This window comes from Ipomoea nil, unplaced genomic scaffold, assembly GCF_001879475.1.
Source record: "Ipomoea nil cultivar Tokyo-kokei standard unplaced genomic scaffold, Asagao_1.1 scaffold1721, whole genome shotgun sequence".
Taxonomy (NCBI): domain Eukaryota; kingdom Viridiplantae; phylum Streptophyta; class Magnoliopsida; order Solanales; family Convolvulaceae; genus Ipomoea; species Ipomoea nil.
In genome coordinates, this window is record NW_017618149.1 from 460,272 (window position 1) to 593,314 (window position 133,043).

Below are 133,043 nucleotides of genomic sequence, written 5' to 3' on the forward strand. Positions count from 1 at the left end.
ATTGAACCAATTTCATTTTTAATTTCTTAAATAATATAATGAACTTCACATTTTTGGTTGATAGAGAGAATGTTAGATAATAATATTAAGACTAACACAAACTGTAGTAAACGAGTAACCTGCCTCGTTACAGCGGAAGCTTTAGGATCGCCCAAATATCCCCAGCCATAGTCGTTGGTATTGCCACGAGATGGTAAACCTGCAGAATAAAGGTTAGTGTCGTTTTGTCTACCACTTCTCTCCCGAATACGTGATGGTGCATGTCCTGAACCCGGGAGCTGTGGGAGGACTATTTTGCTTAGAAGCCTACATGCCATCAACATAGGCAGATATTCAGTTAAAGCTTAACTGAATATCCTGAGTTGCATAACAGATTAAGTCACTAATTGACTCAATCTCCTACTTGCACCACAACCACCCAATAATACAATATATTATAATATATTGTATTTAGGGAAAATACTTACATTCTCCCACTTGGTGCAAGTACTGGCACAACCTTCATTAAAGAACAAAATACAAGAACCATAGTAATACGTCATCTACTAATCAAGTGAGTAGTATCTACTATGATCACATGCATTTAAATTCTCTAACTTAGGTTCTTTATGAACAAACCCTACGTTTATTCTTAGTCCCTTAATGGATGTTTCTCAAAATATATTATGTGCACAACTGAAGGAAGAAACCATCCAAATTCACTGTATGATCTCCAAATTCTTAGAAGCATGCCTTAAGTAGAGATCTCTTAATGTTAGCATAATGCTAACTATATTCTATGACTTGTTTATAAGTTAACATAAACACTACCTCTAACGGCTAAGAGCTTGGAGTTGACACGTCTGTCACTCCCACTCATTAAGATAGCCAAAAGATAGTCAAGTCACAGAAACATTCCAATGACATAAACCATAAGGTCTAAGTCAATAATTTGGAATCTTAAACATACACCAACTTCCCAAATAATCTCAAGGTGCACCTCGAAATTAATTGAACACTACAAGTCTTATTACGTCTTACAAAATTGTTTTGAGCCTTACAAACCAAAAATGGCCCAGGATCAATTTTGAAGAAACTAAAGACTCTGTTAATTGCTAAAGAATTTATTAATTGGCAGTGCACCACAAGTTAAATGATTTCGTTCTAATAAATTCATTAATATTGTTACAACATTTTCATAAATATGTTGTACAACCAAACGTTCAATGAAATGAACTTATGAATTATAAGAACAAAAATTAATTAATACTTGTGGAAACTTTTAGACTTATTTTTGGACGCACAACCCAATTTGGAATGTATGAAAACAATTAAATCCATCAGTTTTAGTGGAGTGTTTTAATGATCTTTTTCTAAATGATCACTCCCACTGATTAAGATATTCTTTAGCCAAATTAATGATATAACACTCATAATTGATTTGACCAACTAAATAATGAAGATATAATTCTCCACCATTAGTTGGGCACACTAAATAATCAATATTTAGTTCCAATTATAGTCCAACTAAATGAATGATTAATGAGGACATGATTCTCCACCATAGTTGGACATACTAAAATAATAAAATATGCCTTCCAAAACCAAGTTGGAATTCGGCTCAGAAGATATATTTTATTATTGGAATCCAAAAGAGGTATATCATACCACGTAACTTACTATAGTTAGTCCAAATAACCAAGTAAGCTTCGTGAAAAATAATTAATAAAAGGTGTATCTAAATTTTGGAAAGTGACTAAATACATGTTTTGCCAATGCAAACCATGAAACTTAGAATTATAATTGAACTGAATTTATAAATTCTAAGAAATTGGGATAAAGTTATTATCTAATGGGTTGATGAATTTATTTGACATAAAACTTGCCTGTGAGCTAAAGTTTTAATTCTATTAAATTCAATTAAACACTTATGATAGTATTTTATCTCAATTACTAAATGGCCAGAAGAATCTAGTGACATAAAACTTGCCTGTGGGCTAAAGTTTTACTCAATAAGATCCAACTGAAATTTTATGATGAAACAATTAGCAAATGAGTTGAAGAATCAAGTGACATAAAACTTGCCTGTGGGCTGAAGTTTTAATTCAATTAGATTCATTACAACCATTATGACCAAAAAACACTTAAGAGATCATGTTCCTTATCTTAATCCCTGTGGGCAAATTAAGATATATGACCTAAAGTTTACATCATAAAATTAAGCTTCATGATAGAGGTGAATCTTTATTCCTATCATCACTGATAAACCTACTAAACTACATCCCGATACATAATTGCCTGTGGGCTAAATTATGATCATAGTTCAGTATTTCATCCTAATTAATCATACAAATATAACGAAATTGCCTGTGGGCTAAATTCCATCATATTACATACAATTAATCACAATTGATATGTCTAAAACTTTATATGGCCCTAACATCTCAATATATAATTTTAACTGATTAAGGATGCTGTGGCTACTCCCCAACTAATTAAAATTATAAGATCACTAGACATTTATCAAATTTTATGTGACCCAACAACTCAATATATAATTTTAACTGATTAAGGATGCTGTGGCTACTCCCCAACTAATTAAAATTATAGGACCACTAGGCATTTATCATTGCCATCTTTATGTGATTTGAACTTTAGACAATTTTTAGTAAATTAAAGATGCTGTGGCTACTCTTTAATTAATCTAGAAATTGTAATCACTTGGCAAAAGGGGAAGTTAAAGCCTAACAAACGAATTAAACCAACACATGATAGCCAATTATTAGGTATACTCCCAGGAAAGTTGGTCGAGACGAAGCTCGGTTAAATACCAACTCCTTAGACAGAGTAGCGTCGCAAGGGGACTAGTAGCAACAAGGCTTTTAAGCCAGGGCCATAGAACTAGTATTCCTCCCCAAGAAACTTCCCTAAGTCATGTGTTCTCATGTTTGAAGTAAAATCGTTTGGGAGATCTATACAATTGTAGATTCACTTATGGATAGGCTTTAAATCAATGAACTAAATTAACGGACTAAACGTGCTCAAATTCAGGCACTACCATAATTAATTTTATGCATAAAGTTCAACTTAATAAGGAACTAAATCCATTCTCAAACTATGCTTTCTAAAGACATAATAAATAAATCGCATAATCTAAAAATAAAATATTATGCTTAGAACAGATATGCATAAAATTAAATAATAAACTCATATATTCCAAATAAATTGCATAACTGAAAACAATTTTAATATGAGCAATAACCTCAAGTATACAATTAATATTCAAAACAAGTATGACTTCTAACCAAAAGAAATCCAAAATTTAAATAATAATAAAATAGATGTATACTTTGAAAGGTTAAAAACTATAAGCCCACATGGAAAAAATTTAATTGCATAAAATCAACTTTGTGAGAAACAGGCTAAATTCACAAATATCAAGCCATAGTATATGTTTTATTCATAAATAAAAAATCTCACAAATTCTAATTGCATAATTAAACTTAATATTATGCACTTAATGTGATTGAATGCATAAAACAATTTAAAGAGTATGAAAAACACTAAATGTGCATTCAATTATTCATACTTAACTAAATGTGGGAACTAACATCTAAAAAAAAAACATAATTCAAATACTAAATAAATTATGGAATAAATATTCAATAATGCCTAGAAAACATGTTTTTCCAAAATTCTGAATCGATTAAAAATCACTCTCCAAAACTCAATTAATAGTATTGTTAATGACATAAAATTGCAAATAAACCAAAAAAGCAATAAATAGCCATAATAATATTATTATGCTAATTTAGAGACTAAATATGGAAAACAATAGTTAAAACTGTTAACCTTTAAAACATTTTTGGATATAACTGTAAAATGTAATAAAACTTAAGTCTGAAAATAAATGCCACATAAATCAATTTGGAAACAATCCATGTCTTACTACCATAAAAATAATGTTATCATTAATTAAAATATTAATAGTAATAAGGAGCATTATAATCACTATGAACATTTTAATAATGACAAACATGATAATACATATCTTAATGTTTCCATATTCTTAAGGATAAAATGTGACTCGTTCAAAATGGTTAACAGCTATAACAGTAGTTACCAATAATAATAAACTGTAATTAACGATTTGCGTACCTTAATGATGCAAACTGCATCTATCGATAGCACTAACAACGATAGCGAAGAAAGCCTCCAAAATCTCCCATCTTCACGGAGAGTTTAGTTGAATTGCCCAATTGTACGTAACAGGTTATTGGTAACACTTAATTACCATTATTAATAATAATGAAAAATGAAGTGACATGAGTAATCTTACCAATGTACCAAATATAGTAGATTACCATGAATAAATAATTATTATGAAAGATAATAAATGAGATTAGCCCCTAAACTTAATAACATTAATTAATAATGTAAATTAATAATAATTACAATAAATGTAAAAAAAATGTAATTAAGGGATGCTAAATACTAATCTCAATTTACCACATAATAATTAATCAAGACTGTACTGAGTCAGAGACTAAAATTAAGGTATAACCAAATTACCTATAATGTAAAGGCAACATAACTATGTACATTGCTTACCATTAAAAAAACAGAATATTATTGTTAAGGCCCCGAAAACTATTAATAGATTAAAAACATAATTAACTTAAATAATAGTTATAATTCTTAATGGCCAAAACAATAATTATAAGTCTTAATGACTTCAAATGGTAATTGTAATCCTTAGATACTTAATGACTCAAAATCAGACAATGATAATAATTATAGCACAAAATTACTTAAGTCAGGCCCATAAACCTTAATGACCCAAGTTAATTATAACATGAATGATAACTGCTATAATTATCACCAACAATAAGTACCGTTAACAAAATACGGTAGTTAATAATAATTGAAACTTAATAAACATGTTACAATCAAAATAAAAAGAAAGTGCTACAATTATTATTAAAATATCAATCAAATAATAGTAGGATCCATACTGACCAAGATAGGTCCTAAATAGCTTGTTCAAAATAGGTTTTAAAGTTCCAAGTTAAAATTAGGACTAAAATATGCTCAAAATTAAATGAGAAACCGACAAACTAACTTAATAGGCTATATTGTCCAAAATTAGCCTAAGGATCCAAAATTGAATGATATTTAATATAAAATCTATGAGTTAATAATATGCTATATCAAACTTTAATAAATGCTTTTCTAAATGTACAATTATAATAAAATAATTTAAAAATATACAAAGCAAGTTTGGATTTTGCAAATTAATATATTATTAACTCATAAATACTAAATAAATTGCAATAATTCAAGCAATTTAACATGCACATCAATATTAAATTAAAATTCAAACAACAAATTTAATACTTAATATTTGCTCAATATTGAATAATTGTTATAAATATTTTATTAGTGGCCATTAATCTTGAGACTCTCCATTTTCTTCTACTTAATATATTGTTTATGTTAAGCATATGAAGGGTTGTATGGATTAGTATAAATACATGTGAAGGCTTAATGAAATAAAATGCTTATGTTTGTGCTCTACATCTTGTGTCATTCTTCTCTTCTTACATCTCTACACTTTATAATCTTATATATAATCTCCGGGTAATTACCGTGTAATCATCACGCGAGAACTAACAAGTTGATAGGCCAAATTACAACACGTTATCAGCATGAATCGCCAACATATTCCTCGGTGAACGGTATGCTCGGACATGTTATAAAACATGTTTTTATACTAGGCAAGCATGTTCATAGGTTTCATATAATACATGTTTTTATACGGCACATGTTGATTCTACACCTCTTGATATAATTATGAAATGCATGATTGATATGATACATATTGATTCTACAATTTGAAATATGAATTGCACATACTAGTTCGTATATATATGATTGTGTAAATTCCTGAATATATATTTCCAATTTTATTTTTGATTCTTATTGAAAGAAAAGCATGTGATATATATGTTTGTGTAAGTAGAAGTGGCCTTTCGTATGAAGATGCAATATATATATATATATATATATATATATATATATATATATATATATATATATATATATACACATATTATTTTCATTTCGCATACTTTGTATGTTATATACCATATGCTGTAGTGCATTATTATGTTTTTATGATATGTCGTTTGCATGTGATTAGCAATTCGTTTTTATGCCTGATTAGGCAATGAATGAATGGTTTGTAATTAAGATTGTTAAAGTTTATTTTGTGGAAGCTTAAGAGTGAGTAAGACTTTAAAGTTTAATTGATGACTTGGGAGCATCAATTAGGTGTATTGGAGAGTGAAGCACCGTACCACTCGTTGCCTGTAGCACGAGTTGATACTATAAACACGAGTCGATGCTTGCTGCATCAATTCGGTGTTTGCCACAACAATTCGTGTCTTGTTGCTTGTAGCACGAGTTGACGGTATAAACACGAGTCGATGCTTGCTGCATCAATTTGGTGTTTGTCTCACCGATTCGTGTTGCACCATTTTTGTTTTTGTGTATATGTGGCTATGAGTTTGGTTTGGAACCTTCAATTATTGTTTCTATGAAATGGGTGATAATTCTTCATGTTTGTTAACAACTTTTGAGTGATGAACCCCTCATCAAGACATGGTTAAGAATTTGGGTAAATACATATTATCTTTATTTATTCTCTCAATTCATGTATATGAGATAGGCTCTATATGAACCATGATGCTTAGAAATGGTAAATACATTTTGGTTATATGCCAAATTGTATGTATATGTATCCATGTATGTTCTATATTATGGAGATCGAATGCATAATCGGTCCTTATTATGTTTGCATTGGATTGTTGTGTTTGTATTAGAATGCTAAGAATTGAAACGGATATGCATATTTATGTAAAAGATGTTTCTTCATCCATTGCTTGAACATGTATTCAAAATATTGGTTTTTTCTCAAGTTGTCACATTGCTTTCTAAAGTTGCATCAAATGATGATCTTGTAGATCATGCCTTTCATTGAAAAATGTGAATTTATTGAGCTCGCCATGTCGATAGCAATTTTTTCACTTGGGTTTTGGATATTGAAATATATTTTGTATCTAAGGAATTGAGCCAAACTTTTGTTACTAAGTCACAGAGCACCGATGTCCTGAAAGCACAAGCTCTCATTTTCATACATCACTACTTGAACCACGATATTAAAAATGAGTATTTGATTGAAAAAGTTCCTATTGCATTATGTAAGTCCCTGAAGGACCATTTTGACTAGTAGTCATCTATTGTCGTTCCTCAGACACAATTTGACTAGATTAATCTTAAGTTTTAAGATTATAAGTCAGTAACTGACTATAATTCAGCTCTGCACAAAATAGTCTCAGAAGTGAAACTCTAAACAAGAAGTTTTAGATAAATATTTAATTGAAAAGACATTGCCAACTTTTCGTGTGAGTAATTTGTACTCCAGCAGTAGTACAAGACAACAAATTATGAGAAGCATCCTAAGCTGATTTTAACACTTCTTGTGGCTAAGAAACATAACTAGTTGTTGATGAAGAATCAAAATGCATGTCTGGTTGATTTTGCACAGGTGCCTGAAGCACATAATGTTACCCAGTTGAGCAACTTTATAAGGGGTTGCGGTCGAAATTATAATCGGTGCGGTATGAGTTTCGAGCTCAGAATAAGAAAGAAAGTGATCAACATATTCAAGGACGACCAAACTCATCGAGGCAAAATCCTAGCCAGAAGTAGGTTTGCTAACAATGTGGGTTTGAAGGGCATTGATCCCTACGTGCCGCACACCAAAGTATTTGGTCGTCGAAGAATGCACCTCATCATGATGATTTTAGGTAATTTGCCTGAAGCAAATATACTATGATAAATGATGATAATGAAATGATGAGGTATTGATGAAGAAATGATTGGTGTCATGATAATGTTTGAGTATTCATGAAAATATATTCATGGATAAAAAGGTTAGCTAGCTCATGCCTAAAGCATGAAGCATCCGAGAAGTTAACTTATGCCTGAAGCACCTGAAAAGTTAATTCATGGCCGCAATAACTTATTGCGTAACTGAGTAGTATATACACTCCAAATGTGTTTTTGAGTATAAAGTTATTTTTTGGAGGCAAATTATTACGAGTGCAAAGTGATTTTACTTTGCTGATTTTACTACTCGAATTGACTATTCAAAAAGTTTACATCTCTAAGCTTAACTCTGTAATCTTACTTCTCGATTTACTTCTTGAAATTTTACTTTCTGGAATTTTATTTTCCAGAGGAAGTTTTTTTCTCAGAGTTAATTCTCTTAGTTTGCATGTTTATTTATATATGGAAATTTTTCTCATGCATGCAACATGACTCTCGTATGCAATTGACTGGTTGCCAATTCAAAATTAAATTATTATTTGTTCCATAAATTCTGTATCAATCCCGGAAGGGTTGCTATTATCAACAAATTATGATAATCCTCTTTTGACTAAATTTATGATGTCAACATGACAAAATCCTCTCCAAATATGGCTTAGTACAATTCCGTGCTATTTAATGAGTGGTATACTCCTTTATAAAAAATGATCTTTGACTTATTGCCATACATGATATGATTGATTTAATTAGATGTTATTGGTTTGGAAGATAGAAGCGAATTATATCATATCAATTTGCTCGAAGCAAATGAGGGAGTGAATTATATCATGTGAATTTGCATGAAGCAATTCCCAAACCAGTGAGTGAACTAATGTAAAGTTGAGGATAAGGATTTTTGGGAGATCTTGAAGGTCTATTTTATTTGACAAGTTTCACAGCTTCCCTATGATTGTTGTGTACCCTTATAATATCATTTGATAGGTATGCTTTCATATCTGATTATATAATTTCTTGTTGGGGACATCAGTTTTATATGCTATTGTGGTTATCACAATCTCACCTAGTGCATATCATAATTATTCCCTGTAGAACCTAGTACGTGGTATAAAACCAAACATTTCCCATCTGCGTTTTATTCACAGTGTGCAGTCTTTTTCCTATATCACCATCATAGCGTACATTGTGGGCATATATATGTTGATTATAAATCTCCGTCTGTTATTTAAATCTTTAGAGCCCATGATAAGGGATCAATATATAATTATGTACGCTGACTGCACACTTTATGAAGATCATTTCACGGCATTAGGGGGAGATAAGAGCTCAAATTTTATAGAATGCTGAGAAATTCTATGAATGATTGATCTTCAATATTTTGAATCCACGTACTAGGTAGACTGAACTAGAAGTTCATAAGAAGTAAACTGAACTGGAAGTTCAGAAGATAATTAATCTGCCAATATATATACTGATAAAAAGAGTGACTAGGTCTCATGTATCTGCCCGAACTTGGACCGTATGTATTTACCAATGCTCCTTGAAATCGCTTAAAGAAGTATGTCCTGAAGACATTCGTCCAGAAGGCGAAAATCCCAGTAAAATTTTAGGTGCACCCAAAATCATAATACTGGGGATGCGGAACGACCAGATAAAAATATCTTTGGGAAATGTCTAGAGTTTGTTTGAATTAGAAATTGCCATTATTTTATATATATGGGAGAGATTTATGAAAAATGTTATAGTTGTCGACAACAGAATTGCCTTTACAAATTGTTCTCGTTATATGAGAATCTGGATCCAGAGCTAGGCACCAGCTGTGCCTTGGTATTTTTTATGTATAACGGAGCAATTAAGGCATGTACAGCTCAGCTCGCTAAAACTGTATTCTCTTTATAACACGTACATCATTTAATGTTAACCCTGTAGGTTACAAATGGGTGTTTGTACGAAAGAGAAATACAAACAATATGGTGGTATAATATAAAGCGAGACTGGTAGCTTAAGGGTTTACGCAGAGACCCTGAATTAATTTTGATCAAATATTCTCTCCCACAACATATGTCATTACGTTCCGCAAATTAACATTATTGGCAGTGAATTATAAATTTAGATATGCAGTTGATGAACGTCATGACCAACAAACTTATGGGTCATTAGACGCTAATATTTATTTGTAAATCCCTGATGGATTGAACACTTTTGAAATAAGGAAAGTGAAAATCGCGACGTGTAGCATTAAATTGCCAAATCTTTGTATGACTTGAATATTATTGACTGAGTGTTTTCCTCCTGAAGAAGGAATATGCAAATAATATATACCATTATGTGTTCGTTAACGAATTGCGAATGGAGTTATTTATTTATCTGCTCAGTCGATATTGATGGTTTAAATGTTATTGAAACATAAAGAGAGCTTGGTGATATTAGCTCATGCCAAAAGACGGAGTTTTGAAATAAAAGACTTGGGAAACCCAAGTATTGTCTCGACCTGAAGATCGAGCTTCTCCTTGAAGAAGTTTTATACACCAGTTAGCCTACTTGAAAAATATCTTGAAGATGTTTTATATGGATAAGTATTATTTACTTATCACACCAATGGTTGTCCAATAATCTCTTGAAGTAGATAAAAGACCATTTAGACTCGAAGATGATAATGAGGATATTTTAGGACTAGAAGTCTATTATTTCATTCCTATTGGAGCACTATTATTGAACTAGAAGTTCCATAATCGCATCAGGCCTGATATTGAATTTGCGATGAAATTGCTAGCAACATTTAGTGTTTCCCCCTACAATGAAAGTTGGAATGGTATTTAACATATCCTCCAGCACCTTCAAGGTACAAATATTTTGACGTTTATGTAAGAAACCTATATGTGGTTTTGATGGGCTATTTGGGCACTGGCTCTTTTATTTGATCCCTATGATGCTAAGTCCAAAACTGGTTATGTTATATTTTTACCCCCAATGTCCCATATGAGGACAAATAAGATTGTGTTGCGCAAGCAAGTAATAGTTTTGTTAAGGAGAACCTTACAAAACATGTTGCACCTAAGTCCTTCTACACACATGAACTCCAGAAGAGTTGTAAAATTCTTGTTGAGAATGTTTGCCCCACTGAACAATCTTGTAGATATGTTCACTAAGTCTTTGCCTACATCCACTTTTGAATAATATGTTTATAAAATTGGGATGCATAGGCTTAGAAGATTGTTATCTTCAGGGGGAGCGACAACCCCTAACTGTGCTAGAATGGACAATCTAGAAGACTTTTGATATCCTAAAGATTATGCTACGAAAGCATATGGTTGTACTCTTTTTTCCTTAGCTAAGTTTTTCCCACATGGTTTTCTTAAGCTAAGGTTTTTAATGAGGCAACCGATGTTGGTGCACTTGAGTGGATAGTCCTGAAGGCCCTTGAAATCTTGAAGACTATGCCCAGAAGGCTTATGGTTGTACTCTTTTCCTTGGCTAAGTTTTTTCCCACTGGGTTTTCTTAGGCTAAGGTTTTTAATGAGGCAACCGGTGCAACACATGGATCAACATACTTCGTGTACTCTTTTCCTCGTCTAGGTTTTTCCCACTGGGTTTTTCTAGCGAGGTTTTTAACGAGGCATGAGTATAGTTATTTAATGGCCAAGGGGGAGTGTTATAAATATTTTATTAGTGGCCATTAATCTTGAGACTCTCCATTTTCTTCTACTTAATATATTGTTTATGTTAAGCATATGAAGGGTTGTATGGATTAGTATAAATACATGTGAAGGCTTAATGAAATAAAATGCTTATGTTTGTGCTCTACGTCTTGTGTCATTCTTCTCTTCTTACATCTCTACACTTTATAATCTTATATATAATCTCCGGGTAATTACCGTGTAATCATCACGCGAGAACTAACAAGTTGATAGGCCAAATTACAACAATAATAATTTAATTGTGAACTAGTATTTGCGCCTGTGCGATGCACGGAATAGATTTGTTGTAATATATTAAGAATATTTGGATTGATATATAATTATTTAAATTAGAACATCAAATATTATATAGTTCAATTGGATATACGGGTTGGATCATTCGAATTTAAGCAAATAATTGCTCAAATTAATAGCTAATGTGTAGATGTATGCATGTAGTGTTATAACTTTAGAGATTTTATTTATCATTGTTTAGTATTTTTTTTTATAAATTAGACAAATATGTTCGTTCTCTAGCAACTCAGTTATATGAATGAATTGTTATCTTAATTCATTTGTATGGAGGATATATATATATATATTTTTTTTGTCTATACATATAGCAATTTTGTCATTTAAAAAACATAATATCAACGATTTTATTTACACATTGTTGAAACCTCTTTGTAGACGACATTAGTAGTAGCAACACAATCTCGTCCATCATCGTCTAGAGCTAACCCCTTCAATTGATCAGGATGGATGACTCCGTGAAAATATATAATGGTATAATATTAGTCAATTAGCGATCCTTTTATATTTTGAATAAATTAGTAATATCATGTTCATTTTCAGCCAAAATCATTTACAATATTAATTAAGGTAATATTAATATAGCAATATTAAACTAAATAATTACCATTTACCAAAATTAATATATATAAATATAAAATAATTAAGGTAAATATTAATATATGGTAAATAAAAAGTATAATTGCATGTAAATAGGAAGACTTACCAGTACAGTCATGCACGTCTTCTTCGCAGCTCTCTGTTCGGAACCAGCGCCGCCTGATCTTGAGGAGCAGCGATCGGAGAGAGACAGAGGTGGCCGGAGCTAGTGCGACCTTAATGACCGGAAATCCAGCCCGCCTCCACCATCCTCCTCGCCGTCGTTCTCATGGCAACCGGTGACCCGAGGGAGCTGCGTCCATGGCGGTGTCCTCTCAGCGGCAAGGCTCACAGCAGAGAACCAAAGCCGACCGTCCGCCGTCCGCCGCAGCACCAACGATCGCCGCCGTGCTACGTCGCAAAATCCTCGGATTCCTTTTGTTGTCGCCCGTGAACCAGTCAATCCCTTCTTCCATAGCATCTCCAGCCGGCGAGCTTCCATGAAACACCCAACGGATTCCGACGCCAATGAAGGAAGAAGAGAGAGCTGACGCCACGGCTCTGCAATTTGTTACCTTTGAACCGTATTCCTCCGGCCAAAATTCAATGGCGGTGTATCCCAAAAAGAAACGGCAACAACTTAGCAACAACAATAAATCAACTCCAGAAGACAATATTCCGAAAAACAACATATACTAAAATCAATGTATATGATATTAATTAATTTTGTTTTTAGGAAATACAACCAACCAGACAAAGATTGATAGGGCTCTGATACCAAATGTTAGATAATAATATTAAGACTAACACAAACTGTAGTAAACGAGTAACCTTCCTCGTTACAGCGGAAGCTTTAGGATCGCCCAAATATCCCCAGCCATAGTCGTTGGTATTGCCACGAGATGGTAAACCTGCAGAATAAAGGTTAGTGTCGTTTTGTCTACCACTTCTCTCCCGAATACGTGATGGTGCGTGTCCTGAACCCGGGAGCTATGGGAGGACTATTTTGCTTAGAAGCCTACATGCCATCAACATAGGCAGATATTCAGTTAAAGCTTAACTGAATATCCTGAGTTGCATAACAGATTAAGTCACTAATTGACTCAATCTCCTACTTGCACCACAACCACCCAATAATACAATATATTATAATATATTGTATTTAGGGAAAATACTTACAGAGAAATCTAGTCTATGTGACAGATTCAATTGAAATGATATATTGATAAGAGTTAAATATAACTTAGAAAATCATGTTCTTCCCGATCACATTTCATTTTAAACATGTACATACATATATCAATTTGAAAACAAATTGAATTTGTTTGTCCACCTATATATTAGTGTAATATGTTAGAAATTGTTTTCAACCTCCATCACGTTGGTCGGACAGTTAACTTACTAATTACAAAGTTCTAAGTTTGACTCTCGAGAGATGTCTATTAGTTTTATTGGTTTGACCCAATTAAATTATGGACAACCTAAATTGAATTATCTTTTTATGGTCTTTTATTAGCTAATAAGGTCGTCACTAGTCAAGCTTTATTCAAAACATACCTTTGAGTAGCGGTTGCTGACTGGCTTTGCCATAAATCAAAGGTTAGAAATTGTCTACTGCCACAAGAGGTCATTTTCATTTCAAATGTCAGTCTAACTATTAAAAATGGGTCACACTTGTGTGAGATCGTCTCATGAATCTTTATTTGTGAGATAGGTCGGATCGGATCGAGTCAATATGTAAATGTAATATTTATAATAGCAAATATAATATAATACTAAATTAGGAATAAAATGTTTGTTACTTATAAGGGAAATGTAAAATTTTTGAGAAAAAAAAATGTAATACTTTTATATTTTGATGTAAAAGTATTATATTTTTCTTTATAAATAATGTTGCACTTAATTCACTCATAAAGGAAAATGTAATATTTTTACATCAAAATATAAAAGTATTACATTTTATTCAAAAGTACTCTATATTACATTTTCTCATATAAGTAATAAACATTTTATTCTTGATCTGGTATTACATTTGAACAAGGATTTTCGATGGAAAAATGGTAATTTCCAATCACTTTAGGGTGGTCAGAAAATAGAAGATTTCCAACTGTGGTAGAGAATTTTTTTTTTTTTTTTTTTTTTAAAACAAATAAATGAGAACGTAATATTGCCTCTTATTCAGATGATGAATTTGATCCCTTCAAATTATGACAGGCCAAGACTACATTATTTTTAATTTGAATGGATGGAATACGTTATCCCCATGCCATCCACATTAAAGGGAATTAATTAAGCACATGGACTTATGTTGACCAATAGAGTAAAAACTGGTTCTCCACTCTTCCCTCTGTACTTCCCATTATATATCCTTTCCTTAATTACTATTCTTCTATCTCCTACCTCCTAGCGGTGATAGATGTATATATATTTAAACAGCTTTAAAAGCTATAGGCACAAATAATTGTAGTTAATTAAACTGTTTTTTTTTTTTTTTTTTTTTTTTTTTTTTTTTTTTTTTTGCCTTCCATCCATTGATAAATCTGTCGGTCGGCGACAACAACAAAACATGGAGGGCGTTATGCGGCGGCATAGGATGTTTTTCGCTGTGTTTTACGTTGTTTTAGTTTTGGCGGTTGAGGCCAACATTGGTGAATATGATGAGGTGTGGGAGAAGAGAGCCCGTGATGCGAAGAAGGATGCTCATGGGGCTTATAACCCTAATCCACATGAAGTTGTTCATCATTTCAATCATCATGTCAACAAGTAAGTTTAATTTTATCCTTTTAATTTTATTATTATGTGGTGTTTAGGTAAATAGCTGTTAGCTGATTGCGTTAATGTGTTTGACGAATTGATAATATTACTGATTGTAGAAAAATGTTTGGTAAATTAGAGTCCGTTTGAAAACGTAGAAAATGACTTTGTGGAAAATATTTTTCGAGTTTTCAGTGTTTGGATGCAATAGGAAAATTCAGTCAACAGAAAACATTTTCTGTTGACGGGAAAACGTAAGCATTTTTGCGGAAAATGACTTACACGCCAAATTTATATTGTCAAATGAACTTGAAATGTAATTAAAATAATACTTAATCATTACTATAATTAAACTAGTGTGTGTGAACCAGGACTATGTGGTCCAATGGTACCCGGGTTGGACTTTCATTTGGAAGATTATGAGTTCGAGCCTCAGTACAAATACTACATTGTAATAGTTTTTAGAGCCCATGCAATAATGTATATTGTCAAATGAAACTCTACAAATACTACATTGTAATAGTTTTTAGAGCCCATGCAATAATGTATATTGTCAAATGAAACTCTACTACAGTAGAATTAAAACTGGAGTATAATTAAAATAGGACCTACTTCATGGCTCACAGTAAAATTCGTCTTTTCCTTTAGTAATTAATGCTAGCCCGACAAGATAGATGACGCAATCTATAATGTTGGAGGACCCACAACATTAATTGTAACTTTCACACTGCAACGATCAGACCTATACTTAATCTTGTATTTTTGTCACAATATGTCCTAGAAATTAATTGAGGTATCCGTGTCAACACAATGTTCTTTCTTTTGCTCTTTTGGTTTCTTGAAGTGGGCATACTTATAAATTATATATGCTAAAATTTATGTTTTTTCCATGCATGTATGGGTTATAGAGCGATAGAAGGGAGTAGTAATCGTACAAGGAGGAGTTTACGTCTGAAACATAAATATCACGGTCCATGCCTCGCTACAAATCCCATAGATCAATGCTGGAGGTGCGACCCAAACTGGGCCAGGAACCGCATGAAGCTGGCGGACTGCGTCCTCGGCTTCGGCCGCCACACCACTGGCGGCAAAGGCGGCAAGATATACATCGTTTCCAACCCCTCCGACGACGACCTAGTCAACCCCCGCCCGGGAACTCTCCGCCACGCCGTCATCCAGCGCGGCCCGCTGTGGATCATCTTCGGCCGCAGCATGGTCATCCGCCTCAAAGGCGAGCTCATCGTGACGAGCCACAAGACCATCGACGGGCGGGGGCGCCAGATCCACCTGGCGCAGGGCGCCGGCATAACGCTGCAGTTTGTGAAGAACGTCATCATCCACTGCCTCCACATCCACGACATCAAAGCCGGCGGCGGCGGGATGATCAGGGACTCGCTCAGCCATTTCGGGCAGCGGACCAGGAGCGACGGCGATGGGATCACCGTGTTTGGGTCCACCAATGTTTGGATCGACCATATCTCCATGTCCAACTGCGCCGACGGGCTCATCGACGTGGTTCAGTCGTCCACGGCGGTGACGATCTCCAACTGCCATTTCACCCACCACAACGATGTGATGCTGTTCGGGGCGAGCAATGGGTATTCCAAAGACAAGATATTGCAGATCACGGTGGCGTTCAATCACTTTGGGCAGGGGCTGATTCAGAGAATGCCCAGAGTGAGATACGGCTTCGTCCACACCGTCAACAACGACTACACTCACTGGCTTATGTACGCCGTCGGCGGCAGCCAAAACCCTACTATTCTTAGCCAAGGCAATCGCTTCATTGCTCCTCCCAATCCTGCAGCTAAAGAGGTATGTAATTATGGTATTTCCGACCACCTGAAAATTATGGAATTTCCGACAACCTGAAAATTATCAAAAAGTGGTCGGAAATAGTAACAAAAGTTTTTCTAGATACCCAAAGTGGTTGTTGGCTGATCATTTTCTGGTGGTTGAAAATTCTATAATTTCCAGGAGTGAATCTATTTGCAGTATTTTGTTTAAAAAAAAAAAAATACATTGTTGATGTGTATGTAGGTGACGAAGAGGGAATATACAGCGGAGAGTGTGTGGAAGAGTTGGGCGTGGAAGTCGGATGGAGATGTGATGATGAACGGCGCCTTTTTCGTGCAATCTGGAAATCGCAATCAGCATTTTCCCACCGGCGACGAAAAGATCAAGCCTAAGCCCGGGAACTTCGTTAACATGCTCACCAAATTTTCCGGCCATCTCGACTGCCATGACGGGAAGCCTTGTTGAAGATGTACACGTGTACTTCAAATCTCTGATCCAACAAATTAAAAAGCTAGGGAAGAATTGAAGTGAACAAAATCAGATAGCTAGATATATACATGTAGAACAATAATGCATGTAAAGATAGGTTTCAAGGAAAGGAAAATAATATAATTATTAGCTAGGCACAGAAGTTTATAAGTATTGTTGTAATGTTAAGGTACAAAACAGAATTAATTTTATTAAAAATGTAAGTATAGCTAGAATTAGTTTTATTAAAAATGTAAGTATAGCTATACAATGTAATATTTAATATTTTTAAAAGTTTAATTACGTTATTACTATGTTGATTTTAAAGTTTATTGTTATTTGTATTATTATTATTATTTAAATTTGAATTTGAAATAACTAATTTAATTATACAGCTAACGTATTTAAATAAAATAACAGGCAATGTTTGTTGAAAAACTCCACAAAAAACTTATTCATTTGAAAAAAAAATTATTTATGTAAGAACTATGTTTATTTTATATCTAAATTTCCTTTTTATGTCAATTTAGTGACACAAAGTGAATTCCTCTCTTTGTGCTTCAATAGGTTGAGAAAGTAAATATAAAAACATATTACATTGTAACAGAGTCATATTACTCAAAAAAATATTGTACACTTTTATGCTTTTTACAGAAATTTATGCAAATTTTAAAGCTTAATTGCCTTTATGGATAAATAATGTCTCTTTATTTATTGTGTAAGAGTAATTGTGTAGATCATGAATAAAAGGTACATTTAATGTACTAAAGATACATTATTTGAGTATAATGCGGACTTAAAGGTACCTCCTACAGTTAGAGCCGACAAATTATTGTGTGGACCATGAATATCAAGTACATTTTTAATATATATTATCAAATAAGGTACATTTAGTATATAAATAATATATTAAAATTATGTCCCCAGCAAATTTACCCTTATCTTGATACTTTGGGATTAAACCAATTCTTAGACATAGTACTACGGACATAATCCAAATTAAAAATTGAACCAACTCATCTTAAAAATTTTCCCTTTATGATACAATTCTTTCTTTGATCAAATACTTGAACTTCATATCAGCACAAGTTTATGGAAGCTAGCTAAACTATTTCCCTACAAAAGAAAAAGAGAAATAAAATGGAAAAACAGATATTAAGATAAAATGCTTAGAAAATTAGTTAGGCATTATGCACTCTTATTACAATGTCAATAGCATTAAGGTAACTTTTTCAGCCAAAGACCTTGTAGTCAAGCGACATAACTGTGACTCTCTCAAATGAGAGGTCACAAGTTTGAACCCTTATGCTATATTACACTGTAATAGAGTTAATAGTACTAAAAAAAAGGTAACTTTTCCATTTAAATGTCTTGCCACTGAATGACAGAATATCACTTCAAATCAAATATACACTTATATATGATATAAAATAATCTATACAATTAAATACAATCAAAGGGCAGAATTTTGGCACATCTCTATATATTTTGCTCATAACTGATAAGCAACCCCATTATTAACAATCTTCCATAGTGAAATTGTTTTCCCTCATCTGCTTTGGCTTCTAAAGATGGAGATGATGAAATGGTCAATTACCAGATTAACATGCAATGCGCCCTTTGTGTCCACAATGAATGTCACATCTCTATCGTCTACACTAAACTATGAGAAATTCGATTCCTCTGAGATTTGCAAAATCTTTCTGGTGCAAAGTAAAAAGATGACTGGGAACTGGGAAGTAATCATTTTCCCTGAGAGATCGACTTAGTAATACTAATTTATATATAATCACTACTAACATGAATTCTTGATGAAATTTCTAATGATATATATGTTCCTTTGGTGTCACCAACCTCTTTGGTTGATCTTCCTACTTTCTCCACTACTTGTCAACATAGGCACCTCAAGTTTCATCAGTTTGGTGAACTGTGAGAAACAACATGAAGATATAGAATATATAAAAACTTTAATGATAATAATTGATGATAGTTGAAATCGGTTCCAGTTGTCATAGAAAAGACGAAAAGCAAACCTGTGATGTCTTCAGCTCTAGTTCATCCCATTCTAGAGATGAATTGCTTCCTTCCACTATCCCGGTTCCAGCATAAATCACTGCACCAAGACCCTGATAATTCCACGAAATTAAACCAGCATGTGTTACATGGAAGCACCCTCGGGCAGTTCCGTTACTTCCTCTTCTCTTTTAGATAATTTTTTGTTTAATGGTGTTAAGAGTCCCACATTAAAAACCTAAGAGAGAATATATAAGTTTATAATGTCATGGGTTAGACTAAATAATTAATTGGATTCAGTCCTTTAGTATGGTTTGGCCCATGTACATTATAGCCCAGTTGAGTGACCTTGACCCAATCTTAGATTATAACAAATGGAATTGTATCCAAGTATATTGAACTCAAATCATAAAGATGCTGAACCACTTTTTCCCTATAAGTTTCTCAGTTGCAGACTAATCAAATGGAAGCATACCTTTTCAACCAAAGCTGATCTTATTCCAACTGCAAATTCACTCTCTCCCCCTCCAAACCAACCAACAGGGCCGGCATACATTCCTCGATCAAACATTTCTGCAGAAGCATGAGAGGTTAGTTTTTGGGCCACAAAAGCTGGCACCCAAAGAAAGTTTCCATTGAATTTAAGATTCACCTTTAGTGATTTGACCTCCTGGATTTGGATTTGACATTATAGATAAACAAATTGAACTCGTTATTTTTTGTAAATAATTTCCTGTTAATTGAATAGAGCAGGTTGTCTATCTGATCATTTTTCACCTAACCATATGTAGATGGAAATGGTGCCTGAAGTCCTGAACAAAAGAAACTGGGCTGCTCTAGTTGCAAACTATTGAAGCCATATTTTACTTATCAAGGGTTCAAAAAATAATGTAGGAACTACCATTTCCTCTCCATTAAATCTCAAAATATAGTTATGCATCCATGTAATTTCATCATGGTCATATAGGAACTACTGCATTAAACAAGTTATTAAAATGTGTTTTGCCAGAAACAAAATTACTGAAGGTAGGACTGCTGTCTCATTGTAGCAATAGGCACCTACCAGTTTCTGCTATTAAGACCCGTGCAACTTCCGTAGGATACCCACAAACTGCTGGAGTTGGATGAAGCGATGATAAAATCTTGAACTAGAAAAATATACACTTCAAACATAAACTCAGAAATTTTGAAAATAAAATAAAATACTGAAAATGAAATAACAATGGGGTGACAGTGCAAATCAAGTCTCATTTGGTTCTGAATATCCAGAAGTTCCTAATGAAGTACAAATCAAGTAACAGATACATGAACTGTAAGTCTGTAATCAACAATAAGATCTACCTCATCATCTTCACTTTGAAGCCTCCCAGTTAACTGAGCATAAAGATGTTGGACTCTAGGAAGTTTTCTTAAAGCTTTCTTTGGTTCAATCAGCACACTGAAACACACAGCCTATTAAACCAGGAAAAAGAAAAAAAAAAACAGAAATACAAAGAAGCAGATCAGAATAGAATTGCTACTTATAGTTGCAAAGTCAAATGTAATTTATAGTTCTTGAATCCATATAGAAATATTGTATTGTAGCTTGCCTCCAATTTTCTTCTAATACACTCCCGTACTATAGCAAACTCATTATGTTCTTTTGGACTGCAGCAAAGTATAGATAAGAAACAAATAAGAAAGATCACATTTAGCTTTCCAGAAGAATTGATAAATTTAATGTTTTCTCTAAGAGCAGATAAAATCATAGAGGTTCTCAGGTCAGTAAAAGAACCTGGAAAGCAAATCACGCCCAATTTTAAGATCTAGAAGCTCTGTTCCACCTCTAGCTCTGGTGCCAGCTAAAGCCTCACTGCAAATTCTGAGTCGGTTTCGATGAAATAGTTGCTCTGGCTATTCACAATTTGTAAAAGTGAGTATGACCATGCAGAACTCCGCAACACATAGTTATAGAAAGAGGAATTGCACTTACAGTATTTCCAATAAATGCTGGTGATTCAGGAGGCTGTAAACAAAACTGATATGCGTTCTCTCCTTCAAACTGTAAAAGAAAATAGATTAAGTTTTGACACAGCTATAGTTATCTTCAGAGAAATAAGATTAACATCTACAATAGTTAAATAATCAACACCTTCAGGCAAGTTAACCACATCAAAGGGTCAATATCTGTAGCAGTTACAACTCTACTGCTGCGAGCAAGTACAACCTACATTATCAGAGAAATATTTGGATTTTCAAAACCTAGATCTTTGATTGTGATGAGCAGAAATATAAGTGATTTGAAAGCACCACTTAAATGGCTATGGAGAACAATCAGCTAAAATAAATGACTGTATTTTAAACCTTGATCAGTGTAGAGTCATCCCTGTTAATCATTTGGAGAGCACGTTTAACAGCCTGATCCCAAGATGTTTTGTTTGGGATATGAGTGTTCTGGAGAATATATGTATTAGGAACTATTTTCAGCGATTGTTTAACTATAGTGCAAACCTGCATATATTCAGGGGTGTTAAAAAAAAGCAGGAAGAAATGCTTGGATGATGAGGGCTTGCTATGATAATAGACAGACCTTAGACATCGTTGCCTGAAGTTCATCTATTGCCTTCCCATACGTCCATGATAGGGCATCATCCCATGCAATAGTTGCAACAATCATTGAACTTTCTTCAAGCTCATCAAATTCAACCTGTTATTCAATATCTAGCACCAGATGGATTATATACAAAAGAGAACATCTCCCAGAGGATATACACCTATTAGCAACTAAAAAGATGAAAATCAAACCACACATTTACCTGTGGAACCATGAAATAAAATGACCCAAAACCTCTCCATTCAGAAGCTATGCTTGCAGTTGCATCAAAGCGGATTGCACCGTAAGCGCGAATTAGAGGGCATTTCTTGGACAGAAACCTTTAAAAAAGTATGCAAAGTTAGACTTGCTATATTTAAACAATGTCATCAAATTGAACAGCCTATGCTCTTTCTCTACAAACCACTATACCAAAAGCTATAGCTCACCGCCATCACATTTTCGAGAGGCAGGGTGCTCGACTTGGCCATTTACCGGCCTCCGCCAAACAATCCCCTAACCACCAATTGATAGACTTGACCGTTTATCGGCACCTGCCCAACAATTCCCCCTCCCAACACCTGTCAATCTTAACTGCACAGTTTTGGCTCTAATACCATTTGTTAGATCAAGCGCCCACCACTATTCCAAAAACTATTGCTCGTATCGAAAGTGCAACTTTATTTCCTTATAAATACCATCACATTTTTGAGAGGCAGGTACTGGACTTGGCCTTTTACCGGCCTCCGCACAACAATCCTTCATCCACATACCCCATTTATTGATTCAATGCTGTTTAATGATAATCATAACAAGAAGTGTAATGTAAATACAAATTACAAAAGCTGCCTTTCAAACTCAGTAATAAATCAAGTCAAGAATGGACAATTATACATTCTTTCTAAATTGTAAATGTAGTTCAGCTCAAAGCCAAAGTAGCAGAAACTCAGAAATTCACAAGATCAATATCATCAGAACCAGAACCGTATAGAAAACCTAGAATCACGAGTGGAGAATGAAAGACACCTACCGCTTAATGGCGAGCCAATCGTTGAATGAGAAGGGGTGTAAATGGCGGAAGAAGACAGCAGAGCCCACACCAGCAACACTCACCACTCTATGCTTTTCAGAAGGAGAAGAAGAAGAAGAAGAAATAATGGAATTGGCATTGCTACTACGAGCAATGGATGAAGGATCGGAGTCGAGGCTTCGGCTTGGGGTTCGACCGGAGAAGAAACAGCGCGGGATGAGAAGGGGCAGGTGGTTCTGGGCATGCAGCCAAGCTAGCGCTTCAATCTTCTCTTTAATTGGTACCTTAATATTACGTAACACATTTTCAGAAATAAAATATCTAAATGGATTTACCAAGTAACCAATAATTTATGAACAGATACTACAATGTAATAGAGCCAGTAACTTAAAAAAAAAAAAGTAACCAATAATTTATTCTCTATAATTTTTTATTTTTTAACAGAAAAAAAAAAGAATGAGTGAGATCATTAGGTGTTTGTTAAATAGATATTAGGTGATTGGTTTAGTGAGTTTGGCTGGTTGATAAGATTAGTTGATTGTAAAAAGACGTTTGGTAAATTAATTGTTAGTTGATAGCTGACTACATGTAAATGACTTTTTCAAAAAATTGATCGAAAAAATTACTTTGAACAACTTTTTGAATTTTAGTGAAATTTGGTTGAAGAATTTTGTACCATACTAGTAAATTTTAAACTCATTATCATATTTGTTTCTCTAATTTTACTATACTATAAATCTATACGGATTCAAATCATTTGATAATCATTAACTCATTATCATTCTTTTTTTTTTTTTCCTACTTTTGAATAATGGAATCATTAAAATAAAAAATAAAAAAAGTCAATGTTCATGCATTCAATATAGAACTTTAATATATACACACAAATATGTATTTGTTATATATTTATTTTTAAAAAGTTTAATTTTATTTATTTAAATTTAAATTCATATTTATTACCAAACAAAGATTTTTTTTTTTTTTTACTTAAACTCATTACAATTACCTAATATTTAATTTCTATTAAGATTCTAGTTCCAATTTTTGAACCAAACACCCCCTAATATATATAAATTATGATACAACAATGAAATTGAAATCACAATTGGAATCAAATACTTGTAAATATAACTGGATTTAGTAAAAGATGTCACTTTGTTTGATTGTAAATATGAATTAAAATCAAAATAAATAAATAAATAGGTAAATATAAATAAATAAATAAAAGAGTTAATGCCACATGAGGTCTTTTGTGTATGATATTTTTGCCACGTTTAGTTCTAAACTTTCAAATTGACCATATGTGGTCCTTCGACTTTCAAATTTATCCACTCGTGGTCCAAATTAACCATCCATGGTCCTTCAACTTTTAAAATTTAACCAGTCATTGTCCTCTTGGAAGGATTATGATTGATTAAAATTTAATAGTTGAAGGACTATGAATGATTAACTTGAACCACATATCGTAACATTTCCTATTTAAATTAGGGAAAAAGGGTCAGAGTTTTTTTTTTTTTTTTTTTTTTTTTTAATGGGGGATATGTAGGAGGGGTGCTATAGAAAATACTACTATTCTTAAATTCTATTCCCAACTTCTATTCCTTTCACAAAATTTTGACGTTAGACATTTTTTTTTATTGAGACTCACATGATGAAGATAATAGAAAATACTACTTGTATTCTCAAATCCTATTTCTAACTTTTTACTCTTTTTCTCAAATTTTTGATATTGACATTTGTCATAAGACTCACATAATGAAAACAACTAACAGGGCGTTTGGTTGGAGGGAATTATGTGTGAAAGGAATTGTAATTCCATGGGAGTTGAATTACTGGGAATAAAATGGGAATTTAAATTCCAGTATTTGGTTGACATGAATAGAATTACTGGGAATTTCAATTCCAATGTTTGGTATACATGGGAATTGAAAGGGAATAAGTAGTATAAAGTCAAAAATGTACATTATTGTTGTTAGACATTAATTTTAGGTTAAAAAAAGAAGGGGTAATTTTGACTCATCACTATCTTTTTTTTCCAGGAATTAAAATTTCAGGGGGGGACATGAGATTTTAATTCCATGAAAATGGGAGAATTGCAATTCCATGGAATTGTAATTCCCTCCAACCAAACTACGAAATTTAATGGCCTTTGAAATTAGGTGGGAATTAAGTGGGAAGGGAATTTAAAATCCCTCCAACCAAACGCCCTGTAATTATTTATTGTCAGGAAGTAAAAGTGAAAGAGTAGAAATAGAGAGCATATCTAGTAGGCCTGAGTAATTATTGGATGTGATTGTACTCGAGAGTTTTCCATTTTAGTGAATTTACCAAACCGTTTTCCTTAACACTTTCCATTTTTTATAACAAGGCAATTGGTGTGGTGGCGATGCTAAAAATATTAGCAGACATTATGATTTAGAACCAATGAATCGTTGGAGAAGGCAAGATAAGAGGATTGCATTATCCTCAGTTTCGACTAGTCTCTACCAACCACGTGGCATCTACCCATCAACTATTTTGAAGATGACTTTCAGTTTCCCTCCCTTTTCTAATTTCTCTCACGCCATTGTTGACAGCTGCTACAGCTTCCATTACTGGGTTTGATGATTTTGCGCAAGAGAATTGAAGTATATATATGGAAAGAATAACGGATTGGGATTTAATTTTTACCTCAAGACGAATAATCCCAGAGCGGAACGGCGGAGGGTCGGAGTTGATGAGGTTGGAAATGGCAGCGTTGAGGCTTTCCACCGCCAATGCCAGGGTCGAGACCGCCGGAAAAGTTCGAGTTTCGACGGTTCCGATGGGGGCTCGTGGGTCACCTTGGCAACCATTCATGGATAGAGAACATGCTTGATGATGATGATATCTCTATCATGTTAAAACCAACCAGAAAAGAAAAACATACTTTATTCAACCAATTAAGCTAAGGCACCATGAAATTTAGAATAGAAGTTTTGAATTAAGGTGAATTACTTGAATGGAGAACCGAGCAGATTGTTTGGGGAAGAGAGATGGAGATGGCAGAGAGCAATTCAAGGATTCAGGCTCAATGAATTGCGCAACACAATGCCTAATAGCAGCAGCCATGGAGCTTCACGAAGAGGCGGCACGCGGCGGAGGCGGTGGCGGTTGCCTTCTAATTGGCTCTCAGTTACGCAACCATGGTGGTCGACTGGGGGGTTATTTGTTGGTGACGGGTGATTGAGTAATGCTGTTCTCAGTTGTGTCGTTGACAAACGTTATCTCTTGGATCTTCCCCACTGTAGTAAAGTATACATGCTTGATTTTAATACATTTTTCTTAAAGAAAATTGTTGAGTTTGTTTCATATATGGATTAGGAATATGAGTTTGTCTGGAGTAGGAGTGAAATGGGTAGACTCATTGTAGAGGGATTAGATGCCTATAAATATATTGGTTGTATCCCTAAGGGATTGTGTCACCACTATTATCATCACTATGAATAAGTGTATTGTTTCATTCCCGTGGATGTAGGTGCCGAACCACGCAAATCTTGTCCTCTTTATCCTTTCTGCCATTATTATTGTTTCTTGTTCAGATGTTAATCTCAACAAATTGGTATCAGAGCACTGTTGTTGGGATGAGCAGTTCAAGTACAAAATTCGAGGTATCAAAGTCTGATGGTATAGGGAATTTTGAGTTATGGCAGTCTAGGGTAATGAATTTGTTGGTATACCAGGGCCTTCTGAAAATCTTGAGGGCGGAAAATCCAGCAAATCTGGAAGAGGCTGATTTGGGGGAGTTGAAGAAGCAGGAAGCTACGGACGTGGTACATGCTGTTGACTCTTATTATAGTGAAGGTGATGTTCTAGCAGTTACTAGTAACAAGATCAAACATTGTTTGGACTTGTTGGATGTTTCTAGAAGCTAGATGAGAAGGTGGTGAGGGGCGCTGTGGTATTGGGCAGCGCGGATACCAGGAGGGGTCGCGGACCTGGTATGGGCCAGTATGGCACTGGCATGGGTCGGGCTTAGCATGAGTCACGGCTGGTATGGGTTGGGCTTGTCATGAGACATGGACCTGGTATGAGCCGCGCTTGGCATGAGTCACGGCTGGTATGGGCGGACGCTTCAGGATGAAGCGGTTCATGAACATGCACTGGGAACGTTTGATGCTGCGTTGTGCGTGTTGCCAACTAGTTAGAGCCGTCAAAATGGGTTTTACCCGCTGGGTCGACCCGTCCCGTACCGCCGTAGGTAGGGGACGGGTTCTTCAAATTTTGATCCGCCAGGAGGCGGGCTTTTTAGCCCGTCCCGCCTGGGTCACGGGTCTAGGCGGGGCGGGTCACGAGTTTAGTCCGCGACCTGCTAATACATATATATTTTATATATATATTTAGTATTTAATATATGTTATTTTGGTTTGTGTAATTGTGTTAGTGTGTTATAACTTATAGGATTATAGATTTATAGGAATACAATACTAGGTAGTGTTACTGTACGTCTATACAGTGATTCTTTTTTTTTTTTTTTAAAAAAAATTAACACAGTAAAATTGATTGGCGGGCTAGCCCGCCCCGCCAGCGGGCTTTGGCATGGCGGGGCAGGCCGGCCACATTCCAAGCCCGCTAAGAGGACGGGCTTTGGTGTGTTTTGGCCCGTCCCGCCCCGCGAGATCGTTTCGACGGCTCTACAACTAGTGGCGGTAGCTGGTTAGTGGAGCATTGGGCAAGGCACACAGGTTTAGTGTGAGTTTGCAGGGGCGCTGTTGTGTTAGGGGCAGCGTGGATACCAGGAGGGGACATGGACCTGGTATGGGCCAGATGCAGGAGGTCAGCTAAACGAGACAGTAAGCATGAGTCGCGGCTGGTATAACAGGTCGACGGCTGAGGGGCGAATAGCTTGGGACAAAGCGGTTTGTGTACATGCTGGAAAACGTTTGATGCTGCATGGTGCATATGGCTGGCTAGTTGGGATGAACATGGTTGTTCCTACCCATGTATATATGTGAGATAAGTCTTTTCTCCTAAGGGACATATTTTTCAAGGTGGAGATTGTTGAGTTATCTTTTCTCCTAAAGAGCATATTCGCAAAGGTGGAGATAGTCTTTTCTCCTAAACGGCATATATGTGAAGGTGGAGATGGTGAGATAAGTCTTTTCTCCTAAAGAGCGTATTCGTCAAGGTGGAGATTTGTTGAGTTATCTTTTCTCCTAAAGAGCATATTCGCCAAGGTGGAGATTGTTGAGTTTTTCTCATATATGGATTAGGAATATGAGTTTGTCTCATACTAGGAGTAGGAGTGAAACGGGTAGACCCATTGTACAGGGATTAGATGCCTATAAATATATTGGTTGTATCCCTTAGGGGTTGTGTCACCACTATCACCATATAATAATAAAATACTTTCACTCCCGTGGATGTAGGCACTTTGCCGAACCACGTAAATCTTGTCGTCTTTACCCTTTCTGCCATTATTATTGTTTTATTGTTCTTGTTAATCTCAACAAAAATAATACAAGTATTTTAATGTAATATATTACATATATACTTTATGTAAGTAATGCAAATGTATGATAATGTTGGGGGAATTGAACTACCATTGGGTCTGATATCACGTCATGATCTAATGTGCACTTTGTGTTTATGTGATGTGTGTCAGAGATGTCAATTGTACCAGTCTCTAACTAGGAACTCGATTTTCCACCCTTGTGGAAACGGGGATGGTGATGGGAGTAATTTTAAATTCTCCGCCGGGGACCCCGTCCCCTCCCCGATATATATATATATATATATATATATATATATATATATTATGTGTGTGTGTGTGTGTGTGTGTGTGTGTATAGCCATACAACACACACATATGTATTACTTTGTGCATAGTATATATAACTTTAGAATCATTTTGTCATTGTATGTCATGCTTATGAAATGCTTATTTAGATGAGATGTTTAATTGTAAAATATTGAATACTACTAAGTTGGAGATGAATATATATACGTTATTTATTTAAATGTTTAATTTTTAATTTATTTTTTATAACTTATAAATGGGGTGGGGTTTCCCATCCTCAGATAATCCCTGTGGGAATGGGGATGGGGGAATTTTTCCTTCTCCACCAAGGACGGGGAATAGGGAAGAAAGCCGGGGGCGGGGATGGGGGTATGTCCCCCGCCTCCGCCCCACCCCGTTGACATCTCTATGTGTGTGTGCATTGTAAATTAAACTTGACTTGTGCACCATTTGTGCATTATAGTACATCTGCGTGTGCTTTGTTTGTACCGTGGTTTGCATCTAATGATGTGTTTGTGCACCAGTTAGGTATATGAATCCATGCTTTAAAATGCACACAAGTTTTCTAAAGCACCCATTCATAAATTCACAGAATTAAATAAACCAATAAATTTGAAAAAATCACAGTCATACACGTATTAAAAAATGGAGCATTCATATTTGTTCACAGTTCTCATGTGGGAGATTGTTCTCATACGATCCTGAATATATATATATATATATATATATATATATATATATATATATATATATATATATATAAGCGCACTCTCATGCGAACGATCATTCAGGACAAAACTGAGAACCATCCTGCGCGCTACATGTCCTTTGGTGCATGTAAATGTGTTATATGTGCAAGTAGTTGGTGTATCTTTGCAAGTAAAATCACTTACAGGTGCACCTACTTTTACCAACAAGTGCAAATAGTTTTGTCTTGTTAGCATTCATTGATTTGAGTTCGTTCTGTTTGGCATCACTTTTGTTCTTGTAGAGGAGTTCAGCGGGTAGTTAGTGCCTGTGAAAACCACATGCAAACATTCATGCACCTAGGTGCACCTACTTATAACTATAGGTGCACCTAGATTTGGACGCGTGGCGCACGGGGATGGTTCTCAGTTCTCTCCTGAGCGGGCAGTTTGCACCTGAACGCGGTCATATATATATATATATATATATATATATATATATATATATATATATATATATATATATATATATATAGGGACGCACTCAGGTGCGAATAAGTGCCCAGGAAGGAAATGCGAATGAATCAGCGCGTGACACGTGTCCAGATCTAATAACTTAAAAAAAAACGCGGTGGCATTTTCGTAAATAATTGAACATCGAAGTGCAAGTAAAATCTCTTATAAGTGCACCTATTTTCACCTATAAGTGCATGTAATTTTGCCTTGTTAGCATTCACTTTCCGCAACCATTCATGCACCTGGGTGTGCTCATAACTATATGTGCAACTATTTATAACTATAGGTGCAACTACTTATAACTATATGTGCACCTACTTTCACCTATAAGTGCATGTAATTTTGTCTTCTTAACATTCATTGATCTGAGTTCAGCGGGTAGTAATACTCCTGAAAACCACTCGCAAACATTCATACACCTAGATGCAACTACTTATACCTATGTGTGCAACTATTTAGAACTATAGGTGCAACTACTTAGAACTATAAGTGCAACTAAGTATTGATGCTCAGTGTAAATTTTTACTTGCACCTATAATACATTTTACATGCACTTGTAATACATTTTACTTGCACTTCGATGTTCAATTATTTACGAAAATGCCACCGCGTTTTTTTAAAAAATCAGTGTTTCTCATCCATTAGATCTGGACACGTGGACGAACAGAATCCATTCCTATTTCGCGCCTGGGCGAGCCGTTCGCACCCGAGTGCAACTCTATATATATATATATATATATATATATATATATATATATATATATATATATTTTTTTTTTTTTTTTTTTTTTTTTTGGTTCCTGTGAGAACAGGTCTTCCCGTGCGGTCAGTGCAGCATACACCATTAGGTATGCATAAATGTACCATACAGTGTTCGAGAATACACCAGAATGAAATGCCAAAAAATGCACCATACAAAAAAATACACCATACTTAATGGAGTATTTTCAAACACTGTGTGGTGCATTTATGCATACCTAATGGTGTATATGTCGCACTGACCGCACAGGAAGACCTGTTCTATATATATATATATATATATATATATATATATATATATATATATAATAGTAAATAAATCTCAGCAAACAGGATGCATAGAAAACTAAAATTTCAATTCGTCCTCTCATCACCTAATGGGTCTTTGAGTAACCGTGATTTACTCATTCACAATTCTATTGGTCTTAAATGGAATTCTTGGGGTGAGGGATTTTGCATTTTGTGGACAACAAAACTAGGACGACTTATCATTATTTTTATTTTTTTGGGTTCAAGATTAAAAATATTCTCATATTAGTCTATACATACAAAAAGTTTAATTTTCCAAAAAACTACTTAGTAAATGATTCTTAGGTAAATGACCAACCTCCGTAGCCTAGCCTCGTTGATGAAGTAGTTTTTATGGTAAATAAATATGTGTAAGATGATATCCTTACACAGGATATCATTCTCAATGGAGATGTGATAGGAGTTCGAGTTCTAAGATTCCAAACACAAGATAGCATGATTGCCATTTGGAAATCTAGCCAATCACAAATGGTAGTTTGAATATAGAATTGCAATGACAAGAGAATGATAGGAGTTCGAGTTCTAAGATTCCAAACACAAGATAGCATGATTGCCATTTGGAAATCTAGCCAATCACAAATGGTAGTTTGAATATAGAATTGCAATGACAAAACAACAAAGTAATGAACACAAATGTATTAAAGTGGATTTGGATAGTTGCAAATGCATATATAGGCTTAGACAAAATGACCAAAAAGGGAACAAGGACAAGAATCAATTTACAATAGGATTGGTGTGTGATAACTAGAAGGAAGCTTTTCTCAAGAACATTTCACACTCGATTTTAGAATAATTAAGGTCAGTCTCATGACTCAAGAACAATTAAAGAGACAATTCATTGAACACTTGGTGTCCTTAACATCAAACATTTTCCTTTTTTCAAAGGTGAAGTGCGGTTAAATGGCCCCTTGAGGTTAGAGAGGGTTGTTAACTCCCAATCAAGCCTCAATCATACCAAACAACACTCTCATGCTATGACTCCAATCCCTAGTCAACCTAATCAAAGTCAATTCATCAAAACCTAGCATGCACTTATCCTCCTACACCTAGCATGCACTCATCCTCCTCCAATAAGTATTTAAGCACGTACACATGATATAAACTTGCACAATAACAATCACAAGTGACAAAAAACAATCCATAACACAATTAAAGAATGTATTGAAACCCGTCTTTACAAAAAAAATGAATTGAAACCCAATCATTTGAATCAAAGTAAGGGTTGAATTGATCGAATTGAAAGACCTAGCTCTTATAGAGATGTATAATCCAATTCTAGCTTGCTTGAATGAAAAACTCAATTAAATCTAAACTAGCTAGGATTACACTAGGAATTGAAATGCAATTACAATTGGAAATGGAAATTGAATTGCAAGTACAGGAATTGAAATCTTGGGTTCTAGAATTGAGAGTATTTTCTGACCTTAACTACTTCTACAAATAGACTAATGTCTAAACTAGATAGTTAACTCAAGTGAACTCCCTCAATTGAGTTCAAAGCCTCTATTTATAGCTAAAAGATGGGCTCCTGTCACGCATCTCGTAACACCGCGACAGTTGGCGTGATGGTAGAAAAGAGGCCGGCTCAGAAAATGTTGTGACATAACTCCTCAAGCTGTGATGGGTGGCGTGAGAGTAGAACAAGCTCTTTGAAGTTGGTCTCACACCCGAAGTTACTGTGTGATGATGCTAGTGATAACAAAAATATCTCTCTAAAGTTTGTATCACGTCCAGAGTCACGTGGTGATGCCTTGCGTGATGGTCGATTTCTACACCCTTCCTATTTGCTCATTTTGACCATTTTACCTTGATTGAGTCCTTTTACCATAAAAACACAAAAGTGCCCAGAATTAGACCCTTGACACATTTTATAACATTTTAGACTATTTTAAGCATACTATATGCCAAATTAGCCACAAATTAACTCCAAAATATGCCCAAAAATACATTGTATTTGACACTTACACTCATCCATCTTACCAAAGGCCAACAACTTCAACGCTTCAATCACCTCTCTTCTCACTCTATGTTTTTTTTGGTGAATTTATTCTCACTCTTTGTACGTACATCTTCAATCAATCTCTAAGGCAATGCATGAAAAACAATGAAAACTTCAACCAAACTTTGTATCTTTGCATTGACTTCCAACCGGAAATCAAACAACCAGCATTAGCAAATTCGCTTACATTGAATTATTACACATTAAATTAACCATAAATTAAATCATAATTACTATATAGTATAATAATATTTATCAAATCAAACTGATACAAATGACTATATATATCTGCATTTTGTATATATATAGTGCCTGATTCAGGTCTGAACCTGTGAACTTCCATGCACCATTGAGATGTGATCACCCAAAATATCATCGGCATGCCACGTACTGATAATGTCTTTTAGATTATGCCTAAGTTTCTCCTCACAAAACTTGGCATACTCTACTACGTCACCGGAGTTCTTGGAGAACTTGACGACAGCAACTTCCGGCGCCACCTTGAACACCTCGGCCGTCACCACCAACCGCCCTTTCCGGCTGCCCTCCACCGACGGCGGCCCTTGTAACCTCAGCGCGGATCCGCTCACCCTCCCAACCTTAAACCCCAACTTTTTGCCCATCACTTGAATCTTCGCCATGATCACCGTGGCGGAGCACTTAGAAGTGAATATGGACTCCGCCTTCTTCTTATTTTCGAACAAGCTGGATAGATCGACGGCCGACATCGACGATATGAACTCGAAAGCATTCAAAATCGCCGGAGAAGATGGCGATGACTTCATTAGCCCGCCGCCATGCTTGATTTCTTCTTCATCATCAACTGATATTCCAATGGGTATTTGGAACCCTTTGCTAAACCACGGATCTTGCATTATTCCCCTAATGCTAATCCTTTTTTTCGGATTAGAAACCAATATTTTGGATACTAAACGCCTTGACTCCGGCGAAAACCATGGCGGAAACTTATAATCGGCTTTGAAAATCTTTTTGTACAGTCTGAAAAGATTTTCATCTCGAAATGGAAGAAAACCTCCGAGAAGAACATACAATATCACTCCACATGACCAAATGTCTGATTTTGTACCATCGTATCCTTTGTTCCTCAATATCTCCGGTGCAATATACGCCGGCGTCCCGCATTGCGTGTAGAGAAGACCGTCGCCGATTAGCCGCTCCAACAATGCTGATAAGCCAAAATCCGTCACCTTTGATTCAAATGCAAGTAACGAATTGACGGTTAGATATATATTGATTTTCTTAAAGATAGACTTTGATCATCTCTCCCATTTTACTTGTCCTTTAGCATATATTATTATTTTTTAATATATTTAAATTTTATTAATATAACTTCAGTCAAGATTTTTTAAAGTTGCACATTCGTTACAAATTACTCCGGGTATATATATTTTTAATATAGTGGTAAACGCTTGATCTTAATAAGTGGTATCAAAATTAGGACTCGAATTCGCAAAAAATGTGCAATTAAAATTGACAGGTGTTGGATGGGGAATTGTTGAGCCATGTCCATCAATTGGTGGCTAAGAACCAAGTCCATCAATTAGTGGCTAAGGGATTGTTGGACGGAGGTGGGAAGCAACAATTATACCATGGCCTGGGTCAACCTTGCAAGGTAAACCAGGGTCCAAAATACACAATTTACATACGGAATGTTTACCATTCAAATTGTAAAGATTCAGTATGTAAATTGTGTATGTAATTTGTGAACATTTAATAGGTAAAATTGTAAACATTCAGTATATAAATTGGTATTTGTACATCGGGCTCCACCTCACACAATAATTTGTCCAGGTGAAGGGCCTCCAATATCTTGTCTCTCCAAAAATGTGATAGCAGTCTATAAAGAAATAAAGTTATCATCTAGGAGGAGGTTATATATATTACCTTCAAGTTTCCGTTGTCATCTAGGAGGAGGTTTTCCGGCTTGAGGTCACGGTGGCAGACACCGCAGCTGTGGCAAAACTCGACGGCGCTGATCAGCTGTTGGAAGTACTTCCTGGCGGCGTCTTCCTTGAGCCGCCCTTTGGCCACCTTGGCGAAGAGCTCACCGCCATTGACGTACTCCATGACAATGAAGATCTTTGTCCTCGTTGCCAACACCTCTCTGATCTCCACAATGTTGGGGTGGCGGACGAGGCGCATGACGGAGATTTCCCGCTCGATTTGCTCCATCATCGCCTCCGTCTTCACCTCCTCTTTCTTTATCACCTTAACCGCCACCCTCTCGCCGGTGGCCGTGTTGGTTGCGCAGTAGACTTTTGCGAACGTGCCCTTCCCTAGTAGCTTTCCGGTTTCGTATTTTCCAAACAACATTTTCTTCTCCATATATATATGTCCTATATATACTTTTGCAATAATCCTTAAGATCTGCTCGAAAAACAAAAGGGAATTCAAGGATATGCAATGAGGTGTGGTGAGGTGATGAATATTTATAGAGATAAATTTTATGAAATTGGATTAATATTTGGATAATGGAACGGCAAGAAAATGACGTTTTCATTTATTTTAATTATAAAATAGTTTTTTTGTTATTTTGGAAAATTTGTATTTTTATTATCCAGTTATACAATACACATGGTACATATAGAGCTGTCAAAACGGGTTTAGCCCACCCCGCATTGTCAAAAGGGTGGGGCGAGCTCTAATTTTTTGAGCCCGTACTAAAGCGGGCATTTTAGCCCGCCCTGCCACAAGGGTGGGCTTTGGTGGACCTCGCTCCGCCAGTCCGCATTACCAGCTCTAGGTATATACTTACTCCTGAGTGATATGCATGATCATCTTTAATTCCTAAGTTATGTGCGGAGTGACGATATTAGTTTCTCTGAAACTATTTTTATCACCAATATATTACTTAATAAAGTGACGGACTTGGTCAAGGACTAAATTTACCACTTTACTCATAATTTAGAATTAAATATAATCACACATATAACTCAAAGACTAAATTTGTAGTACAAATATAATTAGAGAACAAAAATGTAATTTTTTATTTTTTGTTATGTTTAAAATAGGAACGATTTTATAAAATAATTAATATGCGCGTGATGTATAGCATAGGACATGGACTACGCAATGCTGATGTGTCCATTTAGGAAGTCAAAATGGCGTTTCGATTGAGAAATAGCTTAGTGCGTCACCTGTAATTCTGCCTGAAAAGGTCTTCATTCTTTAATAGCAAATTAATTGAGCCTCACTTGTATTAGTTGTATAGTATTAAATAAGGCGAATTTTAACAACATAAAAAACTTCTTGGGTGGACCGAAAGGCCAGAAAAATCCTACCTAACCAAGTTAAACTCTAATTGGTTGATGGACAAGTGCACGTACACTGAATGAGGCAAATTATTCCATATGAGTTAGGGTCTATATATCTTGTATTATAAGTTCGATATAAATTGATATTCAAATTACGTGTCTATCGTTAACATATTATATATTTACAGTTAAGCGTGTAAATAATATATATATATATATATATATATATTGTCAGGGTCGTTGTTCACTTTATGTCCATTTTTGGTTGGTGGGTTGGTGGGGGGGGGGGGGGGATTGTGTTAGCTCTCTTCATGTCATCAAAATTTTGTAACATTTGTGGTGGTGTTGGTTATACAATGTAGTAGTATAGGTTGCATATTTGGGTGTTGTGGAATGCATAGTTTGTAAACATACGATGCACTATGAGTATGATCACTTTGCTTTCATCTCTCTTCCGTCATACACTCCTAAGGTAGTCATCACTTTCTATTCTTCTCATTCTAAAAATATGTTGTTGTTCTTACTTGTTTTACTACATTCGATTGATAGAAGGTATAATGTTAAAATGTTCTAAAATTGCTATATATGCTACCTACTCACCTATTTAGAGATATACCATGTATCTAGTATGTGTGACAATTATAGAATTTTATTGAATTTTTAAATATTATTCATTTTAAAAATTGCTTTCCTTTGCAATAGATTGATTTTTGCTTGCTCAATTGATATTGCTACAAATTTTAGAAATGTCGAATACATCTATTTTCTAATTTGTGGGGATAAATATGTATATTCTGTTGGAAAAAATAGCATAAATTGGCATAAAATGGCATTTCAAGTAGTTATTTTGTGGTATAAATATCAGTGGGGTTCACTTCCGATTTGGATCGGGTCACAGTAGATTCGGGTTCTTCGTAGTGAGACGAAAATATTGATATATTGTACGCTCAAAACGGATAATGTGTGAATGAGATATTGATTCTCAAAGTAAACCCATTTGAGTTGGAAAATGAAGGGAAAAAGTGTAGCTTTTGTCCCACATTGGTTTGGGAAGTAGACTTGCACCACTATTTATACAAAAGCTCTTTTAAGACATATTGAATTGTATAGCATAGATGTTCTCTCTCGCGCGTAGGGGGTGCAAATCAAATCCCAAAGTGGGTTTGAAAAGGCTTAACCGTAACGCATGATTGTTACGGAATTCTCTATATAAGTTGTAGATTTTTAACATAGAAAACAGACAACGAAAATAATATTTTCTAGCTCCAAAATCTCTACTTCTACTGCTTTGCTCTAGTTCGCCGGGTTCTTTGTTTGGGTGCTCAAACACTGAATCGTAGCACGTTTTATCCTGGGAAATCTAGGCTACAACGCTCCTAGCACTTGTGGGAGGTATCAAATAAAGTTTTAAGGAAAGAGTGGTCGCTCGACTCGTGCCAAAAACCTACCCCCAAACACGAGCCATATTTCACCATTTCCTTCACCCTTCTTCCATAAAATAATAATCTTTCCGTAAGATTATTATTTGGGTTTTACCAACAGATATCCAACATTCTTAAAACCTCATATTCCCTTTTTTCTCTGTTGAGTCTCTAATTTCCTAGAAGAAATGGAGAATCACGTACTGCCTAATCAAGGGGAGGAAAATGTTGTTGAGAATAACAGTAGTGGGAATGACAACAACGTTGCAAATTCACAGGCACCACCAGTGAACGTCGGTTCACAAGATGGTGGGAGCACCGAGGGATACATCCCTACGATGCGAGTACCTACGATACCAAGTGGTTCGACTGATAGACCAGAGAGGTTCATCGGTATCAGATCGAACTTCAAGAGGTGGCAACAGAAGATGTTGTTCTACCTAGCAACTCTCGGCTTGGCAATATTCTTGACCGAGAAGGTTCTTGAGTTGAAGGAACAAGATGCTCAATCCGTGATGGCGGTTGGTCATTGGAAGGATTCAGACTTCCTTTGTCGAAACTACAGCCTAAACGGGTTGTGTGATACTTTATACGATGTATATCACAAGATTAGCACACCGAAAACGCTGTGGGAAGCTTTGGATCATAAATACCGAAGCGAGGATGCCGGCACAAAGAAATTTGTGGTTGGCCGATTCCTCGACTTCAAAATGGTTGATTCCAAGATCGTGCTAAGTCAGGTAGAAGATTTGTAATTAATATTCGACGAGATTCGTGACGAGGGCATGGTGCTAAGTGAAGCCTTCCAAGTGAAGGACTTCAAGAATTACCCATCACCTGTTGCCTCCAGGATGGAAGGACTTCAAGAATTACCTTAAGCACAAGCGAAAAGAGATGAACCTGGAGGACCTGATCCAACGACTTAGAATTGAGGAGGGGAACATGAAGAATGACGGGAAAGGTCCTGTCATTGACGGCGCTAAGGCCAACGTTGTGGATCACGGTAAAAGCTCCAAGAGGAACAAGAGGAACAAGCGTAAGCTTGGTCCGAAAGGAGGCGTTACCAAGAACAAGTTTCACGGTACATGCTATTGTGGCAAGCATGGCCATAAATCCTCTGAATGCAAGGCTCCAAGGAAGAAGAACAAGAGTTCTGAAGCCAACGTTGTTGGAGAAAGCAGTCAGAAGGAGGTCGAGAATAGCCTTTCAACTATGGTGATCGATGTGAATCTCGTGTGATCTAACCCACGTGAGTGGTTCATCGACACTGGTGCAACAAGGCATTTATGTTGCAACCGTGAGATGTTCAACACCTTTGGTACCGTTGAGGGCGAGAATGTGTGGATGGGCAACTCTTCTCAGTCTGATGTGGCATGCATGGGCAAGGTGGTTCTGAAGATGACTTCTGGGAAGGAACTGACGTTGAATAACGTGCTATATGTTCCATAGTTGAGGAAGAATCTTGTGTCTGGCTCGCTGCTAAACAAGCATGGGTTCCGCATGGTGTTCGAGTCAGACAATGTTGTTTTGTCTAAGTTAGGAATGTTCGTTGGTAAAGGTTATGTAACTGATGAACTTTTTAAGCTCAATGTAATGCCTGTTATCAATAAAAGAAAAGTTAATTTTGTTTACTTGCTTGAGTCTTCCAATTTATGGCATGGTAGACTGGGTCATGTTAATTTTAATTTTATACGTACACTGATTAGCATGCACCATATTCCTAATTTTCAAATAACACAAATAACAAATCTGTTGAGGCAAAACTAACGAAAGTACCTTTCAAATCGGTTGAAAAGGAAACTGAACCACTAGAATTAATCGATAATGATTTGTGAAATTTTAGATCGATACAAACGAGATGTGGTAATAAATATTTTATCACGTTTATCAATGATAGCACACGTTATTGCTATGTGTATTTGCTAAAGAGCAAAGACGAAGCCTTGGAAAAATTCATCCTTGATAAGAATGGAGTTGAAAATCAACTTAATCGTAAGATTAAGAATATTAGAAGCGATAGAGGTGGTGAGTACGAAGCACCTATTGATGAATTTTGTGCAAGTGTAGGTATCATACACGAGCGTACGACACCTTACGCACCTCAATCGAACGGTGTTGCCGAACGAAAGAATTGTACATTGAAAGATATGATGAATGTAATGCTTATAAGTTCGGGCCTACCTCAAAGTATGTGGGGTGAGACGATTTTGACAAGTAATTACCTTTTAAATAAGGTACCCTGCAAGAAGCTCGATACGACTCCTTATGAGTTATGGAACGGTAGGAAACCTTCCTACCAGTACCTGAAAGTGTGGGGGTGTCTTGCCAAAGTGTTGGTGCCAACACCTAAGAAAGTAAAGATAGGTCCTAAGACGGTGGACTGTATCTTTATTGGCTACGCACATAACAGTAGCACTTATCGGTTCTTAGTACATGAGTCTTATAATCCGGACGCACATAAGAACACGATAATAGAATCAAGGAATGCATCTTTCTTTGAAACTGTATTTCCTTGTAGGTCCAGCGAGGGATCGAGTACGTCAAAACGAATGTTTGACGAAGCTATGGATAATGATAGTGGGGAATCTGAGAAAGAACCTGAGCTCGAGCCGAGACGCAGTAAGCGAGCGAGAGTTGAAAAATCATTTGGTACTGATTTTCTAACTTACTTGTTGGAGTATGATTTGGGTATTCTAACTTGTTTATTAGAAAATGAACCCGATTTTCTATCTTGTTTGATAGAGAATGAGCCTCGAACGTATTTAGAAGCCGTGACTTCTACGGAAAGACCAATGTGGAAAGAAGCTATTAAAAGTGAAGTGGATTCTATCTTACCGAATCACACTTGGGAACTTGTTGATCTGCCTCCAGGTAGTAAACCCTTAGGATCTAAGTGGGTCTTTAAAAGGAAGATGAAACCGGATGGTTCCATCGAGAAGTATAAGGCTAGGCTTGTAATCAAGGGTTACAGGCAACGCGAGGGCCTTGATTACTTCGACACGTATTCTCCCGTGACGAGAATAAACTCCATTAGGATGATATTTGCCCTAGTCGCGTTGCGTAATTTGGAAGTTCATCAAATGGACGTTAAAACCGCTTTCCTAAATGGAGAATTAGATGAGGAAATCTATATGGAACAACCCGAAGGGTTCGTGGTTCCGGGCCAAGAAAGAAAAGTGTGCAAGTTGGTTAAATTGCTATATGGTTTAAAACAAGCACCTAAGCAGTGGCACTAGAAGTTTGACCATGCGATGTTGACCAATGGGTTTAAAATAAACGAAAGTGACAAATATGTCTACGTTAAGGAAACGATAGACGACTATGTCATTCTTTGTTTATACGTAGATGATATGCTCATCGTTGGTAGTAACGATCGGATGATCAAGTCTACCAAAAACATGTTAAATGCGAGATTTGACATGAAGGATATGGGATAGACGGATTTAATCCTCGGGATAAAAATCTTTAGAAGAACTGATGGTCTTGTGTTGAGCCAATCACAGTATATTGATAAAATTGTTGCAAAATTTAACAAGGATGATAATCAATTGGCTAAGACACAGTTTGATACAAATGTTCATCTAACCAAAAACCACGGAGAGTGCATTTCTCAAGTAGAATATGCTCGGGTTATTGGTAGTTTGATGTATCTTATGAGCTGTACTAGGCCGGATATTGCCTTTGCGGTTAGTAAACTCAGTAGATATACGAGTAACTCCGGTGCTATGCACTGGAAGACAATAGTAAAAGTTATGAGATACTTGAGGTATACTCGTGACCTTGGACTACACTATGGGAGATATCATGTTGTACTTGAAGGGTATAGCGAAGCTAACTGGATATCTGATATTAAAGAATCAAAGTCCATAAGTGGCTACGTGTGTACACTAGCCGGTGCAGCCATTGCATGGAAATCCTCTAAGTAAACCGTGATAGCTAGCTCCACGATGGAATCTGAGCTGATAGCCTTGGACAAAGGTTGTGAAGAGGCTGAATGACTACGCCATTTTCTAGAGGATATTCTTAATTGGGAAAGACCTATACCTCCAATATGTGTGCATTGCGATAATCAAGCCACAATTGGGAGAGTACAAAGTCATATATATAATGGTAAGTCTAGACACATGCGTCGTAGACACAATACCATTAGACAACTTCTCACAATTGGTGTTGTCTCGATTGACTACGTGAAGTCAAAAGATAATATAGCGGATCCGCTAACCAAAGGGTTAGGAAAAGAAGTTGTGGAGAAGCTGACACGAGGAATGAGTCTAAAGCCCTTGGACTAAAAAGTTCTATAGTGGATACCCAACCTAGCTGGCACCTAGGTTCAATGGGACAACTAAATTATGGAACGGAGCATGTCACTGTGGGGGTCTCGAACTCCCTACCATTCCTCGTTAAAACAGTGACTCCGTACGAGGCTAGCATGTTGATGCTTTAATGATTCGAATGTCGGTTGACATGTGTGAGTATGTGGGATACTCGGAAAAGAATCACCTATGTGAGAGAGAAGTGTGAGTTGCTTCAGATGAGAATTTACAGGCTAAATTCTTTAGAAACTCTTGCAGAACCAAGAACGGTGACCCACGACAAAACGGGTACAATCATGAGAATAGAGCACGGTAGTCGGTTCAAAGATAGCGCGTTCTACCGTACAACCAGTAAAGTAAACATATATTCACAAGGGAAGGTTCAAAGGGTGATCCCTACCTATCCTATGCAAGGATCGACTGTTGAACACAGTTTCCAATTTTAAAAAATACCCTGAAAATCAATTTTTCATTCATGTGGGGGATTGTTGAAAAAAATAGCATAAATTAACATAAAATGGCATTTTAAGTAGCTATTTTATGGTACAAATATCAGTGGGGTCCACTTCTGATTTGGGTCGGGTCAAAGTGGATTCGGGTTCTTTGTAGTGAGACGAAGAAATTGATATTGTATGCTCAAAACGGATAATGGGTGAATGAGATATTGATTCTCAAAGTAGACCCATTTGAGTTGGAAAATGAAGGGAAAAAGTGTAGCTTTCGTCCCACATTGGTTTGGGAAGTAGACTTGCACCACTATTTATACAAGAGCTCTTTTAAAGTTTATTAAATTGTATAGCATAGAGGTTTTCTCTTGCGCGAAAATGCTTAAACTCGTGTACCCTCATGTTCAATAGTCAATTTTGAAGGTTACAACAGATATGGTATAGATTTAATCATGAATAATAGATCAGATCTAATAATTTTAAATTGGTAAGGAATAAAGTTGATCTATATATATGGTATAGATTTAATAAAAATATGAAATTGAAGTATACTTTCAACTTTTATGTGAAAGTAGGATTAATTTATTCCTTGCTACTCTCTGGCAATCGTTATACCCTACACCACGGTACGCGTAGCATTGTGCGTCGCGCGCCTCCCAAAACGACGTCGTTTTGGGAGGCACGGTAGGAAGTTGGTGTGATTATGTATATTTGTTAATACAATTATGTATATTTGTTCATACAATTATGTATATTTTTATACAATTATGTACACTTTTTTTTATACAATTATGTACATCCGAATCAGGAAATTTTTGTGTATTATGTTAAGAGTTGATGTGTATTAGGTTAAAAGTTTATGTTTATTATGTATTATGTTAGATTATGTGTATTATCTTTTAAAAAACAGTATGTATATTTTGTTATACAATTATGTACATTCATGTATACAATTATGTACATTCATGTATAACATTATGTACATTTTTGAACATGGTTTTTTTTTTTTTAAAGAAAAAAATTAACTGCCAAACACTGGGGCTGGAAATTTCAAAAAAAATGATAAAAAATTAAAACGACGTCGTTTTGCATTTAGGCGCACAATGCAACGCGCACCGCGGTGTAGGATATAAATTGCCACTCTCTGGTTGTGTATTAATTTCTTCATTAATAAATATGTTTACTACATTTCAAAAAAAAAAAAGTTTACTATATATATATATATATATATATATCTAAAAACATAATAAGTTTCAATCCAGATTATGTCGCTGATTTTATATCTGTTTTTCTGTTAACTTTTTTTGTACTTTATTCTATAAATGTTGTACTACATAATTTTTTAGACAAAAATATGCCGTTATAACTTCTGTTATCTTTTTACATTATTATTTCCATGCACATGTATACACAATATTTTTTTCTTACATTCTTCAATGGTAAGTTTGATTTTATTTAATTTTTAATTAAATATTACCATAGTTATATTTAGTAATATATCATTTCTATAATTCTTACTTCATTAATATTAATATGAATAATACAATTTATATATATATATATATATATATATATATATATATATATACACACACACACACACACACACACAAACACACAATTATTTAAAAAAATATTTTAACATTAAGTATTAATATTGGGCATATATTTTTGCGCATCGCGCATATGAAATACTAGTATATAAATATAGGGAAGGGTTCAGGTGCGGGTATAGCTTCCCGTGCGGTTGTGCGGTTAGATCTGAGCCGTTGATCAAATTTAGATCAACGACTCAAATCAATGAAAATTATATAAAAAAAAAAACGCGTGTCTAGAAGAAAGAAGAATAAGCTAAAAATGGTGCACCTTAAGTGATAGAAACACGCACCTTAAGTGTTAGATCTTAAACACAAATTCACGCACATTAAGTACAAAACCTACACACAGTAAGCACAACCTCACACACATTAAGCACAAAACTCAACTTTAAATATTAACTCACAGACTTTAAGTTTCAACAACTACTAACATTAAACACAAACTCACGCACATTAAGTACAAAACTCACGCACATTAAGCACAACATCACGCACATTAAGCACAAAACCCACGCACTTTAATTATTAACTCACACACTTTAAGTTTTAACAACTACTCACATTAAACACAACCCCACACACATTAAGCACAAACCTCACGCACCTTACGCACAAACCTCACGCATTTTATATACAAAACTCACGCATATTAATCACAGATCCGCTCACCTTAATTTTGACCTAGATGTAAAAATTACAAAATTATCACCGCGTTTTTTTTTTTTTTTAAATTTTGGTAATCCTAGACGTTGATTTAAGTGAGATGAATGACCCAGATTAAACCGCACAATCGCACCTGGACACCTTAACCGCACCAGAACCTAATTATATATATATATATATATATATATATATATATATATATATATATGTTGGTTGTTGTTGTCACTTTAGATGTGTGTGCATGCATAATTTTGTAAAATATATTGAAATATTTAGAAACGTAAATCTGATCTAAAGAGATATATAACGAGATGATAAAATTTATAACCGAGATTGCTTTATATCTTTTTTATTAAAGAATTATTGTATATCATGCAGACGTGTCTGTTTGTTTGTTGTTGTTGATTTTTTTGTTAAAACAATGTTATTTGTATATTTATCTCCATACTTTTAATTTTTAAAAGCTCTTTTGAATTATTAATTATTTTAATTTAAAACAAAAATAACTCTATAATTTTGTTTACCTCACATTAGTGACTTCTTTTGCACATATGTAAGGGTGTCTTTTTATTTCTCTCATCTCTTCTTCTTTTTTCTTTTCTTTTTTTTTTTTAAATAATTTTTTTGCATTTGCTTAGCGTTACAACATATTGGTTTTTTCATACTTCGCTTCATACTTTAAAAATGTCAAAGACATTTAATACTAATTTGAGTGGATAAAGATGTAGATTCATTATGTTAAATTGTAAAATAGATCTAATAATTTTCAATTTTTATGAAATAAAGCTATGTAAAATTGTTTGTCATCTTGAACTTAGCAAATTCATACATCTGCCTATTAGGAAAAAAAAAAAAAAATTGATACTGAGCCAATGTGATGCTCTCAATAAAATTATCATATCTTAAAAAGTCATTTTGAACGTAACTCTAATTAAGAAATATTTAAAAAGCATATGTTTTATTTAGTGGGGCCACTAGACCCCACAAATCACGCATTTTGTTTTAGATCATTCTACGCTTCTAAACCCGACACTAGTATCTTTTTTTTTTTTTTTTTTTTTCTTTTTTTTTTCGAAGTTTCTTGGCATTCCTTTTCTTTCACAATCAACTTCTCTCTCTACTTTACTTACCAATATTCATTTTCCTTTCTCTATTTTCACTTTCATCCCACACTACTTCTCGATCGCAGGCATGCATTAGTTTTCAATTGAAAGAGCTCTTGCAATTGCAAAGATACTAGAGATGTCAAACTCATCTGACTTAGATTATGTGGTAAATGTAAGAATCTAAAGTATTAAAATTTTACTCTTATAGCATTATCACCCTTTTTGCACGGCCCATGCACGTGCACATAGATAGTAATATTTTACTCTTACAAATTCAATTATGAATAAAAAATGACTTGTTTTAGAAAAATTGATAGAGTATGGATGCTGGTTGGTTCGCAGTTCTCTCCTGGGCGACCGTTCGCACGAGATCGCGTCCCTGTGTGTGCACGCGTGCGTAACTTTGTAGAATGTATTTATTAGATTATTAGATCCTTCTAGGTTTCTAAACCAGACAGTAGGTTTTATCCGTTTTCACATTCCTTTTCTTTTCACAATCAACTACTCCTCCATCTACTTTACTCACCAATATTCATGACTTTCCTTTCTCTATTTTCACTTTCATCCCACACTACTTCTCGATCGCTAGCCTTCATTTATTTTTTCACTTTTGACCATTTTTGGATACCAAATCTCCACGCATATACTTAAAGTAGTCATTTTCAATTTGTTTTCGACATCTTATTTTCTCCAAGCATCGTTTTCTGAGCATACACTCCTAAGATAGTCATCACTTTCTATTCTTCTCATTTTAGAAATATGTGTTCTTACTTGTTTTACTACGTTTGATTGATATAAGATATAATATTATAACGTTCTTAATTTTCTATGCTACATGCTCACCTATTCAAAGATTTACTATATATGTATCTAGTATGTGTGAAAATTATAAAATTTTAATATATTATTCAATTTAATAATTGCTTTACTTTGCAACAGATTGATTCTTGGTTGCTCAATTAACGTTGCTACAAATTTTAGAAATGTCAAAGACATCTATTTGCTAATTTGTGTGGATAAATTAAAGATGTAGATTGGTCACCTATGATAATAGATCATATCTAATAATTTTAGATTGGTATGAAATAAAGTTGATCTATATATATGATATAGATTTAATAGAAAATATGAAAATAATTAAGCTACTGTCTAAAGGATCAATTTATTCGATTCTACTATGGTTGGACATTAATTTCTTCATTAATCTATCTATGCTGACTATATATTTTTTGGTTGTTGTTTTCACTTTAGATGTGTATGTGTGCATATGATGCAAACCCACTATGTTGCAATCGTGATATTTAGAAATTTCAAACATCTGCATATTAGGAAAAGAATAAATTTTTGAAAATTAGCTAATGTGATATTATCAATAAAATTGTTTATCTATCTCAAAAACTCATTTTGAACTCTAATTAAAAAATACTTAAAAAGCATATGTTTTATTTAGTGGGTCCACTAAATCCTACAAATCACGCGTTTTGTATCGGATCCTTCTACGCTTCTAAACCCGACCCTAGTTGTTATCCGTTTTCACTTTTATTTAGAGGATTCTTGGCATGCATTTGATTTCTTTCACAATCAACTCCTCCCTCTACTTTTTCTATTTTCACTTTCAACTCCTCCCTCTACTTTTTCTATTTTCACTTTCAACTCGATCCTCCCTCTACTTTTTCTATTTTCACTTTCAGCCCACACTTCTCCTTGATAACAGACCTTCATTTCTGTTCACATTTGACCATTTTTGGATGCCAAACCTCTACACCGATACTTCAAGTACTCATTTTCAATTCATTTTCGACATTTCTTTTCTCCAAACATCATTTTCTGATCATACACTCCAAAGGTAGTCATCACTTTCTATATATTCTTTTTATTTTAGAAATATGTGTTCTTACTTGTTTTACTACATTTGATTGATATATGGTATAATGTTACAACATTCTTAATTTCCTATGCTAACTACTCACCTATTTAGAGATTTACTATGTTTCTAAGTATGTGTGTGATACGCAACAAAGAAAATAAATAATTGGTGGTTTAATTAGTGGAGGATCTACAATGAATGAATATAATCATATGTAATTAGAGGATAATTGACTAAATATTAGTATAAGGAAATTATGTATATTAGAATATATTATTACCTTGTATAGTTAGAATAATTGTAGTAACTTAATTATTATAGGTGTTAGTAATTTAGTATAAATAGGTCCATTGTATATGAATACTGGGAACCACTAAGAGAAATATATTCTACTATTCTAGTCATTTATATTGAAGAGTCCTTCATTCTCTTTCGCTATATTGTTTTCTTTTGGAGTTACTGTAACTCGAATACGGACTGGAGCTAGAAACCTGCTCGAAAGATTTCTTCCGTTGCGTACTAAATTTCGGTACGTACGTAACATTGATGCTTTCATTGATTTCATTGGTGATAGTATCTCCTATCTTTTTATTTTTTTGTTATTATTGTTATTTTGTTTGTTAGCCGCATACGCATTCCTTAGGGAAAAAAAGGTGAAAAAAATTTGACCAAAAAAAAAAAGACAAAAAAAAAGAAGATAAAAGTCAAAAAAAAAAAGGAAAAACAATTGAAAAAAAGTTACAAAAAAAAAAGTTTTTTTTTTTTTTTTTTTATTGTTATGGAAAATATTACTCAACGATGTTTATTGGTTTCTGTACATCAAGTATGGTATTCAATTGATGATTTTGTATTGTATGAGATCTTTTCTACAAAAAGACCCGTACAATATATTCATACTTTGAAGGATGAGAGTTACACCTTCCAAGCTTTGGTATGGTTTGATTCTATCTTGGATGCATTCATGGCCAAACAAGCTCTTCATAGCCAAAATATTTACAATGGGTGTTGTGTTTTAGATATTAAATATCCTGATTTAGAGTTGTTGATGGCTGTGTGTGGAGAATTACATACGGACCAAGATGACACTTTGGAATGTCACATTTCAAATCATTCTAATCCAACTTTTCAAGAAGAACCACGTAGCACAGGGTCCAAGGAATCATCAATAACTACAATTACTCTCCCAACCGCTCACGACGAAAGCAACATTCAAGATTTCAACAATTTAGAGTCTCTTGAGGATTATCTTGAGACCAGACTTATGAGTACTACCTTAGACTTGGAACTCAACATTGGAGAGCAAGAGATATTTTTAGATGGTGCAAGTCAAAAGGGGATGCCAGTTATATGTCATGATCAAACTCGAGAACCATTTCAATTTGTTTTGCCAACTAGTCCCCATCCAAAGTTGCATGGACATCTTCAACAAAGATGTGTTTATTCTATTCCTCTCTACACATTGAGGACAAGGTGTTTTTTGAAGGGGTGGAGAGTGATACGCAACAAAGGAAATAAATAATTGGTGGTTTAATTAGTGAATGATCTATAATGAATGAATCATATGTAATTAGAGGATAATTGACTAAATATTAGTATAAGGAAATTATGTATATTAGAATATATTATTACCTTGTATAGTTAGAATAATTGTAGTAACTTAATTATTATAGGTGTTAGTAATTTAGTATAAATAGGTCCATTGTATATGAATACTGGGAACCACTAAGAGAAATATATTCTACTATTCTAGTCATTTATATTGAAGAGTCCTTCATTCTCTTTCGTTATATTGTTTTACTTTTGGAGTTACCATAACTCGAATACGGATTGGAGCTAGAAGCCTGCTCAAAAGGTTTCTTCCGTTGCGTACTCAATTTTAGTATGTAACAGTGTGACAATTATAGAATTTTAAAATATTATTCATTTTAATAATTACTTTCCTTTGCAATAGATTGATTCTTTCTTGCTCAATTAACATTGCTACAGATAACCCAAAAGGGTAGCTCTAGTGGCAAATGAGCATTCTTTGTGGGGGAGAATTTCGGGATAACCTTGGTTCGATTCTCACAAGTGATGATTCCCTTTGGGCTAGCTTCTGTGCCTCCTGGAGCGAACCGGGTGGACCTGGACCGTTAAACGGACAGAGAAAGACCCGGACCACAATGTGTGGTTTACACCAAAAAATAAAAAACATTGCAACAGATTTTAGAAATGTCAAAGACATCTATTTGATAAAATTTATATTGATAAAGATGTAGATTCGTCACCATGAATAATAGATCAAATCTAATAATTTTAGATTGAATTGTTAAGAGATAAAGTTGATCTATATATATGGTATAGATTTAATTAGAAAGTATTAAATTGAAGTATAAATTAAACTTTTGTGTGAAAGCAGGACCAATTTATTCCATGCAACTAAAATATGGTTGTGTACTAAATTATTCATTAATCAATATGTTTACTATATATATATGGAGTATATATTTTTTGTTTTTGTCACTTTAGATGTGTGCAGGTGCATAACTTTGTAGAATGTATTGAAATATTTAAAAACATAAATCTAATCTAAATAAATATGTATCAAGATGATTTTTTTTTTTTTTTTTGCTTCCGATGAGGGGGGATACCCCAAAAAACACTAAAAGCTGAGACTCAGACACCCGTATTGCTATGGATGCTTCTTGCGACGTGCACCCCCAACTTATCCAGCCAAATAGCCTCGTTGAGTTCTTGAGGGATATCCGTCAACTTCCATAGACTAGGGCTGTTTGAAAGTGCAGCTGTAGCCATCTTGTCCGCCACTGTGTTGCCTTCACGCAGAATGTGCTCAAAGACCACCCTCGGAATCTTCGCAGCCTCAGTCCGGCATCGTCTCACGATATTGCTTAAAAACGGCGAATCATCGGCGTTTTGGCGCAAAATTTCCACTAGCCTCTTTGAGTCACACTCCACCACGAGCGCCGTTGCTCCATACTCATTGGCCATGCACAGTCCTTGCCACACCTCCCATGCTTCTGCCTCAAAGACCTGGCAAATACCTATGTTCAACAGAAAGCCCCGACACCAGTCTCCTCTGGAATCCCGAAGTAGACCACCGCAACTAGCCAGACCATTACCCTTACGGCAGCCGTCGACGTTAAGCTTTAGCCACCCCTCAGCCGGCGCCGTCCACCCCACCTGAACCTCAATTTGCGTCTTCCTCCCCGCGGTTTGAACCTTGCGTGCATTAAACGCCGCCTTGGTTTCCTTATCATAGCGTGCAAGCCATTTAGTCTTCTGATCACGAGCCATCGTCTGGGATTTGAAAATCTCGTCATTTCGCCAACGCCAAAGCCACCAAAGCAATTGACGTGTCTGTTTGTTGGTTGTTGATTTTTTTTTTGGTTAAAACAATATTGTCTGTATATTATCTCCATACTTTTAAAAGGTTTTCACAATTATTAATTATTTTAATTCAAAACAAAAATAACTCTATATTTTTTTTTTACCTCACATTAGTGACTTCCTTTGCACATATGTAACGGTGTCTTTTTATCAGGACTATGTGGTCTAATGGTATCCGGGTTGAATTTTCATTTGGAAGATTATGAGTTCGAGCCTCAGTTGGAGGCGTTATTGGTTCTTTGTGTTTCAGTAGGTTGAGAAAGTATATGAACAGGTACTACAATGTAATAGAACCAATAGCTTTCACAAAAAAAAAATGTAACGGTGTCTTTTTATTTCTCTCACCTCTTCTTCTTTTTTCTTTCTTTTTTTTCCTTAATTTTTTTTTTTTTAACATTTGCTTATCGTTACATTTTGCTACTTTGCTTCAAATTTTAAAAATGTCAACGACAATTAATCCTAATTTGAGTGAATAAAGATGTAGATTCATTATGTTAAATTGTAAAATACATCTAATGATTTTCAATTTTTATGAAATAAAGCTATATAAATTTGTCATCTTCAACTTAGCAAATTCATACATCTTTTTATAAAATTGTGTAATACAATTCCTATTGTAATCCATCAATCTATCTATCTATACTATATATAATAACAAAATCTGCCTGCATGGGTAGCTCAACTGGTCATAGAGGTGAAACTTTGGAAGAATGACCAGGAATCGAGTCTCACCAGCAACAGTGTGGGAGCAACCTCTCAAAGTGAGGGGGGTTCCTTGTGCGCAGTGAGCCGGGGTGTGGGGGGCCTTGGTTGGGGTTCTTCCTTTTGGAAGAATAACAAAATCCTCTCTTTTTAATAAAATATATTGATTTCTACTTTCCCATTCGTACAATAATTCTGCGTTAAAATTCTATTCTAATATTATAAAATTGTGTAATATTATTCCTATTGTAATCCATCAATCTGTACTATATATAATAACAAAATCCTGAAATTTTAACTTCCCGCCCAATTCCTAAAAAATCTCTCTTCCTAATAAAATATATTGATTTCTACTTTTCCATTCGTACAATAATTTTGCGTTAAAATTCTATTCTAATATTATAAAATTGTGTAATACAATTCCTATTGTAATCCATCAATCTATCTATACTATCTATCTATCTATCTATACTATATATAATAACAAAATCCTGCAATTTTAACTTCCCGCCCAATTCCTAAAAAATCTCTCTTCTTAATAAAATATATTGATTTCTACTTTCCCATTCGTATAATAATTCTGAGTTAAAATTCTATTATAATATTATAAAATTGTGTAATACTATTCCTATTGTAATTCATCAATCTATCTATCTATCTATACTATATATAATAACAAAATTTTAACTTCCCGCCCAATTCCTAAAAAATCTCTGATCTTTTCCTAATAAAATATATTGATTTCTACTTTCCCATTCGTACAATAATTCGACGGTAAAATTCTATTCTAATATTATAAAATTGTGTAATACAATTCCTATTGTAATCCATAAATCTATACTATATATGATAACAAAATCCTGCAATTTTAACTTCCTGCCCAATTCCTAAAAAATATCTCTTCCTAATAAAATATTTTGATTTCTACTTTCCCATTCGTACAATAATTCTGCGTTAAAATTCTATTCTAATATTATAAAATTGTGTAATACTATTCCTATTCTAATCTATATCTATACTATATATCAGTGTTGCAAAATCGTGCCGCCCCTTGCTGTGATGAAGGCCGGAATCGGCCTCTTCCGCGGCCACCTCGGCGGGTGATCCGGCGATTATTTTTTATTTATTTTTTTTTTTAAGTTGTAATGTGTCAAAATTTCGGCACGGCATAACTTTTGACTCGGTTGTCCGTTTTGGACAAATGTTTTTTTGAAATCGCGTATTTTTACGAGATCTATCTACTACAAACTGCCGTAGGCGGTTTAGCCCACCAATTTCTAAAAAAATTCTTTATTAAATAGTTTTTAAGAAAAAACTATGAGAACATTATATTTTATTAATGAATTTTTAAAATTTTTTATTAAAAAATTGTTCCGTGCATTATTTAATAATCTTTCTTTGTAATTGGTCAAAGTATTTAATTATGATAAATTAAGAAATAATTAATAATAATAATAATAATAATAATATAATAATAATAATAATAATAATAATAATAATAATAATAATAATAATAATAATAATAATAATATAAGTGGTAATAATAATATCTAAGAGTAATTAAGTGTTAATAATAATAGTAAGAATATTAACTTAAGAATTATAACATAGAATAAATCGTAATAATTAATAACTATAGTTTAGGATTAAATTTGGAATTGTCAGGAAAGATAAACGACCTCTGGTGAAATTAACTCTTAAATAATTATATATCGATTTAAATATTTTTAATATATTACAATAATTCCATTCTGTGCATCGCACGGGTGAAAATACTAGTTAGGGAAAAAAAGAAAAAGAAATTTTGAAACTGATGAGCCAATGTAATGTTCTCAATAAAATTGTTTATCATATATATCTCAAAAAGTCAATTTTTAACTTTGATCTAATTAAGAAATATTTAAAAAGCATATGTTTTATTTAGTGGGGCTACTAGACCCCACAAATCATGTGTTTTGTTTTAGATCATTCTACGCTTCTAAACCCGACGTTAGTTGTTATTCGTTTTATCTTTTATTTCGAGGTTTCTTGACATTCATTTTCTTTCACAATCAACTCCTCCCTCTACTTTACTTACAAATATTCATTTTCCTTTCTATTTTCACTTTCATCCCACACTACTTCTCGATTGCAGGCATGCATTAGTTTTCATTTTTGACTATTTTTGGATACCATATCTCCACGGCTATACTTTAAGTAGTCATTTTCAATCTATTTTTGACATTTTCCCCATTCCGTGACCGGTCAGTCCGTATGGATCGAGCTGACCCGTTTTGACAGTTCTAGTTGGAAGAAACTATGAGACTTTAATTGTTATTTGCGTTGAATGATTTCTACCTGAATAAATTTTCACAATTATTTCTATATATGTTTCTTCTTCCATTCCAAATGTTTTCCATTTTAAGATATGTATTGATGGTTTTTGGGTTTTCGGGGCCAAGGAGGTCCAACACAACCTTTAGCTGGAGGATACACCTTTCAATAAAGCTTGCTAAAATAATATGGGCTCGATGATTTTGACGTGGAAACCGAAAGGAAAACCACGGGCCTTTTTGGGCGGTGCCAAGCCTAACTCAACTATGTATTTTATAGGTGTCTTTGTACATGTTGTATGGCTATTTTGTATATGTAATATGGAAATATTTGTGTAAGAAGAGAGCTATACTTTGTACATTGAGATGGAGTATGCTTCTTGACGCGTGGAAGAGTGGTGGAGTCTTCCCATATGGAGTCTTCTTCATGTGTTCTTCTTGCTTGGATGAGTGGAGAGTGGTTGTGGAAGAGTGCATCCTCTTTGGGAGAGTGATGAAGCCACCTTGGGGATGAAAGAATAGTGAGTGGTAGTATTTGGGAGAGTCCTCCCATGTGTGTATGAATGAGTGGTCTCCTTTCTTCTTGTCTTCTCCTCCTTTTATAGCTAGCCCATCCCAAAAGTGTCCGTTGAACCATTTAGTAGGGTAGTTAATAGGTATTAACTTGGTTATTAGTGGGGTAATAAGTGGGAGACTTAATAGGTAGCCTTTATTCGGGAGGGTTATGGATGAGGTAGATAAATGGGTTTTAATAGGATGTTTAATAGGATTTAATATGGGCTAACGGCTAGTTCTTAGGTGGACCAATTGGGCTAGATGGTCCAATTGGACTAGATGAGCCAATCGGGACTAGGCGGTCCAACTCGGCCCAAATTTCGGGTATCCATCATGTATCTTTGGTTTTCAAAAAGATATGTATCTTTAATGTAAAAGTGTTTTCATTCGTATTTGACAGTGAATTGAAAGAACTCTTGCAATTGCAAAGATACCAGAGATGTCAAATTCATCTAACTCAAATTATGTGGTAAATGTAAGAATCTAAAGTATTAAAATTTTATTCTTATAGAATTATCACACTTTTAGCAAGGTCCATGCATGTGCACATACACATTAATATTTTACTCCTACAAATTCAATTATAAATTAAAACAATGACATGTTTTAAAAAAAAATTCAATCGGGTAAATTGGAAAAAGTAGCTAGAATGATGGTGATGTTCAATTTTCGAGAAAATACAATATTTTAGGACAAATTTAAAAAAAAAGTAAGACAAGTAAAATGAGACGGAGGGAGTACTATAATTATGCATTATAATTTTTTTTAGAAAAATGATGAAAATTATTGTCATATTATTTATTGGGGAAAGCACTATTTTTGTCCCTCAATAGTTTCTCAATTCTCAATGTAGTACCTAGTTTTCAATTATTTCAACTAATTTAATCATCGAATTGTTTAAAATTTCGTCAATTTAACCCATCGATGATCAAATTGAAGAAATTTTAAAAATAGGAAATCACCATTTTGGTCCCTTAGAAGGGTTTAATTGATAAAATTTTAAAAAATTTGATGATCAAATTAGTTGAAATTGAAAATTAGAAATTACATTGACAATTGAAAAACAATTGAGGGACCAAAATGATGGTTTTCCCTTATTTATTTCTTGTTTCAACTCCTGTTTAGGAATCCAACCCCCATAATTTGTACAAATAATGTATAATATGAAGGGCGAATGGGAATTATATAAGAAAAAAATAAATATAATGTTTAATATATATTTTTAAAATTCTCAATCAAACGAAACGATGAAACAACCTGGAGGTTGTGGTTGAGTGGAAGGGACTCATCCATCTTTAACCAAAGGTCAAGGGTTCAATCATTGGCTTTGGGAATGGAGCAGCCTTAAATCTTCAGGCTAGCTCCCCCATGAGATTAGTCACTGTGTTATTTTTGAGTATACCCAGAGTTTCCACCATCGGACACAATGACTAATCCCAAGGATCAAACCCTTGTAAGCACCCTAAGGCTGCTCCATTCCCAAAGCCAAGGAAACTCTTGACTTTTGGTTAAGGATGGATGAGTCCCTTCCACTCAACCACACCCTCCCAGCACGTTTGGTTCACGGAATGAATTTTGAGGTAATAGGAATGTTATTCCATAAGGAATGGAATAGGCAATGAATAGAATAGGAATTGTATTCTATTGTTTGGTTCGGGGAAGGAATAGACTTTAGGAATTATATTACAGTGTTTGGTTGATTTAAGGAATAGAAATGAAATATGTTTTAAAAGACATAAATAGCCGGTGGTGGCAGCGGCGGTGGTCGTGGTGGTGGCGATGGTGGTGGTGGCGGTGGTGGTGGTGGCGGTGGTGGTGGTAGTGGTGGTGGTGGTGGTGGCGGTGGCAGTGGTGGGGGCGACGGTGGTGATGGTGGTGGTGGCGGTGGTGGTAGTGGTAGTGGTGGTGGTGGCGGTGGCAGTGGTGGGGGCGGCGGTGGGGGTGGGAGCGGCGACGGTTGTGGCGATGGTGGTGGTGGTAGCGGCGGCGGCGCTGGTGGTGGTGGTGGTGGTGGTGGTGATGGTGGTGGCGGTGGTGGTGCTGGGGTGGTGGTGCTGGGGGTGGCGGTGGCAGTGGTGGGGGTGGGGGCGGCGATAGTTGTGGCGATGGTGGTGGTGGTAGCGGCGGCGGCGATGGTGGTGGTGGTGGTGGTGATGGTGGTGGCGGTGGTGGTGCGGGGTGGTAGTGGTGGTGGTGGCGGTGGCAGTGGTGGGGCAGCGGTGGCGGTGGGGGCGGTGACGGTTGTGGCGATGGTGGTGGTGGTGGCGGCGGCGGCGATGGTGGTGGCGGCGGTGGTGGCGACGATGGTGGTGAAATAGGATAAATTTATATATAGGATAAAAAAATTAGGTTAAAGAAAGGGGTAAAAAAGAAAATAGATTCTAAAATCTATTCCTGAGCGTTCAGTAATAGGCTAATACCAGGGGGGCCCTAGTAATAGCTATTACCTTATTTGAGGTAATAGGCTATTACCAGGAATATTATTCCTGGTAATAGAAATGGTTACCAAACAAAGGAATATGCCTATTACTGGGAATGCTATGTCATTCCCGGCCTATTCCATGAACCAAACGGGCCATCCAGGTTATGAATGTTTATTATATATGTTAATTATGTTTGCTTAATTTTACAATTTCTTTCTAATAATCGCAAGATTTAATCCTTTCTACAATTAACTCATTTGCCTTGTCAAATTAAAATTCCAAAATTAAATAACTTTGAAATTCTCTCAACATCTTAACTTCAACGTTTTGGTTCATATCCCTTAGTAAATTCAAATATATGCATTTTAGGAAAAAAGAAATTTTTGAAAATAAGCTAATAATGTGATACTCTTAATAAAATTGTTTATTCTATCTCAAAAAGTCATTTTAAAATATATTTAAAAAGCATACGTTTTTTTTTAGTGGGCCAACTAGACCCACAAATTACCTGTTTTTTGTTAGATCCTTGTAGGTTTCTAAATTAGACAGTTTTTTTTTTTTTTTTTTTTTTTTTGAAAGGATCCGATTTCACTTTTATTTAGAAATCTCTTGATATTTTTTTATTTTTATTTTTTCACAATCAACTCCTCCCTCTACTTTACTCACCAATATTCACTTTCCTTTCTCTATTTTCACTTTCAATCCACACTACTTCTTGATCGCCGCCCTTCATTTATTTATTCACTTGACCATTTTTGGATACCAAATCTCTACGCATATACTTCAAGTTGTCATTTTCAATTTGTTTTCGACATCTTCTTTTCTCCAAGCATCGTTTTCTGAGCATACACTCCTACGGTAGTCATCACTTTCTATTTTTCTCAGTTTAGAAATATGCTTTCATACTTGTTTTACTACATTTGATTGATATAAGATATAGAGTTATTATATTCTTAATTTCCTATGCCATATATGCTCACTTATTTAGAGATTTACTATGTATCTAGTATGTGTGAAAATTATATTTTTTTAATTTAATATATTATTCATTTTAATAATGCCTTTCCTTTGTAATAGATTGATTCTTGGTTGGTCAATTAACATTTCTACAAATTTTAGAAATGTCAAAACATCTGTTTGCAATTTTGTGTGGATATATAAACTAAAGTGGATGTAGATTGGTCACCAAGGATAATAGATTATATCTAATAATTTTAGATTGGTATGAAATAAAGTTGATCTATACATATAGTATAGATTTAATAGAAAATATGAAATTGAAGTATAAATTAAGCTTTTTTTTTTTTTTTTTTTTTTTTTGGCGGGGGGGGGGGGGGGGGGGTGAGGGGGATTGACCCATTCCATACTGGAACAGGTGACAACGAACAAAACAAGTTACCAAACTCTAAACAAGCTTGCCCCAAATGAATCTGCTCCGAGGAGCTGATCCTGACTGTCCGTAAAACGATCAATTTATTTGATTCTACTTTGGGTGAGCATTAATTTCTTCATTAATTTTGTGTGTGTGAGTGTGTGTGTGTGTGTGTGTGTGTGTGTGTATATATATATATATATATATATATATATATAGAGAGAGAGAGAGAGAGAGAGATTCAAGTTCAGGTGCGGCCGCGCCTTCCCGTGCGGTCAGTGTGGCCGCACCAATAGTTATACAAATATACACCATCCATGTTAGAAAATGCACAAATTAGGTACGCATCACCAAAAACGCACCATTAGGTATGAATAAAAGTACCACACAGTATTCGGAAATGCAAAATTAGAGTGTGAGGAGTTATGGTGCATATTTTTTGGTGTATTTATGCATTTCATTGTTGTGATTTTTCCTAACACTATTGGTGCCTTTTATTAATACACTGTTAGTGTATTTTGTCAAGCGGCCGCACGGCCGCACGGGAGGACGCGGCCGCAATTGAACAAAAGTCTATATATATATATATATATATATATATATATATATATATATATATAACTTTCAAATTCTATTAACATCTTAATTTCAAAGATTTGATTCATATGATGCAAATCCGGCCACTATGTTGCAATCGTGCTATTTAGCAATTTCAAACATCTGCATATTAGGAAAAGAAGAAATTTTTAAAAATGAGCTAATCTAAAACTATCAATAAAATTGTTTATCATATTTCAAAAACTCATTTTGAACTTAAATTAAAAAATATTTTGAAAGCATATGTTTTCTTTAGTGGGGCCACTAAAACCCACAAATTAGGCGTTTTGTATCAGATCCTTCTACGCTCTTCTACTATACGCTTCTAAACCAACCCTAGTTGTTATCCGTTTTCACTTTTATTTAGAGAATTCTTCGCATGCATTTGATTTCTTTCACAAGCAACTCCCCCCTCTACTTTTTCTATTTTCACTTTTAGCCCACACTTCTTCTTGATAACCGGCCTTCATTTGTGTTCACATTTGACCATTTTTGGATGCCAAACTTCTACACCGATACTTCAAGTACTCATTTTCAATTCATTTTCGACATTTCTTTTGTCCAAACATCATTTTCTGATCACGTACACTCCTAAGGTAGTCATCACTTTGATTGTGTTCTTGTTTTCTTACTTGTTTTACTACGTACATTTGATTGATATATGGTATAATGTTACAACATTCTTAATTTCCTATGCTAACTACTCACCTATTTAGAGATTTACTATGTATCTAGTATGTGTGACAATTATAGAATTTTAAAATATTATTCATTTTAATAATTGCTTTCCTTTGCAATAGATTGATTCTTTCTTTCTTAATTAACATTGCCACAAATTTTATAAATGTCAAAGACATCTTTGATAATTATATTGATAAAGATGTAGATTCATCATCATGGATAATAGATCAAATCTAATAATTTTAGATGGGTAAGGAATAAAGTTGATCTATATATATGGTATAGATTTAATAGAAAGTATTAAATTGAAGTATAAATTAAACTTTTGTGTGAAAGCAGGACCAATTTATTCCATGCAACTAAAATATGGTTGTGTACTAAATTCTTCATTAATCAATATGTTTACTATATATGTATATATTTTTGTTTTTGTTTTTGTCACTTTAGATGTGTGTGGGTGCATAACTTTGTAGACTGTATTGAAATATTTAAAAATATAAATCTAATCTAAATAAATATGGAACCAGATGATAAAACTTATAACCTAGATTTTTTATATCTTTTTTATTCAAAAATTAAAAAAATTATTGTATATCGTGCAATTGACGTGTCTGTTTGTTTGTTGTTGATTTTTTTTTTTTGTTTGTTTGTTAAAACAATGTTGTTTGTATATTTATCTCCATACTTTTAAAAGCTTTTCCCAATTATTAATTATTTTAATTTAAAACAAAAATAACTCTATAATTATGATTACCTTTCAAGATGTCAATCTTCCAGAGGAGCCTTTAAGACAGTTGTATCCGTATTTTTAATCTGATTAAGATTTAATTTGTCCGAAAATCATCACATTTATTGTCTTCTCTGATCACATGAAGATTTTTTCGGAGTAATTATGTTTGCTTAATTTCTTTCTAATCTTGTTTTCAAAATAAAAAAAAAAAAATTCTTTCTAATCACAAGATTTCATCCTTTCTACAATTAACTTAATTTTCTTGTCAAAAGTGAAAAATCAAATAACTTTCAAATTCTATCAACATCTTAACTTCAAAGATTTGATTCAAATGATGCAAATCCACTATATGTTGCATTCATGATATTTAGCAATTTCAAACATTTGCATATTAGGAAAAGAAGATTTTTTTTTTAAAAAAAAAAATAATGAGCTAATGTAATAATATCAATAAAATTGTTTATCATATCTCAAAAACTCATTTTGAACTCTAATTTAAAAAAAAAAAAAAAAAAAAAAAAAAAAAAAAAACTTAAAAAGCATATGCTTTATTTAGTGGGACCACTAAACCCTAAAAATCATGCGTACGTTTTGTATCAGATCCTTCTACACTTCTAAACCCGATGCTAGTTGTTATCCGTTTTCACTTTTATTTAAGATATATGTATATTTAATATAAAAAGTGTTTTCATTTGCATTTGGCAGTGAATTGAAAGAGCTCTTGCAATAATTGCAAAGATATACCAGAGATGTCAAACTCATCTGACTCAGATTATGTGGTAAATGTAAGAATCTAAAGTATTAAAATTTTACTCTTATAGCATTATCACCCTTTTAGCACGGCCCATGCACGTGCACATACACATTAATATTTTACTCCTACAAATTCAATTATGAATAAATTAGAAAAAGTAACTAGAATGATGGTAATGTTTAATTTTTAAAAAAGTACAATATTTTAGGACAAATTAAAAAGAAAAGTAGGACACTTTCAAAAAAAAAAAGAAAAGTAGGACATGTAAAATGAGACAAAGGGAGTACTATAATTATGCATTATCATTTTTTAAGAAAAATGTTAAAAAAAAAATATTGTCATATTATTTATTGGGGATATCACTATTTTTGTCCCTCAAAATGTTTCTCAATTGTCAATGTAGTACCTAGTTTTCAATTTCAACTAATTTGATCATTAAATTGTTTAAAATTTCATCAATTAAACCATTTCATGATCAAATTGACGAAATTTTAAAAATAGAAAATCACCATTTTGATACCTCAAAATGGTTTAATTGATAAAATTTTAAACAATTCGATGATTAAATTAGTTGAAACTGAAAATTAGAAACTACATTGACAATTAAAAAACGATTGAGGAACCAAAATGACGATTTTCCCTTATTTATTTCTTGTTTCAACTCCTGTTTAGGAATCCAACTCCCATAATTTTTACAAATAATGTATAATATGAAGGGCGAATGGGAATTATAGAAGAAAAAAATGAATATAATGTTTAATATATATATTTTTAAATTCTCAATCAAACTAAACGATGAAATTACTATGATATATGTATATATTTCTATTATTATCATATGTTTTTTTTTTTTACTACAAAATCAATAATCACAATAAGAATGTTTATTATATATGTTAATTACCAAGTGGCTTGTAGTCCACTGTATCGGGTTGTTCTCCTAAGTAGGAGGTGTAAGGTTTGAACCTCAGTTGAGACAAATAGTGTGTATATATAGGATAGGATATCCGGGACGTTATGCCATGGAACTGTGTTCACCATGATTGGTGAACACGGTTCCAACGGTGTTAGTACACCGTTATTTTTTTTTTTCTTAATTAATTGCGTGACTTTTCTTCTTTATTTTCACATTTTGCGGTTTCACTTTAATTTGAGGTGAACAAAGATTTCGGACATTCATAAATTATGAATTCATGCCTACACATTCACTTTGGAACCATGCCTACACATTCCCGTCCGAAATCACGGACATTCATAAATTATGAATCCATGCCTGCACATTCACTTTGGAACCATGCCTACACATTCACTTTGGAACCATGAGATTATGAATTTTCTGTTATGAGATTATGAATTTTCAGTTATGAGATTATGAATTTTCAGTTATGAGATTATGAATTTTCTGTTATGCGATTATGAATTTTCTGTTATGAGATTATGAATTTTCATTACATTCATAATTTCGGACATTCATAAATTATGAATTCATGCCTGCACATTCACTTTGGAACCATGCCTACATATTCCCGTCCGAAATCACGGACATTCATAAATTATGAATCCATGCCTGCACATTCACTTTGGAACCATGCCTACACATTCACTTTGGAACCATGAGATTATGAATTTTCTGTTATAAGATTATGAATTTTCTGTTATGAGATTATGAATTTTCAGTTGTGAGATTATGAATTTTCTGTTATGCGATTATGAATTTTCTATTATGAGATTATGAATTTTCATAAAATTCATAATCTCATAACAGAAAATTCATAATTTGATCAAACGCGCGTCGTTAACTCCACATCCGCGATTTTTTTTTTTTTTTTTTTGCCTAAAAACGACGTCGTTTTGCCTTGTGTTCACCATTCTCGGTAAACACGATTTCATGGCATAATTTGCGAGGATATCCCCTTCCTTATAATAATAAAAAAAAAAGTTATATATGTTAATTATGTTTGCTTAATTTTACAATTTCTTTCTAATAATCACAAGATTTAATCCTTTCTACCACTAACTCATTTGCCTTGTCAAATTAAAAGTCCAAAATTAAATAACTTTGAAATTCTCTCAACATCTTAACTTCACAGTTTTGGTTCATATCCCTTAGGAAATTCAAATATATGCATTATTTTAGAAAGAAAAAAAAAAAAACCGAAATTTTGAAAGTATGTTAATGTGATACTCTTAATAAAATTGTTTATTCCATCTCAAAAAGTCATTTTAAACTATATTTAAAAAGCATACGTTTTTTTTTTAGTGGGCCAACTCGACCCACAAATCACATGTTTTTTGTTAGACAGTAGTTGATATCTGAACTAGGATATCTGATTTCACTTTTATTTAGGATTTCTTGACATTTTTTTTTTCACAATCAACTCCTCCCTCTACTTTAATCACCAATATTCACTTTTCTTTCTCTATTTTCACTTTCAACCCACACTACTTCTTAATCGCCGGCCTTTATTTATTTTTTCACTTGACCATTTTTAGATACCAAATCTCCACGCATATACTTCAAGTTGTCATTTTCAATTTGTTTCCGACATCTTTTCTCCAAGCATCGTTTTCTGAGCATACAGTCCTAAGGTAGTCATACTTTCTATTCTTCTCATTTTAGAAATATGCGTTCTTACTTGTTTTACTACATTTGATTGATATAAGATATAGAGTTATAATGTTCTTGATTTCTTATGCTACATGCTCACTTATTTAGAGATTTACTATGTATCTAGTATGTGTGAAAATTATATATTTTTTTATTTTAATATATTATTCATTTTAATAATATCATTCCTTTGTAATAGATTGATTCTTGGTTGCTCAATTAACATTTCTACAAATTTTAGAAATGTCAAAGACATCTATTTGCTATTTTGTGTGGATATATAAATTAAAGACGATGTAGATTGGTCACCAAGGATAATAGATCATATCTAATAATTTTAGATTGGTATGAAATAAAGTTGATCTATATATATGGTATAGATTTAATAGAAAATATGAAATTGAAGTATAAATTAAGATTCTTTTTTTTTTTTTTTAATTGTGGGATTGACCCATTCCATACTGGAACAGGTGACAAAGAACAAAATAAGTTACCAAACTCTAACCGAGCTTGCTCCAAACGCATCTGCTGCTAGGAGCTTATCCAGACTGTTCGTAAAACGATCAATTTATTCGATTCTACTTTGGGTGAGCATTAATTTCTTCATTAATTTTTTTTTTTTTGTGTGTGGGTGTCTGTGCGTGTGTGTGTGTGTGTGTGTGTGTGTGTGTGTGTGTGTGTGTGTATATATATATATATATATATATATATATATATATATATATATATATATATATTATATAGAGAGAGAGCGAGAGAGAGAGACGAGTTCAGGTGCGGTCGCGCCTTCCCGTGCGGTCAATGCGGCCGCACCAATAGTTATACAAATATACACCATCCATGTTAAGAAATGCACAACAAAAACAATGCACAAATTAAGTACGCATCACCAAAAATGCACCATTAGGTATGAATAAAAGCACCACACAGAAAATACACAATTAGGGTGTGGGGAGTTATGGTGCATATTTTTTGGTGTGTTGCGTGTTTTAACATCTATTAACATCTTAACTTCAAAGATTTGATTCATATGATGCAAATCCGGCCACTATGTTGCAATCGTGATACTTAGCAATTTCAAACACCTGCATATTAGGAAAAGAAGAAATTTTTGAAAATGAGCTAATGTAATACTATCAATAAAATTGTTTATCATATCTCAAAAACTCATTTTGAACTTTAATTAAAAAATATTTTGAAAGCATATATTTTATTTAGTGGAGCCACTAAATTTTGACCATTTTTGGATGCCAAACCTCCAAACCGATTTTTCAAGTACTCATTTTCAATTCATTTTCGACATTTATTTTCTCCAAACATCAATTTTTGACCATACACTCCTAAGGTAGTCATCACTTTCTATTCTTTTTATTTTATAAATATGTATTCTTACTTGTTTTACTGCATTTGATTGATATATGATATAATGTTACAACATTCTTAATTTCCTATGCTAACTACTCACATATTTAGAGATCTACTATATATCTAGTATGTGTGACAATTATAGAATTTTAAAATATTATTTATTTTAATAATTGCTTTCCTTTGCAATAGATTGATTCTTTCTTGCTCAATTAACATTGCTACAATCTATTTGATAATTTATATTGATAAAGATGTAGATTCGTCACCATGGATATGATAATAGATCAAATCTAATAATTTTAGATTGGTAAGTAATAAAGTTGATCTATATATGGTATAGATTTAATAGAAAGTATTAAATTGAAGTATAAATTAAACTTGTGTGTGAAAGCATGACCAATTTATTCACTATATATTCTATGTGTTTAGGTGCATAACTTTGTAGAATGTATTGAAATATTGAAAACATAAATCTAATCTAAATAAATATGTAAATAGACCTAGATTTTTTTATATCTTTTTTTTTTTCAAAAATTATTGTATATCGTGCAATTGACGTGTCTGTTTGTTTGTTGTTGATTTTTTATTTTTATTTTACTTTTTTTGTTAAAACAATGTTGTTTGTATATTTATGTCCATACTTTTAAAAGCTTTTCCCAATTATTAATTATTTTAATTTAAAACAAAAATAACTCTATAATTTTGTTTACCTTTCAAACTACTGAAACACATAGGGTCAATAATGTATCCACTAAGGTTCAAACTCACAATCTCTTATGTGAAAATTCAACTTGATACCATTGGACCATAAAGTCCTTGGTTAGGGTGTCTTTTTATTTCTCTCATCTCTTCATCTTTTTTCTTTTTTCTTTTCTTTTCTTATATAATTTTTTTACATTTGCTTAGCGTTACAACATATTTATTTTTTCCTACTTTGCTTCAAATTTTAAAAATGTCAAAGACAATTAATACTAAGTTGAGTGGATAAAGATCATTATGTTAAATTGTAAAATAGATTTAATAATTTTCTATTTTATGATATAAAGCTATATAAAATTGTTTGTCATCTTCATCTTAGCAAATTCATACATCTGTATATTAGGAAAAAAAAAAGAAGTCAATTTCGAACTCTAATTAAGAAATATTTTAAAAGCATATGTTTTATTTAGTGGGGCCACTAAACCCCACAAATTAAATGTTTTGTTTTAGATCCTTCTAGGCTTCTAAACCCGACGCTAGTTGTTATCTATTTTATCTTTTATTTCGAGATTTCTTGACATTCCTTTTCTTTCACAATCAATTCCTCCCTCTACTTTACTTCCCAATATTCATTTTCCTTTCTCTATTTTCACTTTCATCCCACACTACTTCTCGATTGCAAGCCTGCATTAGTTTTTATTTTTGACTATTTTTAGATACCAGATCTCCACGCCTATACTTCAAGTAGTCATTTTCAATCCGTTTTTTACATCTTCCTCAACCCGTGACGGGTCCTTCCGTATGGGTCGGGCTGACCCGTTTTGACAGCTATACTTGGAAGAAACTATGAGACTTTAATAGTTATTTGGGTTGAATGATTTCTACTTGAATAGATTTTCACAATTATTTCTATATATGTTCCTTCTCCCATTCCAAATGTTTTCCATTTTACGACATGTATATTTAATATAAAAAGTGTTTTTCGTTTGCATTTGGCAGTGAATTGAAAGAGCTCTTGCAATTGCAAAGATTCCAGAGATGTCAAACTCATCCGACTCAGATTACGTGGTAAATGTAAGAATAAAAAATATTAAAATTTTACTCTTATAGCACTATCACCCTTTTAGCACGGCCCATGCACGTGCACATACAATTAATATTTTACTCCTACAAATTCAATTATAAATAAAAAATGACATGTTTTAGAAGCAATATATATTAAGATTTATTATTTCTCTAAAAATATGTCTTTTATATTGTGTAGGAAGAAGAATACAAGGAAGATGATGAAGAAGTTGACAAGGTAATACCTAGATGGATGCAACCCTTCCTCCAAGCATCCTACTTCACTTCTTGTCAAGAACACCATGATTTAGAAAAGAGCGGACTGAATAAATTCTGCGTGACATGTATTGCACCTATATGCAAGCATTGCATTGAAACAAAGGTCCATGAACAACATGACTTGCTAACAATTTATCATCATTCGCGCAAGGATGTCGTTCCATTGGAACAAATCAAGAACCATATCCGTTGTTCCCAAATTCAGGTATAATTTAATGTTTTTCCTATGTATGTAGGAGAGGATTTAGACGATATAATATACTAATTGTCACATGCACTAAGTTTTGTCCATATAGTTGCTTCAATTCATGTATGTGCAGAATATGTGCGACCAGCGTGCACGAGATTAATTAGCTCAGTGATTTAGTAGGTAGTATTTTAGAGAAGAATATGTGAATTTTGTGTAACATTGAAGTCGAATTGAGTGGTTGAATTGTAGGTATACAAATGCAACAGACAATGGGTTGTGGCACTTCATCTACCCGAAAGCAATGAAGCTGGAGGATCATCAAGATCACAACATAATGAGAGTGATGAAATCTGTAAGGCATGCAAGAGAAAACTACACAAACGTGGTGATGGGTATCACTTCTGCTCCATTGCCTGCATGGTATTAAGCAATCAAAATCAGAGTATTTGAATGATAGCTAATTTAACAACATAAATTACAGATTTTCAAGTGTTAATAAACATTATTTTCAGGTAGAAAATGAGAGAGAAGAGGCAGAGATAGAAGCACCGCGTGGTGCAATGATGAGACACAGAAGGAAAGGAATACCTCATAGATCTCCACAGTGATTGATGGATATGTGAAAAGAGTTGCCTTGAATTGCCTTTGTGTTGTCAGATTGGGAGTGTATATAAACTTGAATTTTAGTGTCTTTAAACAAATTTGTAGAGTATAATTAAATTAAGCTGTGTTTGAGCTTTTATCATGTAACTTTTTAGTTGGTTGTTGTGTTTCTAAATTCATTCCTGTCAAAATTTCATTTGTTATTAAAAAAAAAAAAAAAAAAAAACTCTTGTAAGAACATTTTATTAGGTTTACATTCATACATAACGTACCAAGTATTATATGTCATAGAAAAATAATAGTAAACATATATATAGCTTAAATAAAAGAATAATAATAGGCTATTAATTGAAGAGTTAATCAAATCTCGTAATTATGATTTAAAAAATTATCAATCAAACACTAACTATGATTTTGATTCTTATTTCTGAATTCATGAACCAAACACACCCTAATTTGTTCCCTCTCACTCAACATATTCCCGTTCCAACACCGTCAACCCTATTTTTTTTTTCAGTATGCCATAACCATTCCTAGTTCTCTTACCATTCAACTAAGCTTTTATGCTAGAAATTAGAAAGTCCTTGCAAATAATCCGATTTTATTCAGATATATTAAAAAAAATTAAAAAGTCAAAAAATCTTTTTGTATGTATTTTATTACCATAATATTATTTAATCACTCTAAAATATGATAGCAATCTATATATATATATATATATATATATATATATATATATATATATATATATATAGGCTTTGGTTCCCATGAGGTACCTAATTAAAATGAGATCATGAGATCCCATCACTAGCATTCACTCATTTAAATTTGATGGCTTAGATTAAAAGAGATTTAGGAAATAATTTTGGTCAGATTATAAGGATAGGGAGTTTCACGTAATTTTGAATGTGTATTTATTTTTGGGTAGAATATTAATGAATTATTGTGCATAGTAATAGCCAACCTAAGAATGGTAATAACTATTACTGCCATGTGATTACATAGCTACAGCAATTCCAATTAATGTAGTGACCGGGGAAGGAAACGCCGGTGAGGGACTGTGCATGCCGAGCTGAAAGGGTGTAGAAGACGGCGTGGTGGCTTGTGCATTGCGTGTGCAACATTGGGTATGTGGTCCTTAATTGGGTTTTTAAGTTGTTTATTTACATAGTTTGTGCATATGTAAGTTATGGCGTGTGCAATAACTGCGTAATGTGGTCCTTAATTGGTTTTTTAATCTGTTTATCTTCATAGTTTGTGCATTTGTAAGTTATGGCGTGTGCAACAACTGAGTAGTGTGGTCCTTATTTGGGTTTTTAATCTATTTATCTTCATAGTTTGTGCATTTGTAAGTTATGGCGTGTGCAACAACTGAGTAGTGTGGTCCTTAATTGGGTTTTTAATCTATTTATCTTCATAGTTTGTGCATTTGTAAGTTATGGCGTGTGCAACAACTGAGTAGTGTGGTCCTTATTTGGGTTTTTAATCTATTTATCTTCATAGTTTGTGCATTTGTAAGTTATGGCGTGTGCAACAACTGAGTAGTGTGGTCCTTAATTGGGTTTTTAATCTGTTTATCTTCATAGTTTGTGCATTTGTAAGATAAGGCGTGTGCAACAACTAAGTAGTGTGGTCCTTAATTGGGTTTTTAATCTGTTTATCTTCATAGTAGTGTGGTCCTTAATTATTGGTTACCCATGTATACTTGATAGGATGTTGGAAAGACTACTATGACTTTGAGGAATGGATTCTTGAACGTGAGAATAATAACTCTTGTTTGGACAATAAATTACTCTGCAAATAACTGTGTTGTCATTTCATGTAATGCAGAATCTCAGTGTGTAATATCCTCCATGTTCATCAAGTATGAGATGTATTAGTTGTAATTAATAAATAATATGTTTTCCTAACAGCAAAAACAAGAATGGAAATGACTGAAAAATATTTGTGGTCTTTGATAAAGAAGCTTGAAAGCTATTCAAGAAAATCCACTGGCTTCAAAGCTACCTGGACTATTTGTCTATTTCAGATGAGTGTTGTTGAGAAGTGGAACCAACACATTGTTTTTCCTACCAACTAATCTCAATGTTTCTTCCTGCTCTCCACATCCCACTTCTATATAAGCTTGCCCAGATATAACCCAGACCATAATCCAAGCTGAAATAGAAACAAAACATCTTCACCACCAAGAATGGCTCATCATCTCAACCCATCCTTTCTCCTGCTTTTCTTGATCTCTCTGTCACCGGCGCTCGAGTCCAGAGACCTTCTGGAGATGACATTGCCAAAGCCTGAGCTGCCAGAAATTCCAAAACCAGAGTTACCAACATTCCCAAATCCTGAAATCCCAAAACTAGAGCTTCCAACATTACCAAAGCTTGAAATCCCAGAAATCCCAAAAAAAAAAGAAAAAAAAAAAAAAAAAAAAAAAAAACAAGAACGAAACCCTAACCCCGTCGGGCGACTCGCACACGCCGCTACACGCAGTCGCACACCCCGAATTAAACCAAATTTGACATAATATACTTAAAATTAAAATAGAAAAATGATTTTGCTTATAGTTCATACTTTTACGTTTTACATTTTCAATTATCTATGTGCTTATGCTCCACAGATAGGGCTTCCGAGAATTATTCGCCAATATCTATGATATTCTGTTGCCCATTACATCAAGGATTGATAACCTTCCATTGAACGAATTTCACAAGGATGTAATTACTAGTACTGACTAATAACATATTCTACTTAAAGCAAAGAAAAACAAATGCAGCGAGCATTTTCTACTTAAAGCAATTAGAATGAACATAGACAACAAAATGTGCAATACTAAAATTGTAATTTGATGGGGATTTCTTTTCCTCAAAATATGGACCTTTAGTTACGGTTGAAGAACATCACCCACAATAATGAATGGCAGATCATCATTTCCCTTAAAAGCAATTAGCCTGAACATAGAAATGATATAATATAAAATGTGAAAAACTAAAATTGTACTAAATTCAAAATCACCAAAGAATTTCAAACATGGTTATGGAAGAACAAATTTCAACATAAAGAATGGTAGTGAAAGGATACATTAACCTACAATACTAATATGATTAATATGAAAATGCAGTGAGCTACGAATTTAAGAAAACATGAATATGCCTAGCACAAACCAAAAATCAACAGAACTGTGTTCATATGTACACCCATAATTCAAAACACACTAATCACAAAACGCGCACATACCCGCCTAATAAAAACAGACTCGTAATAAAACCCAGTATATTAAAATTAAAAAAAAAAAAAAAAAAAAAAAAAAAAAAAAAAAAAACTAAGAACCTTGGAGACAAACCCTACCGTGGTTCTCAAACAATGGAGCACTGCCGCCCACCGCCGACGCCATACTACGACCTCCGGCGGCCTCCACAAAACTCTGGCGAACGGCGAGTGCCCACCGGAAACCAAGCCTACCCGCCACACTAAACCCATCGTGAGATCATGCGAAACCACCCCATCGTCGATCATGCAAACTCCAAGACCCGAACAGCAACAAAAATGCAGAAAAATACCTTCAACAACACTTGAAGCAGCACTCCTTCAACGCTTAGACAGCCCACAGGAGGAAGTGTTGCAGTATACTAGGCAACGACTTCGTATCTCTGCGAATTCACCGTGAAAACCGATAGAAGATGCGACCTTTGCGTATACAATAACACATAATGAATAAGGAAAAGAAAACCTAACATATTTAGACTCGGAGAAACAATTGATGAAATTATAAAATTACCTTGTTACCCCTAATTATATTGAATAATAGCCATTTACAAAACAAATATCCTAGAAATCTAAACCCTTCAAATATAGAAATGGATGCTCATGATCGAACCTCACCGGATCTCATTTTAATTAGGTACCTCACCTGATCCAAAATCTATATATATATACATATATATATATATATAGCAATATACTGATGGAAAACAATATATATAGCAAATACCAATGAGATTATATTTGACTTATTTTAGCATTATTTTACAACAATGTTTCCTTTTATGCACATGAAACGATGGAAAAACATTAAAAGAACAATTTCAGTTATTGTAATTTGAATATATAATTAATGAATATAATTGTACAGTGGGAAAGTAAAAATATTATTTCATTTTATTAATTTTTTGTTTCAAATAAAAAGTCGGGAAGTAAAATTACTAACATTATTATGTTATGATAATTTATAGATGTTTTATAAATACCAAATTTCGGACAGAAGGTTTCAGTTAGCGTAATAAAAATATCTATATTTATTAATATTATAATATATATGTTCTTTAAAAAATTGAAAAAAATGTTATATTCAAAAATATTAATTTAAATGGAGTTCTAGTACATGTACTCCCTAATCTTATTCCATAAATTTTACTCCCTGATGTGATGAATTCTTATAAGTTATTTTTTTAGAAAAAATGACACGTTTTCTCCCGAGTTATATGCTTATAGCACTTTTCTCCCTAAGTTATTCATGCATCCACATTTGGCCCCTCAATTATTATAAAAGTGTCGATTTTTTCCCTTGATATATTAAATGGACATTTCTACCCTTAAAATAAATATTTTATTTATATCTCTTCTTCAACAAATTATTGCTTATACGTAGGGACGACCATGGTTCGGTTCAAACTGAACCGGACACTATAGCAATCAAATCGAAATTTTTTTGTTATGATTTAGAACCAGAACTCAATATTTGGGTTTTCGTTTATTAAAATCGTGAACTGGAAAAAATGGATCCTGAACTGTGAACCGGAGGTTTAAATTGGAACAACTACTAGCATTAGCTTAAAATTAGAATTATAATATTTGTAAATAGTGTATGTTTTTTTTCGCATTTATACTGTCTCTCACATATAAGTATATATAACTGCAATTTGGTTTTTATTTTGAACATTCCGGTTCACGGTTTTGGATCCAATTTGAACTGCTAGTTCAAACTTTCTTTTAAATTTTTATTATTTTTTTATTTTTAAAATATTCTAAATCAACAATTAATATATTTTATTTTTTTCAATTCAGAACATGAACTGGTAGCTTCGATTCGCAATTTTAATAAACTCTAATTATCGAGTTCCGGTTCTAAATTGTCATCTTAACTTTTCTGTTTGATTGCTATAGTGTCTATACGGTTTGAACCAAATCGTGGTTATAATTTGTTAGAGAAAAAAAATGAAATATTTATTTTAAGGGTAGATATGTCTGTTTAACATATCAGGGGGGAAATTGCTATAAATATATAACACAAGGGGGAAAAAGTGTCATTTTCTCTTTTATTTTTTTTATTTTTTTTATTTTTTTATGTAGGTCATGATACAAGTGTTTACATCAAGGTTTTGCGTGTAGGAGTACACATTAGAAATACGAAATGGGAGTACATGTAGCATTTTCCTTAATTTAAATGCTCTCTAACCACTGCCAATGTTGATTGAATCCTGGATGCTAACAAATACTGTGACTATTAATATAGAAAAATGTTAATTGCCTGTGCATCTAACATTCATAAATTTATGATTTATGATTCTCCTCCTCGCAAATGCTCTGTCGGGTCGGAGTGTGGGGGACCCTTAGGATTGGGGTTCAGCCTTTTGGAAGAATGATCTATGATTCTCGAATTTGACAAATTTTAATAGGTTTATTTTCATTTTTTATCTTTTTTATTTCACACCACACAAATTTTTGAGTGGTAGATGTGAGTCATCTAGCATTGTCCATTAAAAAAAACGTACAAAAAGTTCTAATATTTGTTAAAAATAATTTTTTAGTATCTTGAGGAATAATATTAAAACTATCTTATATATTTAATAATTGACTTTAACAATATTTATAATTTCACCCTTTAAAAAATCCTTTTAAATAAGATTTAACATTTTAACTCACATTAAAAAAAAAAAAAAAAACAGTTTAACTCACATTAAAAAAAAAAAAAAACATTTTAGCTCACATTAATTATAGCATACATAAGTTAACATTTGTTCAGATACTCACCAAATTAAACAACGTGAGTGAGAGAATATGAAATTAAATACTTAATGCTATCTGGGATCCTCCAAACATAGTGATTTTGCTACGTTTAGTCCTAAATTTTTAGATTACTTATGGTCCTTCGACTTTCAAATTGTTACCATTCGTGATCCAAGTTAACCATCTATGGTTCTTCAACTATCAAATTTTAACCAGCAATGTTCCTTCTAGGAGGACCAAGGTTAGTTAACTTTGTAAAGTTGAAGAATAATGGGTGATTATTTCGATCATAGATGGTAACAATTTAAATGTCGAAGGACTACGAATAGTTAATTTGAAAATTTAGGACTAAACGCGACAAAATCACAATATTCGAATGATCTCATATAACATTAACTCTGAAATTAAAATATCGTGACAGAGATTATATATATGAGAATATTTATTATTTGTTTTTATATGCTAAATAATATAATTAAATAAGTAAAAACCATAAATAATTCTGCATGCGATACTGCTGGTATGGAACAAATAGTAAAGTGGTATTTACTTCATGTGCTGTAAAGACAAAATGGATAAAATCCGCTATCTGTAGCACATTGGAATTCTGCCCCTGGTTTTGGAACCTTTGACTCATCGAACGTTATTATAATATTATATATATAACCCCACTCCTAATTACAATTATATTACAACAATTAACATACTATATTCCCTTTTTTTTTTTTTTGGTGAGAATGCAGGAGTTCCAGGCGGGCATTAACTGATTCTTTTAAACCTAGCACCATTGACATTGGTCGAAAGGAGTCCCAAGATGTCTTCAGGAAGAGCCTTTAATACAGTTGTACTTGTATCTTTAGTCTGACCAAAATTTACCAGAAAATCAACATATTTATTACCTGCTCTCGTCACATGAAGATTTTTCGGGAGTTATTAATGGCAGAAAAGCTGTCTTGAATGAAGAGAAAATTTTTGGGAAATCTGTTGATTATATATATATATCTAAGAAAACAAGGGTTAAAAATAGTGTATATTTTGGAGAAAAGCTAGAGTTGACAAGAGAGAAATGGCGAACATGGTTCAAAGATTGTACGAGACATGCAAGGATGTTTTTAAAAATGGCGAAAGTGGTTATGTTCCACCTCCGGCCGACATCCAACGGTTGACGGCAGTTCTAGGTATGAGATTAATTAATTAATTAATTAAGTTTTGCTTTGTTTAATTTCTCTTGCCTATTAATATTAATAATTATGCACGGTCGTATATATAGGAGTTGTTTGATGTGATAATCAGTTTATTAGAATCTGTTTAGAAACATAGAAAATACTTTCTGAAAAATAATTTCAGAAAATGATTCATTTTTTAAAAAATAATTTAATTTTTTAAAATTATATTTTTCTATTTGATTGAAAGTTTAGAGATTGTATTTTTTTTTTTTTTTTGTTTGGTTCATTTGAACATATTATTTCTAATTGATAATCCTAATTTTTAATCACTACTAAGGGTGGTTGGAATTTGGAAAAGTTGAAAAAAGATAATAAGAAGAAAACTGTACTTTGTCCACTTTGTACTGGTCAAAAATAAATAATTTTTCCTTTCAAGCAAGAGAAATTACAAGTGAACATAAATATTTAGTATAAAATTTGGGAGAAGATAGATTAAATAAATTAGAATTATATTTTTTTTTTAATGTAAATAAATTAGAATTATATAGATGGGCTAAAATTTAAAATTGAAATTCATTATTCCATGCTTATAAACACCAATCATTATTGTGTGGACCATGGTCCACGTAAGTTGTGTAGATCATATTTTGTCTACTGTAAAATAATGTACATTTAGTACAAAAATAATGTACATTATATTCAGGGGATGTACATTATTTTTGTTCTAAGTGTACATTATATTGTATAATGTACATTCAGTACAAAAATAATTTATATTTAGTACATTAAAAATGTACTTTTTGTTATGGTCCACATAACATTGTGTGGACCATGATCCACACAATAATTTGCCTATAAACCAATCATTAACACGCTCAAATAATAATAATAATAATAATAATAATAATAATAATGCAATTTCTTCTCATTTTTGCAAATTTAATTAATTTATGATATATAGATATGGTACTGAGGGAAGTATATATATATATATATATGTTGAGAAGTGCATATATAATATGAATTGCAGATGGTCTGAACGCTGAGGATATGAATCTCACAAGTATTATGAGGGTTTTGAGGAGGAGGAGAAGTAGACAGCATGACCCTCCTGCTGTGATCTACATTCACATATATGAATGTGACCAATTTTCAGTAAACTTTCTTTACTCTCATTCATGATATATAATAACCAAAAAAAGAAAGAATGAAGCTATTTAATAATTATTATTGTTGAGCATATAATCATTAATGTGCAATCTAACTATCAGCTTAGCTTTTTAGTTGAGATGGGTATGAGAGTCATGCCAAAGGTCATGGGTTCGATGGAGCACATGCTTCAATATAATTATTATTTGATGGATAAAATAAATGGTGCAGATTGGGATATTTTGCTTACCAGCTTGTGGTGTAATTCCACTTCATGATCATCCTGGCATGACTGTGTTGAGCAAGCTTCTGTTTGGAAGCATGCACCTTCAATCTTTTGATTGGGTGGAAATAATGCCATCCTCCATCAAGGTGTCATCTGATCTCCCTCTTGTAAGATTCATATAGATAGATAGTAAAGCTTTAATGATTTTACTCATCTTTTCTCTTTCAATATAATCATCCCATATATATAGGGCAGCAGCCTCAGCCTGGGCGTCGATTAGCAAAGGTTAAAGTGGACGCAGACTTGAGTGCCCCCTGCGATGTGTCCGTACTGTTTCCGGCGGCCGGCGGCAACATGCACTGCTTCCGAGCACTCACACCTTGCGCCATATTAGACGTTCTGGGACCCCCTTATTCCCAAGCTCAAGCCCGAAACTGCACTTACTATCATCATTTCCCTTTCACACCATTTTCATCAGGTATACTATATATACATTCTCAATTTAATTAACTATGTTGAGTTCGTCTCATATAAGTAATATAAATGGAAGAGATTGTGTCATGCCACCATATATGCCTATAAATATATTACTTGTGTTATTATTAAAACTAATAAAAGAATAATTTTGCTCTTGTTGAATACGGCTGAAATTATGGAATTTCCGACCACCGGAAAGTGATCTTATATAAAGCAAAAAATGGTCGGAAATAGCAACAAAGGTTTTTTCGGATACCAAAAGTGGTCGGAACAAGACTTTCGACTTGATTTAAGATCATTTTCAAGTGGTCGGAAATTTCATAATTCCAATAGTGAAAAGTAGACACATTATTGCCGAATTTGTAAATTTTGTATTTTTTACTTTCTTGTCATTGTTAATCTCAACAAACTGTTATAATTCTAATTTATTAGCAGAAATATTATAATGTGGGTTCTTTTTATTGGTGCATAGACGGTGGAGAGTTGAATGGAGATGTGGATGGGGAAGGTTATGCATGGCTTGAAGAGAGGGCGAAGCCCGAGAGTTTCATTGTGGCTGCTGCACCGTATTCTGGTCCAACAATTTTAGAGAGATGAAATGCTTTATACTTAATAATCTGATCTGTAGCTTCTTTTTTTTTCTTTTTTTTTTTTTTTCAAAATTATGTATGCTTTATGAGTACTATAGACTGTTTTTTTTTTTCTTTGTTGCATTCATTAGCTTAGCATACATTAATGTGCTTCTAGTCTATCTTCTAGCTGCATGCATGAAAAAATTCTATTTTTTTCCTATTAAAATCACTGTTTCTAATAATGTTCATTACTTTCTATCATAGTATAAAGTTTTTCTTTTAATTCTTTAATATTAGAGTAAATACCCAAAATGGTCGCTCGACTATAGCTAAATTCACAAATTGGTCCTCAACTTTCAATTTCAACCAATTAAGTCCTTAACTTTGCAATTTTGACACGATTTGGTCATCTATCTATTTGACCGTTTGTTGACCGTGATCGACGATCTCCAGAAGAACCTTCAGCTCTCGTCGGAGCACGTGGAGGCCTCCAGGATGACGTTGCACCGGTTCAGAAACACGTCGTCGGTCGTCTTCTTCGCTCTGGTACGAACTCAACTACATTGAATCAAAAGGGAGGATGAAGAAAGGCAACCGGATTTGGTAGATTGCTTTTGGCAGTGGATTCGAATGTAACAGTGCGGTCTGGAAATGCAACCGGAACCTTAAAAACCCGATGATGGACCATGAAATTACATATATATCATCAAAAATCACAGTCAACAAACGGTCAAATAGACAGAGGACCAAATTGTGTTAAAATTACAAAGTTAAGGACTTAATTGGTTGAAATTGAAGGTCGAGGACCAATTTGTGAATTTAGCTATAGTCGAGGGACCATTTTAAGTATTTACTCTTAATATTAAGTACTTTTACATTGTAAACTCTATTAGATATAAATAAAGAATCATACAATAATTAAATACACAAATAAGTTAAAGCAAATACAATAATAAGTTGGGGATGGAGTAAGACAAATCTATTTGGTAGAGCTTCTTTTTTTTTTTTTTTTTTTTTTTTTTTTGTGAAAGTTAAGTGGTAATTTCATTAGAAATAAGTCACAATAATGTCAGGAGGGATTAAATCTCAATACATAGTAGTATGATGCTGGAACGTTGTAGATGCTAAGGTATGTGCTAAATAATTGTTCGATCTAGGAATAAAATTAAACGAACAAAAACCAAATGAAGTTGCAGCTGCTCGGCAGCTATCGATAGCATAGCCAACGTACAAACGGAACATAGATGGTGGCGAAGTGAGATAATGTTGTAGTGTGAGGCAATCCGTATAAAGCTTTACAGACTCCTCTCCCCGATTCTTTAGCCATGACAAAACTTCCTTGCATGCAATTGCCTCGACCATGAGCAGTGAGAAACAATCCTGAAGGGGCGTACTGAATGCTGCCACATATCCCCCGTTTGCATCGAGGAGGACTGCACCCGCCGTTGTCTTGCCTGTCTCGTAGAGATAACCTGCATCGAAGCGGCAAATCCTTGGCTGAGGGGTGGCTACCGCGGCTGCCATGGTGGCGGACTGCCCCTGCAGTACCGGCGGTGCATCAACTGGGGCGGCAGGCTGGCCGGCCGGCGTCGTTGCTACGGTGATGTGCGGGTTCGCTGCCATGCTTGCATGGTTGCGATGGCTGCCACAATCAAACTCCTCGAGCGTGGAAGGCAGGCATCCCAGACCGCTCCATTCGGTGCTCTCCATATGTGATATAGAATCGCGGTTGCATATAATATTCCATTAGAGTCAAAAATATCTAGAAGATCACCAAACTCATCATGAAAAATATTTGTCACACTATTGGGTATTGGAAGGTTGGATAATCCCCAAATGGCTTTTGCATAATCACACAACACCAAAGCATGCATAATGTTTTCTTGAGATATTCCATACATAGAACAATTTGGCTCCACGCCCACTCTCTTTATAAGCAAATTTGTAGTGGTGGGGAGAATATCACTAATAGCTCTCCAAAGGAATGTCTTCCACTTGGTGGGATTTTGAGTTTCCATAGAGTAAGCCATTTATTAAAAGCCCCATCCCTATCTTCATAATTTCCCACAATACGCTTATACCACTTTTAACCGAATATATTCCTTTCTGTTCTCCGTGCCAATACCAAGTATCATCATAATCAGGGGAGATAGGTATTTTCATAATATTTGTGACATTGATAGGTTGGAATAAATCAGTTAATATGGAATGATCCCATGAACCAGTTTCTTGATCAATCAAACCTACCACCTTGGCTCCTGCCAATTGCATAGGCATCTCAGTCTGTATCACAGGTTCCTGGTCATCCTGTATCCATGGATGATCCCATATCAGCGTAGTCTCTCCATTTCCAATCCTGCGTCTCACACCAATACAGATTAAAGCTTTGGCTGCCATTATACTACGCCAATAGAAACTGGGGTTATTTCCTATCTGCGCATAAAAAAATGAACCCTTGGGGTAATACCTTGCTTTATAAAATCGGGCTACCAACGATTCAGACTTAGTAAGCATCCGCCATGCCTGTTTACCTAACATAGCTAGGTTAAAGGCACGCAGCTCCTTGAAACCCAGACCTCCATGTTTCTTTGGGATACATAATTTGTCCCAAGCCTTCCAGTGTATTCCACGGTCAGTACCCGATCCCCACCAGTAGTGGTTCATGGTTACACCAATACAGATTAAAGCTTTGGCTGCCATTATACTACGCCAATAGAAACTGGGGTTATTTCCTATCTGCGCATAAAAAAATGAACCCTTGGGGTAATACCTTGCTTTATAAAATCGGGCTACCAACGATTCAGACTTAGTAAGCATCCGCCATGCCTGTTTACCTAACATAGCTAGGTTAAAGGCACGCAGCTCCTTGAAACCCAGACCTCCATGTTTCTTTGGGATACATAATTTGTCCCAAGCCTTCCAGTGTATTCCATGGTCAGTACCCGATCCCCACCAGTAGTGGTTCATGGTTCGCTCAATAGTTGTGCAGACAGATATAGGCAACAGAAAGACACTCATTGAAAATGTAGGCATAGATTGTGCTACACTTTTCAATAAAATCTCCTTGCCTGCCTGTGATAATAATTTTTTACTCCATGATCCAATTCTCTGCCTGATTTTATCCTCAATATACGAGAAAGCCGCCTTTTTATTTCTCCTCACAAACGATGGGAGCCCCAAATATTTTCCAAAGTTAGGTGTCTGTACCACCCCTAGAATTTGAGCCACCTCCATTCTATCCATTACACCTGGATTTCTGCTGTAGCATATACTTAACTTATGATAATTAACCACCTGCCTAGACATTTTTTCATATACAAATAAACAATCCTTTATTTTACCAGCCTCTTGTGCATTGGCAGTAAAAATAACAGATTATCATATGCAAAAACATAAGTGAGATATGGGGGCTCCTCTTGCCACCCTGCAACCATGTATAGAACCATCATTTTGCGCTTGCTGCAATAACAGAGAAAGGCCCTCCGCACAGATAATGAAGTGATAAGGGGACAAAGGGTCTCCGTGTCTCAAGCCACGAGTAGGTAGCACTAGGGTGCTGCGTGCGCCATTTATCAGAAAACTGTAGGACACTGTAGTTACACATAGCATAATCAATTCCACCTATTTAGGATCAAATCCCAATGCCAAAAGCATGCCACGCAAGAAGGACCACTTCATTCGGTCATATGCTTTCGCCATATCTAACTTGAGAGCACTCCATCCTATAACCCCACACTGTTTTCTGTTCAAAAAATGACCCACTTCTGCTGCTAGGAGGATATTATCAGTTATAAGTCTGTCTGGGATAAAGGCACTTTGTGAGTCAAATATAATTTCCTCCAGTCACTGCTGGAAATTATGGAATTTCCGACCACCTGAAAGTGATCTTAAATCAAGTCGAAAGCAAAAAGTGGTCGGAAATAGCAACAAAGGTTTTTCCGGATACCAAAAGTGGTCGGAACAAGGCTTTCGACTTGATTTAAGATCACTTTCAGGTGGTCGGAAATTCCATAATTTCCAGTAGTGAGTAGGCATCCTCCTGAGCCTCAAGTCGACTCAGCAGCTCCTCTAGACTCTAGAATTCAGCCAGCGAGATTGGGTCAGTGTGACCACGCAAACGCTGCTGCTCCTTTCGCAGGGTGTTAATCTGGTCACCAAACTTGTGATGTCGATCACCACTCCATCGTGATAATCGATCTCCGTAGTACAGAATACAATCTTGCAAGTCCATGCTCCTCCCTTCCTCCCATGACTCCTCCACAACACCCCTACACCCCTCATCATGTAGCCATGCCATCTCAAAACGGAAACCCCTCTTGCTAGTTCCACCCCTCCCTACGGAGTCATGGATCCCTAGAAAGAGAGCCCTGTGATCAGATCTTCTTGTTGCCAAATTCGTGACCCTAGCCCCCACCACAACATTTCGCCAATCATCCGTTGTGAGCACTTTATCCAATCTTTCCTCAATCCAGTTAGGCGTTCCTTGTCCCTTTTCCATGGTTGCAAAAATCGCGCCTAGGCGCTAGGCGGCCGGCCGGCTGGGCGGTTTTTTAATTTTTTAATTTTTTTTTAGTTTTAAAGTGTTAAAAATTCGGGAATGCATAACTTTTGACTCGGTTGTCCGTTTTGGACAAAAAAAATTTTCAAATCACGTATTTTTTCTGAAGGCGGTTTGACCCTCTAATTTCTCCAAAAAAGGCTTCTTTTGCTCTTAATTTTAATTTTTTATGTATTTAGATGGTTTCAACAATATTCAAAACGATTTTACAACCACTTATGTAAATAATTTGTAAGAAAAAACTAGAGGAACCTTATGTTTTATTAGTGAATTTCATAATTTTTAATTTAATTTTTTTTTATTTTTAAAAAAATAAAAAAAATAAAAAAATAAAAACAAAAAATTGGCGCCTAGGCGCCCCCTTGGCGCTTAGGGGGCGCCTAACGTTTTTTGCAACCTTGCCCTTTTCCCATGTAAACTGATACCCCTCTATAGACATCTGGGACAAACCGCAGTCCTCAATAGTATACCCAAAACCGCGAAGGAGACTAATCGGATGCGGGTTGCCCACGCGTTTTTCATGCTGATAGAGTAAATCATTAAAATCCCCCACAACAACCCAGGGGAGATCAGATCTACCTGCCAGCGATCTCAATAAATCCCAGGCCTGCTCAATTTATAACTTTACTTGTAAGATTAATTAAGTGGAGGGGGGCCAAATATTTTGAAGAAACAACAAAATGTTAAAATTCTATATAATATTTTTTTAAAAAAAATTAATACATATATAACATTAAAAAAATTTGGGGGTGGGGGATAGGGGCCAAGGCCCCCCTAAGAATGCACTTGCCTCCGTCCCTGCTCAAAGACAACGGTTTAAAACTATTGTCTTATATATCAAAGACAAAGGTAGGTTAAAAATCTTGTCTATAGACTGTTGTTGAAGTCGGTGTTGATGTAAGTCTGTCTAAAAAACAACAGTTTAAAATCGTTGTCTTATATATCAAAGACAATGGTATTGGCCCCCCTAAGAATGCACTTGCCTCCGTCCCTGCTCAAAGACAACGGTTTAAAACTATTGTCTTATATATCAAAGACAAAGGTAGGTTAAAAATCTTGTCTATAGACTGTTGTTGAAGTCGGTGTTGATGTAAGTCTGTCTAAAAAACAACGGTTTAAAATCGTTGTCTTATATATCAAAGACAATGGTAAAATACGGTTGTTTATAGATTAATTGTTGTTGAAGCCAATGTTATTGTAGATCATGCTCAAAGACAACAATTAAAAATCGTTCTCTATAGACTGTTGCTAAAGTCGGTGTTGTAAGTCTTGCTCAAAGACAACGGTTTAAAACCCGACCACCATGCATTGTCTTATATATCAAAGACAACAGTTAAAAACTCTTGTCTTTCGACTATTATTGAAGCCGATGTTGTTGTTGTGTATCAAAGACAACGTACGGTTTAAAAATCATTGGCTTTATTCATAACGACAACGGTTCTAAATTGTTGTCTTTAATTAATGTGGAAAACTATTTTTGATTAAGTGTTGTTGAAAATCTCAATGTAAAAACAACGATTTTTTTTATTGTTGTCTTTCTATTAAAGACAATAGTTTTTTCTATTGTCGTATATATGTTATCTTTGTTGGTATTTATTATTATGAAAACGGTTTAAAATAATTGTTAATGTACTCAATAATAATGGTTGTTACGAACTTTAAACTATCTTGATTTTAAGTATAATATGCAATAATAACACTTTATCCAAATTAAACACCATATAAATACAAATTAAAGTAATGAATGACATAATAAAAATAAGTTAAAATATCTCAAAGTACACAACAATTCACATGATCAATCCCTCAATTTCATCATAAATAAACAAATTTTAAGTCCCAATTTGTGGACTGAAAAATATAAAAATTGGATCCTCAATAAATAAATAAAGGAATAAGGGTCAATTAGGTCATTCAACTGCATAGCAAAGTGCAATTAGGCCATCGAACAAAAAAAAAATACAATTGGGTCCTTAAACAACACAAATTCATACAATTAGGTCCAAAATGACCTGTTTACCTTAAACTTTACTGACGTGGCGGTTGCGAATTTAAAAAATAATTTTAAATAAAATAATTAATTAAAAATCAAAAATAAAAAAATAAAAAAATAAAAAAGCACAGCGGCCGGCGAACTTCGTCTCCCTGGCCAGGAGACGAAGACCTTTGTCTCCATCCTTCGTCTCCTCCATGGCCGGAGACGTCTCCAGCCATAGAGACGAAGGTCTTCTTCTCCATGGCATGAAACAAAGGGCTTCATCTCTCGTCATGGAGACGAAGTCGGCCGGAGACGTTTCGTCTTGCCCGTGCTGTTTTTTTTTCTTCTTCTTGTTTTTTAATTAATTTTTTTATTTAAAATTATTTTAAAATTTGAAACCTCCACAGCAGGTAAACAGATCATTTTAGACCTAATTGCATAAATTTGTATTGTTCAGCGATCCAATTACATTTCTTTTTTGAGTTTGATGGTCTAATTGTACTTTGGTGTACAATTGAGTGGCCTATTTGACCCTTATTCCATAAAAATAAATAAATGCATGTGTGTGTCCGTATACTAATGTAGATTATTACCTAAAGTTGTTACATTTGTATATTTGTCACTAGATTACCTTATGGAATCTAAGATTATTGGAAATGTTAAATTTTTGTATTTGGTTATAATATATTTGGTTTAGGTGTTATCATATATATATATATATATATATATATATATATATATATATATGTCTAAACACAATTACAATTATCACTTTTAACGTCGGATTTTGAATACAAACAATGTTGGTTTTTTCGACGTTAATCTGGCAGACGTAATAAATAAATGATACGACGTCAACTTTTAGTAAAAATTGACGTCGTATGTTTATATATATATATATATATATATATATATATATATATATATATATATATATATATATATATATATATATATATAATTAAGTTCCAATGCGAGTGCATGCTTCCCGTGTGGTTGTACGGTGAGTAATGTGCGTGAGTTTTGTACTTAAGGTGTGTGAAGCTTCTGCTTAAGGTGTGTGGGTGTGTACTTAATGTGAATAGTTATTGAAACTTAAGGTGCATGAGTTTTGTGCTTAAGGTGCATGAGTTTTGTACTTAAGGTGCGTGAGTCTTGTGCTTAAGATGCGTGAGTTTGTACTTAATGTGAACAATTGTTGAAACTTAAGATGCGTGCGTTTTTGTGCTTGAAGTGTGTGAGTTTTGTGCTTAAGGTGCATGAGGGTTGTGCTTAGGATGCGTAAGTTTTATGCTTAAAGTGCGTGAATTTGTGTTCTGAAGGTATTTTGTTTGTGTGCTTGATGTGCGTGTGTTGTGTACTTAAAATGCAGCAGTTTAATGCTTAATGTGAAGCCAACCGCACGGAAAGCCCCCCCCCCCCCCCGCACCTTATCCCTTCCACACACACACACACACACACACACACACACACACACACACACACACACACACACACACACACACACACACACACACACACACACACATATATATATATATATATATATATATATATATATATATATATATATATATATATATAAAATAAAGTTCAAATGCGGCGGGGTCTTCCCGTGCGGCGGTGCGGCGGAATTCCAGAATACACCAACAGTGTTAACAATATGCACCAACAGTGTAAGAAAAACACACCACAATGAAATGCAATAAAACATCACAAAATACACAACAGACTCAAAAAAATACACCATATAACTCACCACCCCCAATGGTGTATTTCCGAATAGTGTATGGTGTCTTTACTCACACCTAATGGTGTGTGTTTGGTGATGCGGGGCTCTGTTTACTCTGTTTTTTGTGGTGTATTTTCCTAACGTTGATGGTGCATATTTGTTGAACTATTGGTGATGCCGCACTGTAAGAAATCACCGCACCGTAAGACACCGCCGCACCTGAACTCGCCTATATATATATATATATATATATATATATATATATATATATATATATATATATGAAACTTTAATGATGTAAGAACTATTTTGTCTGATAAAAAATAATAGTACAATACGGTACAATTGTATCATTATAGAAAAATACAGATAAAAAATATTAATATCATAAATCCATAATGACATAAATCATTCTCAATAATGCATAAATATAATTAAAATATTGAGTCTATATAACATTAAATTTGGGAAACCATGAAAAGAATTCTCTTCTATTATATTCCGGTAGAAGAATAAAAGATGCATCTAATAGTGACATATATCATTTATCAGATTCATTCCATTCCTACAATTGTCTGCGAACCAAATTGCAGGCTAATGATCAGTGGATTTCCCTATTACGTCGCTTGCGGAAGTTTCCATGCTGGCGATACAGGGCCAATATCATATATAATTTCTCTATGGCATGACCAAACTAGCTTTATTGCTTCCGGTGTCCCAATTCCGGCTCCTCTCGGATCTCCGGCCGGACCGAACCTGCCAGCCATCACTTGGTTAGCTTACTAGAAGCAAATCAACAAGTGCCCAAATACCCAACTCAAAAGTAGGGATAGCAATGGGGAAAATTTTCAAGGATCAAGGACGGGGAGTTTATTGGGGACAGGGAATCCCCGTCCCCACGGGGATCCGCCGGGGATGGGGCCGGGATTGCAGGGACAGGGAGTATACTCCCTCACAATAAGTTAAAATATTTCAAAATACACAACAATTCACATGATCAATCCCTTAATTTCATCATAAATAAACAAATTTTAAGTCCTAATTTGTGGACTGAAAAATATAAAAGTTGGATCCTCAATAAATAAATAAATAAAGGGATAAATTTTCAAAAAAAAATAAATAAAGGGATAAGAGTCAAATAGGCCACTCAACTGCACACCAAAGTGCAATTAGACCATCAAACTAAAAATAATATAATTGGGTCCCTGAACAACACAAATTCATGCAATTAGGTCTAAAATGACCTGTTTACCTTAAACTTTGCTAACGTGAAAGTTGCGAATTTTTAAAATAATTTTAAATAAAATAATTAATTAAAATCAAAAATAAATATTAAAAAAAAAAAAAAAAAAAAAAAAAAACAGCACAGCCAGAGACGAACCGTCTCCGACCGGCGAACTTCGTCTCCCTGGCCAGGAGACGAAGGGCTTCGTCTCCTGCCATGGAGACGAAGCCGGCCAGAGACGAAACGTCTTCGACCATGCTGTTTTTTGTTTTTTTTTTTTTTTAATTAATTATTTTATTTAAAATTATTTTAAAATTCGAACCTCCACAGCAGGTAAATAGATCATTTTAGACCTAATTGTATGAATTTATGTTCAGGAATTCAATTACATTTTTTTTTTTAGTTCGATGACCTAATTGTACTTTGTTGTGCAATTGAGTGGCCTATTTGACCCTTATTCCATAAATAAATAAATGCATGTGTGTGTCTGTATACTAATGTAGATTATTACCTAAAGTTGCTACATTTGTATATTTGTCACTAGATTACCTTATGGAATCTATGATTATTGGAAATGTTAAATTTTTGTATTTGGTTAAATCTAATATAAATATGTTTGGTTTAGGTGTTATGTTTTATGTTATATTGTTGTTGTTTTTTTTTTTTTTTTTTTTTTACTTTAATACCTTTAACATATGTTTATGTATTTTATAATTTCAAAATAAAAATAAATAAATAAGACAATTGTAACATATATAAGTACATAATTTAAAAATAATTAACTACGAGCTTGAACTTGAGAAATAAAATTACTTTAATGTATGCTATGGTTTGTACTCAACCTGATTTGGCTCATGTTGTTAGCCAAATTAGTAAATACATGTCTAAACACTATTACAATTATCACTTTTAACGTCGGTTTTTGAATACAAACAATGTCGGGTTTTTTCGACGTTAATCTGGCAGACGTAATAAATAAATGATACGACGTCAACTTTTAGTAAAAATTGACGTCGTATGTTTATATATATATATATATATATATATATATATATATATATATATATATATATATAATTAAGTTCCAATGCGAGTGCATGCTTCCCGTGTGGTGAGTAATGTGTGTGAGTTTTGTACTTAAGGTGCGTAGATTAGTTGTTGAAACTTAAGGTGCATGAGTTTTGTGCTTAAGGTACGTGAGTTTTGTACTTAAGGTGTGTGAGTCTTGTACGTAAGGTGCGTGAGTTTGTGCTTAATGTGAGTAATTGTTGAAACTTAAGATGCGTTTGTTTTTGTGCTTAAGGTGCGTGAGTTTTGTGCTTCAGATGCGTGATGGTTGTGCTTAAGATGCGTGAGTTTTGTGTGCTTAAGATACGTGAGTTCGTGTTCTGAAGGTATTTTGATTATGTGCGTGTGTTGTGTACTTAAAGTGCGACAGTTTAATGCTTAATGTGAGTCCAACCACACAACCGTACGGGAAACCCCTCCATTTATGTATGTATAAAACTTTAATGATGTAAGAGCTATTTTGGCCGATAAAAAATAATAGTACAATACGTGTAAAGTAATGTACAATTGAATCATTATAGAAATACAGATAAAAAATATTAATATCATAAATCCATAATGACATAAATCATTCCCAATAATGCATAAGCATAATTAAAATATCTAGTCTATATAACATTAAATAAACATGAAAAGAATTCTCCTCTATTGTATTCCGGTAGAAGAATAAAAGATGCATTATTTCTAATAGTGACATATAATTTATCAGATTCATTCCATTCCTACAATTAACTACAAACCAAATTGCAGGCTAATGATCAGTGGATTTCCCTATTACGTCGCTTGCGGAAGTTTCCATGCTGGCGATACAGGGCCAATATCATATATAATTTCTCTATGGCATGACCAAACTAGCTTTATTGCTTCCGGTGTCCCAATTCCGGCTCCTCTCGGATCTCCGGCCGGACCGAACCTGCCAGGCATCACTTCTTTAGCTTACTAGAAGCAATCAACAAGTGCCCAAATACCCAACTCAAAAGTAGGAATGGCAATGGGGAAAATTTTCGAGGATCAGGAATGGGGAGGAGTTGATTGGGGACAGGGAATCCCCGTCCCGTCCCCGTCCCCACGGGGATCCGCCGGGGACGGAGATGGGGTCGGGGTTGCAAGAACAGGGAGTATAACCCCCGCTCCGTTGTCATCCCTACTCAAAAGTATATAACCTTCTACTTCTACTTACCAGTGATTTTGTGGTGCCCCTGTCGTTCTTGCTCTGATTCCGGCATAAGTAGTTCCATTAACAGAATTTCCGATCACTTCCTGCAGATAGAGGACAAGACGGTTTCATTTGGAGAGCAACTGGCAAATTGGTTACATGCATTGATGCAAATATAATATCAAAAGCCGACAATGAACCACAAGGAGGTAAATCAGCCTAGGTTGCCCATAGCTGACCGGCTAAAACTAGAAGGCTGGGATTCAAACTTGTGACCTCGTGGTTACAAGTTTATATCCTTAGACATCTAGGCTGGATTACCCCCAAAAAACGTGTTAATCTTACTTGCAGGAACAGTTGATCATTTGAAACTACAGCAGCCGTTAAATTTGCATCCATCCTTTCAAGGGCATTCAAGACCAAGGGCAGTTGATTATCTTTGTATTCAGTGACTATCTGCCAACAAAAGTTCATATAGATGACAGTTTGTTAGCACATAAGAAAGTTATTTGCGGAGACACCACATCAAGTTACAACGCCATAGATAAATCAGTATAATCTATCAAAATAAAACTAGTCCAAACACGGAGCTATTACCTGGAATGGGCCAAAAACTTCGGTTGTCACAAGATCGTAATTTTCATCCTTTAGGATTTCTTCTAGAGGAACAAAAACGGCAGTTGGTCTAATGGCACCATAAATTGAAGGGATGGAATGATTTTCCAAGGGTTCACCACCGAAGAGAAGCTTTGATCCTGGTATCTGAAGCAATTTATTCATATGGTCTAACATCGCTTTGGTTGTAAACTGCAAAATGTAAAAAAGGCATAACTATTGTTCTGCATAATTCAGTATAGTTAGTAGAGATTTCCAACCATCATTCAAAGATCTTTCATTTTATACAACCAACCAATAATCAATACCCAAACACCTAAGAGAAGTAGAAGCACATACAGTGAGAACAGGACCAACTGTTAAGTCATCTAGCTTTCTTCTTGCAGCGAGTGAGCTCATTAAGTTGATGAGGGGACTTTTGCTCCAATTCTGCACACAAGACGGGAGACGTTATTGTCTCTTTATAAATATACCAACTGACATTCTATTTTACGAAGAAACCAAAAACAAAAATGAATCAGTTGATTAAAAAACTAAAAGACAGACAGGACAGGAATAGTAATAGCGAACCTCGTGCATAAAAAGTATTGATTGAGCTGAGCACTTCTGACCACTACATGCGTAGGCATCTTGATCGCAAACCCACGCAATGTAATCCACCTATCAAAAAAATGTATGGGAATTACACTACGTTTAAAACATAAACAGACATAAGATAAGCCATTGTCATGTTCATTGTGTAAACCTCATCAACATCAGGGCCAAGGATCTTCCAGTCAAATCCAGCATCTTCCAGCTTGATGCGACCTTTAAGGTCCCCTGCTAACTTCTCTGCTACTCTCGAGCTACCAGTGAATAGAGTCATGCGTGGTTTTCCCTAATGGTTACAGTTTAAAGGTTTAAAATTTTAGATACACAAGTAGAGTAAACCAAATCAAAGCATTTTTCTACTAAGTCAGGTTGGCTGCATGGATTCTGAAAGACCATTCTGGTCTGCTGAAAGCAACATTTCCATAAATTTGTTATAAATGAGGATATGTTTAATAGTTTTATTCAAAGTATCCAACACCTTATGGGCTTTGGTTTCCCCTAAATGTGCACACACACACACACACACACACACACACACACACACACACACCCCCCTCATTTCCAAGATAATCCGACATGCAAAAACCAAACACTTTGAGGCAATCTCAGAGGAGACATTTTTACTTTATCTGTTATATCATGTGTGGTATCTTGCATTAAATTATCAATTTCCAATCAAGACAACACTTTCTATGGAAAGAGATTACTTTTTTTCATTGAAGTAGACTGACCAGTGCAAGAATTATTTTATGTAAACATAAATATATCAATAAAAGAAAGCAATAAAACAACAATGATAATGGGGAAGACAGAAAAGCTTTAGGAGGAGAAGACAGAGAAAGAGAGAAAGAAATAAATGCAGTCAGAAAACAGCCGGAATCATGAAACCAACTCAACATCTCAAAAGAACAAATCCAGCCACTTCAGGTATAGGAAAAACAAAAGTAAATCATTTTCTGAGAAAACATTTAGATCTGTGTTGATGCAAAAACAAGAAAAGAATGCAAACTTGCAAAGAGGACACAAGGATCTTGCCTAATTAAAATTGGAATAAGGTTCAAATTGGCCACTGAACGTAACCTGAAAATGCAATTAGGCCACTGAACGAAAAAAAAAAAGTGCAATTAGGCCACTGAACACTCCAAAAATGTGCAATTTCACCTGATAGCAGGTTACCCTCAATTTTAGCAGGTTATCTGCTTACGTGGCAGCTGAGTTGGCATTTTTAATAAATTTTAATTAATTTTTAATAAATTTTAATAATAAATTTTTATTAAAAAATTTTAAAAAATAAAAACGACTTTATTTTATTTTTTATTTAATCTTTTCCAATTTTTTATAAAATTTATTATTAAAATTAATTATTAAAAATTATTTAAAAATTATTAAAAATGCCAACTAAGCTGCCACGTAAAATTGATGGTAACCTGCTATCCGGTAAAATTGCATACGTTTGGAGAATTCAGTGGCCTAATTGCACATTTTTTGAGTGTTCAATGGCCTAATTGCACTTTTTTTTCGTTCAGTGGCCTAATTGCATTTTCAGGTTACGTTCAGTGGCCAATTTGAACATTATTCCATTAAAATTCAAGAACCCTAGCCCAGTATATATAAAAAAAAAAAAAAAAAATTTTAAAGAAAAGGTAAAATGGAAATGAGACAAAAGTCACCACTAGTGAACCCCTTTGCTAATACTGATGTCAACAGTCATCACTTCTAGTTCTGTAAGTGTTTTCTTAATCACTATATAGATATCTTTCCCTTTTTTATTTTATTTACTTAAGGCAGGAGCATAATCTAATTGCAATGAATTGGTGTTGACGTTTACAGCATGACCCCCCAAGTTAAAAACTTGAAGGAAACAATCAGCAATTACTGACTGGGTTTAGAGATATTGCAATTCTCTAATATTAAATAGAAAAGATTGAATGTGACAAAACTCTAGAAAGAAAACTGTTTAATGGTCAGAAATGAATTGGGAGATAACTGGTTACTGTCAAGTGGCCCGTCATTGCAACACTTATCTATAAAGAGAAGAATTTGAGGAACCAACCTCTAGAAGTAGTTTGTTCATTGTCTTTCCATCAGAATTTAAGAAATCAACATCCTCTAATGGTAGCCCACAATCATGAAGCAGACGAAGCATTTGTTCCATTACAATGCACACCTGAAGAAAAATTAGAAGCCATGATGTCATCATAAAATGATGCAAATGTAATTTGTAGACCTAATTGTTAGGTTGATATTAGCTTGCCAAATATAGGAGTTTCCAAGCATTTTGAGTTACTAAGAACTTGCAAAATTATACCTTGCTATCAACTTTAAGAACTGGCTTATTTCCCATGTATAATGCACCCATCAACTGAAGTACAGGAATCTCCAAGGGAAAATTAAAGGGAGTAACAATGGCCACCTGAATGTCAAAATTTTCAACGACAAACTTTCATGATAAATGATGAATATCATAAACAAATGAATAGACAGAAAGTGGTCAAGTGTTATTATATGCTCCTACATCACAATGATAGGATAGAATAATTGAGTAGGTTGAGATGGATATGAGCCAAAACAAGTGCAAATGGGTGGCAACTAAATAATTTGAAAAACGATTGTTTTAAGAAGATAATAATTTGACTGTCAAAGATGGCCTAAAGACGCACCTATAGATATAATATCTTAGAAGAGCAACAGTAACATGTAACATAGTAAACAAAATAATATGAGACCTTGTGGTTTAAAGGTGAACAAACCCTGGGGACATATTCCATGGAGGAAACTGATTAATGTAGCTGACTCAAAATGATTGAAAATGGCTGAGGGAGTTCAGTTGAGAAAAGTGATTTGAGTTTAAAACTTCAGAATAATGAAAATCCATAACTAATGGATTATTTATTGATAATCAGGAAAATAATGTAAAAACAAATAGTTTACTAGTAAAAGGCATAAAGCAGTAAAAATAAAATAAAATAAAATAGTATACTAGGAAGCCTCTTTTGCGCAGTTGTATTGCATTGAATTGAGAATTTATATAATGAACGCCTTACCGGACCATAAGGCCAGCGGAAACCATGGCTCTGCTGTCCAAGATGATTTCCAGGTACTCCAAAAGACCTTGCCAGAAATCGAACCTGCCAGATTGAAAGCGAAAAAATATGAGAGAACTTTTAGGTCCCTGTCATCTTTGTGAAATCTAAAAAACCATGGGTGTGAAAGAAACAATCACATTACTGGATCTAGAAAAGGTAAAACAACTTAAAATAAGTCTTAGTCCTAATCTAGTTTGGGCCTGCCTGGTCAGCTGTATGGATTCTATAACTCTATCCAACTTTCTTACTGCCAAAGTTAATAGTAGCCATTCAATGAAAATTCCCTCATTTTTGTCTCTTCCTTTTATATATTGCTCATATGAACCAATAGCTTAACTTAGAGGTTTTGTACCTGATCACCAGAAAAATTTTCCAAAAACTTTTGTGTGACAAAAACTTCAGCCAGAGCTTGCTGGTAACTCTTAGGAGACACCCTCTGTATTAACCTTGTGAAGAAATCAGAAACCTGAAAGTTATTGATAAAATAAATTATTAAACAAACCACAGTCTTCAACAATCTAAATCATTATAAATTATATTGAAGTATTAAGGGATATAAATTATCATTTCTTGAAATATTACTTCAGGCAATGATAGCATATGAGCTGCCTTTGTAGATATGTCTCCCAACATTAGATATCTGTAAAAGCATCAACAATCTTATATCAATTTTCATATTTCAATCTAATGAAGAAATGTTACATCTCCATGACTAATATATCATTAGACAACCATGTTTATTTTTGCTTTGTTTTGTTTTCGGATTTAACTGTCAATGCTGAATTTTTGTTTTTCTCTCCCATCTAAAAAAAGCTAGATTATGTTAGCATACCTTTCTGGTGCCTTAAATGGATTATGTAGGCCATGTTTGGGGCACTTTCTCATGCTCTCCAAGAATGGCTGCACATTGGAAAATCAAGACAAAGAAACAATCACAATGTTAAAAGTTTGACATTTAAATTGTAAGAGAAGCGGAGCTGATTCATTCAAACCAGACCAACAGCAAAGCAAATGTAAAAATTTTATACAACCACTACAAAAGGAAAAAAATGCAGGAAGAACAATATCTTATTGAATTTGTACCTGCAGTTCTGCGTCTTGTACTTCTGCAACTTTAATAAATGACTCCCCATTTAGGGGATCCAATATTGTGTTCCAACTGGAAGATCTTATCCAATTTCCCTGCACTAAGAAAATGAATCCCTCTTATATGCACTGTTTGAATTAAATTAAAGTTGAAGGGAACTAATCTAATACCAAAAACTGTAGAAATAACAGAGGAGCCAATCAGCCAATAACATGTCACTGAATGCATAATATCTATAGATAATAAGACACTATAATAATCTTAGAACAGTGTTAGTATGTCCCACTTATTATAAATGTTAACAACAAAATCACTTCTAGGTAGGAAATGATCTGATACTATTCGCATTACATACCTAAGTTGTGTACTTCAGCAGGTTGAGAACCGGATATATCTTCAACATTCAAAGTTGCAAATGGCAAAGAATGGCTCGCTCTGGTTCCCACTTCTTCATTGGCATAGGGCCGGGAATGGTTGGGTCTACATGTATTAAATAATGAATGAAAGAACCAACTACAAGTTACTCTTTATGAAGAAAAATTATTATTTAAAAAAATAAATAAATAAAATTAAAAAAAAAAGACTCATCTACAGCCAAGCTGGGTCTAAATGCCCAAAAATTTGGCAAACTATTTTATACACTCACATCTAAACTAGACTAGACAATATATATATATATATATATATATATATATATATATATATATATATATATATATAGTGATTTTCCAATCTTGTACATAAATGCACACAAGCAATCAAGCATTTACATAAATGTTTACACAATCTCAGATTCTAGTGTACAATGCACACAATCTTCTTTGGAATAGTTTGTGTGCATTCATATTGATTCACAGGTTCGGATTTGATCATTTATATATATGAAACTGGGGAGAAATTTAAGTATTGAAATCTTCAGATAGAAAATCATAGATTTCTAGTAATATCTGAAATTATCTTTAACGATGGTGTCACTAACTAAGTGATCTTCATAATGAGTGAAAGTGTTTTTTTTTTTTAACTCCAGTTGCTAGCCAATTTATGTTCTATCTTTGTTGGTGACCAAATAGATTGAATTGAAATTCCATAAATCCCATATATCTCCTCATCAATTACATAATTCTTGAATCCAAACGACAAACCCCATACAATTCCCAGTTGTCTATGAATGTTCGCCGCAAATTATTTTCTGAAAAAAAAAAAAAAAAATCAAACATACTACCTGGTAGTGCCGAGTGAACCCAGATAAGTGATGGCAGTCCGAGTTGCTCTGTTTCTCAACTGTGTGAACGCTTGTAACTGATACATACTGATTTACGCCGAGACCAAACAAAGTGGGTTCGATATCAGAAGCTTCGTTTTATGCAATCGTCAAAGAAGAGAGAATTGGAAAGCTTCGCTTTGTCAGCTTGTTTGTTTGCAGAAATACTTGTGCTTCCCCGTACGCATTAAACTCTTACCAGCAAAAGGCTTTATCAAATTAGCGTTACTGTATCGGAGCGTTTTGTTCACGGAATCTTAGATTATTCTAAGTAAGAGGTAATATAAGATTTTGCGAGATTTTGTGATCATTTATATCTATACTTCTATATATTATTATATATATAAAACAAATATAGTTTTTTAATAAAATATATTATTTTCTGCTTTCCTATTTGTATTTCCTATTTGTATTATAATTCTATGTTAAAATTCATATTCTAATATTATAAAATAATATAATATAATTCCTAATATTGTTTTCTACTTTTCCGTACTGTAATTCTACATTAAAATTCTTATTCCTAATATAATAGGACATTCTATTTATATACCATTAAAAGTAAATCCTTCTAGCATTTTTCCGCACAAACTCATTGTATTGGTTAAATTATTTAATTATGGTAAACTATGAAATAATTAATGATGGCAATAGAAATTATAGAAGAATATAGAATACAAGAATATTTAATTATAGTTATATTATTATTGTACCTCATGGAAAAAAAATACAAGAATATTTAATTATGGTTATATTATTATTGTGCATCACGGTCATTATATACTAACAGAACTTGACAGGAAAATAATAATAATAATAATAATAATAATAATAATAATAATAATAATAATAATAATAATAATAATAATAATATAAGTGGTAATAATCTATTCTATTCTAAAATTATAAAATAGTGTAATGCAATTCCTATTGCAATCTAATCTATACTATATAATAATAACAAAATCCTGAAATTTTAACTTCCCACCCAATTCCTAAAAAATCTCTCTTCCCAATAAAATATATTAATTTCTACTTTCTCATTCGTACAATAATTCTGGGTAAAAATTCTATTCTAAAATTATAAAATAATGTAATGCAATTCCTATTGCAATCTAATCTATACTATATATAATAACAAAATCCTGAAATTTTAACTTCCCCCCAATTCCTAAAAAAATCTCTCTTCCCAATAAAATATATTGATTTCTACTTTCCGATTCGTACAATAATTCCGCGTAAAAATTCTATTCTAAAATTATAAAATAGTGTAATGCAATTCCTATTGCAATCTAATCTATATCTATCTATCTATCTATCTATACTTACTATATATAATAACAAAATCCTGAAATTTTAACTTCCCGCCCAATTCCTAAAAAATCTCTCTTTCCCAATAAAAGATATTGATTTCTACAATAATTCTAAGTTAAAAGTTTATTCTAATATTATAAAATTGTGTAATACTATTCCTATTCTATCTATACTATATATCAGTGTTTCAAAAATCGCGCCGCTGGCCGCGGCGAGGAAGGCCGGAATCGGCCTCCTTCGTTGCCGCCTCACCTGCTGAACCGGTGATTATTATTTTTTTTTTTTAAGTTGTAAAGTGTCAAAAGTTTGACAAGGCATAAATTTTGACTCGGTTGTCCGTTTTGGACAAATATTTTTTTGAAATTGCGTATTTTTTTGAGATCTATCATCCACAAACTGTCGTAGGCGGTTTGGCGCACTAATTTCTAAAACAAAAATGCTTTATTAAATAGTTTCTAAGAAATAACTATGAGAACCTTATGTTTTATTAATGAATTTTTTAATTTTTTAATTAAAAAAATTGTCCCGTGCATTATTTAATAATATCTCTTTTTAATGAATTTATTAATTGAAGAATATTTAATTATTGTTATATTATTATTGTGACTCACGGAATACAATACAAGAATATTTAATTATGGTTATATTATTATTGTGCCTCACGGCCATTATTTACTAACAGAACTTGAAAAGAAACTAATAATAATAATAATAATAATAATAATAATAATAATAATAATAATAATAATAATAATAATAATAATAATTGGTAAAAATGATATCTAAAAGTAATTAAGTGTTAATAATAATAGTAAGAATATTAACGTAAGAATTATAACATAGAATAAATCGTAATAATTAATAACTATAGTCTAGAATTAAATTTGGAATTGTCAGGAAAGATAAACGACCTCCGGTGAAATTAACTCTTAAAATAATTATATATTAATTTAAATATTCTTAATATATTACAACAATTCCATTCCGTACATCGCACAGGTGAAAATACTAGTATAGATTATTGTTTGGACAGGAGTGTTTGGGCGGGAATGCAATAAAGGAGGATTTTATTTTTAATAATAGTAATAATAATATCTAAAAGTAATTAAGTGTTGATCGATGAGCATTAGCCAAAAAGGCTCTTATTTAAGAAGCCTTAAGAAAACATTTATTTTTAATCTTTAATTTGGCTAAACAATAAAAAATTATCTAAAAGAAAATTTATATTATTATTATTATGTAATAATAATGTAATAATAAAATAAAATTAGAATAAAAATAATATTAATAATATAATAATTAATCAAAACAAAACTATATACAAAATAAAATTAAAATTAAAAAATTTTGTAAATGATGTGGGATCATTTTGATCCCACATCAAAAATGTTTGGAAAGAGGAGCTCATCTTCCAAACATAATTGCTTGCCCATCAACGTGGACAAGTATTGAGAAACCAAAAGACTCTTATATAAAAAGTCTTAATCACTTTTTATTTTAGTTTTTTTAATTAATTAATTTATTTATTAAGGGATTTTGGGAAATGATTAATCTTAATCTTTCTCCAAATGTATGTGTGTTGTTTTTGTTTTTAGGAGTTTGGAGTAAATTGCAGAGTTATTAAATAATATTTTGGTGTTTTGTTTAAAAATAAATTGTTAAAATGACGAATTTGTTAAAATTTTGGTGAATTTGTCAATAATCGAACAAGACTATTATCTAATAATTATTATGAAAATTAAGCAATTAATTGTACGGATATTAAAGTTCGTTTGGAATGTAGGAAAATAATTTCTAGAAAATGAGTTAATTTTCAAAAAATATTTTTCTTTTCAATGTTTTGGTTGCACAGCAGAAAATTATCTTTGTGTATTTGATTCATTTTTCAGAAAATGTCTTTGTGTATTTGAAAAATTATCTTTGTGTGTATTTGAGTCATTTTTCAAAAAATGTCTTTGTGTATTTGGTTCATTTTTCATAAAATTAATAGGAAAATGAGTAAATTGTATACTTAAACATTTTAATTGTTATATATCAAAACAAAAACGTTTTTATTGTTTTGTTTATAATATAAAAATTTTTATTTTAAATTCGATGCAACATTAATTTTGGCTGTATTCAGTGGTGATGGGCGGCGGTGGATGAATGGCTGCTCCACTGTTGCAAACGGAAAATGACTTCCTCAAAAAAAAAAAAAAAAAAAAAAAAAAAAGTCACTTTTCAGAAAATTTCCCTCTCAAGCCAAACACAGAACACCCAGAAAATGATTTATTGAAGCATTTTTTCGGTTTTCAAACGCACCTTTAGTATAATTGACAAATAATTATTATGATAACTAAGCTAATAATCTAACTATACTTATTATTAAAAACAATTTCTTTCTTTCATTCTTGCCCAAACACTTATGCCCAAACAATAGAAAAGGAAAAATGAAAGAAAGAATTTGCACTATCTAATATTTGATGTTCTAATTTAAATAATTATATATCGATTCAAATATTCTTAATATATTACAACAAATTCATTCCGTGCATCGCACAGGTAAAAATACTAGTATAGATTATTGTTTGGACAGGAGTGTTTGGGCGGGAATGCAATAAAGGAGGATTTTATTTTTAATAATAGTATAGATTATTAAAATAATTGACTGATTATTATTATCAACTATATATATATATATATATATATATACACTAATAAGAGCCCAAGAGAGTTAGGCCTATAATGGGTAGAAAAAATGGCGGTTAAATTTTTTAATCAAATGAAGGGCTCAGATTGATCAGATTTTAATTTTTCCTTAAGGTTTCCTAATTTATCCTTAATGAATATGATTTTCCGTTAACTTTTCCGTTAAATATTATCTTTTCTGTTAATTTTTGTTAGTTCACCGTTAACTTACTCATTGATTTCAATAAGAAAGGTCTTAGGTTCGAACCTCATCCCAATCACAGTTGGCATAATTACTACTCTATTTTACTCTTATTAAATTAAATACTCCGTAATAATTTAGTAGCTACAAAAAAAAATAATACATATGCTTTCTTTAATTTAGAATTATGTGTCTACAATGTCTTTATTCAAAAAAAAAATTATTCATTATCTATAAATTAAATAACAGAAATAATTTTATTAGTTATATTGTATTTATTTTTCTCCAATATAAAAATTCTTTACATTCAAATTCATCAATTGATTATATTCGCTACATTGTCCCTACAATGCTTTATTTAAAAAAAATTATTCATTATCAATAAATTAATTAAAAGAAATAATTTTATTAGTTATATTGTCTTTATATTTCTCCAATGTAAAAATTCTTTACATTCGAATTCATCAATTGATTATATTCACTACATTGTCTATTATCTTTTATGTGCATTATTTTTTAATTAAAGATCAAAGTTATAATGCAAAATAATGTTATATATTTATTTACCAAGTATTTTATTAATACCATGAAAAAATTAAAAAAATATAATTAATAAAGCCAATCATATTAACTACTTTGAGTGATTTGTTGACAAAGAGAGTATTCAAATCACACAACAAATTGAAGTGAGAACTACCTCGCAATGTCCTTGTTTGACAATCAGCAGTTAGCGGTTAGCGTTAGCGGATTATATTAGCGAATTTGACCAGCGAATTATATCAATGGTTGGTAAAAATATATTTGAAAAAATTAGTTGTTTAGATTAACATCTAAAATGAGCTAAGGGTATAATAATAATAATAATAATAATAATAATAATAATAATAATAATAATAATAATAATAATAATAATAATAACAACAACAACAACAACAATAACATCATCAACAACAACAATAACAACAACAACAACAACAACAACAACAACAACAATAATAATAATAATAATAATAATAATAATAATAATAATAATAATAGTTTTAAAAAATTAAAAAAATTAAAAAAATATAATTAAGTCAATCATATTAACTACTTTGGGGATTTATTGACAACAAGAGTATTCAAATCACACAACAAATTGAAGTGGGAAACTATCTCGTAATGTCCTTGTTTGACAATCAGCAATTAGCTCTTCAATATTAGTATATATTTAATATTTTATGCCATAATTTTTATTTTCTCTCCCTTATGTCCCGTATTTGGTTTCAACCATACCTATACAATTATTTTATTGACAATTATAATCAATCTTGACTATATTATCTTGCATTTGTAATCTTAGAATTGTCTATTTAAATATGCAAATTTAACATTCAATTATCTATGCAAGAACAATTCCAATATAATCTTGTCTTGATATACTTTAAAATACTTATTTTAAAAAAAACATTGGGCATTATCCCAATCGCGCAATACGCGTAAAAAACTAGTCTCTTAATAAGTATTACTGATTATTATAAAAAAGGTCCCTAATTGACTGAAAATAGAAAAGAAAAATATTATTGATTATTATCTACAATTATCTACAATCTACATCTACAATTATCTACAATTATAATAAGAGCCAATAATATTAGGCCGTTAACTGGAATAAAAAACAAATGTCGGTACTACTTGTTTCTTAAAATGAATGATTCGTAGTATTTTGATTTTAGTATTTTTAATGATTTTCCTTATTTACCCTTTATTATATTATTTTCTTTCCTTAAATAACCTTAAATTTCGTTAGTATAAACTTTATTAACGGAATATTCCGTTAACTATTTATTATTCTTAACTTACTCATTAATTTCTATAAGAAAGGTCTTAGGTTCGAACCTAATTCCAATTAGAGTTAGCATAATTGTTAAACATATACTACGAATATGTTAAAATGTATTAAAAAAAATAAAATATAAAATTTAACATAAACTTTGGTCAAATAATTAGCCCGACGAAATACATAGCATTCAATGATTATAAATCAGGAACTTTGATAATCATTTGATTTTCTTTCAGTAAAAAAATAATAAATTTAAGTTTAATTTTTTTTTTTCGTTTAATTAATCTTCTTTTGATTATTGAGAACAAAACTTAATATTTCAATTATGCTTTTATCAGTGCATGAAAACTTCTAAAGAAATTTGTAAGTTAATTTTTACTATATTATTATAACAATATCTATTGTAACCTTATATTTTGAATTATTTATTATCATCATCTATTGACAGCAATTGTCATTGACAAACTCTCAAAACAATTTGTGTCAACAACGAATGGAAATTTAAAAAAAAAATCAATGATTTCATTATTGTGAATGAAAAGTATGTACGCCACTTTATTCAATCGTTATGCTGTGGAACTGTGTCCACCTTGCAATGTGGACACAGTTCTATGTTCATAATTACTGAACTATATGTTCATAATTATAAAGCTATATATTCATAATTTTTTAACTTCATATTCATAAGTATTGAACTCTATATTCACAATTACAGAACTCTATGTTCATAATTATTGAACTATATGTTCATAATTATAAAGCTATATATTCATAACTTTTTAACTTAATATTCACAATTATTGAATCTCTATATTCATAATTACAGAACTATATGTTCATAATTATGTTCACAACTTTATGTTCATAATTTTTGAACTATATATTCATAATTATGAACAATTTTGGAACCGTGTGTGGACACGGTTCTACATCATAATTTTCCCACTTTATTGCTCTTATTAGTTAAATTAAAAAATAAATTGGTAGCTACAACAAAAAATAATATATATGCATTTAATTAATTTAGAATTAGATGTCTCACAACACATGAACCATGTAGGGAAAACTACCACTACCAAATATCAACATGTGCTTGTAAGATAAATAGTTCATAGCACAACTAAGATCCCAGTCATATACACGACAAGACAAATTTAAAACTTCATACACCATAATCTCATTGCATGATGAATCCCTCTATGATACTACCAATAAACCAATTGCACATGACACACTACCAAAAAAAAAAAAGAAGAAAAAGAAGAAGACATGTATTGAAAATGAAAACAATAACAATGCTACCTAAAAGAGAATTAGAAACATTTAAACCAAAAATAGTATTTATTTAGACTATCACTTTTAGACTTAGTACTTAGATTAACGTTATTACAAAGTTGCAAACATTTATTTTTGTTACAGTTATATATAATCAATCTCTCATATATTATCTTGCATTTATATATTTTAAATTACCGATTTAAATAAACAAATTCAACATTTATTTACCTATGCATGAACATCTTCTATATAATATTACATTGATATACTATGAAATACTTATTTAAAAGTAAGTATTGGGCATTATCCTATTCGCGCAAAGCGCGTAGAAAAACTAGTTACTTAATAAGTATTAATGATTATTATTCCTTTTCTATAGAATAATGATTATTATTATTATTATTCCATAATTGAATGATTATTATTGTTTCTTAATAAGTATTACTGATTATTATATAAAAAGAAACGGAAATTACTTAATAAGTATTACTTATTACTAGTATTTTCACCCGTGTGATGCACGGAATGGAATTGTTAATTTCACCAGAGGTCGCTTATCTTTCCTGACAATTCCAAATTTAGTCTCATACTATAGTTATTAATTATTACGTTTTATTTTTTTTTTTTGGTGTAATTATTACGTTTTATTCTATGTTATAATTCTTACGTCGTTAATATTCTTACTATTATTATTAACACTTAATTACTTTTAGATATTATTATTACCACTTATATTATTATTATTAGTTTCCTTTCAAGTTCTGTTAGTATATAATGGTTGTGAGGCAAAATAATTATATATGCATAATTAAATATTCTTGTACTATATTTCGTGAGTCACAATAATAATATAACAATAATTAAATATTCTTCTATTCTATATTATTCTAGGATTTCTATTACCATAATTAATTATTCCCTAATTTACCATAATTAAATAATTTGACCAATTAGAAAGAGATATCATTTATTCAAAAAAAAAAAAAAGAAAGAGATATCATTAAATAATGCACGGGATAATTTTTTAATTAAAAATTTTAAAAATTCATTAATAAAACATAAAGTTCTCATAGTTTTTTCATAAAAACTATTTAATGAAGCATTTTTTTTTTGAGAACTTGGTGGGCCAAACCGCCTACGGCAGTTTGCGGTGGATAGATCTCGAAAAAATACGCGATTTCAAAAAAAATTAGTCCAAAACGGACAACTGAGTCAAAAGTTATGCCTTGTCGAACTTTTGACACTTTAAAACTTAAAAAAAAAAAAAAAAAAAAAAAATTAATCGCCGGTTCAGCCGGCTAGGCGGCCGCGAAGGAGGCCGATTCCTGATATATAGTATGGATATAGATTAGAATAGGAATAGTATTACACTATTTTATAATATTAGAATAGAATTTCAACCCAGAATTATTGTACGAATGGAGAAGTAGAAATCAATATATTTTATTAGAAAGAGAGATTTTTTAGGAATTGGACAGGAAGTTAAAGTTCATGATTTTGTTTTTATATATAGTATATATTATAATACGAATTGTATTAGACTATTTTATAATATTATAATATAATTTTAACGCAGAATTATAGTACGAATGGGAAAGTATAAATCAATATATTTTAGGAATAAGGTCCAAATTGGCCCCTGAACAAAACGTGAAAGTGCAATTAGGTCCCTAAACATAAAAAAAAGTGCAATTACCCCCCTCAACACTTCAAATATGTGCAATTTGACCTGATAGCAGGTTAACATCCCATCTAGCAGGTTGCATGTGTGACGTGGATGATGACTTGGCATTTGTTTTATTTCATTCTTTTGTCTTCTTCTTTACAAAACAACTAACTCTAGCAGTTGTAATATTCCACCATCGATATCTTCTCTCAAATTTACAAGCAGGATAAATTTCATGAAAAAATATTCAATTTTACATAGTTATATTAACAACGAACAAGTTAATAGCTTTCACGGGCGTGGTTTGGGAATTTCTGATGCAGGTACACGGTGAATGGAATTTCTTATGCAGGTACACGATGAATGGAATTTCTGATGCAGGTTTGGGAATTTTGATGCGTGGTTTGGGAATTTCTATTGAAGCTTTGCCTTAATACACGGTGAATGGAAGAAAAGGAAATAAAAGGAAATTAAAAAAAAATGCCAAGTCAGCATACACATCATCATATTACCGGTTGGATGGGATGTTAACCTGCTATCAGGTCAAATTGCACATATTTGAGATGTTGAGGGGGTAATTGCACTTCTTTTACGTTCAGGGACCAAATTGCACTTTCACGTTTTGTTTAGGGACCAATTTGGACCTTATTCCTATATTTTATTAGAAAGAGAGATTTTTTAGGATTTGGACGGGGAGTTAAAGTTCAGGGTTTTGTTTTTATATATAGTATAGATAGATTGTATTACGAATTGTATTACACTGTTTTATAATATTAGAATAGAATTTTAACCCAGAATTATAGTACAAATGATAAAGTATAAATCAATATATTTTATTAGAAAGAGAGATTTTTTATGATTTTGGTGGGAAGTTAAAGTTCAGGATTTTGTTTTTTTATATATAGTATAGATAGATTGTATTACGAATTGTATTACACTATTTTATAATATTAGAATAGAATTTTAACCCACATTATAGTACGAATAGGAAAGTATATTATTTGAATATATTATCACAATTTTTCGTCTCTTAATTAATTGCAAAGTGAATTTTTCACCATTCAATTGTTGTGACGTGGATTTCTTTTATTGCCTTTAGGCATCCTCAATAGTGAGGATATTGGGGTAGTTTTTATAGGTGTGATTAGGAAAGATAAAATTAGGGAAGGAGGTTAAAAAATAAAAATAAAAAACAAAAAACAAATTTTAGCAAAAGAAAAAGAAAAAAATACCCACATAAGGGGACAAAGAACCACAGCTCCTGCAAGTCTGCAACACACTCTCCCCTCTCTCTCGTCTCTCATCTCTCCTCTCTCCTCCACCTCACACCTTTCAATATATTTTATTAGAAAGAGAGATTTTTTAGGATTTAGGCGGGAAGTTAAAGCTCAGGATTTTGTTTTTTATATATAATAAACCCAGAATTATACTTCGAATGTGAAAGTATAAATCAATATATTTTATTAGAAAGAGAGATTTTTTTAGGATTTGGGCGGGAAGTTAAAGTTCAAGATTTTGTTTTTATATATAGTATAGATTGTATTACAAATTGTATTACACTATTTTATAATATTAGAATATAATTTTCACCCACAATTATTGTACGAATTGAAAAGTAGAAATTAATATATTTTATTAGAAAGAGAGATTTTTTAGGATTTGGGCGGGAAGTTAAAGTTCAGGATTTTGTTTTTATATATAGTATAAATTGTATTACACTATTTTATAATATTAGAATAGAATTTTAACCCAGAATTATAGTACGAATGGGAAAGTATAAATTAATATATTTTATTAGAAAGAGAGATTTTCTAGGATTTGGGCGGGAAGTTAAAGTTCAGCATTTTGTTTTTATATATAGTATAGTATAGATAGATAGTATAGATTGTATTACGAATTGTATTATACTATTTTATAATATTAGAATAGAATTTTCACGCAGAATTATTGTACGAATTGAAAACTAGAAATCAATATATTTTATTAGAAAGAGAGATTTTTTAGGATTTGGGCGGGAAGTTAAAGTTCAGGATTTTGTTTTTATATATAGTATAGAAGTATAGATTATTTCTTTTCTATTGTTTGGACGGAAGTGTTTGGCGGGAATGCGATAAAGGAGAATTTTATTTTTAATAATAGTATAGATTTTTATATTCTAATTGACTGATTATTATTATCTATTATATATACTAATAAGAGCCAAAGAGAGTTAGGCCTATAATGGGTTAAAAAATGATGGTCAAATTTTTTAATCAAATGAATGGCTCAGATTGATCAGATTTTAATTTTTCCTTAAGATTTCCTAATTCATCCTTAATGAATATGATTATTATATGTATATAAATAATACGACGTCGTGTAGGAATTATATATATATATATATATATATATATATAGAATTACAATTATATAAGAACCCATCTTTAGGTAGGAACATAGGAACTAATCTTAGCCTTTTATCTTGATTAATCAATGGTTTATATTTTTAATAGTTTTAATAGGTTATTTTACGTTAGAGGGATTTTATTAACGGCAATTAGGGGTAGTTTAGGATTTTTAACCGCAGATCTGGGATGTGAGTGCATAATTTTCGGCTTACGCTGCTTCTGTTTTCCTCTCATTCAGACATCAGTTTGGAATTGAATAGGAGTCCTTCGTTTTCCCTGCTTTTGTTCTCAATCCGATTCACGCCCTGTCGCCATTCGCTTTCTTCAATTTGAAGTGTTGAATCTGAAGTTAACAATTGTGAGGAAGGTATATGCCTGCATATTCCAATATAATCTTCAACATGGATTTTTCTCTCTGTTGTGTTTTTTTTTCTTTTCTTTTTTAAGTGCTTGATTGGCTATTTTTTGGATTATCAAACAACATTCTTCATCCACGGAAAACACATCAGTGGTAATGCCGCATCCGAATTTGCAAATGTGGACCTACCTAGTGTGATGACTTGTGCCAATTACTTGAAGCTTCCTCCATACTGCACCAAGGTATTAGTTTGATTTTATATTGGGATAGGTGAAATCTAAGCAAAGGTCTCTATTGGAGTCCCACGAAAACATAAATCATTAACTCTTGTAAAGTCTTGCATTTTTGTTTGCTTTTTGTACATTAAATGATTTCTTTCCTTGTGAGCTTTTGTATTAATTGCTCTCTTTTATATTTGGATTAGTCAAAATAATGCCATATTTACCCTGATAAAGTGTGAAAGAATAGTTCTCCCTGTACTCATAGCCATAAAGGAAGTGTTGTAAATAAGAGAGTTGAAATTTGGCATTCCTGATGCTGGGACAACAGTAAAGTATATTATTTGCCCAATGATGCTGATCTCAAGTATAATATTATAATTTATATATCCAGGTTTTGCCATTTCAAATTGCGAGAGTTTGCCGATGGCGGACCACCACCGTTGAGCGTTTGAAGCACAGGGTTTGAATTCCACCATGCATAGCAGGTAGATAGGATTGCAACAAAGGAAATGCCAAGCCTGGGTAAACACATGTTGTTTTTCCCGCATGCAGCCAAAACACATTAACATCATGTCACCCTCCCCACACTTTACATTTTGCTTCTACTTTATAATCAACCCTTTATTTTATCATTTCTAGAATTACCATAATGTTTATGATGTACTATGTTAATTGTTTGATGAATTTAGATACAAACACGTTATTGTTCATAGGATGACATAGTTTTTCTTTAAAAGAAATAAAATAAAATTTTGAGTGTACCCCAGGTATCTATTCTCAAATCAGTGATTGATCATTAACGTTAGTCACATGTTTACTGTTAAACACGTTTAGGGGGTATTGGTGCATGCACAGTTGTATACAGGGGCATGCAAATATTCGCTAACCTAAGTACACACGGTATTTCGTATATCAGTTTTCATGAGCATCATGACACAAACTCGTTAACCCAAGTGCACACACAATTCTATCTATGTGCACAGACAATTCTATCTAAGTGCACACACAACACAATCCAAGTGCACACCAAAATGTGTAACATCTTTTCATATAGAAATTAATTCTGCAAATTATGGCACACACAGTGTAACTCAAGTGCACATAGCAACCCAAGTGCACACCCTAATCTATTAACCAAAGTGCACACAGTTCAACCCAAGTGCACGCCAACTTGTTTTACGTCTTTTCATCCACACACTCATTATTTACATTATGGCACATGCATTTTAATCCAAGTGCACAACATTGTCTTTAACATCAATTTAGTTTTTGTGAATTCATTCTTTTAGTATTTTTGCACATTATGGCTCACACAACACAATCCAAGTGCACACCAAAATGTTTAACTTCTTTTCATACTTGAACTAATTCTGCAAATTATGGTAGACACGGTGTAACCCAAATGCACACCATAATCTATCAACCCAAGTGCACACCAACTTGTTTCGATATGGCACGCACAGTTTAACCCAAATGCTCACCATAGTCTATCACATCAATCTAGTTTTCGTGAATTCATTTTGTTAGTATTATTGCACATTATGACACACACAGTTTAACCCAAGTGCACACCAACTTGTTTAAAGTCTTTTCACACACACACTAATTATGCACATTACGGCATACACAGTTTAACCTAAGTGCACATTCTATTCTATCACATTAACCCGTTGTCCATGAATTCATTTTGTCATAATAATTACACATTATGGCACACAGAGTTCAACCCATGTGCATACCAACATATTTAATGTCTTTTCACATCAATCCTCCCAAATGTAGGGGGAGTTGATCAAACTTAATTTGGTGCCTCATTATTACCCCAAACTAGGTAGAAGAAAACATGTGTGAATTTACATAACTTTTAGTTTCGTACATGAATGTCGCCATTAACAATAAAAAAGAAAGAAACATTTTTTTTCTTCTGGGAGGAAACGATTGGGATATTGATTCACAACTCCAAAAGAATTCTTACTTTTTTCGCCACCTAAAATCATGGAAAGAATCACATTATAATATTTCCTTTTATTTGGTTGCCATACAAAATTACATTAATATCCTTTATTATTATTATTTTTTAATCTGGACATTAAATACAAATATAATCTTGACCATTGATTAGGAAAAAATGATTGGCTTGGATTAGTTCTTAAGTTCCTACCTAAGGATGGGTTCTTACTTGAAGCGAACCCTATATATATATATATATATATATATATATATATATATATATATATATATATATATACACTGCTGGAAATCAGCTGATTTCCGACCACCCAAAAGTGGTCGGAAACAGCCTAAATTGGGTCGGGACCAAAATGGGCAGTCGGAAAATGCCCCGTCGCTAATTCCGACCACTGGAGAAAGTGGTCGGAAATAACGACCACATTTTTATAGTCGCCGGACTCAAACGACGAGCCCAACAATTGGACAGATTCAGATTTCCGACCTCCTATGGTCGGAAATTCCGACAACCCAGTAGTCGGAAATCTGGGCACAAGAATGTTCTTGTTCCAGATTTCCGACCACTGGTGGTCGGAAATTAATAAATAATTTTTTTTTTAATAATTTACAATTTATATTACTATTGTCCTACAAATTATCCACTGCTTTATCAAATTTTTTAAACTAATAATTTCATAACACAAATATTATACATTTCAATAGCAAATTTAATTACACATAAGGTTGCAATTCTAATATCCACCTTCAAAAAATTAGTTTCTAATTCTAAAATGCTAATACAATGAAGCTATTTCCTACATCACAAAAAAGTTATAATCTTGGATCTATTGCTTTAGATCATCTAACCCAACACCACTATTTTCATGGCTACCGGTTGGATCCAATGGTTGATTTGCACCACTAAATGCAACAAATTGAACTTCCAACCATGTCAATTTTTCCTTCATCTACTTATTCTCTTCCTTTAGCAAGCTTCATCAATAGCAGTTCTAACATGTTGGACTTCTTATTTTCAGATTGGTGAATGCTCTCAATACAGATCCCTGAGTAGGCGAAGAGAAAGTGAGCACATAAATGATTCAAGTGGGCACTAAAAGAGCAATGCTTCAATATCTAGACAGAACAAGCAAGGTGAAGACCCTTCAATCTGACATTAAAATAAGTAAAGGAACAAATTCATTATTTGAAACTAAGCTTCACATTCATAGATGTGTCCATTTCTTGGAAAATTTATGTGGACATTTAGGGTTCGGATGTTGGAAGATTAGTTGATTAAAATATATCAGCTCTAAGAAATTCTCTAAGGAGTTTACTTGTAATGATTGGATTATAAAAACAGAGCTTAAGTAATACTTGGTATGATCTGATTTGCTTCAGAAGGGCTTCAGAACAATTATTGATAGAAGTTATACTCCAGCATACAAAAGTATTAAACACCACTTATATCCTCACTAGTCCAAAACTATAAGTTTTATGAAATTGCTTAGATCAGAGAAATATTTATTACCGAATAAATTTATCAACAAGTATAATCACCTAAAAAGGATATAAAATAATTTACAAAGTGGAAATATAAGCATGTCAAAATCAAAGAAAAAGAATGAAACAGAATTAAAAACAGGAAAAAGAAAGGCTATGAAGCAATGTCAGAACCTGTTTTTCTTTATTTCCAACAGATGCTAAGCCTAGAAATCGAGTTACATGTGCAGCATCAGCATTGACATATGGTTCACGATCATAGAATACACCCATACTTCCGGCAATATGGTACCTACAATATGCACAACTTTTTATTTGTGGAAGTTTCAAACTATTCTAGAAATCCAGTTGATTACAACGACCATGATAATTTGGAAATGTGATACAGAGAAAGAGCAGGCACCAAAGGGTAACAACATTTTTTATCTTTCCTTTCTTTTCCATATTTCATAGTGCACTCAGGCAGACAAGTGAATGAGTCAATGAAAACATTACTGTTGCTAAACAGAAATGGAAAATTTGATACTCAGTGCATGCTTAATAAGTTTTTCTGTACCATAAGCTGATAAATAATAAAAATTTGGGCATATAACTAAAGCATACATAAGCTGCACTTATCTTGTTCACAGATGTAAGCAATACACCAAATACATACACAGTAAACTACATCACACCAATCTCAAGAAGGAAGCCTTCAATAGCATTCCATCAATACTAAAATGCATTAAAGATTCAACACAGCAGAGTGAATGCAATCAATGCACTATCCAATTTGAACCCAATTAGCCACCTAATCCAATATTTTGTCAAATTTGAAATTAAAACACAAAAAAAAAAAAAAAAAACTATGATGGGGCATAACCACAGTCCAAGGAACAACTAAAAGGAGGAATTTTAAAAAAATTCAAAACCTTGCATTCACACTTTTGCAGAGGATAATATACTTGGTCAATAAAATAAAAATTAACAACATAAATGCATAACATTGCAGCCGCGACTACATATATTCGGGAGTAAATTGCGATTAAAAGGAGGGAGTAAAGGGGCTAACCCTAATGTTACTGCGGAGTTGGGCGAGTAGTGGAATGGCGACGGCAAGCTGGAATGGCAGAAGCGAGCGGCGAGGTCGTCTAGGCATATCTAAATAATTTAATTTTTAATGATTTTAGACACATCTAAATAATTTAACACATATCAAACACTAATTAGAATAAATATTAATTAATTTAGTAATTTTTACCGTGTCTTGAAAGTATTCGTCTTTGAATCTTCTGTAGTCATTCGTCTCTGATTATACTGCCCCTCGGATTTATCATATTAGGGCTGAGTTAGTAGACTTATAGTAGGACTCGACTATTGTAACATATATACTCGGTATTCCTTTATCGTCGGTGGTTGATTGCAATGCCATTACTACGCCGGTGTTGGTTACGTTGCTAATTCGGTGTTTCATGCTCGCACGAAGCAATTGGAGATCGACTACCATTTTGTTCGGGATAAAGTGGCGAAGAAGGAGCTGCAGTTCACTTTATTTCTATTAAGGATCCGCTAGCAGATGTTTTTACTAAACCTTTGCTGAATTTCCGTTTTATGTTTCTTAGGAGCAAGCTCAATGTTGTTGCTTTGGCATGTTGAGCTTGAGGGGGAGTATTAGGACTGAGTTAGTAAACTTATAGTAGGGCTCTTCTATTGTAACATATATACTTTATATTTCTTTATTGTTAATGTTTATCACAGATAACCAATCCTCATCGATCTTGCTCGTTGTCCTTCTTTTGTTTGAGAGTTAACCCCTCGGTTTACTCCTCGGCTCGGCATTGAGATTGACTCCTCGAGTGTTCGTTCAGAGATTGACTCGTCGAGTATAAGCCACTCGATTGACTATTCGGTTAAGATTCAAATGTTGAGTAGGCTTATCCTAAGTCTATGAAATAAAAAGAATTTGGGGTTGAAACTCCTAAATTTGGTATCATCAAAATATAATAGAAAATATTCATAACAGTATTATGTGATAAAATAATACGCAGTACAATACACAATGATATACAATATATTATGTAGGATTATGAAACTCAATAGAACTAGGATTGTAGAGTCTATCAAAAATAAAGATTTTAAAGAGTTTGAGTTAGAAAATGTTTTCATATCAAGAATGGTGAGATGATATCTAGTAGTAAACTCTATGCATCGTGAATGGTTAAAATCGAAAAAGAAAAAAGAAAAAAAGAATATGAGTGAAATAGTCCATGATAAAAAGATAAATCATGTGATATTCATACCATTGAACCAAATATATATATATATATATATATATATATATATATATATATATATATATATATATATATCTTTTTAGAGAAAAAAATAATAAGTCCGACCACAATACGAGGGTGGTCGGAACTTCCGACAACTAAGGTGGTCAAAAATGCACTCTAATTTGAAAAATTAGAATTACTGAAACGCTTCCGACCACTATATAAAAAGTGGTCGGAAGCACCGGAAATTCCGACCACTTTCCGAGCATTGTGACCCTCCGTTGTAAAAATGGAAAAAAATCATTTTTTGCGACCAATATTTTGGGTGGTCGGAAAAACGCTGAATTCCAGCAGTGATATATATATATATATATATATATATATATATATATATATATATATATGCATTATATACGCTAGGGTTGCTTCATTATTCAGCTGCGCAGCCGCAGTTCTCTTCTCTACTTCTCTCTCACTCTCTCACTCTCAGAGTCTCAGAGACTCAGACTAGGGTTAGCCAGTTAGTCTCTTCACTCTCTTGTCTTCTCTAAGTTTCTCAACTAGTCTCAGTCTCTCAGAGGCTTCGAGGGTTCTGTCGTTCTGCACAACCCTACTCTTGAGCCGTGGTGGAAGCCTCAACTCTCAAGCCAGCGAAGCCTTGGTGGAAGCCCCTGTGTCCAGTGTCCCTGTGTTGATTGCTTGAAGAGTGAAGTTGAAGACCTAGTTCTCCTGGAAAATATTGGTACTCTTTCTATTTTTTAACTTTCTAGGTTTCAACTTTATAAATTGTTAATTGTTACAATTTCTAAACTCTTTTTTGTTTTTTCTTTTTGTGCAGAATTGTCCACTGGAGCTGCTGGTTCTTCACTAAGTACTGTTGGAACGCTCCAAACAATTGCTGTAATACTTTTATAATTTATTAGTTTATATAACACTCCTTTCTGTTTAGTTTTGTTAGTGTTTAAATTTTGTTAAACCCCAACTTGTAATTGGCAAAATTATTATGGCAAAACTAGCTAGGTCAAGTCGTGTCTGTTACAGTCACTGAGCGATGATCTTGCGGAACAGTCACTACGCCAGTCGGGTTTTGGAAATTAGCAGTTGATTTCGCAGCCTTTATGACCAGCAGAGTAGTTACCATATTGATGTTTTAGAAACCATTCTTGATGAAGTCAGAATTGGCAAAAAGGAAAAATGGCAAGTAATTTTGGTCTACAAGGAAGCCCTAGAAGATTAATTGTCATCCAAGTCTCAAAGTATTATATATACTAGTTGTTTACATGGGAAAAAGGTGAGAGAGAAAAAATAGAGAGGAGCTTTACAAGAAATATCTTTCAAGATTTGAATGCCAAAAATTCTCTCTCCACGAATTACAAAGAAAATACTTTGAGTTATCATCTTCTCAAGACACCATTGATGATCTGAGTTTAACAAGACTCTTGGGAAGAATTTCTACAGAGCTTAAATCAGTGGACCGTATTCCATACAACTGTGGGAACAGTGGTGAGTGGGTCAGCGAGACGGACAGCAACAACACGGATCTCCAAAGGGACTTTGGACGTTGAAGCACGGATCTCCGAGCTTGACAATCCTCTATAACTTTCAAAAGATTGGGTATTACCGTGTGGTGTGTAGCACACATTGGGTGAGAAGGTTTTCTCTTACCGTCTGTTTGATTTGCTGTTGAGATAGTGGATTGGACTCACTGATGGTGGTCCCCAGACGTAGATACTGTTGTATCGAACTGGGTAAACAATACTATGTGCTTTTACTTCTGTTTGATTTAATTTCCGCACCAAGACTTTTCACTGATCTACGACAGTGCTAAGTCAATCACTCAAACAGAATCATTCTGAAATATTATATAGACACAATATTTAACACAAATATAGAAATTACAAGTTTGATGGCTAAATGTGTGGACTCTTTGAGGCAACTCAGGTAAGATTCCAGAACTGCTAATTGCTAAATGGCTTGGTAACTTTTTTGTAAATGTTGCTGCCCTTACTCAGTTAGATCTCTGGTATTATGCCTTCTCTGAAATTCTGGTATATCACTTCCCTTTCTCTCATAATCTCATTTAGTTTGTGTTTCTTATGGCTATGATGATGCTTCCACCATTTGTCTAAATTAAAAGGACTTTGAGAGTTTGGTATGTTGCTCTGAGACAAAACTCATGAAGCAATTTGCCCCCAACTCTAACATGATATGAAAAAAAAAGCAATCTGAGCCTTTTTTTTTTATTAACTTGAGTTGATATGTAGACGTGTAGTTCTCTTTGTCTTTATTGGCTTTAATGATTTTATAATTGAGCAGGAAGAGGAGGAATGAATGAATGCTGAATGCTGATTACTGAGTATTTGAGTAGTTGAGTACTTGAGTAGTGGAGATGGATGAGGTGAAAGTGGCTCTGAACGCTATGGCTCCCCTTAAAGCTCCGGGCCCTGATGGCTATATTCCTCTTTTCTATCAAAATTCATGGAATACCTTTGAAATTGATCTAGTGAAGCTGGTTAAGGATCTTTTCGATAGCGGTAACCTACCTGAGGGGATTAATCACACCAATATTGTCCTAATTCCTAAGGTAAAGAACCCTGAAAAGGTCAGCCAGCTGCGCCCGATCAGCCTTTGTAATGTGGCGTACAAACTGATTACTAAGGTGATGACGAATAGAATCAAGACTCTCATGCCGTATCTTATTTGCCCGAACCAAAGCAGCTTTGTTTCAGAGCGTCAGATAACTGATAATATCGTGATTTATCAGGAAGTTCTCCATACGATTAGAACCACCAAAAGTAAGAAAAAGTACATGGTGTTGAAGATTGATATGGAAAAAGCGTACGACCGTTTGAGTTGGGATTTCATTCGGAAAACGTTGCAGGATATTGGTTTAAACAATGATTGGGTCCGCAACATAATGAAGTGTGTGGAATCACCTACAATGTCTGCTCTTTGGGAGGGAGAAAATCTTGAGGTTTTTAAACCTCAAAGAGGAATAAGACAGGGAGACCCTATTTCCCCTTATCTTTTTGTTTTGTGTATTGAAAAATTGGGCCATATCATAAATGATGCGGTGGCCCAAGGCCTTTGGAAAGGAATAGAAGTGAACAAAGAAGGCCCTACTATATCCTATCTTTTTTTTTTTGCGGATGACATGGTCCTGTTTGCCGAAGCTAATGAGGACCAAATGCGAACTATCATGAATTGTCTTGACATGTTCTGCATGGCCTCTGGTCAGAAAGTTAATAAACAAAAATCTAATGTTTTCTTTTCTAATAATATGAACAGGAATGAGGCTGAAAATCTAGCGACTATCGCTGGAATCCCGATAACTGATGATCTTGGGAGATATCTTGGAGTTCCATATCTTCATGGACGAATTACAACGGATCACTGCAAAGGCATCCTGGAAAGAGTTCGAGGACGGTTGGAGGGCTGGATGTCGAGACATCTAACCCTTGAAGGTAGACAAGTTCTTATTTAATCGGTTATTAACGCTATCCCTTCATATGCCATGCAGACGGTACATCCCGAAGGGAATCTGTGATGCAATTAACAAACAAACTCGCAGCTTCCTTTGGGGCGGGGATGGTCAAACAAGGAAAACAAGCCTCGTGAACTGGGAGATTGTGACACAACCAAAAGAGGGAGGCGGTCTAGGAATAAAATCCATGCGCCATATGAATGAGACTCTTTTGGCAAAGATGGGTTGGAGAATTTTAAAGGAACAAGAGACGACGTGAGCTAAGGTGCTTACTAAGAAATACATGAAGGAAGGAGCTTGCATTGCAACAATGAAAAGGAGGAGAAATAACTCAAATCTTTGGAAAGGAATTTGTGCTTCGGCCAAAATTCTTGAAGAGGGGTCGAAAAAGATTGTTATAAATGGGAAAGATACCCTATTCTGGACTGACTGTTGGTTAGGAGATTCGAATCTCCGATGCTGGGCAATTGGCCCTTTAAACAAGGATGAGGAAAGCTTGAAAGTGGCGGATCTTTGGGAAGAAAATGGAACGTGGAATTGGAACCGTGTAGGAAATGATCTTCACCATGATAAAAGGAACCAACTAGCAGCCTATGTGTTACTGCAAGACAACGTGAAAAGGGATATGTTGGGCTGGAAACAAAGTGAAACAAATATGTTTACTACTAATTCTGGCTACAAAATGGGAACCGGAAGAGAAACACGGAAGAAAGAATTGGCTGGGAAAAGGTTTGGAGTTTATAGGTGCCAAGTAAGTTTCGAACTTTCATTTGGCTGGTAAAACATGGCAGAATAATGTGTAATGCGGAGAGGAAAAAGCGTGGCTTCACGAATGATGAACGCTGTAGTTTTTGCGGAGAAGAGAAAGAAGATGTGGAACATGTTATTAGAAACTGCCCAGCTGCTAAAGAAGTCTGGAAAAACATTAACATTAACAACACACGAGGTAATTTCTTTTCCCTTGCTTTTAATGAATGGTTAGACACTAACTTGACAGGGGACAAGAGGGGAAGCTTGAGGAAGAATCAGAACGCAAGGTTTGCGACGACCGCCTGGTGGATATGGAGATGGAGGAACGCCCGAGTTTTCAACGGTGAGGAGATACAACTGCAAGATAAGATTGCCTGGTTAAAGACACAATTCAGGGACATTGAGAAAACCTTTGAGATGAGTTCGAATCCAGGAGTTTCGAAGGAAGTAGAAGCAAGGAGATGCAACCCATGGTCTGTGCCACCTAGAGGATGGATAAAGGTCAACACTGATGGGAGCAGTAGCAAGAGAAGTAGAGCAGCTACATGCGGAGGAGTCATCAGGAATGACAAAGCTGAGTTCATGGTGGCTTTCTCAAAGAAGCTTGGAGCGTGTGACCCTCTAGAAGCGGAGCTATGGGGCGTTTATCTCGGCATCAACCAAGCATGGAGATTGGGATTCAGGCGTGTCATCCTTGAGACAGATAATGCCAAAGCAATCGAGTTGATAAATAAAGATGAAGATTATGTTGGTGCAGGAAGGAATCTGGTTGATCTCTGCAAAGCAGCCAAATCCTGGCACTGGGAAATTATATTCAGGCATATTCCGAGGGAACAAAATAGAGTAGTCGATCTTATTGCCAGTCTGGCTTTCGACGATGCAAGAAATGAATGCTTTTATGATCATGCTACGGAAAACATGCAAAGATACCTCCGTCAAGATGAACTTGGTATTCTGGGTAGTAATAATACTGTAAGGGTCAGATATTGACCTGGGTTTCAACCCTCATTTTCTTTTTAAAAAAAAAGTGTAAACATGTAATAGTGTGATTTGCTTATTGCTGATTTGTGAATTGTTGATTTTGTGAACTTCAATTTTGCTTTTTGAACACTTCACACTTGGACTTGGACAGTTTGAACTTTGAAGTTTTGTGAATTGTGATTGCAATTTGCAAATTGCAATATGTAGATAAATAGCTTTGGTAATTTAGTTTTAAGTTATTACTTAGATGTAACAATTAAATTACTTAATACTATTAAGTTTCAACTTTCAACAGTTTTTTTATTTTTTATTTTTTTAATGTTGTATAATCCGAATTGAAACCGAAATCCGACTCACACCCGACTCCATCCGAAGAGGGGAAATCCGAAAGGATTATGTAATAAATTCGAACGAATTAGGAAAGCTTTTTCCAATCCGAAATCCGGACGGGTGGACGGTTCAAAAAATCGATCCACCCGAACCCGTCCGATGCACAACCCTATATATCGTGACTCTTTTAGTCATAGAAATTATGATGGTTCTGTTTGGCAGAGCTTATTTAGAAACTTATAACTTATTTTAAGCTATAATTTTTGTTTGGCAATGTTCCCAAAATAAGCTACTAGCTTAAAATAAGAGAGCTTATTTTCAAAAGCTGCCTTAGCTAGAAACTTTGTAACTTTTTACCAGCTTTATCCTTATTATTTTAAATAAATGACATATTTTACCATTTCAATTAAAACCCTTTTGACATTTTCTCTTTTCCTATATTTTTATTCATAATCTTCCGCAACTCTTCACCACACAACAACTCTTTAAATTCTAACTACAATCGTCCGTTTATAAATAAATAACATCCTTTACCCTTACCAATTAAAAACTTTTTTTTATTTTGTTTTAATTTAATATATATCTCATATATATTATTAAAAAAAACTTTTTTTTTAAAATTAAATGTATCTCATATATATATATATATATATATATATATATATATATATATATATATATATATATATATATATATTGGGGGTGGTGGTGGTATGGTGTTGATGGTGTTGGTGGTGGTGTGATGTTGGTGTAAAAGTAGGAAAATGACTTCCCCAAAAAAAAGGGAAGTCATTTTCCTCCAAAACAAGCATATTTTCTAAAGTCAGCGGAAAATGATTTCCGTTGACTTGATTTTCGAGGCACATCCAAACATTGGAGATCTGGAATTTCCAGGTTTCCAAACACACCCTAAATATTAACCTAAAAAATATATAGAGTTTGAATAATTTAGTGTATTTCGCTCAAAATGATATCATTTTGAGTTAAATAACCCATTTATAAAAAAAAATGAAACAATAATTAATCGGCCGACTAGGCGACCTAGTCGGTGCCTAGGCGGCCTAATTTGTGCCTAGGAGGTAATATGCTAGGCGGCCGACCAGCGTCTAACACCTAGGCGAAATTTTTGCAACACTCTTCTAGTTAAATATACAACCTAAATTGGTTCTGAGTATTTGGATGTGATTGGATTTTTTACCATAACAATTTGTCTAAAAGTAGAAAATCTATTCTAATTTGGATAATCAAATTTCCTAATATAATTCGAGTATGGTAATTAAATTTATTAATTATAGCTAATCCTAACAACATGATTAATTTGTAATCAGATCGTCAATTAATACAAAGTAGTTATATGCTTATCATAATTGATATCATTCAGTAAAATATTTGATAATTTTATATAGGGAAAATAACAATTTTTTTCCCTGAGTTATATACTTATAACACTTTTTCTTCCTGAATTATTTAAGTGTTGTTTCCCCCTGAAATGTTAAATGGACATATTTACCCTTAAAATAAATATTTCATTTATTTTTCTTCAACAAATTATGGGTTTAACCCAAACAGACACTATAGCAACCAAACTGAAATATTCTAATTACAATTTAGAATCGAAATCCAATATTTAGAGTTTATTAAAATCGCGAACCGGAATGGTCGGTTCATGTTCCAAACTGAAAAAAATAAAATACATTTATTGTTGAATTTAGACTATTTTAAAATTAAAAATAAAATTTTAAAATAAAGACGGTTCAAAATCGCGAAACGGATCCGGAACCGCCGGTTCACGGTTCAGGATCCAATTTTTTCGATTCATAATTTTAATAAACTGAAATCCAAATATTGGGTTCTGGATTTGAATCATAACTGGAAACTTTTAATTCGATTGCTATAGTGCCCGGTTCAGTTTGAACCGAACTGTGGTCATCCCTACGTATATGCAATAATTTGTTGGACAAGAAAAATAAATAGAATATTTACTTTAAGGGTAGAAATGTCAATTTAATATATCAGGAGAGAAAATCGCCACTTTTAGAATAATTGAGGGGACTAATGTACTTTTTTTTTTTTTTTTTTGGTGGGTACGCTAGGCCCAAGCAATAGTGCAACACCAACGCGACGCACAAAGGCTCCAATAGCAAGCTATTGTGATGAGCCTTTCCCCTTAAAAAATTGAGTTAATATCGTGTGGATCAATGACCCACATATCAGATATTAAACTGATAAGAACAGATACTACACTTGATCTTAGCAAAAGGCCGAGAAAGGTGAAACTAATGTACTTACCTGAATAATTCAGAAGAAAAAAGTGCTATATGTATATAACTTAGGGGAAAAAGTGCCCATTTCCCTTTTTTTGATATAACATTTTAATATAATCATGCAACAAAATGGATTAAAAATGGAAAGATTTATACATTTTCTATGGTCCTAAATTTCTCTCATGATTTCTAGCCCATATGAAACAAATTCTATTGAAGTTGGTCCAAGAAACACCATTTCTTTTCATTAAATTAAAGCCCAAAATAAAATAGCCCAAGAATGCCTAACCCAATCATTATATCGTGGACCATCCACATTGCAACGAGAATCATGGACATACATATTCATTTTTAATATATTAAATATTTACTTTTAATAAAATACCTAAGTATGAAGGTATAATACATTAAAAATAAACATTTATTGTACTAAAAATAAACACTTTCAGTACTAAACCATATAATTTGCCATGTCTAACTAAAGATATAATCAAGAGTGGCGCTTTTAGACTTTGTTTGACATGGCTAAAAACTGAAATTATTTGAGAAATATTATTTTAGAGTGACAAACACTTTATTAATGATTAGTATTATATTTTTCAGTATAAGTATTATATTTTCATATTGGTCCGACCTGTCTCACGAACAAATGTTCATGAGACTGTTTCACACAAATTTTTTCCATTTATTTTTTGCAGTAAAATAGAACGGACAATCCACTAATGAATTAGTATGTTTCATCTATCTTTGGAATAAAAATGCACACCTATGCAAAAAATTTTAATACTCGTTAGTTAATAATGTACAGTTCCATAATAACTAGGAGTAGTATATACAGTCATGCTCACATGAAAATCACGTCCCACGTAAAAATTGTGAACAAATCGTAGTCATTAAGACTAATAAATCAAAGGCAACGATTAAACATATAGGCCTCAAACAAATCCATCTAATTATTACTCACACAAGATTATACTAGAAATCACAATAGATTTAAGATCATAAGAACAATTTATAACAATCACAAACTAAGAAATTAAAATAGCAAGACAATAAGCAAAAGTGCAATGAAATAAAATTGGAATTGACATATCTATTAGGAGATGAAATTGCAAATCAAAGTTTTCAATCCTTACTTCCAAAGTGTAAATGAAACTTGAATCTAATAAGAACTAAAGAACTTGTACTGGAAATGAAATTGAAATTGAAATTCTAAATTGAAGTCGAGGGTTCTAAGGACTAGAGAAATTAACTAAGTATGGAAGTTGAATTCTCCAAAAGAAAGTAATTAACTAAAGTGCCAAAAATATAAAAGTACGTCTAAAAGTCTCTCAAATAAAAATTGACTTCTTTCATTTTTACTTTTGAAATACATTGCCTCACGAGGAATGTCATGTCGTGATAAGTCTCGTGATGGCCTTGATTAGCTTTTGGATACTTGCTCGTCACGGACCTCCTCACGTCATGATGGCCTCTCGTGAAAACAAAGCACCCCTCGCAAAAGTTCATTTCACGAGCGTTGTCACTTTGTGATGCTGCTCGTGGTAATAGAAGATACCTTGCAGGAGATTACCTCATGAGTCTCGTCACGCTGTGATGATCCTCGTGATAGAAGAGATGATTTTCTGAAGTCTTCCTCATGAGCCTTGTCATACACGAGACATCCTTGCTTGATGACGTCTTCTAGCTTCCATCCTGTTTTTGTTCCTTTTTTTTTTTCTTTAAAATTTTCCTTGAATTTGCTCTTTTTACTTTAAAAAGATAATGCTCTCAATTAGCTCCCCACACGCACTTTATCACATAATTCACCACTTTAAGCACAACTAAAGCACTTTTAAATCAAAATTGGCCAATTAATGCACAAGAAAAGTACTACAATTAAACACCTATCAAACTTTTCCACGCTTTAAAGTTTGTTTGTCCTCAAGCAAGGCAACGATTTAATCAAGAAAGACACAAGTGTGGGAGACAAGATAATGGGGTTCACAATTACCCAATACTCAAATGAACAAACTAAGCAAAAGGGTCCAAAGCTATGTTGTCTTTGTCTTTACTGTAGCTACGAACAAGAGTAGGAATTGACAAACTTTTTAGACCAAAACTTCAATGGAAAGAACCTTGGGATATACTCATTCTCTTTCACAATTAACATCCTGAAGGATTCACTTTTCAACACACAATAATCAAGCATCCAAACCATTCAAATAACCAATCAAAGAACATTCCAAAACTAGAACCAAAAGTGGGAAAATTGAGCACAAGCCATTCCAACCTTTCACAATCGGCCTCAAAGACCCAATTAAGCAATATGATTGTATGATACATGCCTCTCCTTTTGTTGGTCTTAGTGAGTTTCCTCTCTTTTCTTCTCATTGCTAGAACTTCCCCAATTCAAACATAACAACTAAAACACAAAGTTTGTATCCTTATGCACTTTGGTGCGAGCATTTATTTGTTTAGGATACGGTAGCATGTTCAATTCCTAAGAGGTGGCCTCACCCTCTCCGTTTTCTTCATAAAATATGATATCTTAGACTCTTTTAACTTTTTAAAATTGTCTCTTTCGCATTCGTACAAATCTCATACCTTTTTATTTTTTTCTTGGGAGAAGCGGTTCACACAAGCTCACATAGAAGGAAAAGCTCTCCTATTGCCCTTGTATCATACCAATAAAGTGTTTTACTGTGTCATACCACCAAGCCACATACCAACCTTATGCCAACTTCCCATCTAAGGTCCAAGGATCAATCCATTAATTGCACACAAGCACACAATGAAGATGAAATAAAACTTAAAGTGGAAGTGTGCAACTGTGACTCTAAACAAACTCACAGGAGGGTTAAAGAAGTTTATTCTCAAAAACATTGATGCAATAACATCTCAATAACCAATCCAAAATCATAGACAACCTAAAGACAAAATCAACCAAACATTGAATCATCCAAGTGCACAATACATTCATCCAATCATTGAGAATTATGATATTAATGTATTAGCTCACACGTTAGTGCAATTTCCACACTTTAGAAATGAACATCGTCACGATGTTTAAAGAAAATAATGTTGTGCGGGGAATGTTTTAAAAGTGTTTAAGGCTGTTTTTAGAGAAACGGAATGGAGTGTTTTTGTTTCTGTGACGTGTGGATACACTGCCTTAAAAGCTAATGCCGGAGACTGTGCAGGCCTTTTAACCCGGTTGCTTTCGACCAGCGAACACAGAATAACTCACGTATATTCTTTGCACAGAGAGAATACGTTTTGCTCTGGAATTATTCTTGTCAAATGAGGTTTGGGAGGCCTGGTATTTATACTAATTCGAACCAACGGCCTTCCCCACGACCTCCACAAAGAATAACGCAAAGAGTGGAGAGGTGACGCTGAATTGTTCTGTGCGATTTTCTCCTGGCCACAAGACACTTTCTGAAGCGCAAAAATCGGACAAAGTAGACTAATTCAAGCGAAAAAGTCGGACAGCAAAACAAAACTTTGACCCCACCGCGTCGCACACGAGCCGAGCCGGCCGGGCGGGCGGCGGCGGCGGCGCGCGCGAGACTTCCCCTTTCCTCTCTCTTGAAAACATTTCAAAGAACCCATTTGGGGTGGTATTAAAAAGGTGGGAAATTTCCTTCTAGGAAACCAATGTGGGACAAGCCTTAAAGCAAAACCACATTCTTGAATGTCAATTCCCAACAATCCCCCACACATTCAAGGAGTGTGGAGACTGGAATGTCAGCTGATCTTAATGCCAGTGTAGAACTTGAACTGACACGTAGTGACCTGAGTAACTTACTTCTCAGGAGTGAACTGAGTCTTGAACTCTTTGAGAAGTGGGTAGTTTTGAACTCTGGTGCACATATCAGCTTTATTGAGCACACTTTTCTATGTCTCAGATGAGTATACAGGATTCATGGTTTCATTTACCATTTATTTTAATCCCATGTCTCTTGACGTATCAAGGATGGCTTTCCTGTTTAGCCCTTTCGTTAGAGGATCTGCAATGTTCCTCTCGGATTTCACATATTCTAGTGTGACTACACCATTTACTATGAGCTGCCTTACCGACTCATGTCTGACTCTTATGTGTCTCCTTTTCCCGTTATAAACACTATTTCTTGCTACACATATGGCAGTTTGTGAGTCACAATGTACAGGCACCGATGGAGTGGAGTTCCCCCACAAAGGCATGTCTGCCAGTAGGTTTCTTAGCCATTCAGCCTCTTGCCCAGCCAGATCCAGAGCTATGAACTCAGCTTCCATTGTTGATCTGGCTATGCAGGATTGTTTAGTCGATTTCCATGACACAGCTGCTCCACCCATGGTGAAAACGTAGCCACTGGTGGAACTGACATCGTCACTGTCATTAACCCAGTTGGCGTCACAGTATCCCTCTAGGACGTTTGGAAACCCAGTATAATTAAGCCCCCATTCGATTGTTCCTCTTAGGTAGCGTAATACACGTTTGAGTGCATGCCAATGAGCTTCACTCGGGTTATGAGTGTACCGACTAAGCCTGTTTACCGCAAGGGCAATGTCGGGTCGAGTGTAATTCATCAAGAACATCAAGCTCCCAATTAGTTTCGCATAATCTTCCTGTGCTACCCCTACTCCAGTGTGTTTTGTCAACTTTACACTGGGGTCATATGGGGTTGAGGCCGGAGTCACTTGATCACTGTCGAATTTTCTTAATAGTTTTTCAGTGTAGTGACTTTGTGATAGCTTGTAGTCATTCCCATTTCGGGTGACCTTTACTCCAAGTATCACATCGGCCTCCCCTAAGTCCTTCATGTCAAACCTCTCACACAGTGACTTTTTAGTCTCTATTATTGCGTTGACATTAGGGCTGAAGATTAACATGTCATCAACGTAGATGCAGATGATTACCACGCTTGACTCAACCTCTTTTGCGTATAGGCAAGCGTCTGATCTGTTGATCATATATCCCAAATCCATTAGTGTCCTATGAAATTTTTCATACCACTGTTTGGGAGCTTGTTTTAACCCGTAAAGAGACTTTATTAGTCTACATACCTTTCCTTCTTGTCCTGGGTCAACGCAACCAGGCGGTTGTTCCATGTAGATCTCTTCCTCTAGATCCCCATTTAGGAAGGCCGTCTTGACATCCATTTGATGGACTGTCCACTTGTGCGCTGCGGCCAACGCGAATAGCACCCGTATTGTTGCTATTTTTGTCACAGGTGAGTAGGTACAGAAGTAATCTTCCCCAAACTTCTGTTTATAGCCTTTGGCTACAAGTCTTGCCTTGAACCTCTCAATTGACCCATCGGGTCTTAATTTTCTTTTGAAAATCCACTTGCAACCAATAGGTTTTGCCCCTTTTGGAAGCTCTACCACTTCCCATGTGTGATTGGATTTTATTGAGTCTAGCTCACTTTGGATAGCCTCTTTCCAAAGCACAACGTCAATTGAGCGCATAGCAGCCTCGAAGGTTTTTGGCTCTTCTTCGAGAATTAGTTGGCATACAAACTGATCAGATAACTCATTTATATCTTCCAATTCAGTTATGTATGTTACGAAGTCTGAACCGAAGCTCGTTTCGGTTCGTTGTCTCTTACTCCTTCTGAGCTGATCAGGCTCATTCTCACTTTGTAAGAGTGGAAACGGAGTTGGTTCGTTCATATGAGAACTAATAGGGGACTTTAAGGGAAAGATATTCTCAAAAAATTCAGCTTCCCTTGCTTCACACATAGACCGATTGTCTAGGTTCATGAATCGGTATGCAGCACTATTTTCTGCATACCCCACGAAGACTGCATCTGCGGTCTTTGACCCAAGGTTAGGCCTTTTCAAAGTGGGTAACCCAACCTTGGCTAAGCACCCCCACACTTTGAAATATTTCAAATTTGGGGCGTATCCCTTCCACATTTCATAGGGTGTTTTCTCATACCCCTTGTGTGGTATCCTATTTAGGATATGATTAGCTGTAAGTGCAGCTTCCCCCCACAACGCGTTGGGGGCACCTGAGCTTATCAAGAATGCGTTTATCATCTCTTTTAGAGTCCGATTTTTCCTTTCGGCTACTCCATTTTGTTGAGGGGTGTATGGTGCTGTCACTTCATGGATAATACCATGTTTTTCACATAACAATTTGAAGGACAACGACTCATATTCACCCCCCCTGTCTGAACGCAACCTTTTGATTTTTAGACTTAGTTGATTTTCGACCTCGGTCTTAAAAATCACAAACTTTTCTTCGGCTTCATCTTTTGTTCTTAGCAGATAAATTTTAGAAAATCGAGTAAAATCATCTATGAAAGATATATAGTATCTTTTTCCACCTTTAGTTTCAGTATTTCTAAAATCTGCTATATCCGAATGAATTAAATCTAACGCACATTTTGAGTGATGTTGAGCTAATGAAAAAGGTTTTTTAGTAAACTTTGCCTCAGCGCAAGTTTCACATTTAGTTGCATTATCATTAGACACATTATGTAGCATGTTCATATTTTTTAATCTAGTCATACACTTGCTACCAACGTGTCCTAATCTAGCATGCCACATATCAATTGAAACAGTAACGTAAGCAAAGCTGCCAGAACCACTGGCCACATTATTTACTTTATTCATTGTTTTTGCAATGTTCTCATTGGTGTATTCTATGAGGGGCATCACAAAAAGCCCCCCACGTAGATACCCTTTCCCCAAGTATTCCCCCCTGCGCGTCATAATCAATCTTTCTGATTCAAACACTAACTTGATCCCGGCTCTGACCAACAAAGGCCCCGAGATCAAGTTTCTCCGCATGGTGGGTACATACATTACATTGCTTAACAAAAGATTTTTTCCACTACATAGCTTTATTTCTACAGAACCACTACCTCTTACCTCAGCCATACTATCATTGCCCATGTAGACTTGTTCACCTTGTCCTTGAGCAATTGCCTGGAAGACTTTGAAGAGGCTTTTATTTGAGCAGAAATGGCGTGAGGCACCTGTGTCCACGATCCACTCCTTTGTGTCTTCTACAACATTTGCTTGTAGAGTTATTACTGCTGCTACCACTTCATTTTCTTCCACCACGTTGGCTTGGTTTTTGGGTCCGCCTTGGTTCCCCTTCGGGTCAGTTCCTCCTTTCTTGAAGTAACATTGTGCTGCCCTATGTCCATGTTTTCCACAGACGTAGCATGGACCTCCTTTACCTGGTTTTTGGTTTTTATTTGTCTTGAAGTTGTTAGTGTTATTAACTTTCACACTTTTCTTCCAGTTTTTATTATTGCCAGCATTCCCAGATTTAGACCCGTTACCTGTTTCTATTACATTCGCCTTTAGATTTTCAGGAACAGAATCAAACCTTTGTCTGAGACGGAATGCCTCCTCGATGTTGATATGATTTACCATTTCCTCCCAGGTGCATAACTTGGGCTCGTGCTTCATTTTATTTTGGAACTCTGACCAGGATTCTGGTAATTTCTCAATAAGAGAGTAGGTTTGAAGAGTATCACTTACTGGTATGCCTTCGGTGATTAGATCCCCAACCAAGTTCTCGTATTCATGGACTTGGTCAATGACTGGCTTACCGTCTGTCATCTTGTAGTTCAACCAACGGGCAACTGCGTACTTCTTGCGACCTGCGTCGTCTGACCCATACTTCTTTCGCAGAAGATCCCAAATTGTTTTTGCACTCTTGTAGCTAGCATAGATGTCGAGTAGAGCATCAGACATGTAGTGTAACAAAATTCCCCTTACCGTTTTATTGTCACGCTCGTACTTGGTACGAGTATCTTGGACTCGTTCGGATGTCTTCGGGTCTGCAGCCTTCGGGTCTGGAGCTGTTTCCAATTCGGTGACTGCGTTTTCAGACTGTTCACCGTCTGTAGCTGCTGGTTGCGCTGGTTGATCAGACTGGGCAGGCTCGAACAGATGTGCCGCATCGCTGGAGGTGACAACGTAGTCGAGTTCGAGTGCCTCAAAATGGATCATCAGCTTGACCGCCCATCTTCGATAGTTCAGTCCGTTCAGCGGCTCAATTTTGGCGAGGTCAGCAGCAGCTTTGGCGACGAACGACGACATGTTTTTGTTACGGTAGTATTAGCTTTTAACTGTTGTGCGGGGAATGTTTTAAAAGTGTTTAAGGCTGTTTTTAGAGAAACGGAATGGAGTGTTTTTGTTTCTGTGACGTGTGGATACACTGCCTTAAAAGCTAATGCCGGAGACTGTGCAGGCCTTTTAACCCGGTTGCTTTCGACCAGCGAACACAGAATAACTCACGTATATTCTTTGCACAGAGAGAATACGTTTTGCTCTGGAATTATTCTTGTCAAATGAGGTTTGGGAGGCCTGGTATTTATACTAATTCGAACCAACGGCCTTCCCCACGACCTCCACAAAGAATAACGCAAAGAGTGGAGAGGTGACGCTGAATTGTTCTGCGCGATTTTCTCCTGGCCACAAGACACTTTCTGAAGCGCAAAAATCGGACAAAGTAGACTAATTCAAGCGAAAAAGTCGGACAGCAAAACAAAACTTTGACCCCACCCCACCGCGTCGCGCACGGCACGAGCCGGGCGGGCGGCGGCGGCGGCGCGCGCGAGACTTCCCCTTTCCTCTCTCTTGAAAACATTTCAAAGAACCCATTTGGGGTGGTATTAAAAAGGTGGGAAATTTCCTTCTAGGAAACCAATGTGGGACAAGCCTTAAAGCAAAACCACATTCTTGAATGTCAATTCCCAACAAATAAGTAACGGGGAATCAAGGGGTAACAACGGAGGGAAGGGCAAAACAATACTTCCCCTTTCCACACTTTAGAAGTGTGTGTGGGGATCATATCAGAGATGCAACAATACATCTCCTTTCCATAGTTTAGAAATGTGTGTGGGGAAGTGCAACAAGGAATGACAAAAGCATGAAATTAAAGAACAAAGATTAGAAGGTAGTAAGGGAGTCTCTAAAATGAATTTGATGGAAGGAGGCTGGTCCCCACGATCAAACCATATCCCTTGCCAACAACACAACATGATAATCAAAGGTAATTAGTAATGAATAGGAAGAAAGTAATAGATGGAACTAAAGCTCAACAAGATGAAATGGGGGGGGGGGGGGTTGTTCAATGCAATAATAAAACACAACTAATTAATCTTTAGATAAGAAGTCATTGGGCATGCGGGTTTTTTATAGGCAGATTTTTTTTAGTAGACTAAATTTATGGAATAACTTTTTATGAATCAAATCTTAAAATATTATACACACTTTTATAGTTGTTATATATATATATATATATATATATATATATATATATATATATATATATATATATATAGTCGCGATCTCGTGCCAATGGCCGCCTAGGAGCGAAATGCGAACAAATCAGCGCGCACCACGTGTCCTTTGGTGCATGTAAATGTGTTATATGTGCAAGTAGTTGGTGCACCTATGCAAGTAAGAAGTGCAGGTAAAATCACTTACAAATACATCTACTTTCACCTACAAGTGCATGTAATTTTGCCTTGCTAACATTCATTGATCGGCAACCACTTTCACCTACAAGTGCATGTAATCTTGCCTTGTTAACATTCATTGATCGGGTACACCAACTTTCACCTACAAGTGCACCTACTTTCACCTAGGTGCACCTAGTTATAACTATATGTTCACCTAGATCTGGACACGTGGCGCGCAATGAATTATTCACATTTCGCTCCTGGGCACGCCATTCGCACCAGAATGCGACTCTCTCTCTCTCTCTCTCTCTCTCTCTCTCTCTCTATATATATATATATATATATATATATATATATATATATATATAGAGAGAGAGAGAGAGAGAGAGAGGAGAGAGAGAGAGAGGTCTGGTTACGTTCCCGTACGGACAAGGCATCTCATGCGGATGTGCAATCAATCACCATTAGATATGTAAGAATGCACCACAATATGTTCAAAAATGCACCAAAGTATGGTGCATTTGTGCATTTGTGCATTTTTTAACACGTTGTGATGCATTTATGCATACCTAATGGTGCATGACCGCACGTCCTAGGATTGTGGTGCATTTTTATGGCGCATTTGTGCATTTCACCTTGGTACATTTCTGAACACTTTGTGATGCATTTATGCATGTCTAATGGTGCAATCCGCACAACTGCATAAGAATAGGGTGCCGCATTTGAACACACACACACACACACACACACACACACACACACACACACACACACACACACACACACACACACACACACACACATATATATATATATATATATATATATATATATATATATATATATATATATATAGGGTCCGGATCATGTTAGGACCTAATCTTAGGTGAGGACATGAGGATTAATCTAGACCATTAAATTAGAATGATGTATGGCTGAGATTAAAAGGAACAAATCACACGAATTAAGGAAACAATTCCCTTTAAAATATTAAAATATATAAATTTAGGGTAAATCAGTATTATTAAAATATGTGCGTTCCTATATAAAATGTTGTGCATTCCTATAATGAGTGTTGTACATCGATAACTTTATTGTTTTGCATTCAAACCCCGCCAAAAAATCCTACACTGGATATCCCAATATCGTACGATGCACTGAACTATGTGTTATAATGCACAACTCTCTAGCCTATAGTGCACAACTTACAACACTAGGTTGCACAATAACCACACACGAATGCACAATCGTACTACCCAGGCATTTGTACATATACACGACCATCCAAATATATACAATATTATACTCAAAAGAACGAGCGAAAAGATTAAAAAATACTGATTAGTTTGCATGGGCGAACACTCAATCAATGATGAAGAAATCGCAGCTCCAAATTGCAACAGTGGTGATCCAAGAAAATAGGAAACCAAAAAAAAAAAAGACACTATTACCCCACTTTAACAAAAAAATCAATCCATGTCATCCAAATAAAAAAAAACAAACACACAAGATTAGTTCTCACGTCCTCACCTGATTCGGACCCCTTTATATATATATATATATATATATATATATATATATATATATATATATATATATATATAAGATACTAATTATAAAAACAAAACTATTTAATCAATAATAAAAATGGTGTTATTATATATATTTTGGAAGTCAACACCTTGCATAGACGCCTTTTAATTTTAAAGGTAAAATTCAACTTCAAACCAAAGTTTGTAAACTATATGCATGCAATCATCATTTGGAATATAAGTCTTCACTTCTTTTATAATTTTTGGTAGAAATAGTTTCTGACTTGGTAGCATGGAGTCCAACTTGTACATATTTTAGTCTATAATCCCCATTGACATTTTTAGAGCTTGTGTCACTAATAATTAACATTTTCCTTATTTAAACTATATACCAATATAAATGATTTTGAATTTATGAACATTTTTTAGATGACAAAATTTGACTTATATATTCACATATTATTTTCTAACTTGTGCAATTTTTATTTTTATTTTAAAAATTTCTGGCCGAGGGCTGCCTTCATGTGCAAGATCTGAAGCAATTAACAAATTAGGCACGTTCTCCCCATTTAAGAGTTACAATTTTAAAAAGACACACAAAAAAAAAAAAAAAAAAAGGAGGTTATCCATG

General features: G+C 33.9%; 5 protein-coding genes and 2 long non-coding RNA genes across 10 annotated transcripts; 2 read left to right on the forward strand and 5 right to left on the reverse strand.

Moving 5' to 3' along the window:
* Positions 1–15,003: 15,003 nt before the first annotated feature.
* On the forward strand, positions 15,004–17,602 carry LOC109191875 (pectate lyase-like). Its single transcript, XM_019342550.1, has 3 exons — positions 15,004–15,200; positions 16,100–17,006; positions 17,232–17,602. Exons 1-3 carry the CDS (start codon positions 15,004–15,006, stop codon positions 17,451–17,453), a joined length of 1,326 nt encoding a protein of 441 aa, XP_019198095.1. The 3' UTR covers positions 17,454–17,602.
* A 1,208-nt stretch (positions 17,603–18,810) lies between these two features.
* On the reverse strand, positions 18,811–26,360 carry LOC109191825 (isochorismate synthase, chloroplastic). 3 transcript variants are annotated; one of them, XM_019342501.1, is made up of 15 exons: positions 26,048–26,356; positions 25,742–25,942; positions 23,072–23,355; positions 22,265–22,382; positions 22,039–22,155; positions 21,813–21,902; positions 21,601–21,675; positions 21,442–21,510; positions 21,244–21,362; positions 21,059–21,116; positions 20,811–20,921; positions 20,533–20,617; positions 19,945–20,042; positions 19,490–19,582; positions 18,811–19,383 (listed from the first exon to the last, which is right to left on the reverse strand). In XM_019342501.1, exons 1-15 carry the CDS (start codon positions 26,159–26,161, stop codon positions 19,303–19,305), a joined length of 1,713 nt encoding a protein of 570 aa, XP_019198046.1. In that variant the 5' UTR covers positions 26,162–26,356; the 3' UTR covers positions 18,811–19,302. The 3 variants fall into 3 exon arrangements, 2 of the variants coding, with proteins under 2 accessions (XP_019198046.1, XP_019198045.1); XM_019342500.1 differs by having other exon boundaries at positions 21,813–21,959; positions 26,048–26,355; XR_002055982.1 differs by lacking the exons at positions 18,811–19,383; positions 19,490–19,582 and having other exon boundaries at positions 20,005–20,042; positions 20,533–20,632; positions 21,813–21,959; positions 26,048–26,360.
* Positions 26,361–33,415: 7,055 nt separating this feature from the next.
* On the reverse strand, positions 33,416–35,444 carry LOC109191855 (CBL-interacting serine/threonine-protein kinase 5-like). Its single transcript, XM_019342530.1, has 2 exons — positions 35,004–35,444; positions 33,416–34,306 (listed from the first exon to the last, which is right to left on the reverse strand). The coding sequence occupies exons 1-2, from the start codon at positions 35,442–35,444 to the stop codon at positions 33,416–33,418; spliced, it is 1,332 nt and encodes a 443-aa protein (XP_019198075.1).
* Positions 35,445–66,885: 31,441 nt separating this feature from the next.
* On the reverse strand, positions 66,886–70,439 carry LOC109191873. The gene is made up of 3 exons (XR_002056004.1): positions 70,283–70,439; positions 67,909–67,913; positions 66,886–66,896 (listed from the first exon to the last, which is right to left on the reverse strand). It is a non-coding gene; the product is annotated as an uncharacterized LOC109191873 (long non-coding RNA).
* Positions 70,440–74,873: 4,434 nt separating this feature from the next.
* On the forward strand, positions 74,874–77,744 carry LOC109191872 (plant cysteine oxidase 2-like). Its single transcript, XM_019342547.1, has 5 exons — positions 74,874–75,290; positions 76,309–76,433; positions 76,659–76,799; positions 76,909–77,131; positions 77,603–77,744. The coding sequence occupies exons 1-5, from the start codon at positions 75,179–75,181 to the stop codon at positions 77,725–77,727; spliced, it is 726 nt and encodes a 241-aa protein (XP_019198092.1). The 5' UTR covers positions 74,874–75,178; the 3' UTR covers positions 77,728–77,744.
* Positions 77,745–88,892: 11,148 nt separating this feature from the next.
* LOC109191915 (probable aldehyde dehydrogenase) lies at positions 88,893–96,240 on the reverse strand. 2 transcript variants are annotated; one of them, XM_019342601.1, is made up of 17 exons: positions 96,173–96,240; positions 96,021–96,117; positions 95,154–95,278; positions 94,795–94,898; positions 94,544–94,611; positions 94,294–94,351; positions 94,064–94,177; positions 93,670–93,753; positions 92,934–93,038; positions 92,679–92,792; positions 90,780–90,911; positions 90,605–90,694; positions 90,374–90,463; positions 90,017–90,226; positions 89,765–89,875; positions 89,444–89,523; positions 88,893–89,176 (listed from the first exon to the last, which is right to left on the reverse strand). In XM_019342601.1, exons 2-17 carry the CDS (start codon positions 96,104–96,106, stop codon positions 89,038–89,040), a joined length of 1,710 nt encoding a protein of 569 aa, XP_019198146.1. In that variant the 5' UTR covers positions 96,107–96,117; positions 96,173–96,240; the 3' UTR covers positions 88,893–89,037. The 2 variants fall into 2 exon arrangements, with proteins under 2 accessions (XP_019198146.1, XP_019198144.1); XM_019342599.1 differs by lacking the exon at positions 96,173–96,240 and having other exon boundaries at positions 96,021–96,172.
* Positions 96,241–105,367: 9,127 nt separating this feature from the next.
* Positions 105,368–112,546, reverse strand: LOC109191879. The gene is made up of 3 exons (XR_002056007.1): positions 112,473–112,546; positions 111,596–111,713; positions 105,368–105,380 (listed from the first exon to the last, which is right to left on the reverse strand). It is a non-coding gene; the product is annotated as an uncharacterized LOC109191879 (long non-coding RNA).
* Between the last annotated feature and the right edge of the window lie 20,497 nt (positions 112,547–133,043).

Coding starts and splice junctions, on each gene's coding strand:
- LOC109191875 (XM_019342550.1), top strand. CDS start 15,004: ATGGAGGGCGTTATGCGGCGGCATAGGATGTTTTTCGCTGTGTTTTAC. Junction 15,201..16,099: donor TTCAATCATCATGTCAACAA/GTAAGTTTAATT, acceptor TATGGGTTATAG/AGCGATAGAAGGGAGTAGTA. Junction 17,007..17,231: donor CCAATCCTGCAGCTAAAGAG/GTATGTAATTAT, acceptor ATGTGTATGTAG/GTGACGAAGAGGGAATATAC.
- LOC109191825 (XM_019342500.1), bottom strand. CDS start 26,161: ATGGCTGCTGCTATTAGGCATTGTGTTGCGCAATTCATTGAGCCTGAA. Junction 25,943..26,047: donor CTGCTCGGTTCTCCATTCAA/GTAATTCACCTT, acceptor TTAACATGATAG/AGATATCATCATCATCAAGC. Junction 21,960..22,038: donor TTCAGGCAACGATGTCTAAG/GTCTGTCTATTA, acceptor GAATATATGCAG/GTTTGCACTATAGTTAAACA.
- LOC109191855 (XM_019342530.1), bottom strand. CDS start 35,444: ATGGAGAAGAAAATGTTGTTTGGAAAATACGAAACCGGAAAGCTACTA. Junction 34,307..35,003: donor ATGACAACGGAAACTTGAAG/GTAATATATATA, acceptor TTTGAATCAAAG/GTGACGGATTTTGGCTTATC.
- LOC109191872 (XM_019342547.1), top strand. CDS start 75,179: ATGGCGAACATGGTTCAAAGATTGTACGAGACATGCAAGGATGTTTTT. Junction 76,434..76,658: donor ATGAATGTGACCAATTTTCA/GTAAACTTTCTT, acceptor TAAATGGTGCAG/ATTGGGATATTTTGCTTACC. Junction 77,132..77,602: donor TTTCACACCATTTTCATCAG/GTATACTATATA, acceptor ATTGGTGCATAG/ACGGTGGAGAGTTGAATGGA.
- LOC109191915 (XM_019342601.1), bottom strand. CDS start 96,106: ATGTATCAGTTACAAGCGTTCACACAGTTGAGAAACAGAGCAACTCGG. Junction 95,279..96,020: donor GGTTCACTCGGCACTACCAG/GTAGTATGTTTG, acceptor TAATACATGTAG/ACCCAACCATTCCCGGCCCT. Junction 90,464..90,604: donor CAATACTTTTTATGCACGAG/GTTCGCTATTAC, acceptor TCTTGTGTGCAG/AATTGGAGCAAAAGTCCCCT.